This window comes from Acipenser ruthenus, chromosome 22 (assembly GCF_902713425.1).
Source record: "Acipenser ruthenus chromosome 22, fAciRut3.2 maternal haplotype, whole genome shotgun sequence".
Classification (NCBI taxonomy): domain Eukaryota; kingdom Metazoa; phylum Chordata; class Actinopteri; order Acipenseriformes; family Acipenseridae; genus Acipenser; species Acipenser ruthenus.
This window is the reverse complement of record NC_081210.1, coordinates 26,772,688-26,916,866: the sequence shown is the minus strand read 5'-3', so window position 1 is coordinate 26,916,866 and position 144,179 is coordinate 26,772,688. Positions and strand designations below refer to the sequence as shown.

Here is a 144,179-nt window from a genome sequence, read left to right as displayed (position 1 = left end):
TTTCATTTGTTTTCTTATTTACAATATTATGTTGAATAAAAAATCAAAAGCAAAGTCTGATTTCTATTAAATATGGAATAAACAATGGTGGATGCCAATTACTTTTGTCAGTTTCAATTTATTTCAGAGAAAATTGTGCATTCTTCGTTTTTTGGAGGGGTACCAACAAATTTGAGCACGTCTGTATGTATACCGGTTGAATGACTTGCAGAGATTAGTGTGGCATTTTTAAAAGTTCTCTAGAAAGTCTTGATTTGAGGACATTGAGTCCTTATTTATTTGTGAAACAAATTGCTGAGCCAAAATAATTTACTGTCTAATGCTTTGTTCTCTTTGTGGCCTACTTAATGATGTACTCTGAAGCAGCTTTTTACTTTCTTTCTGTGTGGATGATTTTTGTGTATTTTTTAGTCTTGAACTGTAACAGGAAACCAGAGTCTAAAGACAGGCTTTCCTGCTGGGTTAATGAGCATGTCATCCTCACACACACACACACACACACACACACACACACACACACACACACATCCTAACTGTACAGCACAAGCTCCAGAGAGATCAGCATGATAGTGTAACAGAGGCTCGAACGCGGAACATATCGTTGTTTTCAAATGTTTACCATTCGCTATAGAAATCCTAAAACAAGCGTTTCACCTAGAAGTCTTTGTCATTATTTTCAGTGTGATTCTTTGTGTTATTCTATGGAGGTATTACCAAAAAAGCAATGATTTTTGGGGTGGTATTTTTCAGACTTTGTACAGTATAGTTTACCCTTTTCCCTCACTTGTTAATGATGTTTACAGTCATCATGAGAGGGACCAGCAGAGTTGAAAGGTCACTATGTCATGTGATACATTTGAAATGGATTGAAACTCAAAACTATCTCTGTACATATCATGAGAAAGTATAGGACATGTACAAATATACATTCGATGACTGAAGCTTCTTGCACTGTAACAGGGAACTTTTAATGTTTTATTTTTTATTGTTGTTATTATTATTTTGATAGTTACCCACTGCAAGGATACATTTCATCTGTATGTTGAGCCAATGTTAATTCTATGTCAAAAGCTTGAACAAAAAGCATTCAGCTATGATCCTCTTGTAGGAACTGTAAATTGGAGGAAATGTAGGAACTCCCTTTTCATGTTAACAAAACCTTCCTGAAAACTGTATCCCCTGCCCTTTCTTACTATAAGATATTGACACCCAACTAATTCTGTTTTTACAAAGTTCTCTGAATTCAGTGCCCAGGTCTCATCACGTCAATGAAAAATGCAAGCTTGTTTTTGGAGGGATGTATAGCATAGGCTAAAGGTTACATTTTATTTTTAACATTTGCGTAAACCATAAGGAACACTAGAAATGTTGATTTATTGCTCCCAGATGTGTTCAATGAGCCGATATTTGGCAGTGAAATAATCTTTATTTTTCTGACAGCCTGAAGTTGTGCTTGGACAGCATTGTCTGCTTTGTTTATAGTTTCAATTTGTCTGCTTTTCACTTAACCTCTCGGATTGCAATTTGACTTTGCAATAACTTTATGCTGAAGGTTGTATTATTAATTTTGTAACTCTGGTCAACTTACTTTTACAGTCCCACATGTCTGCTTAAACATACTAGGGCTGCAACGAATCATACATTTTGAACTTTGAAAAATCCCAAACAGCAGAGAGGTTTCGAGACATTTCTTTCAATACAGTTTACACTTTGCTTCTAGTTAACACGAGCTGGAGGGGCTTTTCGAAATTAAAATTATTAGTGTTTACGTAATATGCATTATGCAAATCTAAAGATCGAATTTTGCATGCAAGTGACATTTAATGTGTGATTTTATAGTGTTCACACATTGTCAAACAGTTTCTGTTAACAGGGAGAAGAAAAAAAAGCCCTAAAACATACAGACCACTGTTTTATGCATATATATAATATATATAATATATAAATATTATATATATTATATATTATTTACAGGGTTCTCCCCAGGAATTCTTTACAGCCAGGCGGTAGAACATTATAGCCGGGAGCACTTTTAACAGAAAAATAAACTTGCCTTCCCTTAAATATATAATACGACCAAGAATTTGAATAATGTGCTGTCTTTCCTTGACTATATCTGTTTGCTCTTTTTTATGTTCTACATTTTCTTTTTCATTGCTGTTTTTTATTATGGTAAATTACTGTGCTTATTTAAGCACTCTACGATTTGAGTGGGGAAAGATAACATAGGGTTATTGGAGTTCACACAAAAAACAAAACCAAACACACACACACAAAAAAAAAAAAACGGTAACCTTTTTACTTAATGCATGTCTAATTTTAGTTTTTCGCTGTTCTACATTTTTTGAATGCAGCTGTTCACTTTTTTTTTTTTTTTTTATAATTTAGTCGTTGCCAATTAGTTTTTATTATTTTCTCCCCAATTTGAAATGCCCAATTATTTTATTATGCTCAGCTCACCGCTACCACCCCTGCGCTGACTCGGGAGGGGCGAAGATGAACACACGCTGTCCTCCGAAGCGCGTGCCGTCAGCTGCCCGCTTCTTTACACACTGCGAACTCACCGTGCAGCCGCCTCAGAGCTACAGCGTCGTAGGACAACGCAGCTCTGGGCAGCTTACAGGCAAGCCCGCAGGCGCCCGGCCAGACTACAGGGGTCGCTGGTGCGCGGTGAGCCGAGGACACCCTGGCCGACCTAACCCTACCTCCCTCTGAAGTGCTTACACAGAAAACCCGCCCCTTCAATTCTCTGATTGGTTAAATGTTGTGTCAAGATGCAACACAGCTGTCATGTGGTTCCAAGATTATTATTTTTTTCACACAGAGCTAGTCTGCTAGCAATGAATCCTTATTGTTAAAGGCACTGTAGCATCTGCAAGATGGGCAGATCAGGTTTTTTCAGCCACTTCGCCGGGGGCATCCCGCCCGGGTGAAAAGCCCTGGGGAGAACCCTTTATAACATTCTGGACAAAATCTGAAATTGTAGCGATTTTACAGATTTCTGAATGTTTCGTGTGCTTCCATTCTGGAAGCCAAAATAAGAAACAAAGTTGCAACCGTACTAAAGGTGTAATAGCCAATACAGCGCATTGAAAAAAGAAATAAAAAAAAAATATATCGATGTCATTCCATTTCCATAGCAACATTCTCACAAGGCCCTTGCTGTTTCTGTTGAATTTACTGTATTCGATTCAGGTGAAGCCAGCTTCCCTGCCACAACACTGAGTTACAGGGGAATTCGGCCCCCTCCTGGGCACTATATTTTAAGTTGTCTTTAAGAATCTAAATAAGGGTCAGTTGGGACCCTATTGCCTGTAACACTGTTTGGATTTATTTACAGTTGCAATGTAGTGCAGAAAATAAAACAAAAAAACAAGCAACTTGACTGTAGTGTCGTTTGTCAACCCCAGGGAAGCCCAAACAAGTATTGTATTCATGTGAGCTGTTGTGGTTATGTTCTCACCCATAGACCTCACAACAATGGAGAACTAATTATTTGGTGATTTTTTTTGCTTTTTATTCGTTGAATATGCATCAGAAACATCAAGAACATCAGATGTGCCAAGAATATTCCAATGCCCTTTCAGTTAAGAATTTGATTTGTAATGCAGGTGTTTCCATTAAGGATTTTGCCCTGAACAGATCATTTCGTTTTAAGACATTGTTGTTTTAAAGTCTCTTGTATGTGCTTTACACTGGGATTTAATGAAAAGCGTGGATTTAGTTCACTTCCCTTATCCAGAAATCTAAAATCCCAGAGGGAGTTTCACTGAATGGAAGTCATTATGTGACGCAGCTTATCATTTAAATGCAATAACTCTTTCAATTAATACAATAAATAGCTGTACATGAAAGACAAACAGCGTTAACATAAAGTAGTGCAAATCATCACATGTGCCTTTACAAGTTATTGTGTGCTGGACAACACACTGAAGAGGTAGAAGGCAGTTCATATCTATTATGAGTCCACCAACAAGACTTTAATATGACCTGTTATCAATTTGAATACTTTGGAGTGCGTATACTTCTACTACTAGGGCTAATGAATGAAAACAACGGAAAACTACATTTTCACACAAAATCCTGTCACGTGTTTATTTTCCCGGTCGTACAGTAAATGTACAAAAAGAGATGAGCGTTCATTCACTTATTAAAATCAGCTGAGCAGCTAAAAATAAAAACTGCTTTTACCCAGCTCTGACTCCTGATTGGCTGAGCTAAGGAAGACTCTGGTATGGTTTTGATGCTGTGGATATACAGTAGAGTAAGGGGTGCTGTAGTTTTCAAGGTACTGACACCTGCAATGTTGGGTTTGTATTCTTTAGAACATCTGTGCTTGTGAAGAGAAGTGCCACTCATTTTCTTATAATGTTTTATGTCCTCTAGAAGTCTAGAAACCATGCCATTAGAAGTTTTAGTTCACAGGCAGTTATGTTAGTCATTATAATAATTCTAAAATTACGAAAAAGTACGTGACCTGAATCCTGGGAAATACATTTCAGAGTACTCGTCTAAGACCCATTTAAAATTAATCATCCATTTATTAGATCACTATCCTCTGTTGTGCTGTTATAATGATATTAAACAGCAGAATCCTGGGGGGGGGGATGCAATTGTTCTGTTATTAATTTGTGCTTTGTTACTAAAAGGGCTGTTTTCAAATGTCCACTACTTCGAAACGATAGACCAGTTGTCTTCGCCTTGCAACTGTGGCTTTGGATCTTTCTTTGTACAGAACTGCAATAATATGAGCAGAGCTTCCTATATGCTTTGATAACATCAAACGGTGAAAGAGATCCCTGATGTGAGGTTGTCATGTGAGTAGCTTTCAGTAGTAGTAATTTTGAATGAAGTGGAGTGAGATGTTACACAATCTCTTGGAGTATGTTGCTTTTTTTTATAGAGGTGTCTATCTTCCTGTCTGCAGCTGCATTGCATTAAACACTTTACAGTATACTGTATTTATTATGAGGGGCTTTGGAGCTAAAGAAAATGGAATGCATTTCACTTTTGCAGGTGGAAGGAGGGTTGTTGGTGCTTTGGGACTAAAAGTGTGGTATGGAGTGAAGCAGTTTGCCACTACAAGTAGAGATCTACTGTACAGCGACGCACAAAGTGACTCACTGTTTACTTTCACTGTGTGAGGGCAGAGCTCCAGGGTGTTGGTGGTTTATTAAAAACAGGAAGCCCAATGATTCATCATTTTATATCATTATTTAGAGAAAAGTGGAGGCAGGTCACAGACTGTACTACCCGCAAATTCTCCATAGCAGGCGCCATTTGCGTCTTTGAATAACCTGGTCAGAAGAACGTGTTTGTCACTGGCTCTGAGTGTTATAGAAACTGAAGTAGGTATGCTTCAGTGTAACCGAACCGAACTGGACTTCTATTACTGTTATATATTTTTGTTAGTGAAGCCTGAATCTCTCTTTACTTATGTACACTTACCTTGTGTTGCCGAGGGCATTTATAAATACAAACTGGAGTCCCCCCCCCCCCTCCAGTCGGTTGTTCAGGTATGGCTCTGTTTATTCTATATCAGAGTCCAGGGAACAGGAATGCATCGTTCACATTTTTGTAATCTGCACCAGGTCGTCCTGGGATTTTATTTACAATTTATAAGAACACACTGTACCGTATAAAAATCGAGGTAGGACTAGCCATGCTAGTTCCAGTCACTAAGTAATAAAAAAAAAAAAAAGAAAGAAATGCTGTGCAACTGATTTAAGGTCGGTTTCCAACTTTTTAACATTTCCCCACAAAGAGGCTACACAGAAATATTGGAATATTGACAGCTATTCTGTCACTCTTGTTGTTTTAATGAACAGTGTACAGTATGAGTAAAAAAATTAATGTAAGAATATTCACCCTTGTCCTATAAAGGCAGGAATTTAGCATCTGGTTGGTAACCTGATATTAATTGCTGTTGGAAATGGGTCACAGTTGGACTTTGTAAGTGATTCGCAGAATTTTGCTCTTGATTTACAGTAGTTTTGTTTTTCTAACAGTCCTGGAATTTGAGATCCAAACCCAATCGCCTGTGAATACATTCACTATGTAAATATTTTAATAAGTAAGAAAGACAGCAGTTCTGTAATGGACAATCCTGTTTGGGAAGGGTTTTAGTTAAGTGGATTTGCACAAATATAAATACTGGCATTACCTTTGAAACCTTAGAACCTATTCACTGGCCGCTGCCAATGTTAAAGTGGATTAATTTACAGCAGGAGACGTTAAAGACCATTTGTTGTTATTGGTATTATGATCAATAAATTTTTTTTACTTTGGCTTCTAAACGCTTGGTACCATTATTTATTTATTTTTATGTTGCTTGTTTTTTTTCTTCATATTCTTCGAGGGTCACTGAAAGCTTTACATCATAACTTAAGGCTCTTTTGTTTGATTGCCGTCATTAAAAGGTGGGTGAAAATCGGCCATGTGGCATGAAAATCTTTTTATTTTTAGCTGAGTTAGCTCCTTATGGATGGCCACAGATGTCGACACAGGTGGAGTGCAATCAGATTATGTGGGTGGGCAGTGACTAGATCCATGGCAGTGCAGTAGACTGCACCAGAGCGCATTTGTGCAGTCCTTATGGGATGCTGGTTAAAGGTCTGGAATTCCTTTAGAGGCACTAAGCCAGCTGCAGTGCTTGGCTCAAGACGGCAGCTGAAGGATGGGGTGTGTACTCATGCACACATTGCTCACGCAAGCTTAGATTGAACTGCACCTGAATGTGAAGCTGTGTTAGAAATGGGCTGTCGACACATGTAGAGCTGGCTTATATGGTATTAATAATTAGGTGAAAGCTGTGGTTATTGTGGGTATTATTATTATTATTATTATTATTATTATTATTATTATTATTATTATTATTATTATTATTATTATTATTTATTATTTATTTTTGTTCAAACTGCTTTATACAGCATTAGGAATGTACTGTAATTGAAATTACTGTCTATTTGGAAAATATTGTTTAAAATATTTCTGTCCATGCTAAATGTGCTCTGAGCTGTGTTCCCTCCATGGTTGCCTGCATATCTTTCTACCAGCAGTAATTCATCAGACGCCTACAGATTCAAGTCTGTTGAGCAAGTTTCTGGCTAGGTTTTCAAAGAATACTGTAAATCACGCAGCAAAGAGCAAACACACACACTCACACACATACACACACACACACACACATACAAGAACTGCAGTTACTATTTAATTTGAATAGAATTTTCTACAGTGGAATTGAAGAATTATAATTGATATTTATTTAATAAAAAAGGCTTGTTTTAGTTAGGTCCAGGAAATGTAATCAAATGCCACATGACTTCCATCATTTCCTTGAAGAGATCATATACAATTGAATGCGCATAAAGAAGATTGTGTTTTCAGGTCATGCTGGTTTAAAAAAAATTAATTCCTTAACAGTGATTACAAAGGTCACTTCAGTGCACCAATAGCAGCCACTGACCATGCTGTGAGACACGTTTAACCCCATTTACTTTCAGCAGGCTTAGCTGAATTGCGGTGTGTTCATTTGTTTGTCTGCTTAGGCTAGTAGACGGCATTAGCTTGAATTGACCACACTATGCATTACTGACTTGTCTGGTTTATTACATATAGTAATATGTAATAGAATATATGACATGAAATTTAAATCTGTAAGTGAATCCTCTGTGAGGCACTGTACAATATATAGACACGAATAGTTACTGAGAGGACTTGAAATAACGTCACATGCCTGTGGGGCTGCCTCCCACAATTGATAGAAACGGACCACGGCAAATTGCTTTAACACTGATCTTTTTGTGGTAAATGAAAGAACAGCAGCAATGACATCCATCCCTTAGGGAACAATCCATGCTCTACCCGTATGTTAATTCTCTCTGGGTTTGAATTGCCCTTATCTCAAATGTCCTCTCGCAATTACTTGTTAATTTAGGTTCTTTGGTTTATTGGTTTTACAGCCTACTGTGAAGCATATTGTCCAATAGACTTCATTTCTCTTTGAATGGCTCATCTTAAAAGATTTTCACTGTGAACAAAGTGAGGGAGGTTTCACTTTTCCTGTGCCAGGCACCGGGATCCAAGATTAATGAAGCGTGTAACAGCAATCATCAATAAGTGCTTCTGGGTGTGCCCTAATATTCTGCTTGTCAGTGTCTCACTTTAAAATGGCTATAAAGCAAATTAGAGCCTTGCAAATCCCATACATTGTTGTTGTTATTTTCCACCAAGTAAACTTGAAAAGTCTCCCGTACTCTTGACATGTCAGTATTGTAATTAATTCACAGCGCTGAGTGATTTTAGGTTTCTTCTATTGCTTTCCCACTGCAATCAAAATAACAAAGGTAAGAACAAAAGGTAATTATGAGGATTATTTGATTGTAGTAAACACTTTAAAACTGCATCTTATAGTGCGAAAGCATCAAGAACCATTTATACCATGTACGCTTGGTCACTAATTGTGGTCTTTCTTTCTTACCAAAGCCCCAGTTCGCACATGTACACTTATATATGAATGAACTGTAAACTTGCACACCTTCTATTACTTAAACATTTATTCACACGCAGAAATGATCATATTCAAAGCAAACAAATGCAAATGCTTGCAAAAAAAATAGCAAGAGTTCATATCATAAATGGTTACATAAAGAATTGCTTCTTGAAAAATACTGTTGGACACCAGTCACACTTTTACTGGGATGCCCAGTATATTTTCAAAAGTAAATACTGCCACAAATGCCCTTTCTTAACAATTAGTCTGTCCTTTGGAGGGCCCTGAGCATCACCACCCCCCACCCCCCCGCGCACACACACACACACACACACACACACACACACACACACACACACACACACACACACACTCACACACACACAGAAGGTTTAAAAGTTCAGGACGGACACCCAGTTAGTGGGAATCAGGTGTATGTTTGAATTGATTGTTTCGCTAAAGCTTGATCTCATTCCCTGCTTGTCAGAGGTGACAATCCGAGCATTGGACGTGGCAATTGAGGAGATGAATACAGTTGGTTGTGAATGCACAGGAAAGGCAGGTAATTGGGTTACATGCAGGTTTCTAGTTATTGGCTCTTGTGGGGGGCTTAATTCCCTTCTGAACCTATTTTGTTGTGACTTCCTTGCTTTGAACAACAGCCTTTCTTCTGTTTTCACAGGGATGTTATTTTTTCTATTTCTGAATTTTCTTGGGGTGTTTTTCTTTTATGTTGCCTTCTTTTAAGTAGTTTTATAGTTTGTAGCACTTTTAAATAAGCAAGAATGATTACCAAATTAAGTAGCAGTTTGTATTGGTAAATTGAAGGGGGGGGGGGGGAGGGGGGGGGGGGGGGGCTCCTGTTAATTGGACCGGTATAATATCCCACATTACCAGCTTAAATCAGCAAGCTAAATACAGGCTTTTCTTTGTTTTGAATACAGAGAAGAATGCTGTTTGCTTAGTGGGCTCCAGTTTGAAATTGGATTAATGAGGAGTTTGATGTAGTCATTTGTATTCAATTGGTTTTAATCCTTGAAGTAGCTCCCTATTTTTTTCTTTTCTTTTTTTTTTTTTAAATCAGTGGTAAGGCATTAAAGCTTGATTTAACATTAATAGCTGTCTCTGATGTGATTCCAGTGTGATACAGGATAAACTTACTTATTTGTACTATAGTTCTTGCTGAAGGCTGTTGTGTTTTTTTTTTTTTTTTTTTTTTAAACTAAAAAGCAAAAAAAAACTCAAAAAAAACAGAATGATAAAATGCACATTTGTTAATATTGATGCATAAAGTAATTTAGATAGAACATCCCCTTAATACTCCACCTTGCTAATCTACAGAGATCTTGGTTGGCCTGCTAAAATTTATTAATCAGGTGCAAATTAACTTGCAGTTCATCAGTTTTAAGAAAAAATGTATGCTCAAATCAGATTTGTATGTATTTTGAGAGAAATCATTAGATTTTTAGTGTTTTATTATCACCACTTTTCAAATAGGAGTGTGCGGATCATTTTGGGCTTAATTACTTCATGCATTTGGAGAGCTGCGCACCTGGTTGTGTTTGTTTGGACTTCGCTTTTAAGGTGCAGTAAGGACTTTATTTAAAACAAGTGCAAAGGTTAACATCTAAACTGTGGTTTGGAATAATGGGGAAGATTCTCTACTCCAAATTGGTGCAAAGCAAAAAAAACACCCAAGAAAATTACCATCCCACAAATAAACAACTGAGACATTGATTTTAGGGGCTTGAAATTCATCTTTTAATTTTTTTTTTTTGAAAATTATTTTTGTAATTGGTGTATTTTCCTTTCAGAAAGAAACGTTTTAATGATGGAGTAAATACAGTAGCTTAGAGAATCTATTGCTGAATGTCTTTGATCTTTCCGTTTTCGTATCTTGATAATTTCATCACTGAGATGGGTCAACTCTGACATTTAGTTGTGTACTCCCAACTCCCATGAGTTCACAGGCTGGCACTGAGTGCATCGTCCATCCTTTCAAAGGTTGGCAAGCCCTTTTAATAATGAGTTGTGTCTATTTAATAGAACATTTTATCTTTGTTTTATTAGTTTTTTTGCTCCATAATAAAATAGAAAACATGAATTCGATATTGTAGGAGTGTCACGGTGCTGCCGGGACAGCTGTTTCAAGCTTCAGTGTTCATCTGTCGTGTTCAGGTTTATTCTACAATATAATTCAGTATATTATGGTTGTTTACTACATACTCTGTAGTTCCATAGTTAAGCCCTCAGTGCTATCTACTGTTAGGAAGCTGCACTCTTACTCCTTCTGAGCCACTTATACTTATAGCAGTTGGGGGTTATGAATGGCAAGCTTTGATATCAGCTCTGTTGAAGCAAAACTGATATTAAAAAAAGGGGGTTTCACCCTTTTATTTCCCCAAATGCTGTTTTTGTATCCCTGGCAATTTGTCCAGGAAGCACCTGGTATTAATCATGGGATGTTAAATGAAAACTTTTTTTAGTGTCTTACTTGGTCCTTTTGTCACAGTGTGTACAGTTTTTCATTGTATTCTGCAATCTGGAGTTATTAAATGGAATTGGTTATTAAAACAATAGATACTAATACAGTTTAAATCTTGAAAATTCTATGGTTTTCTGGTACCTACTGGGCTTCCTATAGTACTCAAATGATTTGTGCTAATCATACTTTTTAAATCTCTTAGTTGGCTTGCTTTGTTTTACCTGCCATTTTGCTATTTTTATCACTGCTGGAAGAACCGGTTTGACAAAGAATGCTGAATTGAACTTTTCACGCTGTATGTGAGTAGTGCTTCTGCAAATGCTCTCAGGTTTGTTTAAAGCTGCTATCTCTTGGTGCCTGCAGTATTCAGATCTCAGTTACTCAGGCCAGACTTGGCAGGCAGTTTAGGGTTTGTTTTACTTGCAATTCTAGATCCAGCCTGGTGAAGAGACATTTCTTTGTTTCACAGCCCAAGTGCAGCCAGTAACAACCTGTACAGCCTTTTTCACAGATGAGACCCCAGACACTGTGAATGAAGAATCGGATGCCAAGATTACCTTTTGCCTCATAGCTGCAAGACTCTTAAAGTGTTTTTTCCCCCCAAGCTTGGGGAGCTTACTGTATAGGTATTTATTCGTCTTTAAAAAGTATGGACAGTGTGGTAAAGTCTTTAAAAATATGACCTGTGTTTGCCCTTTCAGCAATCTTATTTCAAGGATTATTTGGAAAACAGTTCAGTGAGCTTTGAGAGCATATCTGTTTCTCAAAAGGCCTTTATGATTGTAACCATAAAGGAATGTGAACTGCCCCAATGGCAAGCTTTTTGGTAACGTGCCAGTTTAACAGCGTTTTGCATTTGCCTATTTTGTGTTGGTTTTACTTAAGTCATGTTTTATGGTTTCTCCCCCATCCCCCCCCCCCCCCCCCCCCATCAGATCTCTAAAGATTTAAAGTTTTGCAAAGTGAATGTTTTATTGGATCACTGGGAAATATTAAATAAGTGCACGCATGATTAAAAAAAAAAAGGACCATCAAATGTTCTTAAAAAGGAAATTGTGGTGAACTTGAATAGGTTTCCCCATGTAACTCATGGAGTTACAACACTTGTGTTCACATGAATAGGATGCTGTCCAGTTTTCATTTGATTTGTATTGTTTAATCCGGCAGAATAAATTCTTTGTCTTGCATCTTATTATGCCAGCAGGACAGCTTGTTCCCAGTTATTCCCAGAGTAATGTTCTGCAAGGCAATGTTACAAATAACCACATTCCAGAATACCAAGGGATTTTAAATGTACACATTGAAAATCTGTTCTTGAACAAAGACTAAGGGATCGCTCTTATCAGCCTTTACCCCCCGGGATGCAACCCAACTGAACTTTATTTCAGCATTTTACAGAACCTGTCACTCCCTCTGAATTGCACCTATACATGGTTATTTCCCCACAAAGCCAAACTGTGCCTGTTTTAATAAGCAATAAGAACTACTGTAAGGAAATAAGCTGCCAGTCCAGCTGTTTGTACAGCAGCTTGAATTCGACCAGGTTCACAGCAGTTGACTTGACACAATCGCACACCATCTTTTTGTGTTTGTTTTAAATGACACTGATTTACAGTGAGATGTGTACAGTACAGCAATCTTTGTTTCACAGCAATATTTCCTTGTACAAAATCATCCATATATAAAATGAAACATTTGAAGGCTTATCAAGAGTAAAATAAGTTAAACATTGACAGATGTGTTGCTGATTGTTCTCTATTTCTGGCTAAAGAAGTGGATTATGCCAGATTGAACACATTTTGATTTGCTGCCAGTTCCGACTGTGGCACACAAAAAAAAAAAAAAACCTTTAAATTGATTCCCAATATAAACTGTTATATCATTGTCATACAATATGCCTCTTGTTTGCTTGGTGTAAATAATATAAGGGCAGAAGTTGTATCTCTTCCAGGTAATATGCTGTAACCCTATTTTTAAAATGATGTGCCAAATTATTATTATTCTTATTTTTTATTTTTTTTTTAAATATGGCCTCAACTGCTGGACACCATAAATGATGGGTGCCAGCCCCCCCCCACAACATGATCTGGCTGCCTCTGCAGTGGCAGATCCTCTACGTTTTTAGTTGTCCAGTTGCACCACTTGTCCCAGTCTAAAAGTAGTGTTTGCATTTTTTCACTGAGAAGTGTCGTATTGTGTCCTTCTATGCTTAAACTTGGCCGATCAGAGGAGCTTGTTCCAGCCAAGAGCTCTAAATGCTCCTTTTGTAAAAGACATAGTTGTTCTCTCACTTCATTCTCAAATGAGCTTTCAGTGCATGTTGGTTTTATAAAGTTTTAATATGTAAATATAATTCTATAGCTTGATTTACTAACTTCAGAATATTTTTTAGTTAACTAAAATTGTCTTTATGTATCGCAACAAAGTTATAATTAAAGCTATAACCTTTTGTTGTTCTAAATTTTATATGAATTAACTCATTAATAAATAGACTACTTTCTCCTTTCCCCTCCAAACACACTTCTCATGTGAGCAGTTTTGTACGAGCCTGTTGGCTCCTGTCAGCTCTTGTGAAATGTATGACTTTCAGTTCACTGAGTTCAGAACCATTTTGTAAGTATGGCTTTCTTGACAGAATTTAAAAACTCCCTTCAGTGGATTTTGTGATTTATTAGTAGGCTTTAACCACATACATTTTTATAAAAGGCTATAAACACAGGATTAAACTGTTGTGGTTGCAGAGATGATGTTTTATTTTTGAATGCAATGATTGTGTTGCGTATGTACAGACATTATGGATAGAAAATGACAGCAGAACAGTGTGCTGTTTATTCCCTGTTGAATCTCAGTAGGTTAAAAGCTGGTCTGGGCTCCTGGCTTTGCTCCAGCAGCAGTCGTGTTGCCAGTTTCTGAAGCTGACTGGCCCTGCCACCTTGTGGGGTTTTGTTTTTTTACTCCAGCACAGTGTTGAGGTTTAGTTTCACTCTGGATCAATGCCCAGTCACATCCAAAGGGATCTTACTTTAGACTTGAGTCTAAGCCAAGGATCTTCTCCCCCATTGTGTATTCGGTCTGCTCTGATTCTGGTCTCATGTTGTACAAATCCTCAGACTTAAAGTTGGTTAATTGAGGACTTACCAGTCTGTGATTGACAGTATTACTGCATTTACACTTAGTGAAAGTAGTGAGTAAGTGTAGAGCTTATTATATATAGTGGCACTGAAAAGAAAATGCATTATAAAATGTGCCAAACAGAACTAATTTCAGCTTCATCCCTAGTGCTGTAATGCAGGACTCTACCAAATTCCTTTTTAAAAGATTATGGGATTGCTATTTAGAATGTGATTTAGTTTCTTGATAGTTCATTGCGATGTGGAGCTGTGTTTTGTTTTGTAAAAGTGATACTGCTTTATTTTCTATCATGTGAAAACTGGACACTGCCCAATGCAAACACTGCCCTAAGCAACATCTTGTTGAAAGCAAATATAATGCATCTAAATGTAGCTTGGCTCCATTAATCATGAGCAAATATGTGGGTGGATTTAAAGACAATAATCTTTCCTGCATTCAAACTGCTCTATGATGCAAAAGCATTATACTAATAGCTAAAAGGCAATGTTTGCTGGCAGTTTATCAGTTTAATTTAATGAAGTAGCGAGTTACAAAAGGAACATCAAAGCTATTAATAATGATATTTACACATCAGGATTTCACTTTAATACAATTTCTATAAAGGACCTCTGTTGATGATGACCAATTAGCGTACAACTATAGAAATGTAGAAAAGTCCACCGTGGAATACAGCATCTTGATTTAAAAATGTCATTTAGTACAGTTTAGTCAAAGGCAGTTCCACACCTTCACTGTTGTCCGGAGTATTTCTTTTGCTGTTTGTTAGTGTTTCAGAAACACAAAAGCAAATTTGATTAATCTTTTTTTTGATATTCCAAGAAGCTACAATATTCCTCCACATGTTGTGGAACTGAGTGGCTGAGCTATGGAAGGATTCCGTTTTATAAATGGGCGGGGATCAAACAGGATGTGGGTGGGGTCAGCTGGAAGTTGTCGTGATCAGGCTGAGAGTGGGCGTGACCAGAAGGTAGCTTATTGTCAGAACCCATTTTTTACATATTGTACTTTTGATAATGGGTGCAGTACACAGTGCATTTCAGTGTTACAGCACTTGCTCCTGCATTGATTTAAACATGTAGCAATCAAACATATATCTCTAAAATGTGAAAAACAAACTTCATGGTGCTGCTGTTGTGTGTACATAGCTTTCTAAATGCAAATGTGTGAGCGACTGTTCATTGCAAAGGGGGGAAAAAAACATGTTTTCTTTTTAATATGATTCTGTTAGTCATTGTGCCGCTATTTTGGCAGTCATGGTTAATATTCCCTGAGATCTGCTTCAGCCAAGTGTAGTACTTTACAGACAGCACTAACTCACTCACTTCAGCCACCACTTCAATATAAAAGAAGCACAGACATTTACTTGTCGTTTCTTTTTATCCCAGGAGGATTTGCGTTTGGATGCTGTTGATTTAAAGCATAGGCAGTACTGTTTCATCCATGACTGTTGTTGCTGTTTTGGACCAATTGTTTTTATTTTTAAATCTGACATCAAAACTTTTCAGCATTGCATACTGTAGAGACCAGGCACGCCCATTGAAATTGTGCTGCAGCAGTTTGTAACTTATTCCAGGTGCTATAAAAATGCATTTTTGTTCCAAGTCAAGCCTATTATTGTTGATTCACTCCTACTATACCATTTTGTTTGTGCATTGTGTGGAGGTTTTTGATTTATAGACAACTGCCTATAGTACTGAAAGAAGCTTCCATTTGAACTATTTTTTTTGTCATTGGTTGTGTGTTTAGTGGGAATTCTGAATAAATTTAAAGGTGTTTTAGAAACTTCAGAACATTATCATTGTAAGGTTGCAAAGGACTTGCAGTGACTTTTATTGAAGCAGACTCTTGTATTTTTTGGCAAGCACAATAGCATTCCTTACTTCCCATGAATGTCATTGGTTAAGAGGGAGTAAACAGCTTACTGTAAATGGGCAGCAAGCCATAGCCTTGCAGTTTGAGTCTGAGCCTCAAGGTTGCAAAATGCCATCCTGCATGTTTCCTTTTTTTTTTTTTTTTCTTTTTTTTCCAGCTCCTGATTCACCGTCATTTTAGTTTTAGTGGTTTCAGAATTACCAATATTTGGTGTTTTTTGTTTTTTTTCCCATAAAGTTTATTAAATATGACATGTATTCAATGTTCTGGAAGTATTTTGTGCTGGAGAGTTCTTAGAAGTTAGGCAGATAAAATAGAGGTTTCTTCAATTTAAGTGAAGCTTGACAAACTGTTCATTGTTCGGGGCATTCCTATGAAAAGGTTGTCATTTATGCCAACTTGGGTAGAATTCCATTTCTTTGTCTTCTAAAAAGGACTTCAAGAATTGAAAATATAATTTGCTGTGGATTTTCTTTTATCTCAACCATATATTTTCTTTAAGCACTCTACTGCAGTTGTGCTAACAGAAAAAAAAAACCTAGTCGGCTCAATGAGTTTCCCCACTGCTGAAATATTAATTTTCACCCTCCTGCAGTGTCCTTGACATAGGAGATGTCTTAAAGGAGTGATAAGCAGTGCATACAATCAATTTCTTCAACATTATCAGTGATGTGCTTTATTATTAAAAAAACAAAGTCAAGATTTGTAGATTTTTCAAATCTTTCAAATGCAGAGATACAGATTCGTGGTACCTAATCTCTCCCTGTTTCGACCGTTAAATCTGACTGTACAAGACAGGTAAGAGATTGGCTACTTATAAATGACTCTATTAAGCAGTATCTGCAATACTTTACAGGTTAATACATTGTACTTTTTTTTTTTTAACCCAGCACCGTTGATTTCAAATGCTTCATGTTTTTATGACTTTGTAATCATGTTCTCTAATGGTTTTTCGTATACTTTTAATCTTTTATTGACCTGAATCCCTTTTTTTTGCTATCTTATCTTTCTCTTCAGTGTCCCACATTGACCTCGTCCCAAGAGCTTTATAACTCAGTGTCTGTATATTTACACTCTTTCATACAGCCCATGTCTTTTCAGTTTCATTGCCTGGTTTCACTTATACAGCCAGTTGTCAGGGCTTGCAATATCCTGCATCATTTTAATGAGCCTGAGAAGGGAAGTGTACAATGAGGTCAGAGAGGTATAGTACAACTGCCATAATGCAATCCATAACCACAATCCTCATCGCACCATAATGTATTCAGCTAGCTTACAGCAAAGACAGATTATGCGGTTGGAACGTTTTGTAATATTAGTTTTTTATATGTATTTTTTTATTTTGCTTGTCAAAAGGTAGGTATGCAGCACTGCTATCCTTCCTGCATTCATCACAGATGTCCCTGCTGAGTGACTGAACATAGTGAACTACATGTATCTATCTATTTTTAGTTTTATGTTGAAGATACAGTGACTTTAAATACTTGGACTCAATAATTCATTAAATAGCAAGGCTAGAAACCTCGATTTCTAGGTTTTGTGTTCATTTAACAGGGATCTTAACAAGATCAGTTTATTTATTTATTTAGTTAGTTATTTATTGCATTTATATAGCGCTTTTTATACAAAAGTATCGCAAAGCACTGTACAGTACATAGTAGAAAAAAAGAACAAATCACAGTACATTTGTATAGCAGGTCACACATACGACTGCCACACTCAATACAGATTTAAAGAGTATACACATAATACAAAAGCAGCCATTTGTAAAGTTACATTAAAACCCACTAAGATAAGAAAGCCATTTTATAAAAGTGAATTTTTAGTCTTCCCTGATAAACGAAGGCAGAGCATTCCATAATTTAGGAGCTCTACAAGAAAAAGCCCTCCCGCGTTGCTCTTGTTGACCCTAGGAATAACCAGCAGCCCCGTATCCTGTGATCTCAGAGTGCGGTTTGGAAGATACAGGGTCAGTAACTCCTGCAAATAACTAGGTGCTAATCCATTCAGGGCCTTGTAAGTTAACAGCATAATCTTAAAATCAATTCTATACTGCACAGGGAGCCAGTGTAAAGAGGCCAAAACAGGGGTAATAGGCTATGTTCACTAATAAAAAACATAATACCAATGACATTTCAACACAATGTTCAGCAGATATTAATGAGTTGTACATTGAGCAGCTTATATTGTGCACAGTGCTGCAGGGTGCTCTGCTGTTGCTTGAGCATGGGTTTTTGTGCAGTTGTCCGTTCGCACTGGTTGCTATGGAGAGACACTTACCCAAGCTTTCTCTTTGCGTGTTTTCCGAGGCAGTGGGTCATATGGTTTCCTTTCAAAATGTTTTGCTTTCATGTGGTTGTCTTTTATTTTTGCTAAATCAAAGAGTCATGGAAATTTTAACCTTTGTCTTTAGTGTGCACAGAAAGCTAAAGTCTATCTGTCTGTCTGCCTGTCTGTCTATCTATATAAAAAGCTACAGTTTAACCACTGAATGTGGGCGTGCCTGTTCTCTACAAATGAAGGTATACAACCATGATCGTAGTACATGAAGAGGTTTTCACCAAACAGTAATATGAAAGGACTTAACTGTCCCTGTTAGTTACACCTGAGTCTTACCCCGTCCAGGTAGTTTAGTGTGTAAGTGGCTGTAATGTCCTAGTGTCAAACAACAAAGGAGAATGCAGTGGGGGTTCTAATACTGTACACAGGTTTATTCCCTTCATTGCTTCATTCAGATTACTCTCAAGTACTCTGTACTTTCCCAGTACATTGTGTCATCCCTATGTGTACACATAAACAGGAAACCATTTTTTTAAATTTAAAACCATTCATCAGCCTTTAGAAGACAATGAGACAGTTTGGGCCTTGCGTTAGCTTTAAGTGTGGTACAAAGGGTTGTTTTCATTTCTGACTGATTTGAGCCTTGTTTAGTTTGAGCTGCACCACTTGAGGTGTAGCTGTAATACTAATTGTAGTCAAACGGTTTAGAGCCACAAGCAGGGAAACCTTGTCATGTTTCTTAAACATGCATGAAGGCTTAGCAACTGTGTTGTAACACAGAAGCTGGCACTCCCTTATAGGTGATTATTAATATTATTATTCATCTTTTTGTTATTTATGTTAGAAAGAAAAGATAATAGTTTATCTTTTTGTTTAGTTTCAACACCTACAGTGTTCAAATAAATACAATTTCACTGTATGGTCTAAATGTAAATGACAGTGTAAACCGAGTCGGCCGTCTCATTCTCCGCTTGGAAATCATTTCAGTAGTACCAGTAGTTGTTTTTTGTTTTCTGCAGCGGATTGGAACAAACAGAAATGTGTGCATATTGTATATAAAGCCAGCAGGCAGGAGTTTGGTTCAGCTCTGTGGCAGGGCACGAGCCCTTCGCATGAAGAGGGTTTTTTGTTGTGTGTGTGTGTTTAAATAATAAATGATCCTGACGCTCCTACCAGATGTTTCGGCAGCATGGGCGGTCGTAATCCTGGTGCTTGTTATGGCCTTGCAGCAGCACTGAGGTGTATAACTGGGACCTTTTTATACCTGACGCCCCGCTGGAACACATCTTCATGTTGATTAGGATCCCACTGCTGGCAATCGCACACAGGACAGTGTCATTCATGGGAAATGGTATATGCTGCCTCAAGTCAGGAACGTGCTCTGGGTGCTGCAGAATGGGATGTAAACTGACGAAGCCAGTCTCGGTCGGATTACCAGTAAAGATCGGAAAACGCTGGATTGTCAATTTTACAAACACTGCTCCATTCATCACTTCATTTGGTTCCTCTCCATGGCATTGACTGACTGCTGAAGGACCGTGTGAGTGGTTTCCATAGAAATCGGCGTAAATGTAGACAAATCCAATTATCCCCTGCTGGGGGTGCGTATCTGTATGTCTCACTTTAGATTAGCCCTTCTCCGATTTGTCTGAAAGTGTTACAGACCTGCTTGGAGTATATTTAGGTGCCTTGTCTGTCTGTACAGTATTGGACGTTTACATGTGTCTAGAGTTTGTCACTGATTCTGTGAGATGCCCCTATGACAATATTGTTTGGTGGTCTTCTCGAATCACATACTGCATATGGTTTTTTTTTCCAGGGATATTTTTATAGCCAGTTTTATAGTAGGGATATTTTTTATTGCACTGTGGTTCTTTTCAACAAGTCATTCATGAGTTATTAGTGACTGATGTTCTAATCATGTATGCTTTTCTCAAGTCAGTTTTAAGGAAACCGTATTGTACTCTACAATATAAACCCTTTTATGTTAAGCAACTGATTTTGTAATTTGCTTCTCATTTCCTCATTTTCCTGAATGCCACAGTTTGTACTTTTCATTAATTTGCAATTGTATTATGAACTTTGTAAAACCATCTGACTCACTGAACTGTAAAACTGGGGGGATTGCAGCTCCTCAATCTGGCACAGAGCTGTGAAGTACTCGGAAGAAACCACTTCTGTTTAAACAATAACCATGCAAGTAAGTAATAACGAAACTGCATAGTGTATACGTTTAATGTGCACAAGTATTTCAATTAAACACATTATCTATATCTCATGCTACTGTAGGTGCACAGGTGGGGCTGGCAGAGGGCGAACAGAATCTCGTCAGCTAATTGGTGTCAAGAGGCAATAAAAGCAGCAACATTATTAATAAACCAAAAAAAAAAGTGATGGGCTTTCTGAAATGTTTCTAAATATATATATATATATATATATATATATATATATATGTGTGTGTGTGTATATGTATATGTATATGTATATATATATATATATATATATATATATATATATATATATATATATAATATAGGCTTGCTACTATTCGATTTTTATTTTTTTGTCAAATCGCCGTTTATTTTAGAAAATAATTTACCGTTTTATTTTTCAAACTTTTATTTTTCCATTCAAGCAGAGAATGGGTGAAATCGACTGTTACGCTTTAAAAAAACACACAGACTTTTTATGCAATTGAGAAACATCTAATTTAGCAAAATCCCTTATCATATTCAAGATGCAACAAAACCACGCTTACCAACATTCTAATTGAAATAACGTTTGGTCACAGCCGAGCTCTACCTTCTGTAGATATAGATCCTACACAAATTGAAAAATTGTCTCAAATAAACCGTAGAAAACGCAGCATATAAAAGTGACCCCATTTAGAGCGGAACAGAGAGAGTATGTATAAAAACTACACAAACTAGAGATGATTTATAAATTTATTATTTTTGGTAAGAAAATAAAAAATAGCAAGTGGTCTTACCGACGTTTATCCTGTATACATTTATTTCAGTCAAACTCTTATTTCCGGGGAATTCGACGTTTAACAAGCTTTACTGATTTAATATCGAAAAGTAGCAAGCATATATATATATATATATATATATATATATATATATATATATATATATATATATATATGAAATGCTTATTTTCAACACTTGATTATTGTGCCCTGGTTTCCAAGTATTATACCTTCTATCGTGTTTGATTACAATTACCTTGATCGTCGAGAGTTCAAACCAACTGATGAAGTGATGCATGGCTTCTTGGCTTCTTTGTTTTATGTTTTTTTGGGGGGGGCTTTTTGGTGTTTTTTGTGTTTTTTTTAAATTTTTTTTATATAAATAAACCAAGAGCTTGGCCATGCACTTTCAGATGTAATTCACTTCTGAGTAGGTTTGTCCTATTTTATTCTGAAAGGAATCATTAACAATCGATAGCTACTGCCACCAGGAACTAAGTAGCTTTTTGCTAGTTTCATCATTATTTACAGCATTTCAATTGAACCACGAGTAAGGGGCAGGAAAAAAAAAATCTGCAAAAATACTGAGTTGGCAAACTAGGGATTGCACACATAACTTAATTTTGCTCTTGCTTTGCAAGGATCTTACACTGGAGTACAGTGTTCTTCCTGCGTCACCTCTCCGCGCCCTGTATGCTTTATTAATTCAGTGGCATGGTTCCAAGAATTTGAAAATGGCAGCCTTTTCCGTCCAGGCATATGTTACTTAGAAAAGCAGGTCTCTTCAGAAGGTCTCTGCAAGTCACACTGAAATGCATTACCTGCTCAGATTTGATTGTTTACCAAACCAGTATCATTCACTGAGCAATGCTTTCTTTTTTTTTTAGTTCTGCAGCAGTGAGGCCCCATGTATACTGTTCTATGAACAGTACGGTGTATCTTTAAGAAATGTATGTGATTTCAGTAATGCATCAGCTGCTGTCAAAAATAAAAATCAATGACCACATGCTGTCACATGTAGTTTTGAATTCTAAGTTTTTATTTATACTTCATCGATACACTTTATTAAAACAAGTGTTATATGTTTTACGGTAGTGCAAGTATGATTTTCATGATGTGGTGCAGTAATTAAAGCAGTAGTTTCAGTGGAGTACTATATTCAAATGCAGTACATCACTGGTAAGAATAAGTAAGGAACCAGAAGCCAGAAATTATTAAAGCTGGAATTAAGGTAATGTATCGGTATGTGACAATGTGATCGTCAGTATTCATGTTTTTGAAGCAGATTGTTAAAGGATTGGACCTGGAAAAGAATGAAGAGTTAAAAGCCAGCTTCATCAGTAATACAGTTCTGGTAGCCCTGGTATTTCATTGTCATGTCTGAGTGCTTAACATGAAGCTTCTGTTGATAGTCGTACAGTATACTGTACATATTAGTGTTCCTGAAACTGCCTGAGACTGTACCATGTCACTTCAGTTTGGCTGGACACACACAGTGGACATTGTAATCGCTCTTAATGCAAGACAGTAGGCATATCGCAAAAAACAAAAAGTGGTGAGTTAGGATAGCAATCATACTCTTCTTAATGATAACCCCTTCAAATGATCATTGATTAATCCATGAATTTCTTCAAGGCTGTATATGCAATAATAGGGTAGTCATCATCATTGGTGCTTCAGCATTGATGTGCCCAGTGAGCACGTAACCACATTAGAGTTCCAAGTAAATTGTATTTGGTGGTGACAAGAACCAGCATCATTCTTGATTGCTGTTGTAAAAATGCTGGAATAAATTGGATCTTAGCAGGAGTGAACACAGCCGAGGGGAAGGGGGGGGGGGGGGGGAAAGCATGCAGGGCATTCAGTTCCACTTTAATCCCTCTTGCTGTATTTATGTTTTTCAAATTGGAACCGAATGGCAAGGGGAAAAACAAATGATCTGGACGGGTTTTTTTTTCGTGAGAAATGGAATGCTGTCTCCGAGGTCAAAGTTCTTGTTTTTGTGGACTGTGTTCTGTAATCCCCAAATGTACTGTACTTTTACTGTAGAACAAATGGTATTCTCTGGGGTGTTTGTACCATTGCAGTGCCCTACTGTAATACTGCTGCAGGGTGCTACTGTAACAGTCTGTGAAACATCTAAAGCACCAGCTGTGACCTGCAATTGATTGGAGCTTTGCAGAAACTTCATTCCATTTATATAAAATACATATTTCTGCACATTATACTCAACATTTATATTGATCATCACCTGTTTCTCTGAATGTTATTTTTAAAGCCTGTGGATTAAGGAATAGCTTGATCTGCGTACTATATTCCCAAGTCCATGTCATTAACAAGGTCCTAGTACAGTAGATTTCATTAGTGAGGCAGGGATAGCTGCTCTCCGAGTGGAGACTGTGGAGTAACAGTATTCAATATTCATTTTAACAGCTTGGCATGGTAAAACCTTTAAAATTACTAAACTGCAATGAACCCCTTTAACAGAATACAAATAGCTGGCATGCACAGAGAGCTAGGGCAGATGACCCATGACAGGATTCACATTACTTGCACAACTTTACTTATTTAAGCAATAAAGTGTGAGATGTAGAAGTAGCTCAGGGGAACAGGCATGAGTGATTCAGAAGTGTTTGTCACAGTAATGATGGAAATATTCCAGCCAGACCTTCGATCTCCAGATTTTTTGCTGATGGTGGTGTTTTTTTTTTTCTTTAAGGAATGACTGTGCTCTGGCAGTAATTCTGAAAAATGTGAGAATAATTTAGAAATGACTTGGTTTAGACTGAGATAAACCCAATGCAGTGTAAACGTGTTATATTTATACCCAAGTGCAATTTGTACATTTTTTAATTTTTTTATTTAAATGAAGTTCCAATCATCTGGGGTACGTTTTTGAACCTAAAAGCGAATACATTAAGACAAGAACATAAGCTATTTAAAATAAGTATAAAACTAAAGAGGTTTGAGTAGGGTCATTGTTGATATAGGAAGAACAGCATTTTTTTAGCAAGAATATGCAGTATTACAAACCTAATGCACAAGAATTGAGACATTTTCTCTGAAGACCTTTGTTGCACGCTCTGAAGAGCGCTACATTGTGTGCAGCTGCAGAAGTCCCTGCTGCTTATCCTATCCAAAAAATACTGCCTATGCCCTTGAAACCATTGCAGTTGGAGCTCCTCCAAATAACACGTCACTTGTTCAGTTTAGAAATGTGGCCTTGTCTTGATTTCTAAAATGGGAGCAGAAGCCATTTCATTGAGAGAGGTCTTTGGTTTCATCATCCTTATCTGTATCTGTATCTGTGTTACAATTGGCTGGAGGGAAAACTAATAAGACAAACGTTTCAGCTAGTGCCTTCATCAATGTAATGAGTGCACTAGCCAGAACATTTGTATGCTTGACTTAGGCCTTGTACAGACACACTGCGTGTAGCGCGACCATCATATTAACAAGCTGCACTCGCTGTGGTTGTTTGTTGTACACACGCACGCCTTTCATTACTGCAGTGAGTGACTCCCTGTTTAAACAAACCACTGAACTCGGGCCATCATTAGATGACATTCGTTAGGTTTGTGTGGCGGCAGCATCGAGGCTGTGTTTTTGTTTATGCTTTTGGAAGAAAATACAGTAAGTAATCGATCGAGAGCTCATCAAGCACAGCTATGCTCTTTTCTACAAAGCCAGCAGAGACGCCGTTTTGCATTTTTCTGCACTGCTAAATATAGTGGTGATGATCTCCAGTAGCATGACGGTATATCGAAACATTTGGTCGATCTTCTGACCAGAAGGCTGGTGGGAACGACTTGAGTGGTTTCCAAATGACTGGATAAAAAATGTACGCATGTCTAAGGAGTCGTGTATGCGTCGTTGTCATTTACTGATACCTTTCCTGGAGTGTCAAAACACACAGATGAGACGTTTGGTATCGGTGGAAAAACGAGTTTCGGTCACACTGTGATAACCCTATGTTGCATGGCATGGGTCCAGAAACTGCAAAAATGGTCAAACTTAATCTCAATGAAATTATCTGGTGGCCATTTTCATTTTATCCTATTGGTGTCTCAACCATAAATGACTAAAATGTTGAAAGAGAAATGTACTGTATATAATGATAGAATTTAGGACCAGGGTAGAAAGTTTAACAGTACTATCCTCGCAGTTGAACATTGGCAGTATGTATTACTGTAAGAGGAGTGCAGTATACTCTGGTAATGATGTTCTAATGGCATTTTTGATAGGATAGTTCTCCAAGATGTGTGCATTATACAAGAGGTGTGTGTTCTACATTGAATGTAATTTTGAATTATACACAGAGTATGCCTTATTCATTGGGTGTGCGTTCAAATTACCACGTCTACAACAATATAGTAAGCACATGTTGCATGAAGCATACTGTAGCCCTATACTTTTTAATCATTATTACAATCATCATCATAATATTGCAAGAGTGGAAGAGACTTGACGTCCAGATATAACATCCCCCTCTAGGAAAGTCATCACTTCCCTTTAGCTAAGCTGATGTGTTTACCAGCTTTAGAGGCTCTTTTGTAGTACGATTAGAGTAGGTCATATTTAATAAATGAGGCTCAGGTCACACAACCAAGTGTGGAGCTGTCTGTCCTAGAGAATCACATTGCTGTGGAGTAAAACAATGCATAGACTAATCCCACAACACATGCCTGCCCTAATTAAAGGATGCGGCTGCAAACACCCATATTGTTATCAAAATCTGCGTTTTACATGCACAAACCATGTTTAGCGGCTGTAAAGTGGGACTTTAGCAGCCAAAAAAAAAGGCTCTGTATGTAAAAAAATGGTTTTCACCTGCCGTTGTGCACCCGCTATCAAATTAGCACTTTGCCATCATTGATCCATTTAAATGATATTGAAATGTATTCAGATGGAGAAAAGAGCATGGAATTGGGCGGGGATCTGGAATACTAAGCGGGCACAAACATTGTAATGAGATGTAAGGATTTTGCCTTGCACTTGTCAATTGCTGACCCTCCAAAAATGTTGCACCTCCTCTGACGCAAACCATTGTAGAAGCAAGTAATTAAGAGCTGTATGAAACCACACACCTTCAGAGACCTGTCATTGGCCTCGGGATGGCTGCTGTGGTACACTTCCTTGCTCTTGTTGAAGACAGGCAGGAAAACCTTCGGAGAAGGGCATAACAGAGAAGACCATGCATATTCAAACCCATGGTCACTTTGTTTGGGATGCCGGAGGATGCGGTGGTAAGGCGTTATCATCTCACTCGGCAGGTCTGGATGGAGATTTATGCCTCTTTGGTAGCATAACTGATGTTGGCTGAGGCTTTTCCAAATAACTCAATTTCATGCTGAGTGAACTCAGCCATAAGGACTCTCAGCTCCTCCTCGGAAAACTTTTATTTAGTTTTCTGTGCGCCAAGAGGACTTTGCTGCCCTTCCTCTGACATTTTTTTGTTTGGTTGATTTTCATGCTCCACAAATCTCATACAGCGCATACTGCTGTCTGTACTCCTAACTCACCTCACCTCTGGGCTGTAAGTGCACCCATTAAACAGGCCGATGCACAGGCGGTGCTCATTACGACCCTTATTATCATGATTGCAGCTCATTATTTGTGCGTGTTGAGTAATTTGTATTGCTCTTAAGCTTACATAGGCCACAGTGCAAAATAATTGCCTGGCTGCAGCCACAATTGTTTGCACTATTTCTTGTCCTTGCATCATCCCCTGTATCTCATGCCGAATGGCTTCTAAGAACTCCTAAGACACGCCTAGAAACCTTATTTTCAGCATTGTATTCTTAAGCAATGTGTTCACAGACTGGGGAATTGTAATGACAATTAGTCAAAGTGTAGTTTTCTAATTGGTACGAGTTTGCCATGATCGAAATCTTTCCTTAACGTCTGGGTGAGTAAACATTACAAGCTAAACATTCATTAATTCATGTCAGGCTGATTTGTTTTTAATTTGGTCAAAGTGTTTAAACAAATATTAATTTGGACTATCGCAATCAAAAGACTTGCTTGTGACATCCAAGCCATTTTCAATCTGAACAGTGGTGGATCTAGAAGTACTGAGCAGCCCCTTGAAATGTGTACCTCTTGTATAGCTGCCACAGTTATGGTATATAGAATATTATAAGCTGCTCATAACCAGCTGAAATTCTCCTAAAATTGTAACATATACTCCAAAAATGGTGGTTTTAAGATAGACCATTTAATTTTATTATATTTTATATATTATCAATTAACAAAATGCAAAGTGAGTGAACAGAAGAAAAATCTACATCAAATCAATATTTGGTGTGACCACCCTTTGCCTTCACAACAGCATCAATTCTCCTAGGTACACTTGCACACAGTTTTTGAAGGAACTCAGCAGGTAGGTTGGCCCAAACATCTTGGAGAACTAACCACAGTTCTTCTGTGGATTTAGGCAGCCTCAGTTGCTTCTCTCTCTTCATGTAATCCCAGACAGACTGGATGATGTTGAGATCAGGGCTCTGTGGGGGCCATACCATCACTTCCAGGACTCCTTGTTCTTCTTTACGCTGAAGATAGTTCTTAATGACTTTCGCTGTATGTTTGGGGTCGTTGTCATGCTGCAGAATAAATTTGGGGCCAATCAGATGCCTCCCTGATGGTATTGCATGATGGATAAGTATCTGCCTGTACTTCTCAGCATTGAGGAGACCATTAATTCTGACCAAATCCCCAACTCCATTTGCAGAAATGCAGCCCCAAACTTGCAAGGAACCTCCACCATGCTTCACTGTTGCCTGCAGACACTCATTCGTGTACTGCTCTCCAGCCCTTCGGCAAACAAGCTGCCTTCTGCTACAGCCAAATATTTCAGATTTTGACTCATCAGTCCAGAGCACCTGCTGCCATTTTTCTGCACCCCAGTTCCTGTGTTTTCGTGCATAGTTGAGTCGCTTGGCCTTGTTTCCACGTCGGAGGTATGGCTTTTTGGTCGCAAGTCTTCCATGAAGGCCACTTCTGACCAGACTTCTCCGGACAGTAGATGGGTGTACCAGGGTCCCACTGTTTTCTGCCAATTCTGAGCTGATGGCAGTGCTGGACATCTTCCGATTGCGAAGGGAAGTAAGCATGATGTGTCTTTCATCTGCTGCAGTAAGTTTCATTGGCCGACCACTGCGTCTACGGTCCTCAACGTTGCCCGTTTCTTTGTGCTTCTTCAAAAGAGCTTGGACAGCACATCTGGAAACCACTGTCTGCCTTGAAATTTCTGCCTGGGAGAGACCTTGCTGATGCAGTATAACTACCTTGTGTCTTGTTGTTGTGCTCAGTCTTGCCATGGTGTATGACTTTTGACAGTAAACTGTCTTCAGCAACCTCACCTTGTTAGCTGAGTTTGGCTGTTCCTCACCCAGTTTTATTCCTCCTAACTGCTATTTCTGTTTTAGTTAATGATTGTGTTTCAACCTACATATTGAATTGATGATCATTAGCACCTGTTTGGTATAATTGTTTAATCATACACCTGACTATATGCCTACAAAATCCCTGACTTTGTGCAAGTGTACCTAGAAGAATTGATGCTGTTTTGAAGGCAAAGGGTGGTCACACCAAATATGGATTTGATTTAGATTTTTCTTCTGTTCACTCACTTTGCATTTAGTTAATTGATAAATATAATCTATTAACATGTCTATTTTTGAAAGCATTCTTACTTTACAGCATTTTTTCACACATGCCTAAAACTTTTGCACAGTACTGTGTATATATATATATATATATATATATATATATATATATATATATATATATATATATATATATATATACAGTGTATATATATACGCACATGCACACACACTTTCAGTTTGTTTAAGTAATTATATATTTAGATTTCTGTCTGTTATAAAACATGACAGTGCTTAGCTTACTCAAGTAATATCCTAGAAGAATGACTCTGCATGATCATCTCATGATAACTTAATCAATCACCCTCATTTATTTATTTATTTATTTTTTACTTCTGAGCTATTCTTTTAAGGTTCCCAAAGTAGATAAGAACTGAGTGAGAGGAAGCTGTTCAGCCCCTCGAGGACTGAATTCAGCCACTATAGACTGAAAAAAACACATGGTTTAAACCTGCAATCCTCCATAGTTTTGAGTGGAATCCTGAACACATTAATTTATTTGGTCTTGCCTGAATAAAAAGCACAATGCCTGGAAAATCTGGGGCAACCTTTTTGAGCCTGTAAATCAGATTTAATGTCAAAACATGTCAGCAGCAATGTTCATTACAAGAAACAAATAGCCCAACATCACAGTAACATGATCCAGCTGTTGCTGAAAAAAAACCTCTAGGTCTCTGCTTTCAAGGCAGTGCATTGTAAAACCCTAGTCCCTGGTAAGAATACTTTTATATTTATAATATAACAGGATTTAATTGTATTTATTACAACTGGTTGTTGCTGCAGTAGATGCGTGAACAATACAGACAAGTCAAGAACAGATTCACATGGATAACGATCACCACATATTGTAAAGGCATTTACTTAGTGTAGTTGGGTTACAGTTTCCTGTTGCACAGGTTTTTTTTTTTTGTTCCCGATTTATTATGGAAACCTGTATACCGTGATAACTATCTTTAATGTCTCTCAAACCTTCATTGTGTGTGTGTGTGTGTGTGTGTGTGTGTGTGTATGTATGTATGTATGTATATACACACACACATGGTTTTTATATATATATATATATATATATATATATATATATATATATATATATATATATATATATATATATATATATTATATCATCAGATTATGCAGATCAACACAGCCAAACCCTGCACCTCTGTTTTGTTACAGCCTCACAAACAATTTTTAAAAGCATTCATTGGAAATCATTTTTTTTTTGGACTGTTTTTTTTTTTTTAATCCATCTAGTTAAATGCAGAAGCACAACAACAACTCCACACAAACTGTGACATACAGTAAGCAGTGCAACATGATTTGGCAACTCATTTCTGATAAATGTTTTTCATAGAATGAAGCAGCATTGAACCTTTACTAACCTTTAGTTTTCTGCGTAGACTTCTTCATAGAATTGATACAAGGAGTTGTACGCTTGCAAGCTGCAATAGGTGTTTTTTTTCTGACAATGTGTTTTACTTGTTTCTTTCAAGTAAAACCTATTTTGTTGTGCTCAGTTGTAATAGAGACGTTGGCAGTGTAAATGGTTTGCGGCCTTAATAACTTCAAAATGTTCCTCTCGGTATCTCTTGAACCAAAAACATTATTACTGTGCTTGTTTTCCCTTCTTATCATACTAAAGAATATAGCATATATACATTCTTTAGCATGAAAATAATAATGTCTTTCTGCATTACTTTAAGGTGTAACTTATACATATTTAGCAACAAAATAATGTTTTGTTTTCCTATGTATTGAGGGATTCTATTTCAAAATAAATATTTTCATGGTGGCTATCAGATTTCAGGTGTAGAAATCAGACCATTCTGTGCAGTCTAAGCTATTCCAGGATGGGTTTTTACTGTGATCTCAATTAAGCACAAATGAGCTTAAAAAGATAAATCTGGAGTGAAAAACTCAAACTTCTATTTCCATCTCTGTACATAGTTCTCTCCTAGCACTAGTTCTCTTGTGGTTGGTGTACAAATGACAATTATCTTTGCGGAATTGCGGAAGATTCTCTCTGGCTTGTAATTTCTACGCAGAAAGAACCATTCACACAGGGAAGAAGAGGGCCAGCTGGAAGTGAAGAAGGCAATGATGGTGATGTAACATTTGTATAACAGTAATGAGAGAGCAGGTGATTGAGCTTCTCCATTTGAGAGAACATTCAGTATGATAATGAACAGTATGTCTTCCATATATTGAACCTGAATATGCATGCTGGTGGAAAGTCATAAGAGCAAGTATCACTCCATGTATTAATGTAGAAAACTATGTCTCCTACCATCAGGTGGTACAGCAGCTGTGCCACAGTAACTTACTGTCCAGTTTGTAATTTGTGTAAAAAGCATTGCTTCTATTAGGAATACCGTCACACTCACTGCAGCACCAACTTGCTAAGTTTTAAATTCCCAGAAAAAGTCAAGACTGCATAAGGGGGCACACGTTATCTGTTACCAATGAGGCCTTGCAGCTTAGATATTTCTTGTTCAGTCCTCCTCCTGATTTTGACCTCTTTATCCCAGCCAATCAGTTCCAGTGTGCCGATAGAGAATTGAGCTGTATTTGATGGCTAGCAGGAACAGTACTCTGCTGTTTAACTCAACAGGGTAGTGTCCTTTACTGTTGATTTGCCGCTGCGTGTGAAAATCTTGTCAAGATACCAGTATGCGGGTCGCACAAAAATTCCTGCAGGCAAAGTTAAACCCTTTCACCTTCAACTATTCCTGATGTCGTTTTAAAGCCCAGAGCCAAGCAATAAAATGCCATCAATCTTGACAGTCTCCTGTGCCTATTGCATTACATTATTTAGAGGTGAATGACTGCTTCTATCCAGTGCACTGTACAGGGTTTGAAAAGAGACTGCAGTGCAATATCAGAAGCAGACTATTCCTGATGCGACACACTGTGTTTAATGGAGTAGAGCTGGCTGGGCTGGGCTGGGGGGGGAGGGGGGAGGGGGGAGGGGGGGGGTCTTGTCATGAATGGCAATGTGTTAACTTTTTAATAATGAAGTGGCGTTCCAAGAATTTCTGATTGGAGCGGCGAGTCTTTTTAAGAAACGGAGAGCCACATGGGATCAGTTCCCAGAAGGGTCTTGCTTGTGTTTCAGGAGGTGAAGAAAACACAATACGTCAGGAGCTGGAATCGAAAGCCTTACTGTCATCAGGACATGTGATCAAACACACAGATGGTGCATGGCTGTCACAATTATTGAATTTACTTGTTAAATACAACAACACCACGAATCCATATTTTTTAATCCTCTTCTGTTGTTTTTTTTCTTTCTCTTTTTTTTTATGCAGTAGATTTTGTATAGCTGAGCTGGCAGCCTGTCTGTCTAACTCTCACAAACAGCCTCTACAAAGAGAGGGCCTTCAAGGTAACCTTGGTACAGCAAACCTGATGTCTTGTTTTAAGATCTTTTTGCCCTTTCCATCAGCTATGATTTGAACTTTGTTTGTTTAAAGACAGGCATCAGAGCTAGAGATGTCAGAAGTTCCAGCTACACTACATTCATTAAGTTTTCTTATTATATTTGAGAATGTGTCTTTGCTTTATCGGCACATGGAACATGGTTTTATCAGGTACTGTACCTGAGCTGTGTTTTACCTGAAAAAGGTCAAGGCTTTTGCTTGTACTGTAGGTGTGTCATGTCATACTGCACAGTGCTTCACTGTGGGTGGTACTCCCTTCCCTATTGGATGATGTGAATGTTCCGGGTATAGAACAGGTCCACACAGCAGAGCTGTCAACAACTAATCAACAACCCTCCCTATCTGACCAACCGAACAAACAGATTTTATGTGGTAATAATTGTCATAACAGGCAATGGCAATAACATGATCTACATATCATAATGCTCAGAACAGAACAAACTGTTGTGTGTACAGTGTCAATATGAGTGTCGTTCTTCTTGTTAAAAGTATCAAGTCCAACCAAGTTCTTCTTGTTTGTGTCTATATAATCCCAGTCTTGGGAGACAGTGTTGCAAGTGGAAGGCTGGGAAGGTATATATAAAATCCCTGAAATTGATGACATTATATATTTTTTTGCTTTGTATTTCCGTGATCCACAAATGTCATACGGCAACTACTGCTCTCTGTACTCCTAACTCTGCAAGTGCAGCCACTAAATAGACTGATGGGCTCATTGAGGTCCTCTTTATCATAATTGCTGATCATTATTTGTGCGTGTTGAGTAATTTGCATTGCTCATAAGCTTACATAGGGCGCAGTGCAAAATAATTGCCTGGCCGCAAAGCAATTCTAATTTTGCATCCGCAATTATTTGCACTGCGCCTGTACTTACATCACCCCCTTAATGTGGTGTTTATTTATTTGTTTTTGTTTTCTGATAGTGGCAGTGATTGAAAATAAACTGCAGGACTTCATTGCTTGTAGATTCTAACCAAGTCCAACCAAGTTCTTCTTGTTTGTGTCTATATAATCCCAGTCTTGGGAGACAGTGTTGCAAGTGGAAGGCTGGGAAGGTATATATAAAATCCCTGAAATTGATAACATTACTTTTTTTTCACTTGGGAAGTTTTAACAAACAAAACAAAACAAAGTGGAAATGTTAACCTTGTGTTGAACACAGAAGTTGAGGGCTTCTATTGCAACATGCCCTTTTTGCATTGAACCCTTTTTTTGCATGTAAAACATTGGTTTTGCAGGTTGGGAGCTGACCACAAATTGGGTAAATTGGGTAAAGTAAATCCATTTCTGATTTTAAAATAAACTCTGACTCACTCACAGAATAGTCCATAATCTCAATTTATTTTTTGTGACACACCAGCTTTCATTTCAGGCAAAACCATATTTGTTAGGTGTTAAAAGAAAGCCACATTGTTATGACACACCTGGGTGGTTTTCAGTCCTTTGTCAGCCACTGTGTCAAATGAGGACAGCACGTACAGCAACACTTTTCAAGCTTTTCAAGTTTGAATTAATACTGTTTATACTGCATATTCAATTCCAGGGTCACTTCGTTTGGGATGCAAGAGGATGCAGTGCTAAAGTGTTATCGTCTCACTCCGCAGATCATCCTATACCAAATAGCTGAATTGAGGGATGAGTTAGACCCCCACGTCAATCTAGGGACAGTTATCCCTGCACATGTGAAAGTGCTGTGTTCTCTGCACTACTTAGCCTCTGGTTCCTTTCAGACCACAGTTGGAATGTCTGGAGGGATAGCCCAGTCCACCGTTTCCAGTGCTAGGCCAATTTCTGGATGTCATGCTGAAAAGGGCAGGCCAGTACATATTTCCTAATAATACTTGCATACCTCATGTTGGCTGAGGCTTTTCCAAACAACTCTGTTTCATGCTTAGTAACCTCAGCCGTAAGGACTCTTAGCTACTCAGAATTTTTTTATTTTTTTTTTTTCGTGCGCCAAGAGGACTTTGCTGCCCTTCCTCTGACATTATATATTTTTTTGCTTTGTATTTCCGTGATCCACAAATGTCATACGGCAACTACTGCTCTCTGTACTCCTAACTCTGCAAGTGCGGCCACTAAATAGACCGATGGGCTCATTGAGACCCTCTTTATCATAATTGCTGATCATAATTTGTGCATGTTGAGTAATTTGCATTGCTCATAAGCTTACATAGGGCGCAGTGCAAAATAATTGCCTGGCCGCAAAGCAATTATAATTTTGCATCCGCAATTATTTGCACTGCGCCTGTACTTACATCACCCCCTTAATGTGGTGTTTATTAATTTGTTTTTGTTTTCTGATAGTGGCAGTGATTGAAAATAAACTGCAGGACTTCATTGCTTGTAGATTCTAGCCTCCACTGTTTTTAAAAGTATCAACTCCAACCAAATGAATTTCTTTCTTACGAAGCTGCACTAGCAGGGACATTACAGCCACATCTCATAATGAAATAGTGGAGATAAAAAATATTTTACAAGATTTTTTTTTTTTTTGTATGGTGGCTATTTAAATGTTCAAATCCTGGTTCTGTGTTCTTGTGTCTGAATTCCTGTGTCTGTTCTGTTTCTATTTTCAGCCCTACGAGTCGGCAAGATTCTGGTTCTTCTCCGGCAGCCTCCAAGTCTACTCACAAGACCTGTCTTGTGTGCTCGGATGAAGCTTCTGGGTGCCATTATGGGGTCCTTACATGTGGGAGCTGCAAAGTGTTTTTTAAAAGGGCAGTAGAAGGTAAGGTGTTGTATGTCTAGGTATATGCTTATGCTTTACCAGCTGCACAAGAATGCTGGTTTGGCAGGAACTTTTTACCAGAAACCCATTTGACTAGAAGATCATACTGTGTGTACTGGAGTTGTATGTTGTTCTTGTATTGTTATTCTAAACATGGAAGGGGTTGGTACAGTAATGTTCTATTTTCTTCAGAAAAGACTGTTGAAACTGCAAACACCATACTGGGACAGAGCACAATAAATTAATCTTTAAACTGGTATCCGAGGGGAAGGAAGAGCCTAATGATAAGCGAAACGGTTATCGCTGCAGGTTTATAATAATAGCTCAAGGGCTGTATTGCACATTTTAAGTGCAGAAATGTTTTGATAGAAATATTTTATAAGGTATGCATTGGGGGCTTAATGCAAGAGAAAATAAAACCTGGTCTATTTTTGGATGCTTTCTGAAGATTGCTCTATTAGAACTAGACATGTACTCAAGGGAGAAGCGGTTTGTGCATATTAAGAAAATAATTGGTCCAATTTCCGTGGTAGAAAACCAAGTTTTTCTATACAAGCACAGATGCATAAAGACATCAAAACAAATTGCTGCCTTCAAAAACAGCAGACCATGTAAGAGTAATTATATTCCCTAAGCTTTTTGATTTCAAATGTTTTGGGCTTTGAGTTCAGCCTTCCTCAATTAGGCCATTGCCTGCATGTGATCTACCTTGTCCACAAAACAGCACTGCAGCAATTAAAGGAAAACCATGTCATTTAAATGCATTCTAAAATGACAAACCAAATCACACACTGAGTTTATATACCATCATCTGCCTTTTGTGCAACTTCCTATACAGATGAGAAACTGATTCAGATAATTACAACCACATTTTACACTCCACACATGTGATATCGAGCTAGTCCAGGCTGGCGACCAGTTCATTTTTACCATCATAACTGATTTAAACAACAACCAACAATGTCGGCCCTCTTACACCTAATGGTTGTTTTTGAATTGTGTAGAACGCCATCACAACTTGACTTGGTTTTACATAGATTTTGTCTTTTTTTTTTAAAAAAAAAAAAGAGTAAGTAGTGGGGTTCCGAAAAATATATAGCATTATACGTCCCCAAGTGTTGCTGGAAATGTTTAAATAACGTACCTGTAATTTTTCTTTGCATTGTTAACACCCTGGCAACTTTTTACGCTATAACTTTAAAGTCTGTTGTAAAGCTCTTTCCAAAATGTCCGCTCTAGTGCACTGACAGTGTAAGGATTATTGACCACATTGTCAAACAGGTAACACAGCAATAACGATCCATGATGTGATAGGGAACTTAAAGCCAACTTAAAACTTCCTGCAGTGACTTTGAGGACAGATCTCAAACCCCAGTGTAGTACAGCAGCCATTTTGAAAAAAAGACTTGAAACAGACTTTAAAGTTAGTTCTAAATGTAAAAAGTTGTCAAGATGTTAACAATGAAAAGAAAAATTACAGGGACATTATTTAAACAGTTGTAGCAACACGTGAGGACGTATAATGCTATATTTTTCGGAACCCTGCTGCTTCCTCTTTAAGAGATGATTCCTCAAGCTATGCACACTCTCCTCTAAAATCCAGTTATGAGATTATCAGATGGCATGCAAATGACTGTGCTTTGTTTGTTTAAATGTGTTTATACAGTACATGAATGTCCTATGAGCATTGTTTCCCTTTACTAATGAGGCACTTTCCCAACGGAGACCCTGGAGTTAGTACAGCAGCATCCCTGCCTTGCACAGCACAGTGCTTCCACTGCAGGTGCTTCGAATCTTCCTTCCACAGGAAGCAGAGACAGTTCCCATTTAAAAGACAGTCCCCCTCAAACAACAACCTGTTTCTTGCTAGTTCTTGCTAGAGTTTTTATTTGGTACTTTTAGCATTTGAACCAACACCAACACCCCTTAAGCTCTGCAGTGGCTTTGGCGAGATGTTTTAGCCCTGCAGATAATGCATTGTTAGGATTTCAGAGGGGGTTAATTATGATGAGTAAGTAGAACTAATGATGGGGATCTAAAAAGATCTGGAACTATTAATATATTCAGAAGAAAAAAAAATATGCAGCTGTTTGAAAGAGCAAAGCTAAAATGTGTGGTGCATGCCAACCCATGCGAGTGCAAACAAAACCCCATGTGGTGAATAGATTTAGATCTTCAAACACAGGTTACTTTACGCATTCCTCTGAGCAACACCTATCACTTTTACCCACGTCATCCTCCCATTCCACCTACAAAGTTGGACCAGAGTCAGTTTGTAGTTACAGGTTTATATAGATTGTAACATTAACTAAAACCAATTGTGACGGTAAAAAAAAAAACACTCTAGCCAACATTATTGAGAGCATCAGAATCTGTGGAAATGAGGAACCTATCTATCTGTCTGTCCTTGTGTCACACATTTTTACATGCACTTACACAGTGAACTTTGTAAGTCACAGTGATCTACTTTCTTTCTAGTAATTCAGTAGTTTAAATCAATTTGGTGACGTGTAGAATGTAAGTATTGTAGTTCTTCTGAGTCTGTACACAACAGTCATACTTCGCTCCTTTGTGCACTTATGAGAGAACTGGCTTCCTATGAGATGAGTTAAGTGAATGGAAACCCAATGAGTCACTGTAATAAACTAGGGTACTGGTATCTGCAAGGGTTGGGCAGACCCAGGAAACGTTGTTGTTGTTTACTGAACAATGTGAAGATAAATAAGTCGATTTAAGTTGAAAATGACAAAAAGGGGAGGAAATGATTTGTCATTTGTATTCCAGAAAGCTCTCTTTTATCAAAGTGTCAGTCGAACGAAAAAAAAAAAAAAAAACTGTAAATGAGCCCTTCTGAGGAACTTTGCCCTGCTTTTGAGTTTGGTAAAAACTGATGATCTTTGTCTTCTGTCTTCTTTGTATGAGGGAAGTGAGCACTAATGTAGGTGGGTGCAAGCGATGTATGCACTCGGAAGATGTTTCTGTTGTGATTGGATGCAAGCATGATCAGAAGGCTTATCCCAAACTTTCAAATTCCAATGCACAGTCAATAGAGGTTCTGAACCTTGAAATGCATAGAGAATCCCTTCATAAGTGTGAAAAGTAAAACCATATATATATATATATATATCTCAAAAATAACAGATATGATTCAGGATGTACAGGTATTGTACAAATGCTTGGAATATGTGCCGAAAAAAGTTCAAAATAAATGTCATTTTTAATTCCTATCATCTCAATGTGTTTTTCTTCTTACATTCTAACAGCAAGACATCCTTTATTATAGCTGTTATTTTTGTTTTTTTTCCCCCTTTTCTCCTGTTCTCACGTTGATGAAGGATGGAGGGCTCGGCAAAACATGGATGGTAAGTAACATACTTTAACTCAATCATTTTGTTACTTAATCAGAATTAATGATCTACAGTATATATGTGCTGTAGAATGCATGGTTGTGATTATTTACTGTAAAATGCGTTCTGCGTTTCTGTCACTGCAGTCATGTAAAAGATACCAATAAACTCTTGAATTTGTTAATTCTAATGTAACTGTTCCCTTGACACCATGGTCTACTGCATTAAATATCCCAGGGAGTATTTGTAGTCATTTTTAATCATATCGTAGCATGAGGAACTACACTTTTTGACAATCCAGCCGTTCTTCCTTTCTTAAGAAACTTTATAATACATGTAGACGTGGGGTTTTTTTGTATTTATTTTTTATATTGTGTACTTATTTATCAGTACTTTTTAATGTGTTTTTTTTATATTTAGTTTGGTTATTTTGTTATTTTTTTTTTTGTTGTTTTTTTTTAATCTGTGCCAGAATTAATATTTCATCCTAGAGTTTGTTTCTTTTTGGTGATGTTTTACATCTTTATTAAGGACTCTAATTTAGATTCAGGGTTTTTAGAAACAGTTTTTGTAACACATTACAGTACACACGATGAATCATTTCTACCCATGCCACCATAAAGATGTTGATGGTATGTGGCGATCGCAACTTTGAGTTCCATTTCCTCTTCGCAGAAATTAGGAGCTGATTTTGTGCTTCTCTGTTTTATTGTTCTGTTAAAATCGAGAAGCTGTGAAGTTTCTATGGAGTTCGGCCCTTTGTATACAGTATTTAATCCGCTATTTGTGTGCACTTAGAATGAGTTGTCTTAAGTTTCTACCATGCCTGTGTTTGTTTTATTGTTGATTACTACTCGTTTTGAATAACCACAGAAACTGTGTGCGTCTCTATGTACTGAATGTTGCCATGCAACACAGAGTATTGATCACAGTACGTATATTGTATAATATGTATTTTTAATGTTAGCATTGTAAGTTACACTTGTCACTCAATAGGAGATTTCTGAGAGAGAGCCGTCTCCTCTCTTGTTCCCCTTCAAGTGTGCTTCTCAATGTTAATGCTAATGAATTATAAAATGCTTATCGGTGGAGCTTGGCTCCTTTTTTGTTGGCCCATTAAAAATGTCTTGCAGTATAAAGTACTAGAAAATCTGCATTTAAAAAAAAAATAAGGAATACAAATCGATGGCCTCTGCTGCATTATATAATTAATTATATTCCCAATATATTATTTATTTTGAACAACATGCAGCACACAAGAAGTTTCTATCTCAGTACGTATGATGGTTTACTGGCTGTTGAGTTTGATGCAACACTGCACATTAAACAGATAATGGTGTTTCATTGAAGTAGAGCATACTATAGGGCAGGCATGGGGTTGCATTGGATTAATGTGCAATATAGGGACCTGTGCTTTTAAGGTGCATAAATAGCCTTTCACTTCCAGTCCTTGGTTCAAATTCAGCCTGTAAATCAGTTTAATCCTCAGCATTAGGAGGGGTGGTCCCCTGTGTGTGACTGTATCCTGTGCTATCATTGCATCCATCTGTCATGAGCACTGAATTCACAAAACACATCCAAATATGTTGTCCCAGCAGTGACACTGCATGTCATCTTCGTCCATGTGTCCTTCTTTTTAATTCACACCATCGCTGAACGTGTGTTTGCTTTGCAAAGGCTACCCAATCCTCTCTGTTGGGTTCTTAACACTGAGAATGCAGGACCAGCCCACTGTAATCTCTTTGAATAATAGCAACTAGAAGTTAGAATCAGAACAACAGCAGCTTAGTAACATACAGCAATAGCACTGATTGCAGATATTATATATTTGTCTTTATATGTCTATTGGCCTCCCTTGTTGTTTTGCTGCCCAGCCTACTTGGCTGGGGATGCTGTCCCCTGTGTTGCAGATCGTGGTGTGTTACGGGACCTGACAGATCTCAGAGATTCTCATTACGTACCTGCAAGTCCTCTGAAGTCAGGCAATACTTGTGTGGTTTATTCCTGATAGATTGTTTCTTTGTAAAGAAGCTCATGAGTCGAGCAGAAATAGAAAGTGCACAAGTTCAGTTCATTACAAACAAATCATTCCTCATAAAACAAACTAATGAAGCACGTAAAGGGTAATTTTAAATATCAGTTGTTAGTCATAGCAGAACGTGAGAGGTCTTCAGACGAGATGTACATGTTAACAGGCTCACGTGGATTAAACAGTATAGCTACTGCTCATCCATGCAATTAGTTTCTGATGAAGCCAATTGCTATTGGATGCTGTGTAATCCTCTATGATGCTACTGTTTACCAAACTGTAAGTTTCTTTTTTTTTCTTTCTTCTAGGACAACACAATTATTTGTGTGCTGGGAGAAATGACTGCATCATCGACAAGATTCGCAGGAAAAACTGTCCTGCGTGCCGGTTTCGGAAGTGTCTGCAGGCGGGGATGAACTTAGAAGGTAAAATAGCTACCCTAGTAACTGAGCTGCTCCTTCCTGTAACTATATTATTTCTTCCGAGTTTCATGTTGTTACAGTTGTTTTATTCCTTTGCCTTAATACTTGTTTCAAAATACAGGCCTTATGTATTGAAGTTTTGCTTCCATATCTTCCAAATTAAAAAACATCACACTTCCGTTGACCAACAATAAAGCATGTTAACAAAGAATCACATCCTGGGTTCAGACAGACGGTCCCTTGGTTATTACAGAAACAATGATGCAGCAAGTACAGATAAGTGAAGAATGGGGGGAATATATATATATGCCTGTCCTAAAGATAAGGGTCCTTCTACCTCAATGGGAGAGAATGTCCACAGAAACTCTGCAGCCCAGAGATTAAAGAAAAAATATAAAAATAAATGAATCCACAACCAGACCATTAATGACCAGTTTGGTGCTCATTGAAAATAACTCCTAGTCTCCTACTGTTTGAGCTGTATGTTGTCGTTCGCTGAAGGTCATCCCACCGACTGGTTTTCTCCAGAATGGCAGCTAATGAATCATGAAACTTCAGTCTGTTGAATGGTCATCAGTAAATGTGTGTTGGCTTCTGCGTTTAGTGAGCCAGCTCCACTCAGTAACATGATTCACACAGTCTTCCGTGCTGGAGATGAGATGCCGTTAATGCAGTATTTGTGTGTTAGAAAGGGGTCGTTTGTTGGTTTGTGAGTCACTGAACACATTGAAAAACCGGTGCAGGCACATACAGAAGATCCTTGAAATCTATGAAATAAACGTTAGGTGATAGTGAAATACAGTTTGATCATCTGGTATAAAAATGTGTTGGACACGATCAATGTGTAAGGGTCCCCATTTGTTTAATGTAGACCCTAAAATTATAAATAAAAACAGTTTAAACTTTTTGTTTTTGTTGTAATCATTCCTGTTTTTGAAGACACAGGTTCATTTTAACATGTTTTTGGTATGCCACCTTCCTTTCAAGATCACATATAATCTTCGAGAAGATTTTCTTTTGAGAATTCTGTATAGACATTTGAATGTAACGCTTTTTATAAGTGAGGCCAGAGCACTATTGCCAGAAATACTTTTGTTTCTTGTTTGGGTTCAGTTGAATATTTACAGTATTTTTTACCTTTTTATTTTTTTAGCACGGAAAACAAAGAAGCTAAACAAATTGAAGGGAATTCAGGCGCCCGTTGAGCAAGCAACACCACTACCAGATGAGCGGTCACAGGCGCTGGTCCCCAAATCGATGCCACAGCTAACGCCAACCATGCTGTCTCTCTTGGAGGCCATCGAGCCAGAAATTATCTACTCGGGATACGACAGCACCATACCTGATACGTCCACGCGCCTTATGAGCACACTGAACAGGCTAGGGGGAAGACAAGTGGTAGCTGCAGTAAAGTGGGCAAAGTCATTACCAGGTTTGAAACCCTTCACGCTTCTCTGTTTTAAGAAGCAATCACTGGCATTCAGAACTACAGAAATCGGTGAAATTTCTTTGGACTGAAGTTTAAAAATATATATATATTTTTTTCACAAATCCTATTTTCCTATCCAGGGTTTAGAAGCCTGCACCTTGATGATCAGATGACCCTGCTGCAGTGTTCCTGGCTGTTTCTCATGTCTTTTAGTCTGGGTTGGAGATCCTACAAGCAGTCTAATGGAAACATGTTGTGCTTTGCACCAGACCTAGTCATAAACGAGTAAGCATCTCATAAGAATGTTTGGGTATAAATTAATTTGACAAAAACCTTGAATTTCTTTTCAAGTTACTGGTAGTACAAGGTTTGAGGATCCCACACTGATATATGTACAGTACAATAACAAAGCATTTGAAAAGGAAGTCAAAATATGACCCAATATATAATACAATATGTTGTGAAAAATAATCTGTTTTACTTTATAGTCAGTTGATTTGGATTTGGATTAGAATCCAGTAGATCTGTTTGAAATGGATTGCAGTGGGGTAGTTCTAAGTGGATTTCTTTTTTCATTGATACAGCGAGAGAATGAAGCTCCCTTACATGTTTGAACAGTGTGAACAAATGCTGAAGATTTCAAACGAGTTAGTACGACTTCAGCTTTCATATGATGAATACCTCTGCATGAAGGTTCTGTTGCTGCTCAGTTCAGGTAAGTTTGATTTGTGATTCTGCATAGTAAGGTTTATTTATTTATTTATTTATAAAGTCAGGCTTAGACTATTTTACTATGTTGTGTTAGTAAAATATGTACAGTATACATATGAAGTGATTTTTAAATCCATGTAATTTTACCAGGATACAATAAATAAACTCACTAATTTATATGTAATATTAGGAATGTATAAGTTTTTGTGATTTATCAGGTTTAATTTTTAGAAATATTAAAACAGTTTGTATGAACTCTGTGGAGTTCCAGAAGTTGCCCTGCCATAACTTTGAAAAGAAAAGAAAAAAAACCAAAAAAACATGTGCATTATAAATAGATACATAGATTGGAAACTTAACATGCTACAATTGTGCACACAGTGACTGAAGAGAATATGTCAGTATGACCTACTGTAGCAATTTGAGGAATTTAGGATTATCATCTTGATGACTGACCTAAAGCATTTATTTATGCACAGTAGTTACTTGTGTATTTATTTGACATTTGTATAAATGTAGTCGTTTTGTTTTCTTCCTTTTTTCTAGAAGTTCTGTATATTTAACATAAAAAAATAAACAAGCTGTAGGCATCCAAAATCCTTATGTGCACAGTATCGTCATGGTAACAACCAGGTCCACAAAGAGAGATTATGGAACACTGCATGAGAGATTGTACAGTAATTGCTGCACTTGTGATAATAATGCTTACAAGAATGTAGGATGTGTTAGGACCACGCTTCTATTGTACTTCGTTATTTTGGGGCACAATGCCCTTTTATCAGTGGCATCAGGAAAAAAAAAAACGGAGAGCAACTGAGCCCTTCGAACTGCTTCCCCCTACTGATTTGCTTAATCCTTTAACATTAGTGGCCAACATCCTAGAACCTACAAAGAAGCCTGTTTCCATTTGCCCCTGAACGCTTCACTGAATTTTATTTTTTGATTCTCTACAATCTTTTATCTTGTATTTTGAACTCACTTGACTTTTGAACAGCTTCTTTTTTCATTTACATTTTAATAATTCCTTTTCAACTGTAGGGAGCTGACTATTATGTTTTACAGCTATGACCAAACGTTTTTCCATCACCTACAATTTTAGGATTGAGAAAATAATTAAAAAAAAAATAAAAAAAAGATATGAACATAATTTTAGATATTTTATTTAACATCATGTATTCAAAGAAACTACAAAATGATATCGCAAAAAATTCTACCGGAAGTCGCAATAGTAGTACAATATTTCATGTTAGATTTCGAATTTTCACATTTTTTTCTGTTTTTTGTCGGTTTTTCGTGAAGTATATGGAAAAACTACGAAGCAGAATGAAATTCAAGATGTTAACGTAACATTATTCATCAGGTTTCATTCGACTTTATGAAGCAAAATGACTTCATTCTATAATGTGGTGCAGAACTTTTGGCCATGGCTGTACATGATTATTGTGTCCATTGGATTCTATCATAGTGTGGGCCCTGATGCAGTTAGCAGTTCGAGTGCTGTACCTGGTGTTCTTTCTCATGTGTCCGGCTCTTTCCTCTGCAGTTCCTAAAGAGGGTCTGAAGAGCCAAGGTGTCTTTGATGAGATCCGCATGACCTACATCAAGGAGCTTGGAAAAGCCATCGTCAAGAGAGAGGAAAACTCCAGTCAAAACTGGCAGAGGTTTTATCAGCTGACAAAACTCCTAGACTCAATGCATGAAGTGAGTAATGGACCATTTACAGCTATACAAAAACAAATCACAGTGGACTAGTTTAATAGTCATTAGCATAGATTAGATTGACTATTTGGAGTAAAAGTTTTGAGAAATCAAGCCGAGAAATGTGCAGACTGATAGACGCATCAGCCAAAACCTTTATACTTGACTTTGTTTCTTGTAAGTTTTACCTTATACTTTGTAATGTCTGAATTTAAATAAACCTGTTACACATTCTTAAATAATAATAGGTTATCTAACCAATACCTATGAAGAAAACATTACAATCATTTATACATATATTGCAGCATGCCTGATCACCACTCTCCTTCATGTCCACACTAAATCAGCTTTTTTAAAATTTAGTTTAATTTTGTTGTGTATTTTTTGTTTTGTCTGAGTTTTTTTTTTAACCTCCTGTTTCTCTCACACAGTTGGTTGATGGACTTTTAAATTTCTGCTTCTACACGTTTGTGAACAAATCACTCAGTGTGGAGTTTCCTGAGATGTTGGCTGAAATGATCAGCAACCAGTTACCAAAATTCAAAGCCGGGAGTGTCAAGTCACTTCTTTTTCATCAAAAATGACTGCCTTACAACATGAAAAATTGCCTTAAATGATCTGTGCTTGTTGTTTCTATCCCTCTGACTGTCATGCTTGGAGTATAATGCTCAATTGATTGTTTAGGCACAGTATGCACTACATGCGGTTTACAGATGTCAGCTTGGGTGCTAAGAATGTTGGCAGATCAGCACTTGAAAAAATAATAATTCATTAGATGGTGATTTTGCTTTTAAACTGCTGGAATGTTTAATTGGCCAGAATAAAAAGAAAACATTGTACTTTTTTTTTTTTTCAAGAATATTTTGTATAGTTAAACTACAGTATAAGATTTGAATTTATGCATGCAAACTGATAGAAGTTTACAATTGTATATCAGAAAAGGGAAAAGCTGTGCCTTTTATTTTTAAAAAGCTTTTGCCGTCCTGATTTTCGCCATTTTTGTAATAGTCCACTGTCAGTATGTTGCACACTGAGGGTTATGCTTGCTTTCCTTATTTGTATATATATATTTTTTTATATTACTTGCACTTTTTGTGATGATTAACCTTTTGTTTTAAAGCCATCTTGGTTTCTTTTGAAGTGGGGCAGCTGGAGATCTGAAATAAGTGATCCTTACGCATTAGACGTGAGAGAGGTTGTTTTTCCCTTGCTGCTTTGGTATGTTTCGTTTCCCCATGTTTGATCCCCCACCAGCATCCTGATTTTTTCAGATCCCATCATTGCATTGTATTCTATATCCATGTGTGTAAAAAAAAGTTTTGATCTCCTATTCATTGCACAACACATGCTTGATGATAAATTAAGCAAAAATCATTGCGTGTTGGGTGATTTTAAAGCTGATTTTAAATTTCAGTGTTGATGCACCGCCTCAGTGCTGTCTAGGCTGGCAGTTCTTTTATTTTTTACGTCATTGTTTTTTTTTCGCATGCTATCAAAGTTTTGTAATTCTCAGGCATCTGTTTTCTCTTCACCACCTCTAAGGCAATGTTGCCTTTTATAAATATATCTTATCCAGCACTGCTTTATTACCAAGCAGCTCCTTGTTGGCTTATTTGTTATTGTCACTGAGACACACATGTTTATTCCAGTTAAGCCTGATTTCCTTACTGTTTAATTGGTAATTTTGTTTAATGTCAATCCATTTTTAGCAATTGAATGAAGGGGATATATAAAATAAAAAATACAAACAGCAATTGTGATGCTGTGATATATCAATTGCAGTATAGTGTTACTGTTAGTATATTAATAAGGATTTTAAGTATCTTATGAAAGCAATTTACATCCATTACTTAAGCGTATAATGAATGTTAGTGAAAGTTCTCTTAACATCAAACTGGGGGAAAACAAGTATGAAGCTTATTAATATCAAAGAGCAGACAAATGATTCTAGCCTGTTGTTTTAAAGTGTGCTACCTATCTTACTGGCATGTCATCGGTGTATTCTTACAGCCAGCTGCAACAAGTTAGCAGACAGGTCTGTCTGTACAATCAGCATGGGATTTTCCACCGTTTTTCACACATTGTGCTTGCTCAAATTCTATATTGGAGAAGAGATGAGCGTTCAAGGCCTCTGTTGTTGATGGTTTGCTAGATTAATTTCTGTAATAAATACTGGGGTCCGGTTTGGTTTGGACCTGTCTCATCTCATCCCTCCCGTTTCAAATCTCGAGTGCCATACAGTTTGTTACTTTTTTTTTTTTTTTAATGTATATCAGAAACTGTGCTCGTCTTAACAGACTGCTTTTGTTAAAAACTGAAGGCTGCAGAACCCCCTTCAGCCTTTAAATAACGCTTTATCTTTCTAAACAGCTTACAAAACAATAAGGCAGTCATGTGATCAAAAGGTATGGTAATCTGCTTTGCAAAACAGATTAGATTATATTCATTTCAACAGTTTGGACTCTTGTTGCACCATCTTACAGACGTTTGTAGTATAGACGTTCTTAATCACATCACAGTCGTGAAAAGCATAATCTACAAAATAAAATGATAACCAGCATGTTTCCATGTTTATTCACTGTGTATTTTCCATACGTTTTTATATTAATTACTAGCTCTGCAATGTGCTAGAGGGGACTCTGCAGCTTACAAAGCATAAAGATAAACGAATGTGTGATACGATTGTACAGTGTTAAGATGAATGTAATTATTTTTTATTGAACTTTTTCAGAAAAAAAATATATATATTATAAACCAGATATATTCTGTACACAGCAGATGTAGTTGTACATAAATTAGAGAGTAAATGAAAAATAAATCTATAGGCAAAAGTAATACTTATGTTTCAATTCAAATAAGTCAGATGAATATGTTTTATAGACTGGTAGAATGCTGTTTTTAACAAGTTTCAGCATGAGAACTAAACCTACATGCAATACCCTTTAAAAATAAATGAATAACATAATTTTTATATGAAACATAAATATAACTACAGCAAACTCGCTGCCATTTGAAGAATGTTACATTCCTGTTCAGTATTTCTTTTAACTTTACCACTGAAACTAGTAATTTGCAAGCCTTTATGCAGATCATGTTGGGCGTTGCAAGAGGAAACCTACCATGGCTCAGAGTCACCAAGAGTTCTGTTAAGAGGAATGTTGAGGTTGGAAAGTTGAGGTGGAATTCTCTTTGGGATAAAAGGCATTGTTCTGTGTGAGAATGAAGAATGTAAGCTATTGCAGTTATTTATGTCGGAATAAGAGAACATACCAACAATGTGCCCCTGGATAATTTCCTCAGATTTACCCCCAAAATAATCATCATACCGTTACTAAAAAATGCATTCACGGTTACTTTCACATGCAGTAGGCATAGGCTGATTATATATATATATATGTATATATATATATATATATATATATATATATATATATATATATATATATATATATATATATATAGTACTTCTTGGTAACCAAGAAGTATTCTCTATTTTTATAGTAATGGGACTTTGCCCTCAGGGTTTTATTGGGACTTCGCCCTCATAAATAAAACTTGAACTTTTTAACCAGTCGAAATGGCAAATAAATGTGAAGAGCTGTGAACCGTAAGTCTGTGTGCTTAGAAGCATTTAAGAAAAAAAAAAGAAAAGGTTGGCTATTATCAAACTTTTGTTGTGTTCAACTTGTAAATAGATGTACAGTCTTTTAATTTGTTGGGGAAAAATGTGAAAATATACTTTGTGTGAATCGTAGAAACACAATAAAAAAATATATAGTCCTATACCTCAGTGACCAAAGCAGGTAAAAAGGTGGATATAGGAGGTGGTTTATATATATATATATATATATATATAAAATTACATTACCTAGAGCAACAATTGTTTTAACAAAAAAAAAAAAAAAAAAGTTTGACTTTGTTAAATTCTGTGTTACTGTTAAACGGTAACTTAAGGGCAAAGATCTGGGTGTGAAAGTAATCCGTCAATTACAGCTTGGAAATCTGCACTAGTAACAGTTTAAATCTTCTCTATCTTGTATATGAAACCTAGATTACTATACTGAAAATAATTAAGGGCAGATCATATTTCACTGGTGTATGGCTTTCATTTACAGTCTGTTTCATTTGTATTTCAATGCTATAATCCAATGTAAAAATGATTGTGTATTTGTTTTAAAAATAGTTTTCTATGACTTCTGTATTATACTTCTGTAGTAAATGTTGATCTTTTCACTCATTGGATTAAATGTTGTGCTGTTAAGCCTTTCTGTGTGGTACTTTTGAAAACTTTATTACAGTACTTACATAATGTTGAGATAACGAAACACCATTGTAAAAACTGGTTAGTTTAATAATTGTACGCCACTTCTAATAATGCAGATGAAGCAGAGTAATCATACAATAAAATGCGCTTTTCCATTAATGGGCTTTTTCATTCGTTTATTTTTAATTGCAGAACAAAATGTTGGAACGTTTTGTGTTCCTGTTAGATTATTTTCCCTTTGGAGATTTGGAGCTATTAGCTAAAACCTACGATGAGAAGATTTACGCCAGTGTTGCCTATGGCAGCATGTACCCTCTTAAAATACATCTACCTAGAATAAATGTTTTACTGTTTGATAGGAGGTCGAACAGCAGTCATTTCACCCCTCTGTATGCTCTCCTTTGTTGAGTGTGACAGTTCGTATTGTTTTCTTATATGTGATAGGGTAGGCGTGTTGCTTATGCAGGTTTGTTTTTCCCTCGTGCAAGGCTGCCAAATTTTAAACCGATAAGACAAATAAAACACAAATGCTCTGTATGAGGAAGATAGATTGGTATGCCACCACATATACAGTTATCTCAATATATTTTATTGTACTTTACAATATTGCATGAAAAAAGTTTGCCTTTAAACCAGTTGGCCAGATATAGATAGATCGTCAATAGTGTGTTTATTTTAATTAATACATACTTTTTTAACAAAAAAAAGGTTTCAGTGTTTACTCTAATTAAACACAGATTTACAGCCACACTCTCCTGTTTAGCTTTTGCTTTTAATCATTAGTAGGGTTTTAATAGATTGAATCAAAGCCCTTTCTTAACAATGTGGACTGTCCAGATATGGGATGAAAAATGGCTGTCCCATTTTAACCCTTTTCATACCATTAGAAGAATTACAGTAGCGCCATAGTGATGGTGAATAATAGAAAGAATAAACCTCACTAAATAGTGGTTAATGTACAGTACACCTGATTCAGAAGCCCTGTGTACAAACGAAGCACAGTGGAGCCTGATCCATGGAGGCTCAATGGTCCGTGGTTTCAGCAACATTTGGCTGGTTCATTAATAACATTCAAGAATGGAAGTTCTCTCTGACTTTGCCATCCAGTCCTGCCCTGGGGTGGTTCATGCAGTTTATGGCTTTACAGAAGTATCCGTGAATATCATGTGAATGCAGATATGAGAACCTTGCAGTAATATGTAGAATACAAGAGTAAGTAACAGAATTAAAAAAATTAATCCATTACTGTGTACTCTAAGGCCCTGTCCACACTATGCCTTTAAACCGTATTAGTTGCATTTAAGCCGGCTTAAAAGTGCTAAATACGGTTTGCGTCCACACTACGCAGCATTTAATACCGTACTCGAGAACCGGACTCGAGACCACCTCAGGAGGTAGTCTCGAGTCCGGTTCTAATTAGATCGTATCAGGTAGTGCGGTTTATCAGAAGTGTGGACGCTGTAATGCCGAACTACATTTTTTTGTGTATCCTCCAATATCCCAAAATGCTTTGTAGTATGTTTGGCGAAATACTCAGAGCATGCGCCTGAAGGACTTGCTATCAGTGTACACTCCGCACTAGGTATTCATTTTTATGCTTCAAAAAATCTGTCAGGACATCTCTGTTAAACTAGTGGGGAAAATAACAAAAACACAATGTTAAATTAGGCGACTGCAAAAATGAAATGCGAGTTAAAAGTATGATCGGGGATGAACAAATTACGTAATTTGTCAGCTCTGTTTGAAATAAAATTGAGGACCAGAATTAGGCTCAGGCAAGATATGAAGGTAAAAACAAAGATTGTTTTGTAATTAACAGCCTTTTCTGAGTTTAATTATAAAACAGAATCAGCTCAATTTGTTTAAAGGGACTTCACCTGATTAAAAATAAAACCTGAAAACTTCAAGCCCTACTTGTGTGTGTGTTCGGATTTACTTTTCCCACAATACTTGTTATATTTCATTTATGCAGTATGGACCTCTTTTAATATGGGGCATAACACGTTATGTTAAAATAAAATACAGTGCATGGTGGGATACTAGCATATTAATTTCCACGGTTCGTTGCGCTGCTGGGAATTGTAACTGAACTATTCTAATGGTGTGTGTGTGGATGCATTAAGCCTGTCTAAACATGAAACGGTACTTCAGTGTGGACACTTTGAGCTGTATTAATTAGAGCGGTTTCGAGTACGGTTCTCGAGATCGGTTATGTAGTGTGGACAGGGCCATAAACTCAAAGTATCTTGAGTGCCTGTAGCCTACATAGGCTTATCAGTAAAACAGCAGGTATGGGTTTTGTAAAGAAGCAAGATATTAAATATAATTGAGATTTTACTAATCGTTTATTGAAATTGTATTAGTGTATTCCCCAGTACTACCAGACAAACTCGTTTTCAAAAGGATGTGTTTAAGAATCCTGGTGTTTAATAAGGTGTCGTGAAAATTGAGAGCTGGAAATGCAAACCACTTTCGTAGGTCTGCGACTGGAACACACTGTCTGAACCTATGAGGCAGACACAGGCTTGGCTAATGAAATTGTCTCATGTAAACTATTATACCAATTTCACTACTGTCCCTAAAACACTGCTACAGTTTTGGTTAGTATGTTACTTATTTTGAAATTGGTTCTGATAATTATTATTTTTTTTGGTTTTACTGCATTACTAACAACAACACTAAAAATGTGCTACACTATATAAATGACATTTGAATGTATTCTATTCCAGTGTTACTGATGATGAAATCCCTTTTAACTCAAATAACAGAGAATTTTGGAGAATCCATCAGGTCACAGTGTACCCTGACCCAGCACAGCACAGTGTGTGCCACAATCAAACCAGCCTCTCCCTGTGTAAATGCCATACACTATCGCATCACTGTCACACAGTATTCCAACCCTCAGGTGGAAATATGTTTGTGTTTGTTTCTGTTGACCAGTGTTTGAGGACTCTGTTACTTGCAGGGGTCCCACACCAGAGAAGTGAAATGAAGAGCGCTGTATGAGACTTTCCTGGGATGTAATGGCTTGGCAGTTGTTTACCAATCCCAATTCAAATGTAAACGACGTGTTAATTACAACTTGAAATTTCCATTTTATAATTAAAAGTGAATTACAATAATTTGCCAGGGAGCATGCAGCGTAGATGCTGCAGCGCCTGCAACAATTATAGATTTCAACCCCGCCCATTCTCAGAATCTCAATATCAGGTTTTTACCTCATTTCAATTCAGATTGTTTGTTGTCATCTAAAAACACATTTTGCAACAAAAAGATTTCCTTTACAAGTATCGGTCAGCCCCAAACACAGCCTAGCTTACTGTACCTTTAAGTTGATACTGTACCTTGATATGTTACTGCTGTAGACTTTCTCAGAACACGATTTATTTCCAAGAACTGTCTGGGAACTGGTTTGCACATTCTTATCTATTATAATCACCCCACCCAAAGCTCTCTTATGATAACAAAATCTATTTAGCTGAACAAAAATCAATAAGACTAATGGCAGGTCTGCTACCCTGTATAATATACAGACATTTAATGGAAATTACTGTAACAAAAACCTTCAGTAATCCCAGTTAGTTATGCATTCATTTGATCTATTTAATTATTTGTGAAGGAAGTCACGTTTCCCTAGCTTGACTAATTCAGGAAAAGTACATGTTTAATGACTCATCCACCTTTAGGTTTAGCATGCATAGTTGAGAAAAGTACTCCCTGTACTTGCAGCTCCAGTGATGTTCTCCTCCATTGCAGGTACAGCATGTATGGTATGTTTGTAGCACCATCTAGGCATGTTCTGTATGTGGCACATTGCAGACCTACACCGTGACCTCTGTTGCAGACTTGCAGCTGCACACGGCACATGGTAGAGCACCTGCTATGTGGCAGAAAGGATGGCTCTTGGTACAATGCTCCACAAGGGGAAAGCAGCAGAACCGTTTGCCTTTTTCATATTCCAATGGGCTTCATTCCCATCACTTTCAGTCACAGACGAGGTGTTGACAAGTCTCACAATGCACTTTACATTTCACAGGCCTGCTAGAAGCTGCACCTCAATCCCAGCTGCTGAGTTCAGATATTCACAAATGAACTCCCCAGTAACGACAATACAGCCTGGGCAACAAGATCTCTAGCATTGTATGGGAGGCATCTTCGTCCATCTATTAGTACAGAAGACATTAGAAAGCTCTTGTAAATCTACAGAAGAGGTTATGTATACTTCACAACTGTTGTTAACTAGGAGGTTAACACACCTCAGGTCATAGTAATGCATTGCAGCTCATTAGATACCACTGTCCATGATATGTAGTCATACTTAACATTTATATTGAATAACAGATTTTAAAATTAGATCTAACAGATAAGTTATTTAATCTCTAATAATAATAATAATGTTCTTCAGTGACAAAGGGGCTGCTATATATATATGAATAAATAAATAAAATTAAAGGCCATATAGAGCGTACAGTTAATAGGTCTAGACATTTTTTTTTGCTTTCAATCAGTTTTGATCCTAGGCAAGTGGAACATAGTCTTTTAAGTTAGCCTGAATTTATGACCATTCATTTAAACAAAAGGTGAAGAAGCAGCAGCATTTAAAAAAAAAAAATCACTCAGATCAAAATATTTTATTCTTCTATGCAATAAATGTATGGCACCCAAAAAAAAATCTCCATTAAATGGCGCGATTATCTGCACTATTTACAAAGACTACATTAAGAATCAATGCCTTTATAAATCCCTTAAAAAACAATAAAATCAGAAACACAAAATGATAAAAAAACTTCAGTTTGGAGCTCAAGTGATAACCAGAACAATCCCTTCATTGAACAAAACATGAAACGTAGCAGTTGACAATTTAAGATTCCATTAATATGTGTAATAGCATTCTGGCAGAAGTTTGTATCCTAAATATAATGGATATAAAATATTAACTAGTACTAAAAAAATGTAAATAAAACCACTCTTTTTTTGTGTGTGTTTTTTTGTGAGCTGGTCTAATATTGCCAGTACCGATTAGAATGTATAGGAGCCTCTAGCTTTAGTTGCCACCTCCGGTGACAGTCTTGGACCTACGTATTGTTGAAATCAATTTTTCCCTTAGCAACAACACATGTAGGGCTATTGGAAGACATGCCAGAACAAGCAAGCACAAACTGTAATAGAAATACAGACCCGATATACCAGAAACCTCTACCACTCATAGATCAAAGCGATTATTTAAAACCAAAATGCATGACCAATGTACCAGTATATCAGTAGATTGACATGTACAGGCCTGCAGTCAGATACCATCATGAAGATGATTTAAGGAGGTAATGCTGTATAAATGGATTGAATTACTGTTGCATCTAAACAGCAGTTTGTTCATGTGGTAAACAAGATGACGTATCTCATTTGGTTCAGTGCACAGAATGAAAGCTACTGCTTAGTCATGGGGAGCGTGATTTAGATAAAGCCTGCTGCGCTTTCCAGTGAGTGATCTCATTAGTTTTCAATGTAAAGATGAGGCGCATATATATATTCCCTTGCCTGTCACTGCATTTATACGTGGGGTTAACACGTGGGGAACAAAGAGTGCTTAAGACTTGTAGACATAAAGGAATGTCTGCATTTCACTTCTTAATATTATATACCGTAGTAATCTTAAACAACTTTGTCTTTTTTCTTTATACTATAAAAACAAGATTTCATTTGCAAGGATTAGCAGTCACCGATTGTTTCAAATCATACGTCAGAAGATCAATGATTCACAAACCCAAGACTTGAAAATCATCCTTTTAAACATGTCCACCAAGTTAAATAATACCTGAGTGAGTCTTAAGATTTAAAATGTACGTATAAACTGTTGTATGGTTTGTGTGCCACATTTTTCATATTTCAGTTAAACAATGTTAGTGCTGTTCATTTGTAGGATCTATCCCTTGGTCAGTATAGACTCCAGTCTAATATACACCAAGTTTGTTCATCTTCCAGTCTGAAACCCATCACTTTATCTCAATCAGAATTATTAATAAGGCAGCATTTAAGTGGACTTAAACACAAAATTACAATTAAAAAGGAAGCTATTTACATAAAACTAAAATGCTAAAGAATAAAGTTAGTATGCTACAAATATCAAATATAAAAATTTCTTAGGAAAAGAATCATTAGTTATTTACAATCTAAATTGTATCCTCCCCAAAAAAGCAATTTCCCCCCAATGCATCATTTAAAATTATAATTACAGCTTCATAAATAAGCGAGCGATTCCACATTACTTCAGGAGTACGATTTCACATTGTCAGCCACTTCCACAAAACAGATTCCCTAAAGAGAATGATTTTCCTGGTTTTAAAACAAAATCTCACATGGAAAAAATATGACTTTAAAATGGTTCCAGTATCCTGTGTGTGTCTTTAAATGGCCTCCTCTAAACTGTTCCCAACCGTAGCCTACATTACATTTAATACTAAGAGCTTCAAGAGAATATTCTTAGAATTACAAATGAACAAACCCAGCGACGGAAATGACTGTGAAAGCTCAGCATATAAAAACACACACATACACACAAAAAACAACTTTAACCCTTCTATACCAGACTCCTTTACTTCAAATTTTAAGACAAGCTCAGTCTTTTTAAAAGACCATGCCAAATATTTAAAATTGTCTTATTTCAGCAGGTCATCATATTTCAGTAGGGTTTTGTTCCTATCTTACAAGTGTCTATTTCAGTTATTCAGAGACGCCGATGATGTGTTCCTGACTGACAGGAGGCAATCAGAAAGCATCAACAAATTGAGCCATCAGGCCACTCTGTATCTAAAACTAAGCCCACCTGTCACAGTCAAGTGTGACATACTCCTCAGCCAATAAGGTGTCAAGACACCCTGCAGGTACAACCAATAGGAATGACAGCACTCTTCAATAAGGTTCAAAAGCTGAAAAAAAAAAAAAAAAAGTGAATCGGCATCTATGAAAAGAAGCAAATCAACACACTGGCTGCACACACAGAAGCAACTGCAGGCTGGTCCCTCACTGCTTCCGCAGGCCTTTCGGAGCCACTGAGGCAATGCTCAGCTCTCGTCCAGTCTTCTTTCCATCACAACAGGTAACAATGCAAGGTCCGGGGGGGGGGGGGGGGTCACCCGCCGCCTCTGTCTATAAAAACTCCACGTAGTTTTCAGGTATTAATCCCGTCTTCCCTTCCAACATGCCTTCCAGCCACCCTGGTTCACGAGATGGATGAACTGTGGAAGCAGAAACACTGTTTAGATTGTGTACCGTGTAAGTCTGCATTACATTACAATACAATACAATGCAATTAATTTTTACATGGCGCCCTTAACGCCATGGCATCCGGTGGGGGGGGGGCTGCCTGAAGCTGCTTGCAGTCGAGGAGGAAGTACGGGCTCAGCAGACATTGCTTTGCAGAGGAGATTAAAGAGAGTGATTCTGTATCTGTCAACTGGAAAATGAATCCCTTTATCAAAAAGAGCTTAAGAGTTTGGCGATGGACCAGTCTTTGTAGAAGGACGCTGTGATTTGGACTTGTGTTTTGAACGGCGTGGTTGCTGGGCTGGAGACTGGAAAATCAGGTTAACAGCTGGTAAAGGAGCCGCCGGAGTCTTCGATGGAGTTGCAGTGGGATGAAACAATTCACAAGAGCAGGTAGGGAACTCTGAATCCTGGTCGGAGTCGTCCGAATTAGATGAAAGAATAAATTGGCGTCGGTTAGGCATGATGACTGGAATTAGTCATTCTTTTAACAACATTTCAGAATCCGTTTGGCTAGAAAGTGAAACGCTAGACAGAGGTGTGAGATTGGGGTTTAAATAGGTGGTTAATTATGATAGTAATTAATTAATTAATTAATTAATTAATTAATTAATTAATTAATTAATTAATTAAATTAAATCAGCCTAGCTACCACCCCATGAATTTTGCTATATGGCCAATATAAAAGCTCATTTAAAAAAAAAAAAAAAAAAAAAAATTAAAAAAAGGTTTTCAATTTAGACTTAAAAAGAATCCAATGTTTCAACCTGCCCAGTGTCAACCGAAATAGAGTTTCACAAACAAAGAGCACAGCAACAAAAAATTCTGGCTCCAGCTTATTTTTTTTGGAACTACTGAACTAAGTTCTGCATTACAGCACATCTCCAGTCAATTCAGGTAATTACAGTATGGAGAGCAGTTGACTTGGCTTGTGGTAATGTTAATGGAGTCAGCTGAGGTGACTGCTCAGAAGGGCAAAAGTGTTTTTTTTAGGGTGAGAAATTCATTCTGAGCAAAAGTGTGAGGTTTGTATGGGTTCTGCATTAAGAAGTGTGTCTTCCTCAAGAATCAAATTTCTCAAGCTGACCTTTTTGACATCCTGCCTTTGCAGTTTGCTGTGTTTTTCCTATGTATTTACTGTACATTACTGTCATTGATTAGATTATCTATGCATGATTCAGCTGCAGCCTACAAGTGCATTCGTAGTCATGGTGTTTTTTTTGTGTAAAATTGTTAAATAGGCTATGTGTGGGTGAGTGAAGCTGGAACGCAGGATCCTTCACTTTCCTGTCCCCAGCATAACCTGGCCTCTCTGAATGCAATCAGATGCATACTGCATGGGTACAAAGAGCCACTTTGTATAAATATCTTTACAAGTACTAACAAATATGTAGGGAGAAAAGGAATCATCTCTTAACATCATCTACGCCTACAGGAATGAATATTAACGACAAGCAGATTAAAGCCTTACTCAAAATAAAACTGCTTTGTAGTTTGAATACCAGGGAAAAAACACCTCCATAAAAACCTGAAGGTTTAACATGACTCCAGGGAAAGATTCCTGCTGAGCAGTGCCAGAGCGTCTGGCTCAGACTCCACAGTGATCTGCATCTTTGTATTCTCAATTGTTCGATTAGACTGCAGGTCCTCATGCTACCAATCAAAATTAACAAGTGCTATGCATTACTTACCACAGTCTTGCTGTTCAGAAAACTGATCAAAAAACAAACTGAGTCATTTTGAATCATGAAAATGAAAAGCATATATATACACGGGACTTCTGAGGTAGCCAAACACTTCTTAGAACAATTTTGAAAGACTGTATGTTAAAGTGCTATGTGTTTGTGAAAGACATTACAGGTTATGACAACATAAAACTGCATTGACTCCCTTTCAAAAATGACCGCTCAACACCACAGACCTGGGTATGGCCGTATTAAGCAATTTATTTATTTATTTATTTTAATCCTATTGAATTTGCACTGTTTAAAGAAAGCAGTTTCATCCCCTGCTCAGCTGAAATCTCCTTGCAGTTACTTTATGCACCAGACAACCAGACTATGCTTCATTAAAACCATGAACACGACTCACCGTTATCAAATATAGTGCCGGCAGTGAAAGACAGTTCAGAGCCATGTTCCGCTTTACAGGCATAGAGAGCTCGAGCCTTCCGGAGTGTTGGGCTGCAGGAACAAGTGAATGTGTGAGGAAACAGCAGGGATTTCATCATGACTTCTTCCAGGATGCATATCATAGAAATACCATTCATTCTGTTAATCTCAGGATGTATGGGTTCTAGTCTCAAAGACTGCAGCATGATGATGTTCTAGAATACCCTCGACTCCCAGTGTCCTGAATGATCAAAACTAATAACTGCAGCGTGAACACAATGCTTGGTATTACCTTCAGCATGCCGTGCTTATCTTAATTGTCAAACATACAGAAAAATACTGAGGACTACATCGAAGTGTATGACTGTAACAAGGCTTTGTGACATGGCAGCCAATGCGTGCAGTGGAGGGGAATGGTCCCCTGCAGAGTATGTCCGTGAGCAGCTGGGGGACACACCTGACGGGGGAGGAGTCGCTGGAGGTGGAGGAGGCCGGCACGGGGCTGGATGGCGCAGAGAACATCGGCCAGGAGGGGGATCGTGGAGAGGTGGGGCTGAGAGACACCGGGCTGAGAGATACAAACAGGTCCTTGATGTAAAATTTTTCCCAAAAAAAATCAACCAAGCCCTTTCTTCTTGGGTTACTAAATACACAGAGTCGCTTGGGTGCTTGGTGATGGAATTTGGAACAAAACCCATAAAGCTGTGACTGTTCTTAATGTTCTGTTGTTGCTTTGCAAATCACCCAAACAGCTTTAAAGCCAACCTGTGCTCAAAGAACACAGATCATATTCTGAACACTCAATAACCTACATCTAATTCAAAAGGCAGCTGTGTGTTGCATTGGCCTGTTACTAGAATCAATGCTTCTGAAGGGCTTAGCAATTCCCTGACAAAACTACTCAAACTTCAAAGATTAATTAAAACATGAATATGTGAGGAACAGTTTTCCCTAATATGCTGTATTTATACAGGTGTACATGTTCTAAAGGTAATTCCACTAGCAGGTTTAGACTCAATTATAGCTGCTGAGATTTAAAAAGGAGGGGGGTTAGCTTACTAAGAAATGCACTAAATAGAAGCTTTCCTGGCCTTTCCACTCAGCCCAAAGCCATTCTGCAACAAGACTCATTGTGAAGCAAGCACAAAATGAAGCTTATAAAAGCACAGCACATACAATAGCAGATTACAGCAGGGCTAACAGGATTATGAGTTCAGGAGAATGGTATTGAAAAAAAATCTGATTCTGAATTTAAGAATCCCAGGTGGCCATTTTTTCCCTGATTTTAATTAGCTTTATGATACTCTATACAATTCTTAATCTAGAAGAAGTTCTTAGCTTCATATTGTGCAAGTTTTATTTCAGCCTAAAGGATTGGCAGTAGCAAGAACAGGACCCAGCCAGCATCTTCATACAAGTGGACAGACTGAACATACATAGCAGGCTGAGATCACAGATCACATGGGGGGAATACCCACAACACCCCATTAAAATAAGGCTTGGGAAGAATTCGTCCTTACCTTGTTGGAATGCTTGATCTGCTTTTGGGATTCAATCTGAAATCACATGAAGAGATGGTTTAATAGGGCCACTTCAAATCAAGGCACTTATAGAGGACTGTCTGAACACCCCCAACTCGTACAACCTTGCATTGATCTGGTGATCCCATAGTACATCCATAACTATAAAACACTCAATAGTGCTGAATTTAGAAATACTAAAAGAAACGCCCCACATTCAATGACAAATATTTTGAGAAAGACATTGAGAAAGACTTCTAAGACATGTTGAATCTGAGACCTACAACTATGGCGAAAAGTTTTGCACCACCCTATACAATTAACTAATGTTGCTTCATAAAGTCGAATGAAACCTGCTGAATAATCTTACGTTAACATATTGAATTCCATAACACTTTGTAGGTTTCCATGTACTTAACTAAAAAACCGACAATTTAAAAATGAGACATTTTGAAATCTAACATGAAATACTGTACTGCTATTATGGCTACCGGCACATGATGTAAAATAAAATATCTAAATTATGTTCTTATAGTTTATTTTATTTTATTTTATTTTTTAAATTAATGTCTCAGTTCTAAAATTCTAGGTGATGCAAAATGTTTGTCCATAGCTGTCCATATCCACATTGGGTCCTGTCAAAACACTTTGCATTTTAATGCGTGCCCAAACGCAGCATTCCACTCTGTATAACTCTCTACTAAGACTAAATAAATATATAAATTAATATAAATTAATGCAACAGGCAAGCTAATATGCATCATAGGCGTTCATGCATTCTCTCCTCTCAGTATGATCTTCTCTCCTGCATCTGAGGGTCTCAGAAAACATCAGCCTGACATTATTCCCTCTGAAACAGATTTTCAATGACTCCCTATGCTAATTAAAGCAATCTGCACAGCAATACAGTTATTATCTAGAATCAGGTTTGTGTGACCTTTGGAAGAGTCAGCTGGAGCATATACAAACACAACTATTGCACATCCAGAGCAATGAGACACTATTGGTTTTAAATGTGGGTGTTCTGCATTGCGTCTGCCGCTATCACAAGGTCAGGATGCCCGATTCTCAGAGCACAGAGAGAGAGGAAAATATATGCAGGTGAAATTGTCTCAAAACATTGAATATGCCGTCAGATCCTTTCTATGAAAGAGAATAGTGAGTGGTACAAGTGTGCCAACTACGGTAGTCTATTGAAACCCTGTACTGTTTGTACCAAATTCAGAGATCTAGAACAGGAAGGTATTTCTCATTTTATTGTGACGCCATTTGTTTATTATTATTATTATTATTATTATTATTATTATTATTATTATTATTATTATTATTATTTAATCGTGTTTTTGTTTATTTGTTGGCTTGAGGAAAATGTTAAATATAAATCTATGTTAAACACCTACTTAGTCAAATACCGGTTAACAGATATAAAATATAATAGAATATACACTGACTTGTGATGAGAACCAAGCACTGTGGAGACAAAGATGTGAAAACCAGTCTCATTTACCTTGTAGATTTAATTAAGGGTTAATTATTATCTTCTATCTGGTGGATTCCCACTACTGTAAATGTCTGCAAGTCTCAAAAAATATCCCAATAAAAAAGTCTGACAGGTAACGATAACTGTCACCATGGAAACATCAGTGAGCCTCCAAAGCAGGCTACCGTTAATGTTCTACCCCACTGCTTGGGAAAGTGCTTCTACCCATTAATTGTGTCTGAACAGGCCCTAATCCATGATAATCCAAGGAGTACTTCATATGGGGGTAAATGGATTCTATTAAAGTGTAATGGGAGATAAGATTTAAGGTCTTAAAAATCAGTTCTACTTAACAGATTTAAAAAAAAACAAAAACAAACACACACACACACCAGTCTGCAGCTTTGTTTGGAGACATTTTCAAAACATATATATTCAGTGTTAGGTGATGCGTAAAGGAGTGCTACTCCATTTTCTTACCTCTTATTAACAATATTTTTTTTTATTTCGGACAGCTAGACACATAACAATGAAGTCGTGGATTAGTGCGAAGCATGGTTAGGCAATATTTCTCCAGATTTTGTTCATTCTGTGGATTCTGAAGCTAAGATGCAGTATCCCTTTTTCTCAGTTTGGATCAGACTCTAAACACATCACATATTCAGCAGTGCGCAAAATTGCTTGCAGGCGGTAAACCCTAAGAATCGGTTTGTTTTCAACCCGTCACAAATTCACCAACCCCTACATAAACCCTGTTCTATATTCTGAATGCCTAGAACTGTTGATAGGTCAGTATGAAAATAGATCTCCATTTTAATTCTGGTGTTCTGACCAACTTACATTTTTGGGTGTTGAAATCCATTATAGAGCAGATGGCTTTTTCCTTTTAACCCATCGCGCCGCCACCATGTTGTTGATTCACCTGATTTGCCTGGTATGTCGCTTACCTCCAAGGCATTCGCTGCCCCAGAATCCCCAAATTTCACACTGCCTAAAATTCCATTGTGGAAAGCATTTCATTTAAGGCACACATGGCTTTTTTTGTAACTCCATGGATCCTTTATTATTATTTTGCATCCCCAACCTCAAAAATGGGATACTGAATCCTGAATTGAACTGTCTCTGAGCATCAACAAGAACCACTGCTCCCGCACACCAAATGCACATGCTTAACATCCACGTGAAGACAACATCCCACACCAGGGCTAGCTCGCTAGTGTTTGCAGTTACATTTCGGACACCACTGCCTATCAGACCCTGTGTTGGTGCTCAAGCTACGTGCTGTCCACCACCGTGCATAAAGCCACGAGGACTTTCCTTTAAAACAGCCCACAATTTCAGTACAGTCACCTCTTGAGGAATGCTGCTGAGAGCGTGGCGTAATTTGACCACAGAATCCTGGGAGGGAAGAAGATCAGAAAATGGCTATAAAAACACAGGTTAAAATCAGGCAGGTAATTTGTTCGTACCTTATAAGTTAATGTTCAAGCTTCTTACAGGTATCTTAAAATGGTCAGAAATGGCATCTAAATTGAATCCAGATGTTCAGATTCAAGCCCTTTGGTACAGTATTAATCAATCCAGGAATAATGAACTTTGGGGATGTTAACTAACTAGGGGTGGTCAATACAAGCAAATATTTTAGAGGATTGTTACTCTGAGGATTGTTACTCTTTCAAAAAGGTTTTTGTTGACTGCTAATGTGATTTTTGTATCACACATAATGTCACTGCTGAATAAAATCAGTAAATCTGAGCATTTTAATATTGAATGATTTGAAACATTTCCCAATCCTAACAGATATAACTATTTAATGACAAACACTGTGACATGCAAAGGGATGAAACGTTTCAAGGGCCCTTAAAATAATTTTAGCAGTATAGTAAAAAAGTCACACAATAGGTATTTTAAAATACATTCTTGGAAATGGTTGAACTTGAAAATCATTGACACTCTCAGGCAGGATAAGCTTTAAAATATCCCTGACATCACCAGTGAAGCCCCGCCCACCACAGGTCCAGTTCTCTTATTTTCTGAAGTTGGTGGTCTAAGTTTCTGACCTCACTGTTACTAGGAGACCAGAGAACTGCTGGCAGGAAACCAACCTTGGCATGATAAAGAGCAGAAATGTCATTACAGATCATTGAATAAACAGTGCCTGGCTCTATTAGCATCAAAAAAACTCTTCAATTATTAATATTGAGTTCCTGAAACTGAGGGAGCTGATATAATGAACCACGGAAGTACAGTGCATAGTGGATCAAGTCGTCCCCCCCCCTGCACAAACACACAACCAAGTTGCAAATGGCTACGAAGTTTAAATTGGGGAATTCTTGGATATTACTGTAGGTTGCCACATCAGCCCAACTCCCCCCTTTCATAGAGTTCCAAACAGATAAACAGAAATTATTTTTAGTTGGTAGGTAACAAGCAAGGCTGCCTCTCGCTAACAAACACGATTCTCACAAGTCTGTTTTTATTTTATTGTTGCTCTTTTGTTTTTTTTCAGTCATTACTGCTACCCAGTCGTTTTCCTGTCCTTGTCCGCTTCCTGTATCCACTGCAAGCTGCAGACGCACTCCATATTTATTTAAATAGATTTCTTTACTTTGCCTTTCAGTTCAGACATTTACCATTTCCTCTGCCAAAATGATCCCCAGTGGTTTTTATTGTACTTTGCTTTCAGTTTTTGGGAAACTTACTAGAATCTCAAGCTCTATCGGATTGTACGCATCTTTTTTTTTTTTTTTTTTTTTATGCAACAATACAAGATAGTTGTTGCTTGTCATCTACAGGATACTATATTTATCAATGTATATTTTGTAATATATTCACATACTAGATATATGCAGAAAACATTAGCTATTACAATTTGTTTTTCCAATATACTGCCATGTATTTTGTGAGTGGAGCTACACCGGAGCCCAAATTGCAAGTCTGACAGCTGGAATTTCATACCCCTACTAGGATGTGAAATCCCAGGACAGATGCACCCGATTTCCAACATGATGCCAAGCCAGAGAATCGGGTAACAGACAGAAGGGTACAGGAGGCAGCATGAACTTGTACTTGGTGGGAACACGTCCATGAGAAAAGCAACTGACCCTGCTTCAGGAGCCAGGGCTAAAAAGTGTAAAGCAGTCTCTGATTAAACCAAGTTACTCCGTAGCTTGAAAGAGAGGGGGGGCGATCCTGCAGCTAAAACCCGAAGACCTCTACCATCCACAAACAGAGCATCTCCACATCTTAGGAATACGAGATGATGTGGTGGCGCTGGTCTCCCCCGTTTGAATTCTCGTTGGATTTGAACCACATTTAAAAAGATTCAGGCGCTGGATGTTGTAATGCAAGGATCTCGGGTCAGAAGGGGACTCCGAACTTGCAGTGGTCTTGAATCCTACACTCAAGAACTCTCCTGGAAGATGTCACACCTTGTCTTTGCTTTAACTAGGAACCAAGAACAGGTATGAGCTGAACTTCAGTTACTGATCAACAGCAGGGTAGAGAAAACAACACTTCATTAGCCCTTGTATCGAGTTACCCTGACCCTGGTGTAACACTCGCTTTCCAGTAGCGCGGCTATCCACACCTATAAATAGGTAATCCGCATGACTTCTAACTGCTGCACAACGGGCGCTCAGTTGTGTACAAACGAGGACTTACCTGTGCTTGTCCATTCAAAGACACGGCATCTCAGACCACTGAGATCATAACGGAAACAATGCTAACGGAGAAAGGGACTTGATTATTGATTATTACACCGTGCAGCCAACAATGGACATTCCACGACAAGGAGAGGGAATGTTACAACCACCCCCCCCCATGTATTTCCATAAGGACGTCCTAGATTACTTCTGCCTGTTCTTAATCCTACTGGCTTACTTCTAATGCCTCTATCCCTGTAAACAAACATGGAATTATTCTCTGGATAGCTTTTCACTATGCACGGACCCTTGCATATTGCACTGAACAAAACATGCAGTAAACATTGCCCATCAACCCTCTGTGAGTAATCGCAACGTTGCGCTGGGTTTTTCTCAATGTCTACAATTAAATTATACACAGACTGACTTCTCACTACCAATCTGTCACTTCTTTATTGAATTGGACTCCGCTTTAGCATTCAGCACTGTGCCCTGAACGTGATTTGTAATTCATCAGCCCATTGCACAGCCAGATTAAATAAAACTGACCTAGAAGTGAGCTGTGTGACCACCTCTGGATTACAACTAAATACTCTAGTTACAGTCAGTTGACTGCTTGAGATGCATAGTGAAAAAGTATGAAAAAAAATACAAAAATCTAGCTTTTTTGCTCAAGTGCTGCAACTATGCTTTGTAGACTGCCTGAAAATTGAGGAATAGACAAAACGACCCCACTAGACCCGATGTTTAACATTCTTGTCTGCACTTTCAAGAGGATTGCGATTTAATATATAAAAAGGTCTGCAGTAATTCAATAACTTTGTGTAACAAATTCATGAGATGTTTTATTAAATTCGAGGGCACAGTTCCAAGACATATACATCATTAGTGTACCCAATCACCAACCAGACATTATCCATTATGAAATCATTTAAGAAATGTAGAAGAGTACATCTTATCATGTGGATAGACCTTATGCATAGAACATAAGACAATTCTAAAATCTGACCTACACAATAAGAGACAGCCTACACTCAACAAATTAACTTGTATAAAAGCAGGTGACCATGAGAAACGGCAATAACCTCAATAACGTGCGATAAAGAATGTCTTCACCAAGTTACAGACACACAGTTCTACACATTGAACTTAAAATTACGAAATAAAGAATACATTTCAAAACACCAAATATAGTCTTCATTGTTAATCTCACAAATGCTTTTTTTGTAACCGACACCTCACCAACATAATCCAAATCTAAATCTTTTCTATGATATCTGCAAGTTCCACAGCAGAGGTGAGACTAAGAGAACCAATGCAGGCACAGAATTACAGGCTTGGCTACACACTATGGACTTGCCCAGATAAAGACAGTGGTTTTAATGATTTGCTGTTGCTGCTGCTTCACAAGGCTCTATTGATTTTAGATAATTTCCTTTTTCAGAATTACATATAGGAGTTGCAAGACGAAATGAACACTGACATGCTCAGAAAACACTATACCAGCCCAATGATACAGGAACACTGAGATCCTTCAGCTGGAAATGGGAATCTTAAATCTAAATTTAACAACCATTATTATCTGACAAAAGGGTTTCAGACTGTGGGCGACAGCTGAAAAACTGCTGTGGCTCACTGAGAAATCGGTATCCTATTAAAAAAGGAGAAACATTTCTACTCAACAAGAAGCTATTAGGACCCTGCAGCCTTTATATGTGTTGATACTGCTAAAGAACACATTAGATCTTCTCAGGTGGGTTTTGTTAATGTCTCCGCTTTCAGGCTTTGCTTACATTTAATGCAATGGAAATAACAATTATGGAGTCCCCACACTCCACAACTGACACAGATCATGTCATGATTCAACTCAATGACATCTAAAATGCCCCAGAAGTAATTGGATGATACGCAGAGTAAAAGTTTATTTTCTGCAGCTTGTACCTACATTTACATCTATATCTATATTAACACACCCACAGAAAGTGCCCTATAAACCCTTAGCAAAATATTTCTACCTAGCCCTCCAGGTGGGGGGGGGGGAGATATCAGATTGGCTTTTTTTTTTTTTTTTTTTTTTTAAATTTCACTTGAGATTTTAGGCCTGCTGCTGAAAAGTACCTCCCATTACCGGCTCTCCATTTGAACCTTAATGTATTGTGCAAGTGTAATTTAAGGAATTATCTATCTAAACCACCAGGATAATAAAATGTAGAGGTTGCTTAGCAACACCAGTGGCAAATTTCCCCCGATTCCATCCAGAGTTCTGAGAATTCGGATTGGCTTTCATGCTGATCACTTTTAAATCAACCTATACTTCTGTTACAGTCAGGGCTTCAACACTGCATGTCATTTGGACAGAGGGAGCTCCTTCTGTAAAGGTAAAAACTGCAACCCTAGGTGAGTATACAGTACTAACACTATACTGTACTGTTTAACAGTGTACTCACAAAGAGTTAGGCCTGCTCTGTTTCGCCACCACTGTCTCCAGGTCAGAATCACTGCAGATCAGGCTGTTGAGGTTGGGCTGAGGAGTGCTGATGGAGTTCACAGAGATGTTGGTCAGGATGGACTCTGCACTGGAGTTCAAAACTCTGTTTCTCTTTTCCGCTGTAAGAAAAAAGGCCTTTTAGGTCTTTAACTAACACAGTAACTAACACTGAACACATTTAGGCATTACAATTTTTTTTTTTATTATATGACAGGTTTTATGGGGCTTCGTGATGTATCCCATCCTTATTTGCACAAACTTTCTGTAATAAGCAGACCATATTGTTTTTTGTTTTCAAAAGTTCTACTTTCAGTTTTTCAGTAACCCAGCGCTGAATTATGTTATACTCTGAATGCATTCAGATCAATGGGACACATTCATTAGGCATCCATTCGCAGGTTCACCTGCATAAGTTTGCTCCCTGACATGCATTTAGAATCCAGACTAAATACAGGCAGTCTTGTGGTAAGAGAGAGTGTTCCTCACGCTTGTCGATGGTGGGGGTGGTGTGGAACAGGGTGAGGGGTCTCTCGCTGCAGGAGGGGGGCTTGCATTCTGCGCTCCGCCGACGGGAGTTCAGCTGTGAATTCGGCTGCACCGCTGCAGACTCGGGCACGCTGTTAAAAATCTAAAAAAAATGCACAAATCAGCACCAACCGCAGCTTCGCAATCACAACCTGCACAAAGAGACCCAATTATCATTGCCCCATTATTGTAACACCTTGGACAGGTCTCCCCTGTGGGCAAATGTCCTATGTATTAGATTTATGGATGGCACAATGTTCTTACAATTTGCCCATCAGGGAAAAATACAAGCCCCAATATTAAAAGCATGCTCTCCAGCCACACTGAAAAGCAGTTCTAGAATCTGTACTGCATGTGATGTCTCAACCCTATGTTGAATTGCTGGAGTCCCAAATCTAATTACATATTCACAATGTGGCAAAGAGTTAACTTAGCAATCATTAGAAAACCATTTTTAAAACGCAGCAGCTTGAATCAAACTGGCTAGGGAAAAAAAAAAAAAAAAAACTGAAATCATGAAATGTTCTCATTAATAACTGGGTGAAACACAGAGTTCTACATCAGAGCAGAAGGCTGCAAAGACCACCAGGGTCACACAGCATTCTCAAGGGAGCCCCTGTTATCCATCACTTTGAAATACTCAAACCAGGCATTCTTCTAATGGAAAGGGTATACTTGCATTGGGATCCTCTCTTGACTCATATTTCTTTCATGGGAACTTCTGTACTGTGTTTACACGGTTCCACTTGGTGCTGTACATTTTTACAGACAGCTCCAGTAACAAACCAATCTTTAAATAACTCTCACTGGAAAAGACCAACAACCGTTGCATGGGGTATATGTATATACACTGCATGTAATTCCAGTATATGCAGTATTATAGTATTTCCACTCAACCATGACAATTAAAATAAACAGGCTGAGGAATTACAGGTAGCAGTTTTTAAAAAAAAAACTTCAGTTACAAATCATTTCATCATTTTCCATTACACAGGTATGAAAGTAATACATCCAGTCACAGCTGTAAACCTGAGCTATTGTATCAGAAGACCAATTTTACCTACATGTAATGATGGATGTGTGACTGAAGGCACCTTCACTATATCCCTGCTGCTGGGGGATTAATGAGCAAAATTATATTTTAGACAAGTCTGCCTTTGAATTTAACTGAATCACGCTAGGCATTCATTGCTGATTATATGTCAATATATGCATTAATCGTATGGTCTGTAAGGTTATTAGCCTCTGGTGCTGAGGACTCACACAGTTTACTGAGGGATTACAGAACCGCCTGTAGCTAATCACATTTTGAGACTAGTTTCTCAGATCACTGACATACTGACAATAAAAAAAAAACAAATCAGTTAATGTCTATGTCTCTTTTTCTCTAGCTCAAAATAGTCTCAAAACTAATTCATAAGGTTATTGTCGCTAATTAATTAAATAATAATGAAATAAGGGATAGCAGGTTGAAAGCTGATAGCATCAAACCATGTCCTGGTTTGGCCTAGTCTGCTATTGGCTTAACTGTATATTTGGGGGTTAGACAGAGGACACTATTTAATTTAGTCAGAGAATTTGTTTACATGGCGACTACAGTAAGCCGCTTGTCCCAAAGCTTTTGCTGGTAAGCACACTGGCACAGTCAGCTACAGCTCGTCCAGAGAAGGGCTTGGATGTGCCAAACTGTTCCCCTAAAATGTACTCTAACTGATGTGAATAGATTCCAAAATAGAGGTTCCCAACTCTGGCCCTCATGGTCTGATCTAGTCCAGGACTTTGTTCCAACCAAGTCCTAAATGCGTTTCCTGGTTCAACCCATGAATTAAGGACCTTGTGCGGAAAAAAATATCTGGGCTGGACTTCAACGGATCTGGAGGGCCATGCTGCTGTGCTGCTGCTCACCTTCTCGTGGTTCTCGATCAGGATCTCAACGACTATGTTCTGGAACTTAATGTCCATGATGGCCGCCACAGTCTCCTCCTGGGGCCGCAGCAAGGTTGGTCCAAACACCACCCCTAGGTTGGCCACTGTCATCAGGTTCTCCTGGTGATTGTTCGCCACACTGTAGAGAAGAGATACCCATGAGCCCTGGACTGGGGGGGAGGGGGGTGGTACAGTTCTAGACACACTACAGTATAGAATGCCACACTCGAAAGCCATAAAAACAAACACAATGTTCAAAGGATACAGCTGATACCACCAAACCAGCTGTAATAGTTCAGCAAACTTAGAGTGGATTCACTTTTCTTATCGATCACCAAGTAAACATGATGTGTTCTTCCTACATTTTCTGCATTGCATTTGTTATTGGGACATATTGTGGTTTTGCTGGGGGCACATGGTCTTCTGAAGCAAAACGGGGAAACTTTACTGTGGTCTTCACAGATTGAGCAGATCAAAAGATAGGAAGCTGCTTGCAGGCAGGGCTGAGCCCCAGACAGCAGACATACCACAACTCCTTCTCATCGGTGCGATCACAGTGCGAAGCCAGCTTCAGCTCAGCTGCTTCTCCACAGCTCTTGCAATAAAGAAGCAACAACAACAACAACGTTCCTGACACAGAGCCAGCTCTTGTTCTTTGGTGAAATATCGAGTCAGGAAACGCTCGTAAAAGTTTGCAAATGTATAATGTTCTTCTTCTCTGAGACTTCGTTATTGTCATTTTAAACAGGAGCGTCCACGGCATTTTACACACTATTAAAGACAATGCTGAACTTGCATGGATTGTCAGGTATGATTGTTTTACTAACCTTGGTAGATAAACAACCCTATTTAATAAATATTTTCCACTGTGTAGATCAATTGAATAAACCCTAGCGTTTCTCTTGCCCGAGTATACATTGGGAATTAAGGGACAATAATAACCAAGGCTTAATAACCACATTGTTTTACTTTCAAATCGCTTGGCCTTGGATAAAGCACGCCTTTAACAAAGTAGGCCCCGTTAATGCAAAGGCTTAATTTCAGAAGAAAATAAAACAACTCAGAACAATAATATAGCTGCTTCTTCCTCCAACCAAGTTACTTCCTGCTGTAGTCTTTTTATGTTACAATTTATAAATTCCTCAAAGCAAATGTACTAGTTTGCTGTTCCATCAAATGGGCCCCATTAGTTTGATGGGAAACACTTCCTCTATGCAGATATCCCACCCAACCTGAGCTTCACACTCCTCCACAGATAATAAACCTCCTTATTCTACTGATGTGTTTTAAATAGGCAGGTCAGTTGTCTTTAATTTGGGGACAACAAATACCAATATGAGATATGGAACCCCGACAGAGTTACAAAAGAAAGAAGCTACTCTGAATCAAGGCAGTGCAGGGATTATGGTTTGTTAGGTGCGATCGCTACTTTGCCAAGTGCTTCATAAGCAAGTCCAACATCTGTCTGTTCTTCTCAGGGAGTCTATGAATAATGCTGTGGATCTCCGAGATCCTGGCCTCTTGATTGTCCAGTTCTGAAAAGGAGATTAAAAAAGAAATATTTGTTTTGTTTGTTTTTTTAAAATCACTGTTACTGGAGGTTTTAATTCTATAAAAATATCATTTTTTTGACATGCATTTAAAAAAAAGAAAACCGCTAAGCATATATATACACAGACGTGCTCAAATTTGTTGGTACCCTTACAGCTCATTGAAATAATGCTTCATTCCTCCTGAAAAGTGATGAAATTAAAAGCTATTTTATCATGTATACTTGCATGCCTTTGGTATGTCATAGAATAAAGCAAAGAAGCTGTGAAAAAAGATGAATTATTGCTTATTCTACAAAGATATTCTAAAATGGCCTGGACACATTTGTTGGTACCCCTTAGAAAAGATAATAAATAATTGGCTTATAGTGATATTTCAAACTAATTCGTTTATTTAATTAGTATCACACATGTCTCCAATCTTGTAATCAGTCATTCAGCCTATTTAAATGGAGAAAAGTAGTCACTGTGCTGTTTGGTATCATTGTGTGCACCACACTGAACATGGACCAGAGAAAGCAAAGGAGAGAGTTGTCTGAGGAGATCAGAAAGAAAATAATAGACAAGCATGGTAAAGGTAAAGGCTACAAGACCATCTCCAAGCAGCTTGATGTTCCTGTGACAACAGTTGCAAATATTATTAAGTTTAAGGTCCATGGAACTGTAGCCAACCTCCCTGGGCGCGGCCGCAAGAGGAAAATCGACCCCAGAGTGAACAGAAGGATAGTGTGAATGGTAGAAAAAGAACCAAGGATAACTGCCAAAGAGATACAAGTTGAACTCCAAGGTGAAGGTACGTCAGTTTCTGATCGCACCATACGTCGCTTTTTGAGCGAAAGTGGGCTCCATGGAAGAAGACCCAGGAGGACTCCACTTTTGAAAGAAAAACATAAAAAAGCCAGACTGGAATTTGCTAAAATGCATATTGACAAGCCACAATCCTTCTGGGAGAATGTCCTTTGGACAGATGAGTCAAAACTGGAGCTTTTTGGCAAGTCACATCAGCTCTATGTTCACAGACGAAAAAATGAAGCTTTCAAAGAAAAGAACACCATACCTACAGTGAAACATGGAGGAGGCTCGGTTATGTTTTGGGGCTGCTTTGCTGCGCCTGGCACAGGGTGCCTTGAATCTGTGCAGGGCACAATGAAATCTCAAGACTATCAAGGCATTCTGGAGCGAAACGTACTGCCCAGTGTCAGAAAGCTCTGTTTCAGTCGCAGGTCATGGGTCCTCCAACAGGATAATGACCCAAAACACACAGGTAAAAGCACCCAAGAATGGATAAGAACAAAACATTGGACTATTCTGAAGTGGCCTTCTATGAGTCCTGATCTGAATCCTATCGAACATCTATGGAAAGAGCTGAAACTTGCAGTCTGGAGAAGGCACCCATCAAACCTGAGACAGCTGGAGCAGTTTGCTCAGGAAGAGTGGGTCAAACTACCTGTTAACAGGTGCAGAAGTCTCACTGAGAGCTACAGAAAATGTTTGATTGCAGTGATTGCCTCTAAAGGTTGTGCAACAAAATATTAGGTTAGCGGTCCCATCATTTTTGTCCATGCCATTTTCATTTGTTTTCTTATTTACAATATTATGTTGAATAAAAAATCAAAAGCAAAGTCTGATTTCTATTAAATATGGAATAAACAATGGTGGATGCCAATTACTTTTGTCAGTTTCAAGTTATTTCAGAGAAAATTGTGCATTCTTCGTTTTTTGTGGAGGGGTACCAACAAATTTGAGCACGTCTGTATATAAAGCCTGCAGTAGTTTAATCATAACAATAAATTCAGTCCTGACAAGATCCTGTGAGTCAACAATGAGGTCTTTATCTGGGTTCAATCTTTCAAATCGCACCAAATGTACCACAAGTATATTAGTCACGTACTTAGTTCAACTCATTCTCAGTAATAAAAAAGGCAGGGTTCAAGCAGGTTTCAATTATTTCTGGTTTTAAAACCAAAACAGCAAAGAAGTAAAATACAAATGTTGTGTTACAGTTGTAACAAATATGCACGCTTTCAGAAAGAAAATGCACAGAACTGTGATCACAACAAACAACCCTTACTGGCTGCTTTGATGAAGCTTCTTTGAAACTGGTATGTCATGAGAGGTCCAGGCAACATTCTGAAAGAAAAACAGGTTTTATATATAAAAAACAAACATTTACAAGATTATTTTGATTCTTTAAAAAATAAATCCATATTTTATCCAGCAGACGGTGGTAAGAATGTCATTATAGCATATATAATACAGTTATTGATAATACAGTTGTACTGTAAATTGCTTTCCTTTCATAGCTAAATGATGAGACAGTCGGTATTATAATAGCATTGCAAACCAATACCTTCTTTCCTTTTTAACTCTTACCTTAGATAGTGCTTCAGCGCACTGGTCACTGTTTTAATCTCCCATTCCGCGGCGCTGTCCACATCCACTTCTGGTGATGTTTTGGAATCTAAAGAGAGATGGATATAAAATAAATTTTAGAGGACGGTCATTTTAAAAAAATGGTTTTGGACCACTTTGTTCAAGAGCTTCATCATTTTTGTTATGGAAAAGCAGAAAAAGGTTGCAGGTTTCATATTGGGTTCATGCACCAATATTATATATCTTTTTAGCCTTCCCAACTTCTCACAATAAAACTGGAGGAGGCCAGGATGGAGGTGCATTGGTGGAGCTGTGCACCTTTTCAGGACCTGGCTGAAGCCCTCGCCATCCCCTTTCATCTTTACATTTAAAAAATCAACACACAATTATATATACACATATGCACACACACAGCTGTGCAAAAATCTTAGACATGTTGCATTTTTCTACTCATTATGAGCATCAACAATTTACTCAAAGCCAGCCACTAGTGTTTTCTACTATTATAACAACCTTGACTTGCGTAAAGAAGGAAAAACATTGAGTGAAATAGCTGGTATCTGAAGCATAATCAACAAGTACAGAGAAATATCATCTGTAATTGACAAACCCAGGACTGGAAGAAGCTGTCTAACAAGGGTGAGCAATACTTGAAGATAATATCCTTAAGGAATAGAAAGAAGACAAGCGTTGAATTGACAACAGAACTGGCAGAAGTCACCTAACAAGAACAAAATACACATGCAAGTTACTCATAAGGCTTTGCTGTGGATGTGTGTTCTGTTCATCTGCCAGTTACACAGACACATTCATAACTACTGTGTTCAACTACTGAGCCACTATTATCTATCGCTCAAAGGGCAAGCATCCCTCGTCCGCTTGGAATTCAAATGGCGAAGAAAATCCCAATCTATATATAACATACCTGCAGAATGAACAGGACGCTGTATTTGAAACCAAGAAACGTTCTGATTTGCTACCGTCTCTTCCCACTTGGTTACTTCAATCTCCAAATCGTTTAGGCTGGGGTGACAGGTTGATTCAAGTGTGATGAGGAGATTTCTCCCAGCGGAACACAAATTCACGCTCTACTTCATGCTGACATACATTTGTAATGAAGACTGGTCTAGTTGAAGAGATTCTAGATGGCTTGAGGCTACCAGGGAATCGAATATATAGACCGGATTCTGCCGAGTCAACTCCCATATTTGAACTATCGCCCCACCCCCTTTTAGCTGAATGTAAATTTTTCACCATTTCTAATAACCATGTGGAAAAAAAAAAAAATAACGCCTGAGATTTCAAATCCCTTCGCTTCAAGTGAGTAGAACAAGCTGTGCAGTACAGTAGTTGCTCTGTGCATTGATTGAATAAATTGTTAGCACTTTTCGTTACACACACACACACACAGGCAATGTATCACTTCCAGTGATACCTTTCCTAAGATTTTATTTCATTTACTTTGCCTTCAGACACTAAATTCTCAGTTACATAAAGCACAGACTGCTAGTGCTAACCCAAGAAACAAAATCAGCTTGCCTTCTGGGCCACACCCAATATCTGGTACCAATTAATACTGATGGAGGGAAGTTCAGCTGGTCAATACACAAGTGCTTGATGTTCAACAGGTAGTAGGATTGGCTCTGGACCTGATTTTTAAGGCATACATGTGGAAGTATTACAACATCTCTCTCATGCCAACACACAGGGAGTGCTTATGCTTGGCAAGCTAGATAATTATCCTCATTTCCCCATGACAACAAGGAGACAAAGACCCTGGAGCTACCTTGCACTGTATACACAACACTGCTTCCCTGGGAACAGGGCCTCTTTGGAAATGGGAATTCTGCTCTGTAGGGCTAGCCCGAGGAAAACAAAATACACTATTACCACAGGACATTAGCTCATTATTAAAAAGAAAGAATTGACAAACATGCTGGCACAATTTAACAAACAGGCTTTTAAAAACGGAAATGTTGCTTCCCCACTTCACAAGAAGAGCTGCAGCCCAGTGGTCTGCTCATAGCTGTAATTATTCTGGTGCAGGAAACTTCTGGAAGATTGGAAGTTGAATGTGGGCAGCGCAGTCCCAACGGACAGTCCTGGCTTGGCTTTGACAGAGTCTAAAGCAACTGATCACCAAGTAGACAAAACAAAGGCTGGCACGCTGTTATTTCTACCTCAGTTGTTTTGAGTTAATATTGGCCAAGCGTTACACTAATTTTGCCTCACTGTTTAACAACTACCAGAAATATTCACGTCCAATAGCCTAGATGTTCACCTAGACACCAGGATGAAACAGGTCCACACCAAGGTAATTTAACATGCGACTGGCGTGTTACGGTTTAAAGAAATAGTAACAAAAAACACAACCTTAAAAAGGAGTAATAACCAAGGCTTCAAAATCCATCTTAACTATTGATTAGCAACATCTTCACTAGTCTGTTATTGTGCAGAAGATCATATTATTTTGCTTATTTCACTTTAAGAATATTAATATTTTCTTAGATGCACACTGTAGGATTTAGAGTTTTAAATAAGATGTTGTGTTTTTAAACTTTAACAGCCTTGTTTGAAATGACAGCTCTTTCACTCAACACGTTTTCTAGAACGTGCCTGAATAGATCTCCTCTGAATTAAAGGCATGTTGCCTTTCAGTCTTTCTCCATGGGCTCCAGCTCCCTAATGAATGCAAAAGCTCTCTGGGCTTCAACTCAGCTGCAATCTCTTGTTATTTTGGAATAAATTACCTGTATACTTGTATTTGTTATATAAAAAAAAAAATGAGTGAGTATCTGCTTGTGCATATAAAAAAAATAATCATATATATATATATATTATATATATATATATATATATACACACACACACACACACACACACACACGCGTATGTATATATCCTGTAACTGTTAACCAGAGACCACAGGGTTACTGTAGGCAACCAAGAAGGCACTGAATTGCAGTAAGAGTCTAAATTGTTCTAGAAGGATACATGACCATTCCTCAACAACCAGTAGTTGGGAGTGAAAATCTGCAGCTAAGTCTATTCTCCACAATGTCCACATTTTAAATGATCCTTTGTGAAGCATCTGTAATCTAAGCAGTCTTGGGTATACAGTAGATGACCCACCTATAGTTCTATGGTCCCTCTATGAAAGTCAGGCACCCTAAAGTTCATATTTAAAATTGCAGGCTCCACGAAGGTTGTTGGTGGTCTGCAGTTGAAAATGCTAAGGGCTAGCCTGGTTAACACAATACAGTACAGGGCATGCGAACAGACATCCTTTCCCCAAAAAGCTGCTAACCTGACTATCGCAAAACGACATGTGCCGAATTTGAACTGCCCCACAGCCCCCTTGACCATTAAGACACTGCCAAAGCTATTTCTGCGTTTGGACTAAATTACTTTAAAAAGGGCAACACTGGAGGGTGCAGGAGGAGCATGCCAGTTTAAATCTTTTAACCCGCTGACCCCTGCCATCACTACAAAAATGAACCATGAACCACAGAATAAAAACAAAATGGCTGTCAGCAAACACGATTTGGACTTCACCTCCCTGAATCTGTCGACGTGCTGCACGGTAACCAGTAGAAACAACAGCAGCACAGGGACCCAGGCTGGCTCTGGTTATGTGGATGCAAACCCATTTCATTATTGTTAAGCTTTCTCAGCTCACAACATATCATACAATGTGCGTTACCTCACCCCAGGGGACTCGACTTTGTAAATAAATGATTAACTTTTATTATCATGACCTTGTAATGCACAAGATGTACTATGAAAAAAACCACTGATCACATTTCCTGTTCTGAAGGAACTGGAGACCCAGATTACAGTCAGTCCTCTCATTGCAAACTGGATTCAAAATGGGTTTGCATACACCACTAGCTTGCAAGTTATTTGACTGTATTTTATACTGTATAATAACCAAGAAGAATAGCGCTATTATTAACAAACCCCTAGTCTTTTTAGATTCAAGTTCACAGCACATCCCAACATTTCAGTATGCTTAACGTAACTCTGTCAAGGGAAACTGTGTTTGGAGAAAAACAGTGGAGGTACTTAATACAGAACAGTAAACAACTCTCATCTATGTAAACCTACTAATGTGTTTGTGATGTCATTTACTACACAGTTAATGAGTTAGTGTACTAGTCCTTTTTTTATTGAACCCTTCAGACACCATGGTATTATTGCACTCAGGTACACTGTATGTGTGTGGCATAGTTACCCATCAGCAAGCCCAGCAGCTTCTGCACTCTGGAGCTGACACCAGCTATTCTGTACAGTCCTTGCTCGTTGATTCCTGTTGGGTTAAAACATAACCTGTTAGATATATTATTTCTAGCAAGTCTTTTTTTTTTTTTTTTTTATAAATTAAAAGGCACTCATATTTCAAATGTACATAACTGCATTGTGAATATCCCATCTGAATACTCATGGCATGTGTGTTATGAAAAGTTGCACTGGCCTCAGTTTGAGCACACCGACGACCAAACATAATGGTTTCTTGCAAGTATATCATCCCAAAAAAATCAGACAAAAAAAAAAAAAATTGACATTACCTCTTGTCTCCACAGCATGGATGAATTTCTTTATAATATTAAAGCCGATGCTATCCAACTGAGCAGCTGAAACAAAAAGCACAGCCTCATTATCACCTACAAAAGGAAGAATAGTTTCTCTAAAGTGCCATCATTATCCAGTTTGTATGCTAAATACAATTCTCCAAGGCTGTACCAGAAACATGTGGCACAGAAGATAGCTTTAGGAAAACCACTGTTCTACAAAGAAGGGTTCTGCAAAAAAAACATCTCCCAGTCAAATCTACTGTAGGTCACTGCTTGCTGAATCAATACAAAGCATTGAATGACAAGCTAAAGAACCCTAACCCTAACCTGGACTATACGATGGTAAGCACTGTGGTTTCATAACACGGGTTGTGTCGGGGGACGAGCTAATACCAGTCCCAAGCAGCCTGTTACAAGGTGTAATTACACAAAGCTGGGAACTCTGTTAGCAATCCTAGACCACCACTGGTGTTACTCTTAATACACATCCTTAGAGAGTGTACTTACTGCCTTCACTCTGATTGTCTCTGTTCAAGTTGTAAACCTGCAAATGAAAAAAATAAAGATTGTAAAGTACTTTGCAGATCAATCTAATGGGAAGCATTAACCTTATATTAATGAGCGCATGCTTTTGGGCAGCATTAGATAGGGCCATGATGTTGGCTTTGCCAGCCCAGGCCTCACACTGCACTTCTTTCTGGGTGAATGCGTCCTTGCTCACAGACTCGTGAGATGGAACGGCACGCTCATCATACGATTTTATTACCACTGAACAAGAGGTTTTGCTCAAAAGGCCAAGAAGTGGAAGACGTAGTGAAAAGATGCCGTTTACTAAAACTTAGGTTAAAAATACATTTAAATTGATCCGATAGTAGTTTTTAGAAGGAGCCCAGAAGTGTCCACAACATCGTCACTGCCATAGGGAAGTGAACTGGAGTTTGCAAAGGGAGATTGGATCCATGTACTAAACTGTAGAATGGACACCGTCATCAAGCTACTCAGTTCAAAAGTAAATGAGGCCCTAAAACGTATGAAGTCCAGCTGCACACATGAATTACCAGAGCCACACCTGTTCTTCTTGTAGTCCCACTTTCACCACAATTTGAATTCAAAAGCATATTTAATCCCACTGGTACCAACCCTTACTCTTATTACACCTCCGGTTCCACTAAATCAAAATCGAATGAATGCTCCCTCGAAGGGGAAGGTTGGTTACAGTGGTGCAGACGTTATCAGTGGAAGATATCTTATGTCACAAACAGGGTCCTGTTCCTTATCTAGCAACTTACCGGCTCTCTACCATCCATAGCTTCCATCCAGAGTCTCCGGTCTTCTTCTGAGAGAGCCTGCATGGTGATCACTCCAGGCCTGGAATCAAAACACAATACTGGGGTTTCAGGACGCTCGTATACACCTTCTTCCTCAAGCCAGAATACCTTACCAGTCATCCAGAAAAGAGGTTTGCAGACCTAATTGAAAGATGCCCATTACTGTAGTTTTCTTAGCACAAGCCCCAGGAACTCCCTGCAACCTGGTGGAATGAGTCACACTGTGGAACAACAGCATCTACCTATGAAGTGCAGCTGACACTGATGATCCCCGCTGTGCACGAGAGCAAATGCTGAAACCTTTAATACCATACTGCTGTGCCGAGCGGTCTTATAGAGAAAGCACACCAAGCAGGAGAAAGGAGGCCTCCACACAGAAGCTGAGAGTGAGCAGTCCATAACTAAATGAGATGAGTAACGGTAATGTATTACAGCACAGCACAGCCCAGCCCCTGCGCAGGTGGATTTGAGGAGCTGTTCAAGATGCATCTTTGCATTCCTGACTGCGGCTTAGAGGCGAGAATCAAGCAGGAGACACCTGTCAATCTCCATGAAAACTGGCAAGATCACATGCAGAGAGATCAGATTCTATTCTACAGGGGAGACGTTTTAATCATGCTCCGGTTTCCCAAAATAACAGCTGGGATCTACAATTTCAACCCCAGTCGCCGCTTTCCTTTCTACTGCACATTTAAGATGTGGCAACAGCCCAGCGAAAGCCATTGATTAATTCTGGGAAATCATTTCAAACTGCTCCTGTTTCCTGGCACACTGCAGGTGGGCAAGCCTTTTCACTATAGGCAGCTTATCCTTCTGGGGAGCATGTGAAGTACAGCACATTGTTTTCTTCCTCAATACTCTATTGATCAAACAGGTTTAGAAACTGCTTTACTAATTCCATATTCAGCCTTCAGAAGAGTCAACTTCCCTGTTGGCAAACAAAGCTGAGCCACACCTTCTGTGGCGTTACTGCTGTCTGAAGTGTGTTCGCTATTAAAATAGTGGCCTGCGTTTGTATCTCGTTCATAGCTATAAAATAGGTGGCATCAGTTCTTACAGCCTAAAAAAAGAGGATATATATATATATATGCATAAACAGGATTTATACATATTGAAATAATGTACTTCAAAAAGCATTGTGGTAATTTCTCTAAATTCACCTATTCAGTAATTAATGTTAAATGGATGTGCCCTGACAAGTGCCAGCGTTTAGCTCCAACCAGTGGGCTTACTGGGTGGTTGCAGTACTGTAGCTGTTGGATCCCAATGAGAGCAAATTTGACTCAACACTGCCACCTTGTGACAAACACTGCTTCCTGCCACTCACCGATCCACTGCCTCCACATCAAAGCAGAACCTTTTCTCAATGGAGTCGGACTTCCTGCGAGTGCAGGACTTCAAAATGAACGTTTCTTCTTCTCCCTGTGAACATTAAACAATGATCAATGGAGCTGCTCAGTTCTCACTGCAATACCCATTCTACTTCAGCACACGTCTACATTAGCTTAAATCATTCAAAGTTAACACAGCAAAAACCTGGACTGTTCACGGCCATCAAGAACTGGATTGTAGAGCCATTTTGCTGCCTTTTTATTGATTATATTGTTGTGGTAGTGGTGTTGCAGTCAAGGTTTAACAAAGAAACCAAAGTCTGCACCAAAGCTAAGCTCTCCTGATGCCCAACCTGCTGCTCATTGTCTTTTCCCTAAACCAACTCCCCAGAACAAAGCAGCTGGCTTTGAAATGTTTCCAATCCAAACCGCTAGTGCATGAAACTGGCCCTCTATTTGAAGAAAACGTTTCTGAAGCGCTCTTATGCAAATCATATACTTGGGTGACACTTCCAAGTCTTTCTCTGTTCAATATCCAATACCCGTCAGAAGAAACAACTACATGAATACTCACCACTTTCCCTCCAGATTTCTGATCAAACAGCACTATAGTGACCCGCTTGGGCTCTCTTTGGTAAGTGCAGTAATGCTTCACCCACGTGGACACAAAGGAACCTGTCGAGGGAATATAGGAAAAGCGCTAGACTGGGCTCAGCTTGTAGGCTATACAGAGGCATGGAGGGCATCTGAAATCTCTGTCAAAACCTACACGTCAAACCTGCTCTCACTACCAAGGTACTTCTGGTCTGTCCAGAAGTATGGATGAAAAGATCTGTAATTCGCTTTTACAGTCTCCACTTCAAAGTCTGCTGTTACTACAGTTATTAGGCAGTTTATATATCAAAATTTACTGTTATGTACAGGTAGTGTTATCCATAAATCCATATATACAGACATCAATTTTATTAGCTTCTTTAGTATTTTTACATGTATGAAAGTTAACATGTTCTACATACTTGGATTCATGGTGTACAGTGATTATAAACAGGCAGTCTTTCTTTAAAGGGGGTCTTTAACCTGGTACACCGAGAGAGTGAACTAACATCATAAGGAGATATTGCGAGAGGAATCAATAGAAAAAAGAAACAGGAGAACAGAAGAGCTGAAAGGAAGATATGTGGAGGGCCAGGGAGGCCAGTGGAGCAGAGCGAGTGTGAAAGATACAATACGCACGCTTCTCCTGCACAAACAGGTAGCCCTGCATGGTGTGGGGGCTGATGGTCTTGTGTTCATCTGGGTTCTCCTTCATCTTCTTCATCAGGCACTCCACCTCCGACCTCGTCCCCTCAAAACGATTCCTGGTCTGTCAAGAGGAAAACCACCACCGCACTAGTATCACTCTGCTACACCACGACTCTTCACAGCGTAGAAGTTATACTGGGTATGCGGAGATGTACAAGGCAGCAAGATTGTTTACACAACCAGAAAAAAAGTCAACATGAGTCCCACACCTGTGCCTGCACAAGAAAACTAATGTCTTATACTGCGAGTCACTAGCCTGGGTTTGGAATCCTACTTCACTCATTTTACATTATTAGTTCAGAAGAAACTTCTGACAAAGGTTACATACTGTAGGTGGTCAAACAAATACAAAATGTTTATTAGCAGGGAAAATATCTGGAATGAGGAACAAGGAACTTAAAATGCCCCAAATTCCCAAATGACAACATTAATACATAGAAAAAGAAGAACAGCACAACGCTGTTACTGAGCTATTCCCAGATTCTAGCCGGCAGCTTTTATTTAATGCACCCATGGCTTGAGTGTTATTCTCGAACCAACTGAAGCAAAGCAAGCTTATCTGAAAGAACAGGTACACACTGCCAAATGGAGCATTCAGTGTGCCGAACAATATAAAGCCCCAACGTGACAATTTCCACAAGCTGTTTTCAAAAGAATACTCCAGAAAAGACTGGGTGAATGACATTGCATTTCCTTTCCTACAATACGTCCAGTATGTGACACTTACATTTTGGATGCTGATGGTTAACTCAGTCTTGAAGTGGCTAAAGTCCTTTGCCAGTTCATAGCCATGGTGATAAAACGTAAAGAGCCCTTGCAGGAAAGCCAGCAACTACAAGAACAAAGAGACACAGTTATCTGTGCTACCCTGACAGGGTGCAAAGGTTCAGCAGCAATACAGTGAATAATGAGAATAATCTTTTATAAAAATGTAACAGGATACCTACAGGCTCAACAAACTCAAACATCTTCCTCTCCTGAACCTCCTGCACTTTGAACACGTACTCCAGAGACACTTCGTAGAAATGCTGACGGACGTGATCCACCTGAGTGTCTGCCTGCAATGGGAATAAACACATTGAATGGATACCTGTCACTAAACTCAGAAGGCTTCAGCTTGTCCAGAACACAGCTGCCAGACTGCTTTCTCATACTCATCGTTCTCAGCATATTACTCCAGTGTTCAGTTCCTCACATTGGTTACCAGTGAGCTACCGAATTGATTTTAAAGTTGCTGTTTTAACTTAGACGGTCCTTCATGGATTAGGCTTTATCCCATCTCCAAGAACTGCTAACTCTGTATATCCCGGCTCGTTCTTTGAGATCAGAAAATACAGAACCTTTAGTTGTTCCAAAAAATTGTTTTAAATCAACTGGAGCTGTAGTTTTCTGCTGTTGTGCAGCTTGGTTCTGGTTGACATTAGGCAGGAGGAAACACTGGATTATTTGAAGTCTACACTGAAAACATTTTTTTAATGTGCTTTTATATAATTGGTTGTAACTGGAGTATATATAGGGCGATTAGAAAGTAAGTTTACCACATCAACGCACCATATCATTGACATGGTAAACCTCCTTTCTAATCACCCTCTACGTACGTACGTATGTACGTACGTATGTATGTATGTATGTATGTATGTATGTGTACACACACACACACACACAAGCCATTTTGTTTTGTTTTTAATTTTGTATCGCGCTCTGGGATGCCATGGTGTGTTGACTGGGCCCGAGCCACACCCGAGATTTCTCATTCTTGCAGCTAGAAAATGAAAATTCCTGTAGCATTTGCTGTCTAAATATTATCTTTCCTTTGTTTTACTATACTAAACTGACAGAACTTTTGTGTGTGTGTGTGTGTGTGTGTGTTGCAACAAGCAGGATAAAGGCATTTTGAAATGTCATTTCATTAGCTAGCCCCTCAATACCACTCTGTATCCATCAACTTTCACTCAATAAAGCCCTGTTGTAGTTTTGTACCAAGCTTCGTACTCACGCCAAGTCCTTAACTCATTGGAACCCCAGGGAGGCCATGTATGACTCAGAGTGCATCAGGGAGGGAAAAGTCAAGTGCTATTGTAGGACAATTAGCGTTCGAGTCTAGGCTTGGTTCTGTTTTGTTTTTTTGTTTTTTTTCCATACCCTAACACAGTATATCAATTTATTTTTTGATACATCTAAAATAAACCCAGTTTAGATTACTGAAAGTCATAGTATAATAGCGTGGGTAAGGAAATCCAAAAGGGATTTAGTCTGCATTCAGAAGTGGACAGAAATGTGTCAAATCAAATGTAATGTTAATAAAGGTAACGTTTTGCTTGCCATTCACAGACATGTGGGATACAAATACCAAACACCAAAGACTGTGCTGTCTAGCTGACTCAACGCAGGCAGGGACTAGACAGTGTGGGGAGGCTATAAAAAAAAGCAAACAAAATGCTTGGCATTTAGTTTTGATAAGGTTGTTTAAAGCACTTGAGACTGGATTTACTGTAATCAAATTCAACTAGGTCAACAAAGTTAGTTCTCAGTTGCACAGAGACACATTAAAATGCAACACCACGATAAAGCAGGGATACTTGGGAGGACGCGACCTCACCTCAAGGAGGTGCGATTCTTTTTTCTTGGAAGACAGGTTTAGGTGCTTCTCCAAGACGCTGCAGTATTTTTCTGTTTCCTTGTCATACTTTTTTCTTGCTTCCTGAAGAGGAGACAGAAAGTGGAAAGAGGCGTTAAAATGATAACGTGTTGAGAAGTTCCAGCAGAGAGTGTAAACCTGAGTGCAGTTACCAGGCAGTGGAACAACACCCTTCAAGAATGCTTCATTTACAGAATGGAATAGAAACTTTATGTTGCACCTCAAACCACCTACAGAACGCCTGCACCCTTTTCAGGCTCCTTTCTAGAGCATATGGATTTCACTATAGAAGAGACGAAGCAAAAAAAAAGCAGCCATTTTGTCATTTCTTATAAAAGAATAATAAAATCATATTTCATGTTAACAGTTGCAATGCTCTGTCTTTCCAAAAGGTGGTGATGTTGCTTTAGATCTACTGCACCGTTTGTTCAGACCAATACACTGGGCACATTTTTCATTTAATTTGTATTCCTGATATAGCCCCATTAAAATTGACTAAATTTAATTTAATAATGAATGTGACTTTGCATTAGAAAATGTGGTATCTTCAAACTGAAATACTGTAACCCTCTTCATAATATTGCATTAACTTATGCAAGTTTTGCAATCTTATAAATTACTGCTATACTACGCAATACATCATGCACGGTATAATTGATCCATACTATTGAATGTACAAATAGCTGTGCTGTAATGCTAGATACGGGAGGTATCTAGCATTAGATAATTGCTAATATTTTATAGTTGTTGCTTGGTTCTGAACATACAAATCTGAAAAGAAATGGGTGTTACGGTGGGGTATTACTGTAAGTGATCTGAATTGTGACACACTTGAAGCTGGCTTTCCAATCTTCCCCCTTTATTCCTCCTCAACCAGAAGGAGGCACTGTCGAGTAAGGAATTCTGTCAAAAAGTGTAATGTTTTTATTTACGTTCCTGTTTGTATTCAAGGTAATTTGCATCATGAAGATGCCTCCCTTACAAAACACACTGTATTATTACTGCAGTAAACAGCAGTACCTTCGACACATGAATGGTTATTTTAAATGAAATGCATTAGCACTGTGTAAGTACTGTAGGTATTTTGCAGTATTGCTGACATGTAATATAACCACCAGCACACAGAAGCCCCAATGGAAGCAGTTTACCTTCGCCGCTCCAATCTGCTCCTTGCGGAACCGCTCTAGAGGTGTGATCAACACATCACTGGCATTCTCAATCTGAAAAACATTTTATAAAAACGACAGTAAAACTGCTTGGGAGCCACAATCACAAGCAGGTCATATTAGACATGAAGGCATGGCATTGCTGCCTTATGAAGGATATAAAAAGCAAAGCCCATTAGATGCTATTACCATATTCACACCCCATGCCACCAACGTTTCCATTTATATGCTGTCGTTTAACTCCACATGTGGAACGTTTGTGCAGCTAGAAAAGACTCTGCTGCAGTTTGGCGGCGATTCGTTTTCTTAAAAAGCATTTAGCGTTGTGAATGTCATCATAAAAGTTTTTTTTTTTTTAAACACAACAGAAACCTACCCAAACGAAGCCAGCGGTTACTAAGTCCTCAACTATTTTTCTGCAACACTGACAGATTTGGAGGTCCACCCTCCCCTTCTCATTATGAAGGCATGATTATGTCCCAGGAAACACCAGCTAGTCTCTTAAGCTCTGAATGGAGAATGAACCCTGACAAATCTGGACTATTAGTGAGTGTTCTCAGCAGTGTGGGGACTCCCTCAGAAGTCATAATGGACCAGGCCTCCGAGCGTCTGTTTCTGCAGTGCACTGTTCTGTTTCATACTGTATTTTATAAGCTTTGGTCACAATGCCTTGGCATCCCTAACTCACCATCCGTGTCCTCTCGTCTTCCAGATTCTTTAACACCCCTGCAAACTCCTGCAGCGACCTCGCTACGGGGGAGAAAGAGAACAGCAACAGCTTCATTAGAGACAGTTTACAAATCAAGGGTAACACAACACCACCAGAAAGTGCAGCATCGTTTACATCAATGTAGGGGAATGCTGACGCACACTGTATCATTCACCAGCTGGAATGTTAAACATTAAACCAGCTCTTTTATATTTTAGCGGTCCATGAGGGAAAGTCATTCTGCATGACAGTACAGCGCAGTTCCAGTACTATTTGGTTTTCTTATGATGCTGGAATGTTACAATGTGCACTGCAGTAAGGGGGAGGAGCAGTCCTGTACTAAAGTAGGAGGGCTTGAAGAGTAAGTGATGCAAATTATAATTCCACTGAATTAACACAGGGAATCCAGTGGGATCTCCATACTAATATTATTACATTTCTTACCTATTTAATATCCCTTCATCTGTGTTCTTGATCATTATATATTGCTATTGCTTAGACCACCATTTAACCACTGAGAAAGCTGGATTCCTGAGGGTGTTTTTTACACATCACCACGCAGGGTGTGCAACTATAATTTTTGCATCCTCTGTCTGCTACTGTGGTAACTTTGAGTTTCAAATGGGAAATCTCTATGTACATTTATTGTATGTATGTGAGAATAAAAATCCTAAAGACATGAATGTTTAGATTGGGGACAAAAAAATAAAAGCTAAAAAGAAGTTGCTTACCAATACATATTTCATCATCAGTCTCTGCATCTCCTATACACTGAAACTTGAATTCATTTAGAGATTCAGCGAACTTTCTCTTCGCTGATGACATATCTGAAAGAAAGAAAAAAAAAAAACATTTTAATACAGGTTTCAGGATACGGCAACATCTTCAGCTTCTGGGCTCTTAAATATACATGCAAATAATGCTGTAGTAATGCTAATTACTGAAGGCAAGAAGAGTGCATAACCTTTAAAAGCAGATACAGCAATTACGAGCTGGTCATTTACTGTAGGCAGGTCAGCTAATTGAAAAGAAATGTCTAGGATTATTAATCGCTAATAACTGGTTAAAGCTTAAAAGCGTAAGAAGATTATCTGAAAAACAGTCCTGGTTATTAATCGAAGGGCTGGATAAATCCTCTCCTAGCTTTTCATGTACTCTCACAGATGGGAGTATATCTCAATTAAATTAAAATAAAATAAATAAAAAGTCAAAAGAAATTGTCTGAAATTCAAACAAACAGGCTACAAGTTACAAAAGTTAGCTCAGTTGTGTAATGTGTCAGAGGTTGAATGCAGGTGGTGAAATACTGCAGCACCTTCGGGACTCTTGAAATCTGGAGAATGATGAGATGTAGAACCTGCCTACAAGAATTGAAGAGAGTGCCTCCCAAAAACAGACCCCGATCTACAGCAATAACGAATGCACCTCAGCAATGTCACACTAGAAACATTCTGTATTAATCATTTTGAAAACCTGCAGTTATACAGATGTATTCTGTAGGCAGCTCGCACATATGGTTTAAACAGTCCTTAAATATACAGAACTCTAGGTTTGGGGCAATTAAGCAGAACTCATTTCTATTAGCAGGAGGGAAGTCTGTTTGTGTTTCTGCCTCAGTTAAAAAAGAAAACAACTGCAGCACAGTCTCCCCACAATATATCATGCATTTGCATTTTAAAAATCGGCACTACATTATGCAATTTCAATAGGCACAGTGGAAATGCCCAGAAAAAAAGGAGGACTTCAAACCCTCCATATGATTTGTAATTCTGTTACATTTCAATGCTGTGCACCACTCTTGCTGTAGTGCTATTAAAAATAAAACAGCAAGCACAATTTCTGTTGTATGTCCCCAAGATGAGAACATGAATGATCTTAAAGCCTTAAATTCCCAGTGTAAGTTTACACCAATTTGTGAATGCTTCATAAGAGACTGGCTTGGCACTGACCCTGGAGTTTAAAGATGAAAACATACAGGGAAGAGGGCCATCAATCCATCCTGCCACTCTGAAATCGACACCCACTCTATACATCCTGAATTTATAATTAAATGGCCGCCTTCAGAAATCAATTATTTTACAGGACGGGGAAAGTCATATGTAATTACTACTTTACTAATTAACGGATGTATTAATTATTAAAACTTCCAGGACGGAAGCACTATATCCTGTGGGTCTTGATGGAATTAGATATTTTTATGGCATTTTTTATTTTTTTTGTTAAATATTAACTCAATTCTACAGAAATGATACTCACTGCATTTTATTAGTGCTGACAATTAACATTATCTCCACAAGTTTCAGGTTTAAAAATTGTTAAATCTGGTTGCGCAAAGAGCCACAAAACAAAGTCTATTCACGGTATAGAATTTAAAAAAAAACAGCAGGGAAAAGGTAAATAGCTGTGGGTCTTTGTTTCCAGACAGACATTGTTTGCTAATTCGGGATGGATGGAGCAGCTCCCATCCTTCAGCAGGACAGCGTGGGAGATACACTAATCACCTCCCGAGGGTGTGCATGACAAGCACTGCGGCAGAACGGCTCTCAGAGGCCATACAGAGGGTGATACACCTGTCCTCCCGCTCAAGAACACAGGCAGGCAGGCAAGCAGGCAGGAAACAGAGGGGCTTGCGAATGATGCAAGGACATGTGCGGCTGTAATAAGTGCTGCATCATCTTTCGTTTATCATCAGGATACACCTTGCTGCTGTCTATTAGTTAATACAATAGTGAAAAGTGACTTACCCGTACTGGTTCTACCAGGCTTCCAGTGTTGTGTATGTCACTGCACTAATGATCAGGTTGACTGTAAAAAGCTCTACAGTTTAGGCATACCGGATATAACATGTATCAGTTTGGTGTGTTAGACTGAGGAGGGTTTTCAGTTTAAAGACATTGAATTATTGTTGCTTGGTTCTGAATATTAATATGTCGATATGTGAAAATGGTCACATTGATAAGAATCAATCTGTGGTACAGTACAGTAGGCAATATTTATTTTACAGTGCAGAACGGAAATACAGAAATAATGTCATGCGGTGCTGGTAAAAAGCAATTTAAAAATAAAAAAAAATACAAGAATGCCATACAGTATTGTAATATTCTGTGTAATATCCCTGCAGCACTAAACAGGACGAGGCAGTTACACACAGTACTTCATTGTTTTGATAGGCAGGTAGTCTGAATGGACTCAGTTGTGTTGTTTTGAAACACTGGAAAATCAGGTTTCTATCTGGGGGCAATTCTACAGAACAGTAAATATTGCCCGCTGACCCATACTGGCAACTCAACAGTACTATAACATTGCAAAGCAATCCCACTTCCAGTAAGTGCAGTCAATACGGAGATTTCATTTTGCAGCAGGGTACAGTACTGTCACCACAGGACACTGCCAGAGGGCATTTGGACAGCAGGCCTCCGAGGCAGATGGTGTATTGTACTGGAGTTACTGGATTTCCCTGGCACTGCACTCTGCTTTTCCATTACACACCCATAAGCCTGGCAATATCCTGGTCGCATTATTTGCTGCGGAACTCATTTTCAAAGCAGATGTACTACAACATCTTTTATTGTCTACAAACTGTAATCTGGGTGAGATCCAACTGCAGATTTCCAGTGCTGCGAACAAGATGAGAAAACTGGATGCTTGCCAGATACGAGCAAACCTTAAGCACCAAATAACCTTGCTGTAGGAAAGCTGGGAGACAGGAATAGACTGTACAGTACTACTGCTGTACCAGGGAAAAGCTGCCTAATTTTTACTTTTCAAATTTACAGTGCCCAATTATTTTACCCCCAGTTATTAGAATATCCAGTTCCCTCACCACAGCAAACCCCCACAATAGCTTAGGAGAACTGAAAGTCAGTGGGTGTCCTTGGATCCCACAACCAAGCCAGCTGCCTCTTTACATCCAGGAGCCTGAGAACAGAAGTCAGCAAGCTACATGCCCCTGGAGGACAAAGGCCAGCCTTGCAGGTCTCTGCTTGACCTCACCGAGCGCCTGGCAGTAGGGGCCACTGTAGAGTTCCAGTAGGAGAAACAACCCCACACCCCGTGGTCATGCATTTACCAGGTGATCCACTCAGGGACCCAGCAGAGAAGTTTATTAGTTAACAAACGTTTTCGCTACCTGCATTTTTCTAAATTGTAATGGTACAGGAATCTGTCTCATATCGCACACCAAAAAAAAAAGCCCAACAAAACATCAATTAAACATTTAGTGGTTTAGAAAAAACACAAGTAAAAGTTATCTTCATCCATTTCAGAACCGTATATCACATCATTACCATCATGTATGTCAACGCTTCAAACATGCCTTCTGATAGCCTGTTGTGACATGTGTGCAATACTCGCTGCACACGGCCCTTTGGACCCTACTTCCCTTTGGCATTGCACCATTTTTGGGAGGGAGGAAACTAAAAATAGGTTTAAGCATCCTATTAACTTTTATAGTTATAAAGTAAAACCATTCTTAAATTGGATTTGTCAAATTTGAGGAAAGCCAGACTCACCTAAGTGCATGGAGAAACCAAGGAGATTGAAGACATCTAATATTTAATCAAATGCCTACTGTGTCATTACCTCAGTAAATTACATTCCAGCTATAGGTTTTTTCTTTTAATACGGGACACATTAAACACTTAAATTACCTTGTACAGCACACTTACAGTAGTATCCTGTATTTAAAGTTTGATAGCTAGACACAGGCTGACAAGATCTACAGTATTGCAGAACACTGCTATGATACCACCAAGACTATACACACTAAAACCAAAAGTATTACACATTAAGCTACTGTAGGTGTTTATTTGTTTGGCAATAGATCATAGATACACAAATTTACTACAGGGGGCTGGAGGTACGGTATTCTGAGATCTTTAACAGGAAGAAACTCCAAATCAACTACACAATGTACTGTCGGATTCCAGCTGAATGCTGGAATCTTACAGCAGGTTAAATATTAACAGTACACTTTATTTATTCTGAGCACAATGAAGAATTCCAGGAATTATTCAGTGAAAAGGGTGAATGGTTAAGCTTAAAACATGACTTACAATTGACACAAAGGGATATTCAGTGGTAGAGTATACAGGAAGCATGCCTGAAAGTTCTATGCATTCAAAAGCATGCTAATGGTTGATCAACTGTACATGACCCTATGTTAAAACAACAAAAACAGAAAGCTGACTATTCCCATGACAATAAAGACAGTAAATATAAACAGCCAAGCTTCTCCATGTGGCATACTGCAGAACGCTCTGTGGCTCTCTTAACTCGATGCCAAACCAACCAGAAACATGGCGAGCAGCCAACCAAAGACAGGGTACTGAGAGAAGACAGTGGGGGAAAAACAGGTCTGTGCACTTCAGGTGAGTTACTGCAATATGTTCCTGATTTGTTTTAGTGAGCAAGAAAATCGGGAGGTGTACAGTAAACATACTGTACTAATTTCTCGAGAGAATTCTCTGTTAAATACCGTACTGTACTTCTGCTTGACTCAGCATTTCCTTCAGAACTGACAAGATACAAGAACTCCCATAGCCAACCCTTGCCTACAGTATTACTGCTCACTAAGCACTAGCAATCATACATTGAAAAACAGACAGACGAATATTTACTGTTGTTTAACATTATTTTTAGCTCAACTACAGAGTGCCATCTGTGGTTGAATGTTCTAATTGGGGTTTCTTCCAGGTGAAACTGGCACCTGCAGTGATGTTATCAGTGTTAAGATTTAAAAGTGGAAGTCCCACAGGCTTTCCAGATAGACTCTTGCCTCAACCCTTACTGAAACTGCACCTTTTTGGGGCTACTGCATGGCACACTGCGTGTCCCATCTCCACTTGCAGTATGTGGAAGAAAGCAGCAAACTCCTTTAGTGCCAGCAAGCCAGCCAGCCTGCATTAGAATACTCAGCCAGGCAGCTTCTCAAGCCTAGCCAAGGTCGTCTGAACTCATGACTTCCTAATCCAAAGGTTCCTCTCTTAAATAGTCAGCTACGGTATTCTGTTGCACACCAGATACACCCCCTACAGAGATCAGTGATCCTTTTCTTGCTACTTTCTGAGCGTTTTCCAACCCAAGCAAATGACTGCAGTCACAAGGGGTGTTTGTACTGTCTGCATGTCCTGAAGACACTGTATAGAAGCCTTAACAAAAATGGTTAACTATTATGTAACACAATTTTTGTTCCTGGGTAGTAAGTGTTATTTCCTAATTGCTTATGCCTCAAAAGTATAGAAAATGGCTATTATTCCCCACAAACTTTGCTTTTGTGACCAGGACAGTGATATTTTGAAATGTACCTATTTCCAATGAGAAAATGGGCGAAGTTGTGTCTTTTCGTTCACATAAAGTCAGAAAAAAACAACATATGAATCCAAATTAACATATATTTATACAGGCTTTGACCTTTGCCTCAGACAGCTTAGGAAAGAAGTCTTGAAGGTACTTGAAGGCTGCCGACTCCTTATCTAGAGCTCTGACAAATTGTTTCATAAGGCCCAATTTGATGTGCAGTGGTGGCATCAGCACCTTCCGGGGGGCCACCAGTGGCTCCCACTTGACGTTGTTCCTCCCCACAGAGAACTCGGTCCGCTGTGGCCAGTCCCGCCTGTGGTAGTGCGCCTTGGTGTCCCTGCTGTCCCAAAGGCAAAGATAGCAGGGAAACTTGGTAAAACCGCCTTGGAGACCCATCAGGAATGCCACCATTTTGAAGTCTCCTATGACCTTGATGCCATCTCAGAAAAATGCAGATATGTATCCACTTAGGCAGCTAGAACTAAACTGAACTGGTGGGCTTAAGGCCCCTGTATTTATACTACTATTTATATTACTGGAAAGTTCTAGAAGTTACTCCACGTTTACTCAGCACTGAATCTATCTGGAATGTTCTGGAAAATAGGTAAATTTCAAAATATCACTGTCCTGGTCACAAAAGCAAAGTTTGTGTGGAATAATAGCCATTTTCTATACTTTTGAGGCATAAGCAATTAGGAAATAACACTTACTACCCAGGAACCAAAAAAAATAAAAATAAATTGTTACACGGTGTTATTAACTATTACAACAGTGTGACTCTTTGTAGCTAACTACAATAACTACAAACTGCAGAAAGACTTCAAAAGGCAAGAGCAGAACCAACTAGGTGTGGTCCAGGAGTAAAACATGCAGCAGCCCTAGAGTTTTGCTTGGTTCAGCTCTCTGCAACTCCTGCTACAGTAACTGTGTCTAATTGGCTCCTGGCACACAGCTCCATTTATATATATATATATATATATATATATATATATATATATATATATATATATATATATACACACACACATACATATACATATATATATACACATATACATAATTTATATATATATTAAAAAATAAATAAATACAAGCCATATATATAAATATATAACAACTGACGTGAGACACCGGCTCAACGCCACTAGCCGCAGGAAGCCTGAAAAATACTGCAAACCACACCAACCTAACAGCATCTCAAAATAGAATGATTGAATGGTTCAATTTTAAAATGTTTGCAGTTGAGGCTCTGCCTTCTGCTTTCTTGTGTGCAAAGGAAAACTAAATTTAGCAGAGTAGTTCATGTCTGTTTGCTGTATATTTGTGCACTGGAGTACTAGAGAATAACACGAATGTTTTGTCTCACCTCTCCCAAGCATATGCATTTTCCTAAATTTAGAAAGTTTTAAAAGTTTTAAAAGGAGGTGCATGCCCAATAGACACGAATCTGCAGCAATGCCATTTTACAGTGATATAGCATGAAGCCAATGCTGCATCAGATCTGCTGCGAATACAGTAATCCTATCAGAACAAACAGGGATACACCACTCAGATTGTAAGCAATGCCGACACACATTCTGCTACAGCAGTCTGAGACACAGGAATGAGCACCCTGTTATGTAAGCAGCCACTGGAAACTGAGAACTTAATCTGCAATTAAAAGTTCCCTTGTACTCATGCCAGGCCAATATTTGTCTGGTCCTCTATAATGTTTTGTGATGTAAACTCAAAAGACCTTTACTTTTAAAAGGGCATATTGTTACAGGACAATAGGTCTATACAGAAATGACAACAGTACTTGAAAAAGGAAACTAAAATGGCCTGCTAAATAATGAATGACATTATTAGTTGTAATTTCTAAGGACAGTATTAAGGTATTGTTTTTAGTAAAAGTATTACAAGATTTCCAGATACAGTATTTCAGTTGCTTCAAAAGTTCCAGTGCTCACAATGCACTTGAATATAGCAGTAAAACCATCAGGCATGTTTTATTACACACAAACTCTACAGTATCTGGCGTGGACACGTACAATGCTTCAAATGATTGTCGAGCCGCTCCGTTACAAATGACCACAGCCCATTCTCGCATGCCGAGCCACAATCAGGGGCAGCAACATTTCTAAATGCAGGCCTGCGCAAAAAAGTCCAACTCCAACACACTACCAACAAAACAAACACGCCCAAACAAACCAGAAACAAGCCCATTGTTTTTCCAAACAGCTGGCTTTCATCACAAGAGCGCATGTCAGCAGGATGACACTCACATCAAAGGAGCCAGTGCACATTTAATGATACAGCAGGGCTGCCAGTCAGGAGCAGAAATGCTTATGTTTTATTTTCTCTTCACTGCCGAGTAACTTTCTCCTTATACCACAGGGGTACAGCAGCATGTAACACAGCAGCTACCACTGCACACGCACACAGTATTAAAGTCACTCGGGGCCAAAATCGTTTAGAATTTTACATTTTAATATCATTCCAATGGTGGGGTCTATTAGTTTAGAACAGCATTTATTATTATTCTTTTTTTATTGTATTTATTTATTTAATTTATTTATTAAACAGAACAGGACACCTGTCAACCTGTCAACAGTTTCAGGGTTGCTAAATAAACTGAAAGGAGGCACAGCATTCATTTAATCTTTGTTTATATCTCTATTTGAAAGTTCAAATAATACAATAGAAACCACTAGGTCCTTTTTAGAATAACAAACATGTTTAAACGCCCCCCCCCCCCCCCTCCCTTAGCACAACATGTAAAATTAATTTTAAAAGTTAAAGCTGGAGAAAGAGAGAGGGCGAGGGAGGGGGAGAGGGAGAGGGAGAGGGGATGCTGACTCCAAAACACCAGTAGTTTCCTCTGGTTCTCTCCCTCTCTATTCTGCTGGCTCTCTCTCACACACAATGCACAGTCACATTGTGTTGGTCTCCTGGCAACCCAGAACAAAGCTACTGTCATGGTGAACTAACTGGAGGTTTTTAAACCTCACAGAATTCTTTTACAGAGTTCCTGGCAGCCGCACGCTTGCTGACACAGCAGCAGAAAAAAGAGGTTTCTAAAAAAAAAAAAAAAAAAAAAAGTTTAGCGTCCATCAAAAATAGAACCAATGCACTGCTCCTACAGTAGATCAAAGTGAAATCTTCACATTAAACTCCTTACATGTCCTGACTAAATACAAGTGTAAAAAACAGAGGGTTTTAGTGATGTTGAATTTCCAAAGGAGGCTCTCTGTGGCATAAGCTACTGTAGAGAGGGGAGGTCCAAAGACAGGACAGCAGTCTTCAAAACATGCAAGTAAATCTCAATTCTGTAGTTTAGACGCCATATACAACATGGGATGGGAATGTGGCATCAGGGCTTGGATTACCACTGTATCCCCCAGTCAGAGAGTAGTGCCAGAACAAGTCTGAGCCGAAAACAAAATTGATCTGCAGCGATCTTGCTTAAAAAGGTACTGCAGTAGAAGGGACTGTGAGGCTTTACAAGGCACTTTTCTTTGGCCTCCACTATATGTAGGCCAGTACCAACAGAGCTGTAATTCTGGACCCTTTGAATCTCTGCTTTCCCAGGACACACGCCCTGCTTTTTGTTGGGGTTTCTTTCATTTAAATTTCTAAACTAGGCTACATTTTGCTCAGGAAGCTCAACATTCTTTTTGGATCGCTATTGCTGTTCTAAGCCAGCTTCATAACATTTGGCCCGTGTTCCATGCACTTCCATGGTTTTAATTATCTTGTGTTTAAGCCTTGGATTGAAAGACAGTTTTAATGCATTGTATTAAAAAACAAACAAATCTTATTTAAGTGCATCTTGTGCTCATCAATGAACAGGGTCAATAGGGCAGCAGTGTGGAGTAGTGGTTAGGGCTCTGGCCTCTTGACCGGAGGGTCGTGGGTTCAATCCCTGGTAGGGGACACTGCTGCTGTACCCTTGAGCAAGGTACTTTACCTAGATTGCTCCAGTAAAAACCCAACTGTATAAATGGGTAATTGTATGTAAAAATTATGTGATATCTTGTAACCATTGTAAGTCGCCCTGGATAAGGGCGTCTGCTAAGAAATAAATAATAATAATAATAATAATAGATTGCCTCAAAATGACTTCAAAAGACAATGCTCTAACGCACTGCACGTCGATGCTGTGGTATACTGGAGTGTTGAATAACCCTGGCTTAACCCCAATGCAAAACTGAAAGAGTTAATACTCCACTCCATTACCTGCTTCATGTGAAATTTCCAAAACGAAAATGCAAACATTGCAAAATGCCACTGATAATGACTTCTCATTGAAACTGTAAAATTGTACAAACTTTATTTTACTAGGGGACCAAGTCGCATAAGCAAACACTGCCACTTATTAAAGTTGAGGCATTCACTATCTGGTTCCACTTGTCTATCTCTGGGAAAGGTCCAGTGAATAAATAACACTGACATTAGTGGAGACAGACTGCTTTGATCAGGGACACAGTAGAACTGCAGTACTCTACGAGAGACAGGCGTCTTGCAGCCAGCTTTCTCTCTTAAAAGCAGAAGTTGCTACCAAGCTTTCCCATTGTAACTGAAATCGTCAATGAAATATGGTCCCAGCTCACTGTCTTACCAAGCATAAAATCCAGAGCTTTAAAAAGGCTTGGGATTGATACAGTAGCATGAACATCAGGGTGGGCTCAAAGTGCTGCTTCACAGCTCATGCTCTTAAAATCTATTACACTAAAAGTAGCAAAGGGCATCTACACAAGTCTGTTCGTTGACTAGAGGCTTGCATGTGCATAGGTCGGCACACATCATTAAAAAGTCAAGCGCATGATGTTACATTTCATGATGGTTTTGGTCACTACAATGATTGAGATCAACAACTTGATTTCTTCAACAATGGGAGTGGTGTTTTCAGACCATACTGCAAGGATCTATAGAAACGGGCAGCAGAGGGTACAGCAATTACTATGAGAAGTACTGCCATTTATTTACATACATGGCAGTTTCTTTCATTGTACTGTAAATTCCTAATTTAGTAAATGCTGCATTCCTAGATTTTTCAAGGCAGCAGAGTTTCCCCAAGACCGGGTAATTGCTGAGCTTTGAAACTAAGCGAATCAACTCTTTCAAAATGACCAGACAGAATGAAACTAGGTCGGAAATCTGGACAACCACAACGTACAGTACAGTAGGCTGCAAACTACACTGAAGTGAAATCCCAAAAAGCTGTACAGTATTCCTGTAGAAATGTAAAAGCTACTGGTGCAAAATAAGTCCACTTTTAAATGGTAGGAGAGTGAAACATTGCCAAGCCACCTGTGAGTACTTTTTAAATGACATGACAAGAGTGGAAAAATCATTTATTAAATAAGAATGGCTGGATCCCAAAAGATCATCACTGAATGCAAGATCAATGAATTACACAAATACAAGACTGTGAGCGAGGAGTGGGAACGGAGAATTAAAAGAAGAAAACACTAAACAATAAAAGAGCCTTACATGCCACAAGTAACCTTCCAGCCTTTTACACCACAAGTAACGTTCCAGCTATTTAGAGTTTTAACAATAACGCTGTAGTTCAAAAGGTCAAGCCATAAAACTAAACATACCTCACACCTGAGAAAACGACTCGCTGACACTGCAGGCAGAGAAATAGTCAGAGTGAAAAACAAGGTGTTAAATTTAGGATATGGACCCACATTTTAATTATGGAAATTACTATTTACAATTGCTGGCGACAGATTTATTGGTTGGACATTTATAAAGTAAATCACACATTCATTACTCTACAATGATATTAGGTTGAAAACAGGGTGGAGGACTGAATGCTCTGAAAATTACTTTAAGGTCTTGCATTAAAAGCATTAATTATTGGAGGATGCAAGAATCACTATTACAAAAAAAAAAAAAGGTGTGCAATTTGCAAAATGCAAAAAAATTAGACGATAACTTATTTGCATTGAATTTTCATACAAAAACCAGCACAGTTGAAGCTACAGTTTTTATTCAGCCAGTACAGTATACATCTCTTACTGTATATGGACAGAGTTAAGTCATGCAAACTGTACTGCTGAGCACAGCAGCAGGGCTGCCAATGAGGGTACAGTACATATAGCTTGCTGCATGCACTGGCTTTTCCAAGAAGCCAATCACAAACTTACTTGATGCTGGCATGCAAGCCCTCACATCGTTGCTTATTTACTGGAAACAATTTCCTGTTAGGAAAGGTGCCATCATAATCATCATGGAGCCATTTGTTACACAAGTAAAAACCTACTGGCTTATAAAAATCTGGCCTGACCTTACTGTATGTATTTGGCTTACAATAACTGGCTTGCGTGATTTAAAACAAATGTTCGAACAAAGCAGCACAGGGCCTCACCGACACTCCCAAAGCCCTACACTTCAGTGTCCTGAATATGGGGTATATTAAAAACAGGTGAAGGACATCAACTGGGGGTATGTGAGCTACTGTACATACTGTACTCATGAGAGTCTACATTCTCAGTTACTCACCACCACCACTTCAAGCATGCTTGGCTGCTAAGCAACAGCAAGACACATCTAAGAAGTCCTAGAACCTTAACCGCGAGACAGTCATTGGTCGAGGGCAGGGGTGTTCAAAGACGGCCCTTCCAGTCCGGGTCTTTGTTCCAACCCTCTTCTAAATTGTTTAATTGAACCAATCAAACCTCCATCCAGACAGGCTGCTAAGCAACAGCAAGACACGTCTAAGAAGTCCTAGAACCTTAACCGCGAGACAGTCATTGGTCGAGGGCAGGGGTGTTCAAAGACGGCCCTTCCAGTCCGGGTCTTTGTTCCAACCCTCTTCTAAATTGTTTAATTGAACCAATCAAACCTCCATCCAGACCCTGAAGTAGCTCATCGTATCACCTGTTAAACCTGGAGTGGAATGACCCTCCAGGACCGTGATTGGACACCCCTGGTCCAGGATACAGTAACAGATCGATCATCTTCATGCAAAACCTTCTCTATTAACTGTACCAACTCCTCCACTAGTGTAGTGGCAGACACAGAGGGTTACACTGGAGGTTAGGGAGACAATTACAGAAGTAAAAAAAAGTAACAGACAGTGGCTTGCCGCCAATGAAGGAATAGAGTCCCAATTGTAAATTGATATCATGGTGTTCCCTAGGATTAATCTATTTGTCCTGCAAGCCAGAAGCTAACAAGTGGTGACATTCTCCTAGGGCTGGGACAGAACTTCCTGGTCATAAAGCTCTGTGAAAAGGTACCCAAAATAAATATATTTTACTGCACTGCCTAAAGACAAAAATACATTGTTTGTCCTTGGTCTTCCAGATAAAGCAGAACTTTGTTATGACTCCACAATGAGAGCATTCCCAGAACAACTGAAACTGAATCTGTTCAGACATCTGTAAACCTCACAACTCTCGACTATACTGGACTATATGGCACCCTATTGTACCAGTACTTGCACTGAACTGCTCCTTACTTTGTCATATTGTACTATTGCTCTTAATTATAACTACTTCCTGTGTCTTGTATTTGACTTCACTCTTAGGTATCCGTATTCACGTTTTTTGCAATTGCTCTTATTTGAAATCATTCTCATCCATTTATCGTACTTTCTACGTGCTCATACTGGTCTTTGCTCATATAAGCAGATAGCTTTAATATAAGTTAACTGCTCATAGCCAAACCCGCTCTTAAGTAATTATTTACTGTATTCTCTATTTTTTGCTCTTATTTGAATCTTATCTTTTGCTACTGATTTTATTGTACTCTTATCTGTAATGTGATATTCTGTAATGTGATACTTTACAATGTGATATTTTGTAACAATTGTAAGTTGCCCTGGATAAGGGCGTCTGCTAAGAAATAATAATAATAATAATAATAATAATAATAATAATAATAATAATAATATGGATACGTGAGAAAGTGATCTATAACATTGATATGACAAAGGTTAAAACAATGAGGCAAACTGGTAGAATACAGCTGTGTTCTAGACATGAATACAATAGTCTTTATGCAGAACAGCAGAAAGCTAAAAGGTCACCTGACCTGAATAAGGCAGTCCTACAGTATTACTGTAGGTAAACAGGTACAAGTTGCCTGAAGAGTTTCAATAGCATGGAAAATAGTCAGCATCTCAAACAGTTAAAAGGAATTGACAGCCATGGATTTACAAAAATGGTGATGCTCAAGGACCACAAAGGCTATGAAAATAGTTTGATTCGTTTACAGATATATGGGAGTTCATGGAAATATTTGTATTGTATGTTTAATGAAAATCAAAATGTGGGCACGGTAGGGGAATATAATATTTTTATATAGCGCCTTTGACTCAGCATTGATTTAGCGACTGCTTTATCACAGTGACCCCATTACATCAGCTTCGGTTCAAGCCATTTTTCTGATGTTGTAAAACACAAAATTAGATTTGTTTTCTTGGCCAGTTTCAGGAAAATGCCATGAATGATTGCCCTGCCCAGTAATGATAGGAGCCTGCAGGTGCAAACAGTATAAATAGTGGGAATACAAAGCAATTCTTAAGCAAGCTGTTCAACTCTAGATCCAAGAATAAGAAAGGTTAATGTGGTTTTCTTGCGATTTACACAAACAGGAGTCCTGACTACCTGAATCTGCATTCCACATGGGTGTGTTTTTAGCTGCCGGATGTGATAAAATCGGTCTACCTTTATGGAAACAGAGCCAGACTTAAACTTAAAGGTGACTCATCAAAAGTGACACTAGAATTTCCCAGTAAAAATGTAAAACAAATGTAAAAGCAGCGCTGGCTGAGACATTGAGACGCACACGTGACTGGATCTCAAGAAGAACTGCTGGAAGATCCACTTTGACTCCCCCAAAATGACTGTACTATGCAACCAAATGCAGCAATGGGTGAGACGGAGCTAAAACCTGCAATGGGTGAGACTGCTATGCAATAGGAGTCTTAATGTATTTCCATCCCTGCAAGGTTAATAGTTAACGTTTTACTGTATTGATATCAGGTGCCTGCAATGTGCATCGCCAGGACTAAGTGAAAAAGTTTGCAATGAGTAAGCTGTGGATTCCCTTCTCAGATGTGCTATAAACACGGAAATTGAACATGTAACTGAAGCCGTTGTTTTTAAACGTGCCAGGCAACATTCACGGAAGTTCCTTTTCCTGCAGAATCTCTGTAGGTGTTGACATACCCAGCATGCCTGCCCAGGCAAAGAGCGGAATTCTAGGTCAGTAGAGTAACCTCATTATTAAGACAGTCATAACAACGAACATAGGATGTAGCTGGAAGCCCCTGCAGGGTGTGTGTGCGGTGTGTGGTGTGTGGTGGGTTGCAAAGACCCGGCAGTATCGGCAGCACGAAAGGCTGCGTTTCAGGCCAAAGAAAGCAATTCCTTCCAAATGAAAACAGCCTGTCCCAGAGAGAGTCTTAGCCCACTGCTGAAAAGTTGGCTTGCTGTCTAGTTAAAATACCACTGATGGTGACCGAACACAGAAAAAAACACACTTTGTCCAGTATCTGTTCAGTATCTAGGAGGATACATTTTCTGCGATCTGCAGTACTAGCATGAAATACAATCGATAGAGGGGATACTGTTAATCTGTCCTAGTTGCTGCAATTATTATTCAGGTACAGCAGTTTAACTTGTTTTATTTGATGCTTCTGTAATGGCATCTTTATCACACACAGGCAAGTTCCAGCAAGCACCAGAATGACAGTTTGAGTAAATGTATGATGAATATACAAATCAATTTTGATAACATTAAATACAAATAAATAGCCATTGGTAAGAAAGCAGTTAATAGCTGTCTACTGTACATGGGTGGGTAGAATACCAGAGAACTAATGGGCAGAATAACAGGACGACCTTTCCATATCATGGGAAAACTCAATCACAGGTCCTTTAGGATTAGATGAAGGGCCAAGATTAACAATGAGGCATGACATCTACTGTAACAGAGCATGACAGAAGAGGAAATTGCAACCAAACATTGCAGTGTGTACAGGGAGCCTCTGTTTTCATGATCCAAGTTCCTATCTGTGTGTGCCTGCAGTACCTTTGTGCCTTCCCGGAAGTGTGCACACTACCCAGCAGCTTCAGACAAGTCAGTTAAACAAACAAATTAAACAAACATAGCAAGGGCATTCAAAAAGGTCAATACAGTACGGGAATTAATGTGGCATGTAATCTATGGCTAGAGGCAATTAAACCTGGTTTATACATATTAAAACATGACTACAACAGTTTATATATATATATATATATATATATAATCCTTTAAAAATCATCTTTTCATTTTTTATGGAACAGCTCAATCATGACCCACTGTACTGGGACCAGCAATACAGAAAGTAGTAGATTAACAATAAATACCACAGTGACTAAAACTGAAATTGCCATCTGAAAACTTTGGAGTACCTGACCGGTCGCAGCCTAATAGAAAGCTAGTCTGCTGTGAAAACTCCACGGATGCACTGTACTGCACAGAGGGGCTTTTCCCAAATAGACGTGGAACCAGAATGGAGAAATGCTCCTTGCTTTCCACAGCTACTGCACTGCAAGCAGCTTGTGTAACCACATCCTGACACAGTACATGCTGGGCTTGTGGACATCACACAGCCCCACACCGCTCACTGCAAGCCGCTTGTTAAAATCAAACACGGAGTGACGACACACCTTCAGCAGCATTCTGAAGTGGTTACATTTTGCTTTGTCCAGTTCCCCGGAGTTACGAAAGCCCCAGAAATACAGATTTAAAAAAGCAATGCAAGCAAGGCAAAGAAATAATTTCAAGCTGATCATTTATTGCTCTGTTTCAGGGGTGGTGTAGCTCTCACACTGCATGTTTTTGTTTAGTACTGCAATTAAAAAATAATCAAATGCACAAACAGTCTAAAAATAGCACTCTGCATAGTGGTTACGGGCTACTAATAAACAGCAGTGCTGATAGGGTCTAACAAACCCTGTCCTGAAGCTGCAAATGCAGGTAGCTGTTCAAACCGTATGCTGAACTGACAACCACAAAACATGTACGCTTGCACTGGGAATTGCTAGAACATTTCAATTACAAGACAAAAGCTCCTACTACTCTGATGAGACTAAGCTTGGCTGCTCTTCTCTCTTATTTAAAATGAACCTTTTTAATAAAAGGGTTGAATTCATTTCTTTAATGCTGTTCGTAAAACTTAAAGCAGAATTCCTTATTCTCAAATATCCAACGGCACCTACAGTACAGTAATTGCTGAATTCTGGAGTTCTGTACGTTAATCCTGTTTCACCTACATTTGTTCTGTTGCGTGCAGCTGCTGTGTTTTTGTTGACAGGCCTTCCTCAAGAAGAAGCACGCAGTGCTACAGTACTTCGAACAGTCAGAGCTAGCTTTTCAAAGCTACTGCATTTACTCCAATTCATCATTAGGACAATTTATTCAGAAAGGAGAAATGCACCTAATAAAGTTACCAAACCAGAAATAAACAACTAAGGCCTACATTTTCCCCTATGGGCAAATCACTGGCAAATCGCCCTCACCATAGTAAATGTATCATAGGGGTAAGACTTTTAACTCAAATTAAGTATTGCAAGCAAGGTGTGTCTTACTGTTTTCATTTTAGACGTTTAATTTGTGTTTTTTCCACCCGTTCAGAAAAAGAAAATGCTCATGACGATTCTGAGTAAATAGCTTAAAGAATCTAACCCCGTCAATAATATTCCACAACTCAAGTACAGTACAGACCGCCTTTATAATAATTACCCATAAGTGTTACTCAGTCGACTTGTGGAAGACAATTCTAGTCTTCCACAAGCGGAGAAGAATGCCTGCCTTGTAGTCAGCTTCAGCATCAAACACGCGGCTGCTGATAAGACACCTTCCACAGACACAGTAATGACAAGAGCAGAGTTATGTTTGATCTCCCCAAAGAGCTGGGTGCCAGGACTGTGCAGTGGGTCTATAAATGAAGGCTCTACCAGGCACCGGAATAAAAAAATTAAAAAAACACAACAACTTGATTGACTGCAGAACAGTGTGCTTTTGTCCAAATTCACTTAAAGAAAAGGAGACCGATAAAGGGAATGTAGGCGGGGTTCGAGAAAGGCACTGAAAACAATATACTGTATTTATGCCTGGTAAAATGAAGACTCCAGCCAGTAATCTTTGGTGTTTTTTGAGGGTCAATTACCTTTTCCTGTAGGAACAAAAAGCTTTGCGATTGTCTGTGCGTAATCTGGATTTGAATTAAGCAACAACAATGAGGGCCAAAACTGGTGCAGCAGGGGGGCTCGAGGTCTATGGTGATGGAGAAGCTGGCAACTTGTTAACACAATGATGTCACATTCCAATGAACCAGGACACAATGGGGGCTCACTTGTGTGGCGAGGGTCTTTTTGTGAGAGTGCTGCAACATAATCAGTCACAAGGACAGCCTCTCCAGGACACTGCCAGAAACAGAAATCTGTAAATAAAGACTGTGTCAGTAAACACCAATATAAACCCAATCACAGCCGTTATAGATTCGTCATTTTGAGACTCAGATTATTTCCATCAGATTATCTGCGATCCATGTAAAAGAAAGTGTGACGCAAGGGCAAAACTGCCACATTCTGCAAGGATAACTATGAATATAAATGTGGTGAATATTCAAAACAACATTTAAGACTTGAGGATAACAAATGCTACCAGGGTGACTATTTTTGTTTTCCTATTGAAAAATACAAATCATTCCATGCACGTCTTATTCAACAGAACAAAAGGATCACAAACATAAAACAGAAGACAACGCTGCAAGCTAGACACACTGGCAAAACAGTACCTCAATACAGACACGCCTGTCAACCAGATCAGGCAATCAGTAAAGAGATGTATAATCATTATGAAGAGGAGTTCAGGCATGAAAGAAGTGGTAGGGTATCAGTATAGCCACTGCTAGGAAGGGGGGGGGGGGGCATTAAGGTTTTAACATCCCTATCCTTTGCTCAATGTTCTTTCCTAAGTTTACATTCTGATTCTGAATGACACTTTTAGAGTAATTTTCCTCCAAGTTAGTCAGCAGGTATTCATTCTGTACAGCAATCATTCAATGCAACACAGCCATACGTTTGAAATGTTCAATCTTCAGATCCTAACCTCCGGACATCATCTGGTTTGGGAAGCAGGGTTTGGATAATTAGGGGAGGGGTTAGGAAGGGGATGCAATACCAGGATCTGCAGAACAATCTAACCTCTACCATGGAGGTGCTCCATCACAGAACCCTGACAGAGAGCTGGCCAAACCCTTCTAATGCAGCTTGGGTATTCAAGTTAACAAACACAGTCACTGTGTGACAAATCGGGTAACCTACAGAATAACTGAAAAGGCCATTGTTCTTTGTTTTTTAATCCAGAAGTTTGTCAATGGCTGTGCACCATAGATGATGATGTGTGTGTGGAAGCTTAATTAGTAATTATCAGGGAGTTATTTAATCAATCTCCCTTTATATACTGGAACAAAGGAGAAGTCATTGTTTTGTTTCCTCATTCAGCTCTGCAAACACTGTAAACTCCAGCAGTTTGTACCGTATCCTCCAAATATCCATTGACTCAAATCTGCTCACCTTTTGTCCTTCAGAACACTTGCCTGCATGTCTATGGGACTAAGTTAAGGTCACCAAACTCATGCTTGAGTTCAAGGTAAGGCCAAGTAAGGCAGCTGCATCTCCAAGTCCCATACTGTACTGTACCAGTCTGAATGTATTCTGGGTGAATGATTGACTCGGCCAGGTAAGGTAAGCAGAACAGACAAATGTTTTCCTGGGAATCTAAGTGTAAATATGTCACAAGCCCAACAAGGATGAGGAAGTTACCCTGGGTCAACACAGTCACTATACATAAAGTTCAAAGTACAGGGTCTCACTCTCAACAAGAGAGTTGAGATATTTGAAGCACTTTGGCAGCATCTCCAATAGCTACAAAGAACAGGAGAAGAGGAACTGGACCTTGACCCTCTATTTTGTGTACTGCAATTCGGGGAAAAAGAGTACAAGCAACATGTAATGTTTCTGCCAAGATAGCTATTTTTACAAAACAAATTGCCACTGACTGCAAACAAGAGAGCTCACTATTCACTTAACAAGTGGATTTTAAAAGTGTTTGAAGTGTGCAGTGAGGAAGGATTATCGTGAAAACCTCTTTCAGGGAAGAATCTGCCACGTTCACAAAGAGCAAATTACATTTTAGGAATTGACTGACCAACACTGCAATTGTGATCTAGAATATACTTACACAAAACTTAAAATACTTTCATTCAGAATACACTTCCCATTCAAAGTTATGTAGCATTCATAAATCAGGTAACTACAGGCACATAAGTGTATTTTATATGTACCACAGAGTATTTCTTAGAATAAAAGTGACTTGAAAATGTATGTACTGCACTGTCTTTTGAAATAATTTTAAAAGAATTGGTTAGCCCACATCACACAATGCTACGGTTCTGACACTGTATTCACCATGGCTGCTGTTAGGGCAGCAGTGTGGAGTAGTGGTTAGGGCTTTGGGCTCTTGACTGGAGGGTCGTGGGTTCAATCCCCGATGGGGGGCACTTCTGCTGTACCCTTGAGCAAGGTACTTTACCTAGATTGCTCCAGTAAATACCCAACTGTATAAATGGGTTATTGTATGTAATAAAGAATGTGATATCTGTATAATGTGATATCTTGTAACAAATGTAAGTCACCCTGGATAAGGGCGTCTGCTAAGAAATAAATAATAATATACACAATACTGTCACTCTTGTTGCTAAGCGACAGGCTGGTTCAAAAGTTGGAGTCTAAAAATAAAATCATAACATACAGTAAGTTAACCCCACTTCCTGCTCCACAGCCTGTCAGGGGAGCAAACGAAAAGGGTAACATCTATAAACCCAGCTGTGTTTTAACCATATTGGTGTTGGACTTTAATTGTTTGCTACAAGTGTATTTGAAGTAAGAGAATTTGAAAAGGACTTTGTTTCCTTCACCAAGCTAAACACACAAGTAATGATTCTACTACTCCATGCTGCCGTTCAGCTTCAATTTCTTGAAGGGGTCCCTTTGCATTTTGTAGCCTACCTTTTAGCTACAATATGCATGGCGCTATAATGTCCTGTTTAATGAACTGTAACATGGCTCTTTGTGCACATCTTCAGCTGCACTGTTCTATTCTCTACACTGTCTAAATGGGTTCTCTAAAAAAGCAGTTCCAATTCCACTGCCACCTGCAGAAAAACTAGATACATACAGGTGATCTAGAACTTCTGTGTCCAGGTGTCAGGTTGGATTGTAGACTGCAGACAGAACTGGGAGCAGCCCTAGTTTCATATTGGAAGATTTGAGTTTTACATCCCATGGTTTCATGGTGCTGATGGAAATGTGGTCGAACTCAACGTATACTTTGAGTAACATCATGGGTGTTGCAACAACACACCAGGCTATTGAATGCAAAACAGAACGTAGAGGATCCACTGGCTGTTTATAAAACTTTAAAACCAATATTGTACAGTTCTGTTATCCTGATTGCTGGCTTCTTTTTCACAAACATGCTTTTACTATACCAGTCCTGCACAATTGGATGTCAAAATACATTAAGCCATGGAGGCGACCTCTATCTTCAGGGGCTGTTGGCCTACTTTTCCTTTTCTAGAGTGATGCTTGAAGTTGTCTTGACAGCATGTTCCTCGTTCCTGATGTGCAACCCTCTCCCCCTTCCCCCTCAAGAGGCTGTCTGGTGGGGTGAGTCGCCGCAGGGTGAGGGACTGCACAAAAGCAGAGCTCTCACTTAAATCCTCTTAATGACAGGCCACAGCCTTATGTTAACAACACTATCTGGAAATATTAGCATTTCTCCTACCAAACTATCTGCAATTGATCCATTTTGTTATTTCTTTTTTTTTTGTTAAGGCTTCCATGAATTGGTGTGCTTGAGAAAGCACATGTTTAATGTATCCAGTGTATCTACAGTACTGTATGTAGAAATCATGCCATACAGTAAGCACGAGGTCCTATAGTACAATTGGCATTGGTTGACCTACTCAAACTTCGGAACCCTTAACTCACACGTATGTTGCAGGCATTAAGCATAATTGGATCACAAGAGAAAAGTAAATATTACACAAGCGTAGCAGAATACCAAGCACATGGCAAGTTCAGATCTTAATTAGGCAAACCACAGAGAGGGCAGGTGGGCCTAATTAAACAAACAGTAAAAGCTAGAATGCCAACAGGAGTCTTTTTACTGACCCTGCAGTACAACTGAGCTGTTTGGCTACAGTTTACGCCTCTCTTTGACCTGTGGATGTATAGTAACCAGCAAGTGTTTTATCCTGTTTCTCGTGATTTAGCCATCACACCTCCAGGACTTTAGCAAGATGTCTTTGTCGTTGCAATACGATTCAACAGAGAAGGGCAAGCTCTGCCTCACTTATCTATGAAATACCCTGCAGCTGCTTGGAGCAAAGCAAACTCACTGGCACACTGTGCATGGAACGTGTCAGCATTCATTTTGTTTTTAGCATTTAGACCTAAAAACACTCAGATATTCCAATTCAGAGCTCAAGGACAAAACCTGGCTAATGCTCACAGTTAAAGTCTGACCCAGATAAACGCTTGTTTACAAGATATTTAATGCAAGATCAATAGCATTTTTGTATTGCTTATGAAAGGTTGTGGAAAAGTACTAGCTACTGCAAGGCATGGAGCAGAGTACATGCTACAAACCTCCAACCAATGCACCTTAATCCTGAACAGCCCCCCTGCTATTATAAAAGAATCACCAAGGCCCACAAATGTACCTGGAGTGCAAAACTTAGTGTTAACATCAGTCACCCTGGACCTTCAAAAAGGGTGGATTCAAAAGCTAGCACAGCAAATTAACATGGGCAATAACCATTCAAATAAACTAAGCTACTTTATTCATGTCTCAAAGCAAACATCAAACATAGTAGCAATGGCAAGTGAACAAGTCTTTCTTTGTGTATTACCAGAAAGGTAAACTTAAGCCCTTGTGCCAGCTAATTTCCTTGCCATGAATCCTAATACATGTGACAGCCACTTCAATTTGATTCCACTAATAGCCACATGAAAGCACTGAACTGCTGAGTGACACCCATGTCCTGCAAGAGGAAAGCCGTGTCTCTCTGACAGCACAGGAGCTGCTGTAGTATCTGTGGAGTGAGATAGCCGAGCTGCCAAGGGGACAGCGAGGCTGCAGGCAGTTCTTGTCAGAGACTGAAGATGCTAGGCACTGCATGATGCCTACCCATCCAAATAATGAGAAACGAAAGAGGGAGGGCTGCAGCAATGCAAACCACGGGTTGAACTTTACAAGTACGGTACTAACAGGGTTAAGAGGAGAGCATGCTGTAACATTACCCTTTCAAGGCATGCCAGATGTACTGCTTGAAAACAAAAGTAAATATGTGACTGGCCTTTTGAAGACTAAACTTTACCCTGAAAAAAAGAATACACTGCACTGATAACTTTTAACTACATACCATAAACCATGTGATACAGCATGTATTTCACTCTGAATACTATGTCACCTTTTCATTTACAGCACTGGAGGGATTGTATTTTATTGCTATAAAAGGAGCTGTCCTAATCATTTTAGTTAAGTTCAAAGTGTTTGCTGTGATAATTTAGAGTGAAGTCAATACACTTACTGTATGGCCTCTAATGTAATTCAATCACCTGAAGGTCAAACATTACAATAAAATATTTGGTGCCATATATTACTTCCAGATTTGACCTATATAGCAACAAAGCATAAAAGCTGAAAGCCGTCCCACCTGGGGACTTGAGCTGGGCTGCAAGGATGGGAAGCAGAGCATTAGATGATTGTACATGTGGGGACTGTATGTGGCCGAGAAGACCTACTGTATAAACATGTCATTTCATAAGAGCAGTTAAACCTTTATAATAAACCACGTGGGGTTTTCTTCAGATTCTGACAGAGGATGTGAAACTGTGTATGTGGTTTACAGAAATACCCTAATACCAGTGAGCTTTCTGCCTGCCTCAAAAGTGTTTATTAAACCAAAACTGAAAAGATGCAGTCTTGATATCATCATCCCACAAAGATGCCTCAATTGAGAAGCTTTTAAAACCGTACACCATGTCAGGGCCTTAACCGAAACATGTGATAACACGTCCCACTAAACAAAACAAAAAAGCAAGCGCAAGGTATATACTCTAGCCAAAGGCAATGCAAGCATGTTCAAGGGTTTATTTCCACACTCAAGACAGAACACTTACAAACGGATGCAAGATAGATGGGGATTTCCTCCACAGCAGCCTTGTTTTACAACCGTCAACTAGCCTGTATCGCAAAAAGCAAGCTGGACTAGTCAAAATTATACCACCAGATGATTCACTTCTAGCAACAGGGGTTATTATAACGATTCCAGGATTGCACTATTCAAATAAATTACATGCCAAAAGAATCAGGATTAAATGTGTGTGGAACTTTCTAAAGCAGATTAGTTTTATAAGCAAGACAAATGAATCCTTTGGCCTTGTAGCCAGAAGAGCGATTGTGTCATGCGCTACAGTTTGTCCAACTCTTTACAGTAAGGCATGGATTGCACACAGTTGACTGTAGCATTGAAATGATCATTTTCAGGCTGCTTGGACTACTAATGTTAGGTAGTGCAAGATTAGTGCTGATCAGCTGCTTGTGATTGAGCAAGTGAGGAATCCAGACTCGAACAGGTACGATTTCTGAGCACACAACACAATATACGTTTCCTCAGTAAATTATTTCAGTTTTTTTTTTTTTGTTCCGTAACTGGGCTAATGTGCAGGTGAGCGTACAGTGGCAACAATGCTGCAGCCTCTCCAGCAACTCTCCAAGGAGAAGGTGGAGGGTAAAGCAGCAGCTGTCCTCACCTGTAATGTTATCTCCATCGTTGCTTTACCAACAAGGCTTTTGACACTTGGTGTTATCAATGAAGCTCACCTGGTATCCCTTCATCGCAGCAATTGTTGTAGAGATTTCTCAAAGAATGGTACCCTTGGTCAGGTGGTCCCCCCACACCTCAAGTTTCTACTTTTCAGTAACTTTTAGTGACAATATTAATAATGGATTGCATTTTTTAATGGGAAGAGACTATGGAACCGGTCACGCCCAGTTTGTAATCTCACCTCATTCTAAATCATTGACTTTATTAGACAGCCCATTGATCCTTGCTTGGTATAGGGTTAATGTGTTACCAATCAGTACCAGACTCCCTTTGCGCCCTGTGCAGTTACCTGTCCGATATCTGTACAGCATGTGGCAGGATCTAGAAAGTGCAAGGAGCAAAAACTTCAAATCCAAGTCTTACTCTAATCTTTGTATTTACAGAAGGTACTACATAGACTAATTTACCCTAAAATGACCCTAAAAAGCTGTTTCAACCTTAAATGAAAAATGTTAAGATTCAGAGAGTAGAACGGAGCTGTTTTGTTTTTTTGTTTTTTTCTCCAGGTTTGTGAATCGCAGTGCTCTGTGCATGCCTGGCTTTTTTCTTTTAAACTCAAGAACCTTATTTTGCCTGAATCTGTTGTTTTTGTTCTTGTACAAGGATGGAAATAAGACTCCCATTGCACAGCAGTTTTATCAATTCCTGGTTTTACTATGTGTTTAATAAGGTACACCTGAGCTCGTTACAGTGCCTATGCACTGTGGCTAATCAAGCTCAAAGCAAAACCTGCAATGGGTGAAACTGCTATGCAATAGGGTCTTATTTCCATTCATGTTGTATCCTAATACAAAAAGAAACACTTTCCATAGTCAGACACAGCTTTACTGTGAATCCAATGGATCCCACCAATGCAGTACCCAGAAATCCTGGTTCGCTTGGTTGCCTGCAGACACACAAAGTGACAACACTACTGTACATGCATACTATCACTCTGAATGCACTGGCCATGAAGGCTGCTATCTGTTAGCTCCAAAAGAAGGATCCACCCAGATATCAAGTAAACTAACACCTACTTCAGTGGCAGACCCGCACAGCTATATCGAGAAAACCCTTGCTGTGCACATATTTCAAGGGCATAAAGCTGCCACATCATTTTGTGGAGCATCGCTTTAATTGTACGAGTAATAGCAATAATTTAATGAAATCATGAGGTAAAGTAGTTAATGATGAAAAAATATATACCATTTCTGGAAAAAACACAATAACTCAAAATGTCCCTGGAACAAAGAAGCTTACCAGACCAGCACCTGTTCACATAATATTGAATCCATACAGTGCTTCATTATTTGCTGTCCTGTGTTTTGCATTTGTATGAGATAATGGTTCCTGCTAAAGCAACAAAAGACATGAGCGACTCTCTGCTTAAAGCCCTGTACTAAACAGCTTTATTGATGTTTACATGTGTTCAATGATACCATAGTTCTCTTGCATCCTGGAGAAAAGGTGTACTGCTTTCATTCAATACGATGAATTATCATTCCATACAAAAGAAGCCATTTAGCAAGTAGACTAGTTCATTGGCAAGGTGCAGGGGAAGCTCTTTTACAGCAATGGACCCGCATCTGGGTGAAGGGCACCAGTAGTTAACAAACCTCTAGCTCTGTGTGCAGTGTATCTTGTTTCAGGCACTACCAGAGAGCTGAGAGTCGCAACATACCGGTACCACTACTGTCTCTTTGAACGGGATGCTGGATACAGTGGCGCTGCAGGTGGTTTTTACACCGTTCAATGTCATAATGCCTACCGTGCCAGTGCTGTTATGACTGTACTTGATTTCCAGATTAAGTTGGAATCTTCCTGTCAAAAGGATACAGCAACACTCTGACAATCTATTACATGACGAGTGTTCGATAAGTAAGCAGTAAGTATTTTACTGGCGACAGAGCAAGCTAACTTTAAACTATAAATGTTGATATTAAGAACATTAGTACGGGACCAAAGTATATTATGTATAGTAATTTATGCAGCTTGTCAGTGGTCGATATGCATTCGAGGCATGCGGGATCGCTATTACGATATTAAAACATTCTGCACAAATACATTGCGTATTTAAGTGCATGCATTTTCTTTAACAAGAGCGATATATTACTTATCTTTTAAATTAATAAACTAGACCAAAAATAAATACATCAAATGTAAGACGCCTTAAAGCGAAATAAGACCCCAGTGTTAACTAGTACGGTGTATACGGAAACGTCCGGTCATCAGTAGACTGGCACAGCAAGCTGGCATAAAGCTAGTATGTTCTGAAAAACAGTTGATTTCATTTCTTACTGTTCAGTGATTGGACGAGTGCCTTCCCATCTTTGATCAGCTCCTTGATAAACTTGTTAGTCTTATCCAATTCCAGTTCGTGGGATTTCAACCTTTCCCTGAACTGTGGGCTGTCCAGGTAACAGTCACTGAACTCCAAAGCAGGCAATCCCATCTTCAGCCCCCAACAGCACTATGATCAGTGCGAATAAATAATTATTAGCAAAAAAAAAAAGTTGAAAGAATGTTGCTGTATTTTTTCCCCCCAACAAAAGAGATAAAGCAAAGAATGTTTAAAAAAAATCCTAATCTATAACATGTTTAAAACGATGCACTGTTAACAGGATATCTCGGGCACGCACCCACAGAATGTCTGATGACAATTTCGTGCAAAGTGATACGTGATAGTAGCGGTCTCCTCTTTTACGATTTTAACTGCAGTTTCTTCCCATCAATCCTGCTAAAACACCAACCTACCCTGTAACAGATAATCGTATGATGGATAAAACATGTGGCCAATCGTATTGCCCTATTCCAAACAGTTTTAAACGACGAGACGCTGCTACGCACGAGCCTATCCTTTATCATTCAAGGGAGTGTTAGGTTAGGTTGGTTGGACGAGAGGGCTGACGTTTACATGGGCGTGTCTATGCAACTTCGGCCTTTTAAAGGGACTGAGCACAATTTCAAACTAGTTTCTTTTATATTTTTTGTAACACTGGGTCGGGTTTTCAATTGAACAAAAAACCCAAATGTCTGTTTACTTTTTCATCTTCCAAGTGTTACACGAATAGAGGTTTGTGGCTCTTGGTAAAATGTTCAAAGATGAATTCCTGTCTGTGTCACTCAAAGACAGTGCTTCCCAACCCTGGTCCTGGGGACCCCTTGTGTCTTCTGGTTTTCATTCCAGATGAGCTCTCAATTGCTTAACTAGACCCTTAATTGAACTAATAATTTGCTTAATTAGACTTTTTTTAATTGTTCTCATCTCCTAAAAAGTTGCAGAGTTCAATTTACTTATAAAATGCTAACTTGAAAATCTGCAACTGTTTAAGAGCGGAAAACAAGTAAAAAGGTCTAATTAAGCAAATGATCAGTTCAATTAAGGGTCTAGTTAAGTAATTGAGAGCTCAGTTGGAATGAAAATCATAAGACACATGGGGTCCCCAGGACCAGGGTTGGGAAGCCCTTTGTATGGAATTATAAATCATGCCTTATTGTTGGAATTGATGTAGTACGACTACAGAAATAAATGTTTGGACACACCACTGTATCAATAAAGCTACACCAATGGTACAATCTGATTTACTGTAATATGTCTATAGTATAACCCTCCTAACTGTGTTTCTCCTTTCCCTAATCTTTTGAATGAGGCAGGAGAATCTCTATTGGGTTAGCAAGCCTGGAGAATCTCTCAAAGCTGTGTTTCCCACCAGGTTGAAGACAACATGGTCACACACAGTGCATCCTGGTGATTGCACATCCTCTTTGCATCACAGTGTTATGCAATTTCCCTTCATGTGCATTTATCTGAAACAGGCATGTATATTTTTTCTTTAAAATATGTTTAACAATTCCATGCAATTTAGACTATGCAGCTATCAGGTACGCACGTCAATGCCAAGGCTCAGTACAAACATCACACCCAGCCACTGCATCTGGAGAAACCATAGATTTTAAATAGAATCTGGGAGCATGTAGTCCTACAACCCAGAGTGGTGGATATGCCACTGGACGACATGGTCTGTGGGCAGGTGAAAGGGGTGGTACGAAGCTTCTCTGGGATGTTTTGTTGAAGCTTTCTTTACAGAAAGTTCTGTGTTATTGCTGCAACAAACTAAAATAACTAAAATAAGCCACTTGCAAAGGCCTCGCTTATATAACTATTCTAGAAGTCAAGAAATACATGCTGTAGATACACATCTCTTCCTGTGGTCATGTTGTCACGTGCATGTATCTCTAGGTTTAGATCTGCCTTCCCGGAGGTGCTTTTCAGTATTGACAAAATAAATAAAGAAGAGATAAACAGACCAGACAGTTACAGTACAACCTGCTGACAGTGAATGATCACATTCTCACCCTATGATCAGCTGGAACAGCTGGAACGCAGGGAGGGAGGAGCACATCAGAAAATATCTGAAATCCACAACCCTGAGCATGGCACATTTGAAGGTGACCAGCTGCTACTCTTACACCTGCAAATATCCTCTCGTGCATTCATTATACAGCCCAACACTGCTTTTCTGCTGCATTATGATGTAGAAGCATTACTGAGGGAAAAACTATCTGTCCTTAAAAAAGTGATTAAGTAACACTGACTGGTTGTAAATACCTTGTGTCATCTACTTTGACAGGTCCTGATCCTTCACACTCAGACACACCCTGACCCTTTGCCTGTCTGAGTTTTGGCTGATATAACCCTATAATATCCAGTAATTACACTGTGGCAGTATAGGTAACTTCATTATTAGTGTCCTGTCTGCATTCGAATATAAGTCAGGTCTAAAGACAGGACACCCCTGTAAATGAGAGGTTGCTTCTCCGTGGATGCATCCTGTAAACAAGCATGAGCAGTTTAATGAGTTTAGCTGTACTGTAGTATTGTAATGTGTCCCTGGGAAATGATTTACTTTGAAAACAGTTTAATGTACCCCCTCTGCTTAATTCAGACCTTGGACCTTAAGCATTACTCAGCAACTCCCACCAAGACTCTATGCTATATGACCCTGCACAATGTAAACTAGAAGACAGGACAAGGTCTGCCAAGCATGCCTCTTTTTATCAGTGACAAGCCGGGCAGCTGCCTGTAACATTGCCAAAGGCAGCTGCAATACATACTTCTTATTGTAATTTACTAAATGCCATGTGTTGCTCTTTCCGGTTTTAAATGATGACTTGTATGTGCAGCGTTTCCATCAGGTCAGACGTCAAAGCTGTGCATTGCTGTGCATTTCAATCTCTGTAACAGCACACTGTTTACCAACGGAAATATACAGCTTGGCCAGATTGTTTGTCCAAACAAAACACTGAGCTAGAGAGGGTAAACAGAAGAGAAGCAAATATTGTTATAATGCTATTTCTGCAGGCTATTATTATTATTATTATTATTATTAGTAGTAGTAGTAGTAGTAGTAGTAGTAGTAGTAGTAGTAGTAGTCGTAGTAGTCATAGTAGTGTTAAATATTGCTATATAATAATAGACTTTCTTCCTTGGAGGGTAATCAAATCTTTTTTCCTCTTAAGCAGACCAAAGCCACTAACTGTTGTACAGATCCACAAATTAATTCAGAAATAAAGAAATAAATGTTAATTGAATTAAAAAAAAATTGTAATCAATGCAGAAATATTCCTCACAATTAACCACCGGCATGCCAGAGAAAGGGAAACACAAGAGTGTCTTTGTCCCCGCCCGCTTTGTTTCCTTTAAGTACAGGAAAATAGCCCTACACAGCCAGCATGAATCAAGATACAATGGGGACTTCTTACTACGGTCCAGGCAATGATGTCAAAGCTGGAACACTGTGGTTCTTCCCCAGGGGAAGGAGGGAAAACTCATAAAAGAAAGTCTATCGTCTTTAACGTCCCCTCTCGACAAGATCTTCCATGTTTTAAGCCATTTCTTTTAAACACAGCGCTGTAGTGATGTGACATGGCCTGTTCTGTTAATCAAGAGCAGTCAGGGACTCATTTCTAGAGCGCAGCAGAACTTCAGACACTCCTTTGGCATACCTAGTCTAGCTGAGGCCCTAAGGGATGAACTTGACTTACTTCACCTCCAAATCAGGTGACCCCAGCGCTTTGTTTTGGCAAGACAGTGAAACATTTATTATTATTATTATTATTATTATTATTATTATTATTATTATTATTTTTATTATTATTTTATTTGTAATTACATTTGTATATTGAAAACCAGTGCCATGGTTATATTTATTTTTTAACCATCTTAACAGGAAGACTTAACAAGAAGATTTATTTTTAAATAATTTTTTATTTTATTTTGCTCAGTAGTGAATCTGTGTGGTACTTATATTTACAGTAACAAATAACTAAGACAATATATGACTTAGTAATAAGGGCATTTGTGGAGACCACTGAATATTTATGTGGTTATCCTGGTTCTTGCAAATATAAATGTATTAAATTAAAGTTTATGTATTAAAGTTCCATGTTGTTCTTATTTTACTGTATAGTCTATGTAAGTCCATCCCCACTTTTAAAAAAATATTACAATATCTTCTTAACAGAAATTAAATCTGTGCCTTAAGTTATGATACCGCTCTGTAGGAAGACAACAGCTCCATCTAGGGGTACAAACTTGAAAAACATCTTCAGAAAACAATAGGGGTAAGGGGGCGGGGGGGGGGGGGGGGGGGGGGGGGGTGCACATACAGTCATGTGAAATCTGCAGAACAGCATCACTTCCTGCAGATGTTTAGGTTAAGACTTCCTTTTAAAAATATGGCATTAGATAACACACTTATAGTTAAAAAAATAAAACTATAAAAAAATAACCCTATAAGTTAAGTTAACTCTGCAGTGACCACACAATCCCATTTCAGAATATCTTGGAGAAGGAAGCAGTTCAAATTCCCTAATCCCTTTTCATGATGTTGGAATCACTCTGAGCGGTCCGGATTGCAATGACTCCAATGCTTTCATTGTATTTGTTGATAGAACTTTCTTAAGCTGCTTTGATCTGAATTCTGGAGCTGCTCTTCTGTTTTAGTTGCCTGCCATAGATAAATGTAACACAGGCTAGATCAGCCCAAGTGTGGAGTCTACATAAACCAATGCATCTACCTGTACTCTTGATTTCAGTGAGCTGCAAAGTTTTAGTGTCCAGCAGGGGGTGTTGGTGTATATATCATTTTTCATCACTGGGTAGACTTTTACACAGTCAGAGACTGTTCTTAAACTAAATTGCAGCTAAACATCAGCATTAGCTTCCCTGAACTGTTTCAAACCAGAGCATGCACAGATCTGCCCATAGCCACAGAATCAATAGAGACTGAAGGGAGTGCTCAGGAGACAGGTTGAAAGACATGAGGTAGCTTCAAGAATAATTAAAAGCTGTGCTATTGACACAGACAGAGCAGGGAGTTCAGCCACGGATGGAACGGGCTGTACTACATGTATATAAATATCTGTTGTTGATCATGTCCCCCCACCAGTGCTTGTAAATGTGGTGTCATTTCCATCAGGAGGGATGAGGTAGTATCTATCTTTTAAAGTAGGCTGTGACACGGAGTGGCACACCTGAATTGACCCTGTGAGTGAATCTCTATTTATTGATATACCAGCAGGACAACGCATTCGGTTACCTGAACAATCAGTGAATGGGTTGTTTTATTTCTTTAGTCTGGTCTGGGCTGAGGCAACTGGGTTTAGAGAAAATGGTGCATGTTTTCAAATCAGAAAAACATAAATAATACAAAAGACAGGATTCTTATGATGTCATGTCCTGTGTAATCAGCTATTTTGTAAATATCAGTATCTTGTGAGTAATGAGGGTAAAGACCATTAAAAAGCTTGTTCTCTCACTGCACCCCAATTCCAGAGGGGGGGGGGGGGGGGGGGGAGGGTTTAGGAATGAAAGTCAGATCTTTTGGTTTTTAATTTTACGTTGGCAATATTACCCGATATAACAGGTTAAACAGGACAAAATGGGATCCTGTGATTTTTTTTTTTTTTTTGACGAGTTGAATCTTGCCTTTTAATTTGCAAAAGACAAAACAGCATTGTATTGTGTGTTACAACCACGCCTCTTCTCAACTTTACAAAACATTGTTGTTGTTTTTTTTTAAATACCTTCTCCTTCTGGTTAATCCACAGCAAGTTCTTGAACACAGTTGTGAGTACTAATCTTTAATTACAGTGCCGCCGTTGGCTTTCTGTTTCAGCTTTTCAGCATTCAGGTCTTTAATATGAGTTGTATCCCCAGACGCTGACCAGGGACTGTTTCTCTCAAACGCTTGCCATTAAGAGGGCAGCTATTAGCATCGCTGATGTTAACCATTTCACTAAGCCTTGTGCTTTATCTGTTTGTGATTATTTACCAAGTGGTTTTATTAGAATAACAAGCAAACCGCATTCGTATTGCCGTTTATGTTACCAAACACCGGAATTCGCATTCAGTTCTTTATTTTTATTTTTTTTTAACTTCGAGGTCCTGGAACACAATAACAGAGCAAGTTACACTCAGTAATTTACAAAACCAACGACTAAATAAAGGCGTTACGCAGCACATTCAAAAATAATAATCAGTAAACAAAACAGAGAGGTGTTGCTGGGCTCAGCTGTTGCTTTATATGATTAGTCAGCAGTTACCTACTCCCAGTTTTACAAGGGAAATAATACAAGCTGTGATACAAGTTGCCAGATTCATAGAATCAATAATTACTTTATTTCCATGAATCTAGCCCTAATAACTAAAACCCTATATATGCACCCTTTCACCCTTTAAAAAATCTGTTCACTACCTCCGAGATACAGCTGCTAACAGCTGGAATCTATGGAAGAGTTTCTTTACAGGAATGTGTTAAGAATTTTAACAAGCCAGCACTAACATTCCAGAAAATAAAAATGTAAGTCCTGGCATTTATGATTGATTGCCTTTTACAATTTCAGTAAATTTTTGTCCTGTTTCATATTAACAGTGAATAAATAAAAGCAACTGATGATTGCTTGTCAGGTAAAGTTAGCTGGGGTTGGGCCAGTTACATCATCCTTAGGCATAAATAGTCACACACTGAGATACAAGTATATATATAGGAGACACACTTCATCAAGTGGGTGAGTCATTTTGACACTACATATACAGCATCACTCACATTCAGATAGGAAGGCATCTAAGCACATAACCAACAAAGGTCCGACAGGGGTCTATAGGTAAGTAACTTCTTATCTGTTTTTTATTTTATTTTTACAGATTATATTATAGCAATATGAGCATATGCTGTACTGTATTTTATCTGGAGGGACTTTCACTATCAAAATGCCATGAATATGTGCAGTTCTGAAAGAGTTTGTACCACTTTATTTCTATATGACATATACTGTATATTCCAAAAACAGCAGTAGAAAAAAAAGCCTTTTCAGTTATGCAACACACCCTCAGATGCAGGCCTGCTAGTTGCACGACAGACATGCTTGACCTTATTATCTTGCCGGATATTATGGTGGGACTTTGTTCCAGGACTACAATGCATTGCAAGAAAAATGACATCTTTCAAAACTGGTGTGCAGCTCCATTGCTTTCCGGTTCTTTTGTGTTAGTTATAGCACCCAGGTTCTCAGTGATAACGCGTATTCACAGAAAACCAATGGGTACTCTTCTTTACTGTGGCATTCGCATAATGACAGTGGGGACAGCAGTAACCAGTAACAGCAACAAGGATTTTAAAGTATTTTTTTCCCTTCTGCTCTCTGCTGCTTAAGGAAATAATTTTCTAGGCACCGGTATATTGTAATATTTTTGTTTAAGTACGGTTTTAAAAATGAATTTTAAAACATTTGATGAGAAGTATCTTTGGCAATGTCATTAGCGTGTTAAGGAGGTCTAATAATTCAAACTAGAAAGACGAGTTAGGTTCGTCGAACAGCTCAGTCTTTCTGAATAGCGAATGGGTAAGAGGCGATGTTTACTAAGGATATAACTTTTCACACCTGATTCAGAAGCACTAGGAGGGTCTGCGGAGTAGTTTAGTTGCTGAGCTGCTTTGACATTGAGATTTGGCTCTGGTTGTCCTCAGCTTTTACTGCTTGGCCACACTGATTCATTAAAGTGATTAGCACTAATCTTTCACTACCTGACCTTACTGGACCTTAGGCAAGATAGCCGAAGATTAATGCTAATCAGGGTCTTTGAATTCTGATGCTAAACTAAAGACAGCTAGCGTTGCTTCATCCTCATACATTTGGCCTTTTGGAAACAGTACAATCTGCAGATGATCTATTTTAGGGATTTATGACTAATATCTTTTAACATCACCTCCCAACTTAATTATGCAGTGTGGTTAACTAACATGCATAGTTCTACTCCCTGCTCCTTTACTTTCAATCAAATAAGCATGGGGTTGTTTAGGTTAAAGAGACAAGCCAGCCTCCTCCTTATTTCATTTGGAGAACAGCTTGCAGATTAACAAACACAAATAGTTTCACAAAAACAAAAACATTTACGAAAATGTACACTCTTTTGGGTACGTCTGTGTTCCTCGTTTCTAGATAATGGTACGTGCCTCTTGAATGTTTTACAGACTTGAAGAAACATTCACAGGACACGGCTCTAGGAGAGACACTGTGAGATGGCGGAAGGGAAAGTAACAGTGCTCACGATCCTGCCAGAGAAATGCAACCTCCATATGGAGAACTATAAGAAACCAAACCTGCTGTACTGTTACAATGGAGGCTATTTCCTGCGCGTACTTCCAAATGGGGCAGTAGATGGCATCAGAGACAGAAGCGACAAACACAGTAAGAAATATTAACGTGACATATTTTCTTTAACTTTGTATTCCTTTATTCCTGTGTGAAGGAATGTCTACAGAAGGTTGATCAGATAGGGGGAATAAGCAAGGGAAGCCATTCCATGACTTGACCACTTTCAAGAGCAGCCTCATGTATGTTTGCCCTACTGTGGTGCTATTGAATTAAACTTCTAGACTCTACCCTGCAATAGCAAAAGTATACAGCTTTTTAACATGTGATAAACTCTTAATTGAAAACAGATGGAAAACAGGATTAAATAAACAAATGACTGTTACACAAATATTCTAATATGTATTCCTTGGTGTTCCTTGGAGGCCTCCAATTTTGACAAGGTGGTATCCAACTTGATATCTGATACGGTTAGGAACCAGAGCTGTGTGGGGACTTCTACTCTTTTAGTCCCATCCCAGAACACATGAGGTGTTTCTAAAGCAGCTGTGCTCTCAGTCAGTACCTGTTTTGGTGAGATAAACTGGCTAAGAATAAGTCCAAGCCAAGCTCCACCATATACAATCCCCTTAAAATCACAATCACACCATCACAACATGGATACTTGTGATATTCCCCTGCTTGGTACAAAGTCTACAATACTTTTTTTTTTTTATGAAGCGGCCATAAAATCAACCACTGTATCATAAATACACACACGCACACACAAGCACGCACACGCACGCACACGCACGCACACAAACACACACACACACACACACACATTTCACCATTAAAGACATTGCAGAAGAGGTCTTGTCAAAATACTTTTCACATTAGATTTTAAGTTTCTTTCATTGCCACGCAGGATTGCTGAACTAAACAAACAGTTCAGTAGAACTCGTTGTTTTTGAAAGATCCGGCTAATCAGAATTCTGAGTCTGAGCAGCATCATCCTATTGAGAATTCAAGAATGTAACTGTGTCTGTCCCTCCAGTTCAACTGCAGGTCACTGCCGAGAATGTAGGAGTGGTGTCCATAAAGGGACTAGAAGCTGGGAGATATTTAGCAATGAGCACAGATGGACAGCTGTGTGGATCGGTAAGGGCACGTAGGCCAATCTTCCTACACAGACAGTGCCAATGCATTATTAACTGCATGCTCTAATAGAAATGCTGGAATATATTTTCAAACCATTTGCCCTCTTTCCCCTGCTAATGACTAACATATTTGGATTTGAAGGCATGACTCATATAGTTTATGATATCACTTTAAAATACTGTATATGAATACTGTACAGTGGCATTGATAGTATTTTTGTTAACAGGGTTGCTCGTGCTAATCTAATTGAACAATTATTACTTGAACAGTTAGGAACAATTATAGTGCCACTCAGGACAGTAGCAGTGAGCTGTGATATAATTAGGATTTAATTTAGGCACCTTTTTTTTTTTTTAGCAGACACTGACAGATGAATGCTTCTTTCTGGAAACGCTAGAAGAAAACCATTACGCCACTTACAAAGCCCAGAAGTACCAAGACAGAAACTGGTATGTGGGAATCAAAAAGAATGGAAGATGCAAGTCTGGAGAAAAGACTCACATCGGACAGAAGGCTATTCTCTTCCTCCCTCTTTCAGCCAGCAGCGATTAGTCAACTGGACCACTGGAACCAGGGTCCAACAGCAGCCTGAAAATAAGTGCTGTTCCATTAAATACAGCGTAATGTTTATCCTTCAACACAAACACATACAGAGCACTAAAAAAATATCATTACTCGGACACTATCGCTATGGACCAATCACAGGTAAGGGAAGAGGGACTGCTCAACATTCTCAGAGAACAGCAGCATGGTCTTCAAGAAGGCGAGGTGCAGGGGTGTCCTGTCGCAGGAGATAAAACACAATTTCATTTAGCTGGGTCATGGTCTGACGTTGGCTGCTTGCCATTAAAATTCCACAATAAAACAAAGAAGCCTGAAACGGACTGGGTTTACGATGGCTCAACATTTTTTACTATGCGTTACCATGGAAACATTTGCCAGATTTGCATTAAGTTCTTCTACACTTTACTATGTTTTTTATACCATAGTATATCACGCTAAACTTGTATAATGGGGGAGCCAGGCTTGCTTACTTCCCTCTAAAGAACTTGGCTCTGTTGGAACAATATGTACCTGCAGTTTGTCTTTTAGCTATATACACAACCGTTTGATAAAACTAGTAAGCCTGTGTCTCAGGTGTGAGTGCATCCTTTAGGTGTGGGATTATACCATTACCATCATCGAATTCAATCGGGTCATTTTTAATATTGATTACATGTGATGTTCAATAAATATATGTTTTGCAATTTTATGGTCCTGTCCTTGTTTGAATAGATTTGAACAGGAAGAGGGAAGGTAGGAAAGGTCTATTTTAACCAACGTAGCAAAGGTATATTTTAACCGGCCACCAAGCTTATTTTATTATAACAGACATTTCTACTAAATTACGTTTTGCTGCAGCATGCCTGGGGCGCATTCTTAGTGCTGTTGCTTAGCACAGCCACAAGGTGTCAGTACTGGATCAGAAGTGAGAGTCGTTTACATATGGCACTCAAACACAGTATTTGTTTTGTAATTTCAAAATATATTTTCTAATTAAAATTAATAGGACCCAGGGAAGGGGGGAGTTCAATATAAGAGCTGATATTTAAAAAAATACACTTATACATTATTAATTGCATTGCAACCCAGTGCTCTTACCATTAAGCTAGTGATGAGCTCTTACTGTGCCATACTGCAGACGATTTCTTTTCCAGTGTCGGGCTGTATAATTGGCTTTCACCAAAGGAATTCAAAAACAGCCCTGTATCACATGCCCGTGAGGATTGTGCCAAAGCGTTATGGCTGCAACACATTACAAGACTGTATATACGGTAGCTGCCGTTAGTCATTCCACAAGCAGTGTGTTGGGTTCAACAGTATCATCACCTGAGTTTTAATGTTTTTTCAGGTTTCTCCAGATCGTACACAAGGAGAACAGAAGTAAGGCCCAGTGTCATTCAGAGAGGTTGACGTAATTAAAATGTTGTACTAATTGAATTACCAATTGACCGAGTGTTTTCTTACCTTGGCCCGACAGTGGGTATGGTGACTCATACAGCATTCCCCAGTCAAGCTGATCTCATGCTGAATGTATGGTGATGTACAGTAAAGAGGGTCTCCCCAAAGCCAGTGCTTGTGCTGTACTCTTTTTTTCTGTCTCAACAGACCTGACTTAAATTTGAACGGTACTTGATAAACTGCTTTCTCTCCAATTTGTCAAAGCTTTCTGCCATGTGAATCGTTCTTGTGAAAGGAAAATAAATGTCAGTGTTGCAAACCACAGATTAATCTAAGGTCTCTGGTGTCCACTTAAATTGTCTCTCACTACTGAAGTTTTATAGCATGTGTTGAGAAACAAATGTTTTTCTTTTTCACAAAAATATTGCAAATAGCACCCTTTTCTAATTTTATTTAAAATGTATATTATTCAATGCTGTGCACCCTGTTTACCACAGTCATTTTCTGGTTTTCCTAATGCTTTCCCCGTGGTTATATTATGTACATAGCATAGTTTGCCACAATTTTGCGTTTACTAATGTTGAAGATCTTTTTGTGCCAGTGCTTTGTTTATTACACTATAAGGCATTAGAAAATACTGCAATGTGAGTTTAAAAATGGGTAATAAACTTGCCAATGTGGTGACATAACTGAAACACTGTTGTCATCTTTATATACTACTTTAATAAATACTATGCATTGAAATTGTAATTGGCCTAACTTCACACTATATATACAATATATACATTTTATAGCTAAGAACAGGGCATGAGCCTTAGGGTAAAAACACATCTGTTTTAAATTTTACAAGCCTAAAAGACAAGCCCTTTCTTTACGAAAAGTTGAACACAGATTCAATTTGCCTCAGATTGGCAGAGTCCGTTTTCAGAGTAGCTGTCAGTCTGTCAAGAAATAACAGGACTCTGGAACTATGTCATTCCAAAATAAAAAGAGTAACTTAAACCAGTCCTTAGAATAGTCTTCACAAGCCATACCATATTCCAATAATCTTCAAGAACTCCTGTCATTTCATAAATAAAGACTTCAGGAACGTGTAAAACTATTTACTCTTTCCGACAGGCTGAAATATGTTATTAATTAGATACACCAAGGAAGAATGTTTGCCTTCAAAACTTGGTATTCCTTCAAAGACGTACCGACACTGTAAAGACAACATAGACAAGGTAAAGACAACTGAAGAGAATGTTATTTGTCTTCAGTATTGGCAGCTCCAGAGAGCTGAGTGCCACCGAGCACACCCTCAGTGTGGGCACTTCAGGAAGGTCACACCCAGAACCAGGCCACAGCTGGGGCAGGAAGGGGGCTATTAACTATAAAACTGAACAAGGTATAGCTTCCTCTGGGGTTCCTGTGTTCAGAAGAGGAGGAACTGGAGCCAGGACTCTGCCATCATAAAACAATTTGACAGACCTGTGTCAGGGAGGAAGATAAACCATCAGTAAATCACACAAACACTCTACTGTCCCCTCCAGCTAAAAGTGAACTGAGGCCACATGTTTGTCTTTCCCTGACTCTGAGAGAGCTCTAGCCACACTAACGGTGGATCTCCCTCAGCTATGATGGAAATATGAGCAACACTTTGACGCATCACATATTATTGTCCAATGGTATGTCATTAAAATTCGGGTCAAGTTCATTTCTTCACTTAAGGAATTTTTAGGTCAAGTCCATCTTAAACTGGAAGGGTTTCCACACTTTTTTGTGCAGTACGGCACTCCTGGGTCACCTAGATGTTTTAAATGTGATCCGAGGGCATTTAACAAGAATCCAGAAATAGATACAGATCATATTTTACAAAGACAAACTGCGGTGCACAGTAGCATTCGGTTTAATTGTGATGATCAAGAAGAAGATGTTTGTGCATCCCAGACCAAACACTAACACTACCCACGAGTGTCTTCACAGACTCAAAACCATATTAGGTTAAAAGATTCTTTTAAATTGCCACGGCTTGTGAACAGAAACAAAATCCTATTTTAAAGGCCTCACCACAGGAAGGAAAAAAAAGAGCGTAACACCCCCAATATTTAATGAAGTACGTAAGTAAATGGTTCCTGATAGGAGGCAGAGGAATGACAATCGGTGCCTGTTTAATTAGGCATTCCGGATCTTCAGCTTGGAAACATCTGTGGTGGAGGGGGGCCAGGTGGAAGTCATTTACACTCCCGCTCAGAGGACCCAGCCCCATCAAGACTGAGTGTTTCCATCCACTGGACTTATAAAAATAGTTTCTGGAACACATTCAATTGAAAACAACGCATCTTAACAAAAGAGCAGTGTCATCGCACATCCTGCGTAGTCATGCTCCATGATGCAGCTTACAGTACATGTATATTTGAAGGTCATGTCCATAAAGCATTTACTCATCAGAAACAGCGTAAGGCTGCAATGCACTTCAAAAAAAGCTGCTTACTTCTTTGTGTGTGACTCTTCTTCCCCTTTAACATACATATACATTTTTGTATAGCACATAGTTCCAAAAGTTAACAATTTTCCTAATTGAGAAAGTTTACTAATCCTAACTACTTGCCCTCATGTGATGTTATTACAGGTTTTTAAAATATTGATGAAGACATCAAACGTTAGTCTAATTTCATCACTACAGTAATGTTCTAATAAAATTGGTTTCAATGTAAATGGTTTTGGCAAACAGAAATACGAATGCTTTTCGTGGGATTCATCAGACCCTGGTACAAACTTAACTGTATTCTATTAATTATCATTTTCAAAACTATATAAACCCCATGTAACCATTTTTTTTTTATCCAGGACAAAGCTACAGTTTAATGCTCAGTTGTATCCAAGAATGGAAATTGGAAATTATTAAAAAAGGCAGGGTCTTATCCCAACTTCTTCTGTCGCTTCCACAAAAACACACACCTGTGATTCCGTCCACTCAACCCAGCCCCAGGGAGCTTCATCGTCAGGCACATCGCCAAAGGGTTGGAGAGAAAGGCTGTATGAACAATCATACACAACAATGAATACTGATAACAAACGACCTCTCTCAAGCATCCCGTTGGGAAGGTGCGTCAGCTACTGGTGAGAATCTGTTGAATCTGCATTTTTCCCACCACTTTAAAAAAAAAAAAAAACTACTTGACTTCTAGGAAGTATGCTAACTTTAGCCTTCTTTATGCTAACTTCCCTTTTCCCGTGGTGTTCAGCGGAATCTTGTTACAGTGCAAATCAAAGATGGGGAAGACGTTTTTCAGAACAAATATTTCTGGCATATATCTAGTTTTTGTGAATGCAGGATTCCTACCTGAATGTCTGCATCACAGGATATGAGACCTCGTTCCTTTTCAGAACATCCTTTCACATCATTCAGCTACCGGTTCCTTCCATTATTCCTCATTTGTAAGAATGTAAAGATTCTGGGGTTTTTATGTCATGAGGCTGTGTTTGCTAGGTTCAGTTACACATCCTGTTTGTTCTGACTTCATTCCTAGTCAATGATGAGACATCCTCTTAGTAGCAATTGCTAGAGAACTGCCTTGTATCAGTCAGGAAGATATTTTCTTGTGATGCCTGCAGATGTAAAGGCCAAAGAAAAGTAAACGTCTGGAAAATGTCCTTGAGCAGCCATGAGAAATCCAGTGCTTGGGAATCTGGAATTCAATCCTCATGACCTTCTTTCTGTTGACGCATGTATCAATCTTTTCAATCAATCTTTATTTTATATAGCGTCTTTCATAGTGGACCACCATCACAAAGTGCTTCACAAGATACAGTGAAAAACAATTCATTATACATTAAATACAAGGCTAAGATGTGAAAATTCTAGAATATTGTGGATGTCGTATAGAATCATGAGTATGATACAGTTTTAAAAGAAAATTTAGAAGTAGCAAAGACACAACAGCTAATAACAGATATCAGGCTTAAAGACCATGGAAAGCAAGAGAGAACAGGTGGGTCTTGAGAATTGATTTAAAGTGAGTGACGGTGGGCGCATCACACACCAAAGCTGGGAGAGAGTTCCAGAGAGTCGTACAACTTATAGAACATTGATATACAGAATAAAAAATCTAAAACTTGCACGATCAGATCTGTAGGTATTTGAAGTTCACCTGAATCAGTGTTTCACAGATAATATGATAAACCATTAAAAAAAAAAAAACAAGGCCCAGTAAATTAAAAGTAAATGAATAGTATAAGGGATAGAAAATGTAAATGACAGTGATGTGTTCCCATTATACACTTGCCATGCTTGCTCTCCACACTCTATCTCTGGCAATGCAGGGCTGGTTTTGGTGCTGGTAGTTGTTATAGGGTCTCCATGCTGGGTAGGTAGACAGCAGGAACTTTGACTTTGATCTGGCTTGTGTTGTTTGTCCCAGGGGTGCTGTGAAGACAGAAGCTTTTTTTGAAAAAAGAGATGAAAGCCACAAACAATGCTGCCTGAGAGCTCTCATACGCAGACAATGTCCTTCAGTCTCCTTGACTGACCTGTCTATCTATCTATATCTGTATGTCTGTCTATATATCAATCCAATGGTATCTATACACCACATACAGGAAGTATCATTTTTTAGATGATTCTGCATAATTGGGTCATACGTTTTACTCTTATGAGTGGTAATTTTTATAATATAGGTTCAATCTGTATTATTTTGTTATCAATGAACCTATACGGAATGAGCACTTACCACCAATGCTGCGTAAAGTACTCCCCAGTTATAAAGCGGCCTTTTCTTTTGCCGTGGAACCAGTTATAAGGGCCTGGCTCCCATTTGCTGCATAATGCCACTCCACTGGCACTTTCATTCTCATTATAAATTGATACACAAAAACTACAGTCATGTAACTATGGCTCACAACTTTAGTGTTTTAAAGCATTAATGTCTTAATACTTGTTTCTTAAAAAGCTGCTCTTACATATGAAAGAAAACATTCATATGGGTGCATTCACGTATGTATGCCTTTTGCATCACATGTGCTTTCCAACCCAACCCAAAGCTTAATTGCAACCAGGGTCCAAGGGGTGAAAGGTGACAGAGGAAGGACCCTTTTCAGTTTAATTCTATCCTCATGGTATCCTGACAACAGGCCCCATAAATGAAGCAGTTATTTTCACAATCAGAACACGCTGAAACAAATGACATTCCATTAAACGGGGGCCGTAGCTACTAACCACCTGTTTCCTTGACCCAGGCACCAGTTACCCGATTTCCCAAGGTCCTGACTCTGTCACCTGACTTGCTGAAGTACACGAAGCCATACTGAAATGCAGCACAGCGCTTTCCCAGCTCAGAAGCACAATGCCAGCACTGCAGACACATTCATTGCGATACTAGGAGGAGCCACAAGCAGCTGCTGAGTTGCCTTTATCATTGAAAAGCAGGCTGTCTGGCAGCCCTCAGAGTTTTTTTGGACAAGACAATTGGGACTGCAGGATCATTTTCCAGCGTGCCATCTGAGTGATGGAGTGGAATCCTGTTATTTTTTATTTATTTTTTTTTATCACTGTCTGGAATGTAATTCAGCTTTATATAATATAATAAGCTATAACCTGTGCGTCTCTCTCTCTCTCTCTCTCTCTCTCTCTCTCTCTCTCTCTCTCTCTCTCTCTCTCTGTCTCTCACTCTCTAAGTTTATATAAAACACAATTGCAATGCATGCTAAGTTCAACGAAGTTACCAACTTTCACAGGGTGTCTAGGGTATCTAACTCTTCTTCTCTTAAACCAGTCAGTAAAGTAAACCTCTTAACACATACATGTTGTGCATTTCAATTTCTTGACACATTGCGTCAAAAAAGGCCATCTGGAAACAAAGGCAGCATCATAAAAAGGAAATGAGCGATTCAATGTTGAAGAGGAGGAGAAAAAACAATAAAAGACATGAAACATGGTCTTTCAAAAGTGATGAATGTTTTTTGCTTATAAACGCCTCCCCGGTTGCACGCTAGTGATTCTCTGTCATTATGCACCTGGTTCCCATAACAGCTGAAAACCCTACCCACACCTTCTTATCAAATTCTGAGCACTTCACTTCCTTCCTGGCCTTTCTGCAGCTCCACCTGTGCTCCATCTGTACCCCTGCCCAGATCTGTAAGCTGATAACCCCATTCCAGGGAGACGGATGGGAGCTTTGACATTGTTCTGTGTTGTTCGACCTAGGGGGCTGTGAAGACAGAAGCTTTTATTGAAGAAAAACTAAAACCAGAAAAACCATCCCTACCTGAAGGTTGTGTTAACAATGCTCATTGTTGACTTACCAGTGCTGGAGTTTTGTATCGGTAACTAAATGTGTTGGTTTGGTCATAATCAGTTTAATTTTCACAAAAACATATGTGGGCATACCTTTCTCGGGTATTGTTCAATTGTGTATACAATTCCACCATACATAAATGGATAAAAATACAGCATCATTTTTGTGATACAAATCTGAAGGGAACAGCAAAATAAATGGACTACTGTGTACTGCATGCAGCATTAAAATACAAATTATAAAAAAAAAACGAATTGAGTATATATTTAGAGATCTGCACTAGGGGGTATGACATTTTTATCAGGATGGCACCTATTTATCTATCTATCTATCTATCTATCTATTTATCTATCTATCTATCTATCTACCTACCTATCTATCTATCTATCTATCTAGATACTGTATTTCCGCCCCACGCCTTCCTATAAAGGATTTGCTCTCTCTGCACCATCCTTAGTCAAACTTCCTAACTCCCATTGTTAAAGCTGGGTGGTACTGTAAGTAATATTCTTCCACACAGGCACCCCGTTTATCACCCCGGTGAGTCCTCATACAACTCCCTGCCTTTTATGACCTCATCAACCCAAAAGGCGCAGCGGAGAGAAAGTGTGGCGAAACTGCATCCGCCAAAGGATTTGTCCTGCAGCTGTGCAGTCAGCATGTGCTGCTTGGAGCAGCTTCTCCTCTGTGTGAGCAATACGGGTGTCAGTGTGCAAACAGTCACTTTGTGCAGTGCTATATAGCCCTTTTCGAATCATCCACTAGAACTGCTACTCTGCTGCAAGGCCGTGCATCCTTCCACTGTACACTGATATAAAGGAGTTATAAAGTTGCACAGTCCTGAAGCTGATCTAAATTCAAACGCTGTTCCTAACAAATGAAGACACTAGCTGTTACAGAAGTTGTTCAGAGGTTTGCTGCAGTCGTGTATTTAGTACAGGTTTGTGGATTGTGGCATTCACAATGTATTAGAAAGTAAAATAAAAGGGAAGACCATATTGAAATATCCCATCTGCTGTCCTCTCCTGGCAAGGTGTCTTGGCTCTTCTAGCGCGGTAATCTTTCCTGTTTTTGAACCTTTTGAAGTTTACAGCACTCCCCTGACATGCTTTAAACTAAAGCATACAGCCTTTCTCAATCACACAAGGCATGATCATCTGTCTTGTCCAATAGCCTGTTGCATCTCTGCCCCCAAAAATATGTCTGCTTTGCAGTTGGTTCACCTCATCTGTACCAAAGCAAAAGGAATTTTCAGCTGCATAATGCTAATTAGGTCACCCTTAAAAATGTACTGTGGTGTACCATAGTAAATGCATAGCAAAGTAAATCTTAGTAAGAGATTTGATAAAGCATTGCAAAAATGGTAAATAACAAAGATGTATAGTACACTATAAAGCATGGTAAGCAAAACATGGGAATCGCCAGTTAACGATATAATAAACAACGAATGCATAGTATGCATGTAAAATGAATAGTAAATTAAATACACTGGACATTTAGCATATATTATCCAGGAGTCCAAAGTTAAACGTCTGAAGTGTAACAGAATAAGAATATGTCTGAAGCACTGTTAGGTGTTTTCTGAGGTCTCATTACAGACAGGTTGCCGTGGTGATGTGGACACGGACATTCGCCTTATTTTCAAACAGACAAAATTCAACATAGGGTCTAATCATGGCTGTAACTAGCTATGAGGACACCGAGGTCATATAAATACTGCCAGCTATAGCTTGAAACTGAAGTTTGACCTCGGTAGCATGTCAGCTCTGATTACGATGCTGGGTCTAATCACTGTACTGTGTGTCTCCATGGCAACATTCTTTGGTGTAATTTGTCCACAAAAAAAAAAAAAAAAAATGTTACAAAAAAGTGTGTTGATTATAAAACTTTACACTTGAAAATAAGGCCCCTAGAGTTTTGTAGCAGCTACTTGTTCACAGTTAAATTACCGAGGGCAGCTCTCAGTTTATGTTTGCTAATCTAGCAGCTCTAAACCTGCCCCATAGCAATCCAAGCAGCACCTTTTTAAATGCAGGTCTTTACTGCAACATCTCGGCCTGTGTGCCTTGTGCTGCTGGGGCTGTTTATACTTTCGTCCAGTCTGCCTGGGATGTAAGGTTCTGGACACAGTCAGTGCTGGAGATGTTATCATCAGTCAGTTAGTTCCGCTGTTTATACGAGAATCCTTCACAGCTGCAGTGGTTTAAAACAGCTGCACGTGCATGTGTGCTGCTAGTTGTTATTTGATTTTCTTAACCACTCAAATAGATGGGGCTGTACTTTTTTCCATTGGTGGCCACTCATTACTGGCTGAACTTTGGCGCACACACCGTATGCATTGTTTATTTTTGGAAGGCCATATTAACAATGGACAATATCTGCAACTGCATCCTGGTAGCATGGATTTTGCCACAAAAATGAGCTATGAATTTCCTTATCTGCACTGTTATTTTGCAGATTACCCATACTTATAATATATAATATTCATTTATAAAGCTTTATCCTGGTTAACACAGATTCCTGACAATCCTTTAACATTATGTATCAGAGCAGTTTACCATGCTTTTGATGTATCCTTTATCATGGTATGCCACAGTAGACTGGTATACGGGTGCATTTAAACCAATCTTGATCCAGAGAACAAGCGTGAGACCGGACCGAATAAAGTTAATGCAGCTGTGTTTGCACTGGCAGACGTACCTTATGTAATTAGATAATAACGGCTTAAATAACCAAGTACAAACCAGGGCAATAAAAAGATTTATTTAAGTTAAAGAGTAGAATACATAAGATGCTAGATTATATTAACCCTATCCCTTATACTTTTCCTAAGAGGATTCCCCTATCAAGAAAAATGTTTTTGTAGCAGTCCCAGAAGCTCCCTTAACTCTGTGTAAATGTAATGGAGGAGGAGATACATCTGCCCCTCCTTTGCAATGGTTGATGGCTTGATTCAGTGGCACTTGCTTGGGTTTGTAATCTGAGTTCAGGAAGATATGCTGGGTGTTGTCAACAGCATGTAAACAAGCAAAGGAGCTTTTTTTTCACTCTGGGGTGATTAAGGAGATAAACTAGCAAGGTATGCACCTGTCAAAGAAAAGGAAGCAGGATACTGCTACTGGGCTTAAAGGGACAGGTAATCCTCCCACACTTACTCGCCCTCACCACTCCCTTATAGAAAAAAACTGTTTGCATAATGGAATGTTTGTTCTAGGTAGTGTTACCAATTAACCATGCATTTATACACACACACACACACATACACAAAGTAATATTTAATGAATCAATATTTTTTTTCATTACACAGTATAGTTAAAGATGCAATTATATAGCAGTATACTGAAATACTATATACTGTTTTGTGCATATATGGTGCTATTTTTATTATTAGTACAATGTATTGCAATATATGAGCCCATATAAAATTCATAGATTGTATTTCTGTTTGAAAAGCATTGCAAGAGCATTGCCCTATGGAACTGACAGCTGGCCAGCACTGCATTGCACCTGGCTGCCCTCGGAAGAGTGAAATGAAAGTGGACAGTCCAGGCAGAAGGTTCCACTTCACAGGGTAGAGGGGAACAAATAACCAGGATGCTTGGAAAACTGCCTGCTTTTACAGATGCAACTGCACAGGAGGGGGGACCATTATTAAAAGATCCTGCATGGGTTTCATAAGCTGCCCTGGAAATGAATAGAAGCAGTCAGCCAAGCATACCACTGCATAATGGTTATCCATTGGTGAGCCTCAGCCTCGCACTGCAGGCCTCCCACCTTTTGCCTCGCACTGTAGGCCTCTCACCTTCAGCCTCGCACTGCAGGCCTCCCACCCTCTGCCTCGCACTGTAGGCCTCTCACCTTCAGCCTCGCACTGTAGGCCTCTCACCTTCAGCCTCGCACTGCAGGCCTCCCACCCTCTGCCTCGCACTGTAGGCCTCTCACCTTCAGCCTCGCACTGTAGGCCTCTCACCTTCAGCCTCGCACTGCAGGCCTCCCATGCAATGACAGGCTGGTGTCAGAAGAGTTTAAAGTCATTCAGTAAGAAACAGCACTCATACACGATGTCTGCTATGTGCTTGATACTCTGGATCAGTTGTTTCCCCAACCAATTTCATAACTAAAATAAATATTTCTTACTGCAGGGATTTGCACGTTCCGAGGTTATCAAGGGCTCTTTATAACACAGTAAGAATCTTTCATTCAGGTTGAACAAAGATCCAACCTTTCGTTTATAAATCAAGGCCACACTTATTCATGCTTTTTCGTACAGCTCTCGGGAGATTTTTATCATTTCTTGGAAAAAGGTAGCTGGCTGCTATCATTTTACAGCAGAGGAAATGGCAGAAAAGAAAAAAAAACAAACCAATTACAAAATGAGAGCAAATTGGACCCAGTGTGACACAAAACCAAATATGCTTCAGTATCCTTTCCAATCCACCCTGGGTCCCTTACATTCAATATGCTGAGCTTGAACCAAAACAACACCAAGCCTTCCTTCAGCCGCTCCCAGCCGACAGAAGTTAAATACACATTTATAATAAACTATTAGGGATAATAATAACATAGTGGTAGGAATGAAAATTGGGGCAGTCGTAAATGATGGTAAACCAATAATTTCATTCTATTCAAAAACATTGACCGCTATGTGAACTCAGACATAATGCGCCCTTGTAATTGGTGTGTTTTCTTGGAAAAGGGTAATATGTTCTGTTTAAAATGAAAATGAGAAACAGTAAGTATTCCTGTAGATAGGTGATTATTGGTCTGGCTGGCAGGGTAATCTTTTTATTTGTTCAATAAAATAAAATACAATACACGTGACAAAAAATAATTTAACAGGAAAATGTAAAAATTTAAACAAGATATATATACAAATGATACACTTTGTACTGCGTGAAATATCAATAAACAACAAACAAGGTCAAGTTAGTCCCAGTTGTGTTTTTTAATCAAGTCTTTGAGCGTCTTACTCTTTATCTAACTCAAAAAATGGGAACATGCTTTTCATACATTCATGGCACTTTAAAAATGCTTTATGATTTTTTTATACTTTATCATTCTTTTTTTACATTGTCATTAATATTACATATTTGGCATTGCTCACTCTTTTTATATATGTGATTTATTTTGGTCGGCGCAGATAGAAATGATGCATGATTTGTTTTAAAATGTCCGCTTTTCCTTTAATCAAATTGATTTTTACTAGATCTCAAGATAAACGCTGGAAGCATTGGGCTGTACCCTTTTTTATAATTCATTTCCATTTTTAGAAAATAAGTACGCTCTGAACTCATATTCCTCTGAAGAATGCTGCTCTTGGAAAGTAGTTATGAGTTAATGAGAATTCCACTTCAGGCAGGAAGGAAGGGTTTAAAGTGCAGGTCCCTGTGTGAATTGAATGAATGATAATCACAATTTCTCTCACACACATTGACAGAGCACAGTCTGGATGCTGCGTCAAGCCTTCCAACAGCTCTGACAGGCAACGGAACCAATGCATAACGAAAAAGGAGAAAATCCAAGTAAGATAAAAAAAACAAACAGATTCCTGCCCTCCGTAAAACAGACCAGATTAATCTTTCCTCATTAAAGCAAAACAGCCAATTAAATAAGAAGATGCACGTGGCAGGAGTTCTAAATAGATAGATAGATAGATAGATATTTGGAGTGTATACAACCTATCCTCTATGCCTAACATATTTCAACTACATGTTTAGTTTCAATGCATTGTTAGAATGCGTGACCCGGGTACCGCACGTCATATATAACAAACACATTGATACAAGCATACTTTCCCTCCACATAGGGATTTAGATTATCTTTATTGCTGATCTACTAAATCATTTGAATTGCTTCTCTTGACCCATGCAGCTGTCTTTACAAGGAAAAAAAAAGCTTCAGAGGTCAGGGATCCAAGCCAAGGCTGACATGAAATGAGAGATGAGGTGAGCTGATTGTGATTAACTGTGATTGTGCCACTGTGGGAGAACTGGCGGAGGAAGATACAGAGCTGAATCAGGGCTGACTCAACTATTCCTGTATATACTGTACTGGCTGTATATCACTGATGAAGGCTGTGCCAAACCTAATGCATTTTCACTATATACAGATTGAATCAGAAAAAAAGGAAATTATTTCAAATACGGTACGTGAATGTCAGTGGATGCACCAATAACAAATGTGTATTATTTTAAACACAACATTTACAATAGTAATATCTCTACAACAATACACAATGGTACCGTCAGGATTACATTCATGAGTGTAAACCTTCGTTATTCTGTATTGTGTGAGTGGTTGAAAGCAGGATTATTTTTTAAATAGATTTTATTGATGTTGTTTGGTTCTGCACAGACCAATGGTTAAAAATATGTGTGTTGTGCATATCAAGTATGGTGACAAGGAAAAGTATCAATATTGCTGTCTAATTGTATCTATCTTATATGCATACATAAATATATATGCAAATGTATAATATGTTTAATATACAATATATAAGAATAATACAAAAATCCCTGTAAACTGTGTTCCTGAGGGAACAGATGTGTCTGTTAATCCCCGTGGGCTTTTCCCCTCGGATCACCCTTCCTTCCTTCCTCCATCCCTCTCTAATAGCTCCCTTGTTCCTGCTGGATAAAACTAGCCCTTTGTGGCTGCTCTAAGAGCAACATTAAAAACAGGAATAGGGAAATTTTAAACAGGAGGGTTTTGGCCTACAGGCCAAGGCACACACTAGGCCTCGGAGGCCTACTTCATGCTAAGGAAAGAAACAGACCTTTGTTGCTAGGGGGATTAGGGCTGTGGGATTTCTGAGGCACTGCAAAGGCATTCAGCCAGCCTGAAGTAGGGACTTTGTAAAGAGATACCTGCATTATATATCTGCAAACGGAAATCATTTATACTATTTATACAATCTGGGTAATGTGATATTGTTTGACTGTTAAACTGCCTTACACACCAGTCTTACCCATTTAATGAAGAATTCTTCAGCGGCTCTAATGGATGTGGGTGTTGGTTCTGTCCATTAAGTGAATTCAAGATTAATTAACTATTTACTTCCACTGACAATGTCATTAATTTCTTGGTTTCCGCCCGTACGCAGAATTTTTGACATTCCTAACAAATCAATCTGCAGTTGCACCCTTTGACAGCAGTGAAATGACATTCGGGTCGTACCTTTCTATGCAACTGCAGTGGCTATTGTTTCTAAACGTACACCTTTTTTTGGCGTATCCATAGGCTATGGTATACAACAAGTATACATGCAAAACAGTACACAGCAAACTCCCTGTGAGCTGCTCATTGTAAAGAGGCTGATACCACCTTTAAGACACACCTTTCCTCTATTAGGACAAGTTATCAAGCCTGCTTTTACTCTTTCTCTTTTGTGACAACAGAGGGATTTCACTGTGCTAGGATCTGTTCTAAACAATCATACATCTACAAATGTCTAATAAAGATGCTATAAATAATATTAGACTGCAATCTAAGACAGGAAAAATATTTACTTTAGAATCTGACGCAAAGCTTTACACTAGTAATGTGCCAGACAAAACCCTTGTTAGACTGTTCCACCAAGTCACCTATACCTTGACCTGGAAGTCGCTGGGTGACGTTCTGCCTACTTGAGCCTCATTAAACTGTGAGCCCATAGTCATGCCCGGGTCTCTACAGAGCAGCGTGCTTGGACACTGTCTATACAGACAGGCTTTGTAACCTCAGTACTCAACAGAACGTTCCTCGTGGACATTTGGGGTTTTCTCAGCTCCCCAAATGAAATACGAGAACATCCTGTCAGCTCGCTAAAATAGGACATCTGGTTTCTCAAGAGGGATCACACTACCTCCATAGAGGTTCTGTGGTTCTGTCACCGTTTTAAAAATGAAGACATCTCGCTTTACATATTGTGCATGGCTGCCCATCTGTCTTTTTGTAGATCAGTTTCTTTTGCATGTCGGGTCTAGTATTCATAGAAACAACCTCCATTCAGTGAAATATTCTAAAGTGACTGAACTTTTTTTATGAAGAAATGAACACATACTGTTTGTCTCAGAGACAGAGGGAAGGAATTGGGGAGGCAGGGTGAATATGTTGGGGAGATAAAAAGGAACAATTTTAAATTTGTTGCAATGCCACGATGGCTTAACATATTGTTCTGCACAAGGCTAAAGCTCCAACCAAATCCACTGCGTGCCACGAACGATGATTTCATAGGACAGCTGAAAGCAGCTGTCAGAGTATTTATGGTCACTTTAAAATAATGTCGGTCTCTGGTATGGAAATGTGTTTATTCTCAGTCATTGCAAACATATAATTAGGGGTATTATTTTTTTTTTTAAATCTTTTGTTGCTGTTCAGTTCTTGTAAATTGTGTAATGTCTCTGAACATGGTCTGTTTAGAAGCAGTAAAGATGTTTTGTTTGATTATTATTATTATATGTTGTTGTTCTTTTCCGGTGGTTTACCATGTATGCTACAGTATGTATGGCCACAATGACAGCTATTCTTTTTGATGAAGGAACTGTATTTATATTTGGGGCAGATGATTTAAACAGCCAACCATTCAAAGTGGACTGAAAATATGAGACACATGCAGGGGGATGTATGCTTACGTATAATAAGATAAGGCAGAAATGGTGACATAGAAAGTTGAGTCTACTTTTTCATGTCGTTCTTGTTAACCTATTAATTGATCTCACCTGTGCTCATTAATTCCCCTATACTTTTCATATTAATTACCGATCATTTAGCTTCATTGTCACATTTAAAAATGTGGCTTTGTTCCTAAGATGTACTTTTTATTGGGCAGCAGTGTGATGAATCAGCTGGGGGAGGAACCATCGATTCATGATGCTACGTTTCCTTTTGATGCCCTCAAATCTGTATTTTTAGCGATGGCAGTGGTCCTCTCGTGCTACACAGTGAATGTATCCATCCTGTCATGGTTTCTTTTGACACTTCAGATTTATGAACAGCCTGTATTTCCACTGCTGTCACATGCATAGGAAAAAGAAATACCATAAAATATAGAGTGGGGACCGCTGTTTGTGAATACTTATGGAATCAAATGGTATGTCTGAGAAAGGGTTAAGCATCATCTTTCATGAAAGACATCGAAATCTCTTTGAGGGTTTTTATTTGATCTGATCTTTCCATCCTCTTTCTGTCAGTGCTTTGAACCCTGAGCAGCTCTTTGAAGGAAAGTCATAAAAACCACTTTATTCAGTCTCTTCCCTTTGATGAATTTGCCACTTTGTACAGAAACTCCGGGCCTTCACAGGAAGGCAAGTCAAGGCAGTTGAAAGGAAACCCTGACTGAGCCAGACAGACACTGCAAACCTAACCAAACACTTCACTATACAAACCTGGGGGGCTCCACCGAGCATGGCTGTGTGGTAACAAGGAATTTGGTTCATTATTTTTTTCCTGTGGGAGTTTGCTGCATAGTCATGTTTTTTTTTTTTATTATTATCATTATTTTAAGAAGCAAGTAGTATTTTTAATTTCCTTGGGGAATTTTCAAATGGCACATCCCTCAACATTCCTGGAATATTCATCTCTTTATTACTTTTTGGTTGACTAATGCATTTGGCCCAGTTTAGTGGCAACAGGAAATGTACAACTTTGCTGATCAATTCACTGCTTACCTTCAGTGTAATTTCTTACCAAACTTGGCTCTCTGAAGTGTTTATCGTCAAACACGTCCACCCACACTTAGACACTTCATCACTCTCTCTTTCCATGTACCCAGACAGATATAGACACAGAAATAGCACACGTCACATCCTACATAAGAAAAATGTGAACACTGAGGCCTTGATGATGCAATGACGTGATGACTTGGTACAATAAATCACCTTTGGGAGTTGCCTTACATTTACATTTTTGAGCATTTCACATTGGCAAAACATTGGTTCCAGATGGAAAGAAACTCAAAGAAGTCCAGTGATCTACCCGAGGTCACACACACACACACACACACACCTCTAACTATCAAACCACACTGAAGCCTGGCAGGTTCACATGGCAATCACTAAGCCAAACTACCTCCCCAGAGACCCAGCTACCTCCACATGTAGCTTAAGGACAACATAAACGTAGGGCCTTACCAGTCCCTGTTCTCAACAGGTCACAAGTGGGTCTCATGTTCCGAAGGATTACTGCATCATGTAAACACAGATACAATGCCTAGTCCCTCTGTAAATCTCCAGGAGACATCCATCACCTTTTTATTATACAATCCACTTATTTTATAATGTGACAAGCATCTTCTGAAATCTCTATACATTTTAGATCTCTCTGATTTTGGATAACTGGAAAAAAACATCCTATTTGTTATTTCATTATATGTTGAATTGGTATTGTTGAATAAATTCTATGTTCATTTTCCTAGTTATTATTATTTCAATGGAATAGCTGACAAAGGTATCACCAGTAATGTACAAGGAGCAAGAGAAACAATGAAGGGGACATCTGGATAGGATATATTCCTAGTTAAATACAACCATTGTAACTGGTGACTGCCACATGTTTTTTTTATGTCAACCCGTTCATAAATCGCTAAAGAAGCACTTTCAAACATTCTATCAAAAGGTCACAAGGATAAGCAGAGGCGTTCTAAAGTGCTAACCTGGCGACCGGGCCTGACTTGGCAGCTCTTCATAAGAAACAGCAAGGAGGGGATTTGCCACTGTGGCGTGTAACCGGGACTGTGCTTGTTGTTGCAGGTGTCATGTGTCACGGAGCCCATTCAGGAGCGGAAGTGTCCCGTATCATACAGTTAGCTCTGCCGTTACAGCCTTCAAAGGCCCTGTTACTGAAATACCCACTTCTCCCCAAGCTCCTCTCAATAAAGGGACAGGTTGTATCCTGAGTTTCCCAGGCTTGTCCAACCTGACATTGTGAAGAGAACTGAATTCTTCCATTGCTCGGCTCTAGTAAAGGCTCTGGCCCATAGCACCCAGGAATGGGGAGGAGGTTAATAAGTGCATTAGCCTCTCACGCTAGTGTTATACAATACTGGTCAATCACACCAAATTGTAATTAGCCTGGACAAAGTTACCCTGACCTCAGCAGCAATAAAATAGGGGTCGATTTGAGTCATGTGTTCTCTGAAAACATTTAACTTTGACATTTGTGTGGGCTATCACTGGAAAATCTGAGGGGGAAAACTGCATTTTCTTGTAACAACTGTATTTGAAATTATCTCAGATTTTGTCACAAAGTATTCATGCCTTAACTCATGCTATTCTGCTCATTTACTTCCATAAAGAGTTAATATGCTTTCAACTAACTTTTCTAAACTCAAAGGCTGTTAAAAACAAAAAGTTGGATACACTTCAGGTACATTAGGTATACTGTGGCTTCACTATTCTTATATGATTGAGATAAAAACATACTGTTAAACACATTAATGTGTGGAGTTTCATCCTCACAAACATATAATTATGTGCCAAGTGCTTGTAGTTCATATTAGAATATTATAGTAGAATTGCATAACATATTTGATATACCTGTAGAAATATATCTAAAAAGTCTGCTAAGCCTAAAAGGTTTCAGTTTAGTCTGTTTATTGAGATGTTTATACAAATCAGTAAAATGTATTTAAGGGATGATGGACTAGGTTGGATAACAAACAAACATTTGTGAATTCAATTGTTTTACATATTTTAATGCAGGAAAGTGAGCTTCAGTAATCTCTGAGCGTGTGTGGGGATATTTATCACAGTGTTTGTCAGCACAGTAATTTACTGTAGATCAATGACTCGCCACTGTACCTGTGCCTAGAGTCCACAGCAGTGTATTGAATTTTCTCACCTGCAGTTAAATGGTTTGTAACCCCACCGGGCCCATTGGCCTGTGATTCTTAAATGGCTTAAACATGAAAAGCCATTGCCATCCTTCTGTGTAAACTATCAGTGATTCCGTATGGCGTCCCCTAATAAAGTTAGATACCACGGAGGTGCAATGCCTTCACGATGGTCGCTGGTGTTCCTGCGTTTGTTATTGCAGGTGTCTGAAGTCACAGGCCCCCAGCTGGCTACGGGA

General features: G+C 38.8%; 3 protein-coding genes across 14 annotated transcripts in view; 2 read left to right on the top strand and 1 right to left on the bottom strand.

Moving 5' to 3' along the window:
* The window catches only part of LOC131699475 (glucocorticoid receptor-like), a 65,364-nt gene extending 16,236 nt beyond the window's left edge, over positions 1–49,128 (top strand). For 3 of the 4 annotated variants that reach the window (XM_058996315.1, XM_058996314.1, XM_058996313.1), the window contains 8 exons: positions 34,918–35,069; positions 38,405–38,431; positions 40,754–40,870; positions 42,021–42,299; positions 42,437–42,581; positions 42,881–43,011; positions 44,551–44,708; positions 45,137–49,128. In XM_058996315.1, the coding sequence (XP_058852298.1) occupies positions 34,918–35,069; positions 38,405–38,431; positions 40,754–40,870; positions 42,021–42,299; positions 42,437–42,581; positions 42,881–43,011; positions 44,551–44,708; positions 45,137–45,289 (1,162 nt within the window). In that variant the 3' untranslated portion in view covers positions 45,290–49,128. The remainder of the gene's footprint in view (positions 1–34,917; positions 35,070–38,404; positions 38,432–40,753; positions 40,871–42,020; positions 42,300–42,436; positions 42,582–42,880; positions 43,012–44,550; positions 44,709–45,136) is intronic. The other variant, XM_058996316.1, reaches the window with a different exon arrangement.
* A 4,457-nt stretch (positions 49,129–53,585) lies between these two features.
* Positions 53,586–114,975, bottom strand: LOC117431311 (rho GTPase-activating protein 26-like). 5 transcript variants are annotated; one of them, XM_058996312.1, is made up of 26 exons: positions 114,874–114,967; positions 114,418–114,589; positions 87,626–87,721; positions 86,874–86,935; positions 86,168–86,239; positions 84,981–85,082; positions 83,329–83,439; positions 83,109–83,213; positions 82,313–82,442; positions 81,654–81,754; positions 81,076–81,170; positions 79,710–79,788; positions 78,928–78,964; positions 78,415–78,480; positions 78,081–78,155; positions 73,847–73,934; positions 73,545–73,603; positions 71,353–71,458; positions 69,903–70,062; positions 67,959–68,100; positions 67,432–67,591; positions 62,691–62,738; positions 59,861–59,896; positions 58,798–58,908; positions 58,321–58,412; positions 53,586–56,201 (listed from the first exon to the last, which is right to left on the bottom strand). In XM_058996312.1, exons 2-26 carry the CDS (start codon positions 114,569–114,571, stop codon positions 56,113–56,115), a joined length of 2,376 nt encoding a protein of 791 aa, XP_058852295.1. In that variant the 5' UTR covers positions 114,572–114,589; positions 114,874–114,967; the 3' UTR covers positions 53,586–56,112. The 5 variants fall into 5 exon arrangements, with proteins under 5 accessions (XP_058852295.1, XP_033908002.1, XP_033908004.1 ...); XM_034052111.3 differs by having other exon boundaries at positions 114,418–114,975; XM_034052113.3 differs by lacking the exon at positions 58,798–58,908 and having other exon boundaries at positions 114,874–114,968.
* A 5,156-nt stretch (positions 114,976–120,131) lies between these two features.
* Positions 120,132–126,532, top strand: LOC117431342 (fibroblast growth factor 1-like). Of its 5 annotated transcripts, none has more exons than XM_058996310.1 (4): positions 120,132–120,250; positions 122,655–122,871; positions 123,812–123,915; positions 124,276–126,532. In XM_058996310.1, the coding sequence occupies exons 2-4, from the start codon at positions 122,703–122,705 to the stop codon at positions 124,465–124,467; spliced, it is 465 nt and encodes a 154-aa protein (XP_058852293.1). In that variant the 5' UTR covers positions 120,132–120,250; positions 122,655–122,702; the 3' UTR covers positions 124,468–126,532. The 5 variants fall into 5 exon arrangements, with proteins under 5 accessions (XP_058852293.1, XP_033908051.3, XP_058852294.1 ...); XM_034052160.3 differs by having other exon boundaries at positions 124,273–126,532; XM_058996309.1 differs by lacking the exon at positions 120,132–120,250 and adding an exon at positions 120,297–121,287 and having other exon boundaries at positions 122,675–122,871; positions 124,273–126,532.
* The last annotated feature ends 17,647 nt before the right edge of the window (positions 126,533–144,179 follow it).

Coding starts and splice junctions, on each gene's coding strand:
- LOC117431311 (XM_034052111.3), bottom strand. CDS start 114,571: ATGGGATTGCCTGCTTTGGAGTTCAGTGACTGTTACCTGGACAGCCCA. Junction 83,214..83,328: donor TGTTTGAGTTTGTTGAGCCT/GTAGGTATCCTG, acceptor TTGTTCTTGTAG/TTGCTGGCTTTCCTGCAAGG. Junction 67,592..67,958: donor CACCCCCACCATCGACAAGC/GTGAGGAACACT, acceptor TTTTTCTTACAG/CGGAAAAGAGAAACAGAGTT.
- LOC117431342 (XM_034052160.3), top strand. CDS start 122,703: ATGGCGGAAGGGAAAGTAACAGTGCTCACGATCCTGCCAGAGAAATGC. Junction 122,872..123,811: donor AGACAGAAGCGACAAACACA/GTAAGAAATATT, acceptor CTGTCCCTCCAG/TTCAACTGCAGGTCACTGCC. Junction 123,916..124,272: donor ATGGACAGCTGTGTGGATCG/GTAAGGGCACGT, acceptor TTTTTTTTTTAG/CAGACACTGACAGATGAATG.